Raw genomic sequence first — 131,005 nt, 5'->3', positions numbered from 1 at the left:
GAAACCAGGGCCGTCTTAACGCATCGGAGCCCTTCAATTGGGCCTCAAGAGAAGAGATGCCTCAGCAAAATGAGTAGTTAATTTTTCGAGGATTTGTTGAAGTAGAGCCTAAAAAAAATCTCTTGGTCCGAGGCCTATGCTGCTCATAAGACGGCCCAACGTGAAACGAAGCATTACTGCAAATTGCAGTAGATTAAAATGAATTTCACAAAATAAAACGTTTATTGTTTTATTTTATTTTATCATTGATTCAAATGAAGAATGAAAAATTCATGTAGCGAGAGAGAGAGAGAGGGGCTTCGTTGACAATACTGGGAAAACCGGGAAGTTTTTATGAGCAAAAGTAGAGAGACGACCAAAATTACGTGAAAGTTCGAGGATGTCTTGGGAAATACGGGATGTATGGCCACTTAAAATATGCGGTCAATCTCCTCTCCAGCCAGCCATGCTGACTCGATGCTAATTGAGTTGCGTCAGCCATGAGCTAGCTGTTGAAACCTTCGTATTAAATAACATCTTTATATATTTTCTAGGGGTTTTACTTCAAGTGACATCATCTTCGGATAAGTCGCCATCTAGTGGCAATGTGAGCAACGAGAGCTTTGTCCCGAGCTATGTCCGATCTATGTACGGTTCCGTTCATCGTACACGAACTCTGAGGAAAGAATTTCGTTGCCTTTGTAGGGTAGTGGTCTAGCACGCTCACCTGGAAAATAAAAGGATGGGGATTCGATTTCCCGCAGCGACAGATTAAATTTTTATCTAATATTTTCTTTCTTTAATTCATCTTCGCATCATCCAGCTGTCAAAATCTTCATAAGTCTCCAGTTTTCGCCAAAAATTATGCAAGAAAACTTGCTAGTTATTGATAAAATTGCCAAATATTTATCAATAGCAGGAAGTGAAGCACTACTGCAAATCGTAGTGGATAGAAATGAATTCTACTAAATAAAGCGTTAAAAAATATGACAAATAAGTGAGATGAATATTCTTATTTATAATCGTAATTATCATGATATAATTTATGAGTTGGACGATATCGTTGCTAAAATTGGAGAAAATTCACTTATGGCGTGAAATGGGGCACTACTGCAAATAGCATTGGATTGAAATGAGTTAAAAAAAAGTTTATAACATGACAAATATGTGAAATCGATATATTCATATTAATGTAATAAATACCAACAAAAAAAATTTTTAGTTGGAAAAATCATTTTAATTCTTCTATTCAATGAAGAATAAAAATTCTTGTAGGTTTCATTGAAATCATGGGAAAAACGGGACATTTTACTGTCAAGGTGGTCAAAATTACAGAAAAATACAAAGAAAAATTATATTAGAATATTTCATGAAATACGATTTTCAATCACTTTACGATCTAGGACGTGATATTGCGTCCAAACGCCAGTGGAATGGATTCAAACTAGTTCTCTGTTTTCTTTCCTCTCTCCTCATCATCACGAAGCTTTGTTGTAGCCCTATGAAAAGTTCTCTTTACCTCCGTTTATTTCTATACTTCCATTAGTGCCTTTTTTTTCCACATATGATGTATCCTTCTACTATATACAGTAGAGCAGCGATTATCCGAATATCGATAAACTGAAACATCGGTTAGCCAAAAGCGTTCCAGTCGGCAAATTCAAATTTTCGCGACATGTAGAAGTTCCACTAACGACTGCTGCAAAAGAAAGTTTTGGACTTCTTTTCCTAAAATACAGGGGTACTTTAATGGGGGGGGGGGGATTTTTGAATTTGTCACTAGGTTAGTCAGTGCTCTATTATTTGTAAGACGTGTGATGCAAAATATATAGTTTTGTGTTTATTATCACTGCTTTTTTTGTTGCATATTGTGCTTCCGTATTTCTATGACACTGGTTCTATTTCTTTCCGTGAATGATCAGCTATCTGAAAAATCAGTTATCTGAACACACCCAGTCATCAATTGTTTCGGAAAATCGATGCTCTACTGTACATATAAGAGCTAAAGAAAACAGGTAGGGTGAGAGAGAAAAGAGAAATCTACTTCGTATGACTCTCTCATCAACTTATCTATTATAATGTTTTTCTCTTTCATTTGTTCTTCCCCCCTTCTTTTTTTGTGTCTTCTCTCTTTTTTCTTTCTTTTCCTTTTTCTAACGTGCCGTCAGAATCTCTCACATGAAGAAAACATTGGGGGGAGGATGGAAGTTGCTGGTCGTCTCGTATATACGGGACTCAAGCACGTAAACAGGAGAGGGAAGGTGCATTGCATTGTGTTTTTCAGAAATTATTGGGAGAGAGGCTCAGCCCCCCCCCCGCTCACAAAATTTATTAAGGACTCAAATGACCTCAGCCCCTGGGTTCCGGCGCCTATGCGTGCAGTTAGGTTATAACAAGGTTACCATATTTATCACGGATTCGTCAAATAGAGATCATCCAAATTTCTTGCCAGTAGCTTGTAAGCGAAGGGGTTAAGAAATCAACAACTTTGGCATGATTTATCGCAGTCACAATCATGAAAGTAACTCAGAAAAAAAATTAACGTTTTGCTTTAGTGCTTCAGTATACTCGGCAGAGCTATTCTTTACACGAAGAGTGTGGCTAAAAATAATGACCGCAATTTTCAAGTATGTTCTCAAACCCCAATGATGTAACGAGTAATATAAAAGAAGCTCACGCAAAAAGTGTTTTTTCTGATTTTATATGTTGTGTGAAAAAATATGATACAATGCCCGAAATTCGGGCTTTCGCCGACCCCTATACAGTATACCGATCTCTATACATCCCTATATCGATCTCTATGATTCGGGGTCATCGCCAGGTTGGCATATTCTTCTGTGATAATTATGAGCATTTATACACTGAAGAGCCAAAAAAACTGGTCCACCTGCCTAATATCGTGTAGGGCCCCCGAGAGCCTGCAGAAGTGCCGCAACACGACGTGGCATGGACTCGACTAATATCTGAAGTAGTGCTGGAGGTAATTGACACCATGAATCCTGCAGGGCTGTCCATAAATCCGTAGGAGTAAGAGGGGGCGAAGATCTCTTCTGAACAGCACGTTGCAAGGCATCCCAGATATGTTCAATAATGTTCATGTCTGGGGATTTGGGTGGCCAGCGGAAGTGTCTAAAGTCAGAAGAGTGTTCCTGGAGCCACTTTGTAGCAATTCTGAACGTGTGGGGATTGTTCTGCCATTGTCCTGCTGAAATTGTCCAAGTCCGTCGGAATGCACAACGGACATGAATGGGTGCAGGTGATCAGACAGGATGCTTACGTAGCTGTCACCTGTCAGAGTCGTATCTAGACGTATCAGGGGTCCCATATCACGCCAACTGCACACGCCCCATACCATCACAGAGCCTCCACTAGCTTGAACAGTCCCCTGTTGACATGTAGGGTCCACGGATTCATGAGGTTGTCTCCATACCCGTACACGTCCATCAGCTCGAAGCAATTGGAACCGAGACTCGTCAGACCAGGCAACGTGTTTCCGGTCCTCAACAGTCCAATGTCTGTGTTGTCGGGCCCAGGCGAGGCGTAAAGCTTTGTGGCGTGCAGTAATCAAGGTTACACGAGTGGGCCTTCGTCTCCGAAAGTCCATATCGATGATGTTTCGTTGAATGGTTCGCACGCTGACACTTGTTGATGGCCCAGCATTGAAATCTGCAGCAATTTGCGGAAGGGTTGCACGTCTGTCACGTTTAATGATTCTCGTCAGTCGTCGTTGGTCCCGTTCTTGCATGATCTTTTTCCGGCCGCAGCGATGTCGTAGATTTAATTTTTTACCGGATTCCCGATACTCACGGTACACTCGTGAAATGGTCGTACGTGAAGATCCAAATTTCATCGCTACCTCGGAGATGCTATGTCCCATCCCTCGTGCGCCGACTATAACACCACGTTCAAACTCACTTAAATCTCGATAACATGCCATTGTAGCAGCAGTAACCGATCTAACAACTATGCCAGACACTTGTTGTGTTACATAGGCGTTGCGACAGCAGCGCCGTACTCTGATTGGTTCCATATCTCTTTATTTGCATACGCATGCCTGTACCAGTTTTTTTGGCTCTTCAGTTTAATTAGCTATAGCTAACCATAATTATTATGGTTAGCTATGGCAACCCTAACCATTAAAGGAATCTGAATATAGATATCTTAGTGATCGACATATACGGGCGGCGAAAGCCGAATTTCGGACATTGGCCGGGTCAACTGGGCTGGCCACTTCACCAATTGGCCAAGCGTTTTATCCAAAGTCCGGAGTGCAGAAATGATTTGGATTTTCATCTGCCAATTCACTAAGTGGCCGGGGATACCTGGCTAAAGCTCGATGTGGTGATGTAAGACGGCCCGGTAGGAGCCAAATCCATTTTCTTTAATCGCCAACGTGTGATATATGTCTTCAGAGCATTTCTCTGGCAAATTTTGGAGGGGAAAATGATTATTGCATCGTGAGTGCGATTTGCTGGGTTGCCATAACTAACGCGGACATAATTATCAAGAAAAAATACGCCAACTTGATTATAATCCCGAACCATGTCTTTTGTTATCGATTTTGGCCAGGGATCACCGGCCACTTCGCGAACTGGCCAGGTAAATATTTAACGAAATTGGGCAACTTGCAAAGTGGCCGGCTCTGTTGCGAATTAGTCAATTTAGGCTTTGGTAGTAACACATACAAATACAGGCTGTCCCAGAACTCCACCACCGGAATGAGACGGGTGATATATAGTATAACGATAGTACAACATTACGGCAAACAATTTTTACAATGAAAACCCAAAGCTTTTTTACTTATATATACAGTCGAATCCTGTTTTAACCATTTTAACGAATACCGTTATAGCGAAAATCTCGTTTTAACGAAGTGATTCCTCCGGTATCTTGGCGTTCGTTATAACGGGATTCTTATTATAAACATTATATATTATAAATATTATAATTATATATCACTTACATATATTATAAAACCCAATCCGCTTACTTATTCGGTACATGTATGCATTACCCCAATTTAGAAGCCTGTAAAATATGGCAACCTTGCCATAGGCGCACGGAAACTAGGGGCTGAGGCTATTTGAGTCCCTTCCCCCCAATAAATTTTGTAAGGGGCCTGAGCCTCCCCCCCCCAAATAATATTTGTAAAACAGCGCAATGCATCTTCCCTATCCTACGTACCCGCTTGAGTCCCGTATATACGGGGCGGCCAGCAACTTTCAGCCCCCCCCCCCCACAATGTTTTTTTCATGTCGGTGTCTCTGAATCTGGCCAGCACCTCTTAGAGATAGAAGGCATCCGCACTCCGCTTGTGACGTCAGTAAGTAGTCCATTTTCCCTCAGAATATTCAGGAAAAAAAATCCACTGCTCGTGCCAATATCATAATTGTGAGGAAAAGAAATGATCGGGCTCTAAATTGGCGATTTCTATGCCCCATATCCAATCACTATGCGGTATTTGTGAGCCAATCATGAAGATTCTACGCCAAAATAAGAATAAACGAAATAGGATGCTGTGTTTTTTAAAAATGTGGCAAACTTGCTAGGTAATCTGAATGACGTTTACGGCAAACAGTGCAGAGGCCTTCTATCTCTGGAAGGTGCTGATCTGGCTCACTTCAGGAGGATCAAAAGGGAAATTTCATTTCCGAAACGATTGTTACTACTAGAGAAAGAAAAAAACACCTTTCACACACAATTACGGAGGGGAAAACCTTCGCCATGAAGGGTGTTATGCATTTACCGGATTAGGAAAAGGCCGAACACATACTGGAGATGTGAGCGGAGAGGTACGAGCGAGCGTCGAAAACAAATGTACTGTTTTGTTCTGCGCCTTACATACCCGGGCAGCGAGACAACGAGGTACGTGACTCTTTCAAGCCGGTTTGTTTTCATCGCGAGGTAAAATCCAGAGATAGTTTGGATAGCATACTGAACGGATGTATAATTCTTGAGCTCTTGTTTTTCAATCAAGTGTGATGAAATAAGGACAAATAGTGAAAACAGTACAATAGTGAACGCATAAGCGGACATTCACTGGACTAACGGGCGTTTGCCCCGCCATAACGGATGGAAGCAGCAGCACGTCACGTATAACGGACAACTGACTCTATCCTATCATTCTTCTCTTATTTCCTATCTTTGGCCGCCAGGATAGGCCACGCTATTTTTTATCTATCCTAAAAAATACTCAAATGTGTTTCCTCTAAGGAACCATCAACAGCATCAACGGTAAGTCTTGGTGTCTGTCCTGTTTGAGTGCCCCCCCCCCCTTCGCGCGACTAAAATCAGACGCTATTTGGGGATTGGTCAGTTTTCTCCCTAAGAGGACGCTTGCGCACGCAACCTTGGCGACGTCACTTTTCATAATTTCCACAACAGATGGCGCCGATGTATAAACAGAAAAAAATCCCTCCACCACACAATAATTTTCTCAACTAAAACAGAACCGCTAAAAAACAAAGCAAATAGCAATCCATCTCCCTTCGCTTATATTATAATTGTTCACATAGTCCGGTCATTTTGATTACTTTGCATGGAGCAAGGCGAGAGGTTTTCTTTCTCTACCCTCAGAAGCCATTTTTGCTTTCTAGAGCGTTGTTCTTTTTGGCTGAGGCGAGAAAAAGTTCTGGAAAATTCGACGGCTATTGGCGTGTGGGAAAAAAACAAAAACATTCATATCAATGAAGAGGCATATGTTTCAAAGTGGGAAAATAAATTTTTCCCAGGGAAAGAAAATTCCGAAATATAAGAGGATGCTGGAAATGACATTATAAAGGAAGACATGTTCTCCTAAAGGAGAACGTCTGGTAACGGTGTATGCAACTTCAGCTCTAATGTGCCTGAATAGATGGACAGAATCATCGTCCTCCATCTTGGAGAAGCTAAACCAGTTTTTTGTTCAAAGTGACGCCTAATCATTAAAAAAAAGCCGGATAGGGGACAGAAACTGGCTATAGTGATAATATTGACGTCGCACTTCACTCAAAGATGATGAATAAGTCAGCCTGAAGTTTAGAGGAACCCTAACCGGCTTTAGTTAGAAAAAAATGATCTACTGTAATAAAGCTGAAGTTTTGTGTGTGTGTGTGTGTGGGGGGGGGGGGGGATGGAAAAATTTTCCCCTCTCAATCTTGGTGTTATTTTAGAACCTTTTTTCCCCATATTTCTATATTTTTTGGCGTGAGTCGCTAAAATTGCATGTAACAATTTTCCTTCCCAAAGCCATAGCTACAGAAGCTGCATAAACTGCTGCATGTTATGACGCCTTGACTGCTTGTGTGTTTCTTTTACCATTTCCGTAGCTCAAAAACATCCATTCGTATATTCTGTCGGAGGTAGAATTCGCTCATATAGTAGAAGTTATTGCTGTCTAGTGAAAGACCGCAACTATGGAAAGCAGGCGGATTTGGTGCCCCGGGCAGTGGATCAGACGGTGTATAAAATTAGTGAATTTCACACTTTAACCTCTCCTTCAACGTGTCAAGGGGGCACCAAAATCCGTTTTTGCCGCGGCTGACTAAGCATCTAGTTGCGGCACTTACATGACAGAACAACCATCTTACTAGGCCTCCTTGAAATCTCAGGCTGATTTATCCGCCATCTTTGAGTGAAGTGTGACGTAAGTATTAGCACTATATTCTATCAGTGTTCCCTATTCTGCGTTTTTCAAGGATTAGACGAGTGAAGAAAAAAATGATTTTGCCGCTCCAAGATGGAGGACAATGAGTCCGCTAGCCTCTCTAAGAGTCTTACATTTTGCAAATCTGTGTTGTACAGTTTCTGGTTTAACCCCTTTACGATCAGGGACGTAATATTGCGTCCAAACGCCAGTGGAATGAAAACTGTCTCTCCACTTGGATATCTGATAGCTCATTACTCTGTTACCGTTATCAAATCAGGAGTAGCAGCAATTGATTCTTGGTAGAATTTTGTCCATATTACGTTGGTCGAATCATATTATTGTGACAAGGGCCGCAAAACTAGGTGAGAGAGGGGGATCTGTTGAACCGGGCGCTGGATCAGGAAGGGCCCTGAGTATAATGCTTTTCGTTAAATTACGAAAACAGAGGGATGCCAAAATGGATACTGGTGCAGGGTGACAGAGTAAATATTCGTTTCTAGTTGAGTCCCTGATTGTGACCACCATGTGAGCAGTATTTTCGACATGAACTGTAAGTAGTTATTGAAATAAGACAAGCGTCGTGAGCTGGCTTGGTGTGAATATTTATACGTAATATGTAATTCGTAATTACATAATAAAATGTAAATATTCTGAAAATGCATCAGTCATTAGTCTCTGTTCATATACTATTTATGTATAATTCCCCATTTAAGAAAAAAGAACAATTGTTAGATTTCCAGCCGAGCATCTCAGTATGTTTGAGTGTGGGCGGTTTGTGAAATATTCGGTTGTTGGTGTCGTTCAAGTACTACAATACCGTAACTAGACTAATGGTACCACTGGGATTAACCAAAGTAAAGGCAGTGCAATACCAAGTGTTGTTGATGTGAGAGGTGAACGTCGGCTAAGAAGGTGCTTGAGGACCGAGCGACATACAATAGTTGAGCAATCTATTATCCAAATCAACTACTTAGTTATTAGACTTTTGTCTAAAATGTCAACGTAGCGAACCCCATTGCGTCTGGTGCTTCAAAGCAGATGGATAGTCATTGTACTCATGGTGATGAAGTTGCTTCCATACAAGTGGCTTTAATTTGTAAGGCAATATATAAAAATTGGATCTCCTTTGATTGGCAAAGAGTTATCTCCTTGAATGAGTGACACACATTCTATGCTTCTTGAAATGAATGGCCACTATCATTTCTGAGGAAAGATCTAAAAAAAAAAAACACTCTAGTCATTGCTGGGGAAAATGCACGATGGAGACAGCGGTGTATTTTTGACTGTGAAATGGTATTATGACATTTGTCTAGGTTCACTGATACTTATGGAAATCCCTTTCAACCGTCATGATTATGAATTAATCTTTGCAAATCCTGTACATCAGCGGTTCTCAACCGGTGCTCCGCGGAGTCCTTGGGGCTCCGCCGCAGCTCGAGGAAAGTAAAATAAATCAGTAAATTTGATTAATAAATAAATAAAAATTTCTGAAGGATTCCACCATATAAGTTATATACTAAAAAGGGCTCCTCGAGCTAAACTCGAGGCTCTGCCATAGAAATTATACGTTGGAAAGGGCTCAGCGAGTCAGAATAGATTGAGAACCACTGCTGTACATCAGTAAATGTTTATTGTACTCACTTTGTGGGTTTTTAAGAACGGTGGTATGAAATACCCTGAGGCCAGGGCGTAGGAAAAAATAATGGGCCCCTTCAATTAGAAAAGATTGGGGTTTTGCTTTGTCCTTCAGAAGTCGGGGCCCAGGGTGCGCATCCGGTACGCCCGCCGTTAGATCCAACATCCTGTGGCACTGAAATGCAAGACTGCTTTTAACCACTTTACGATCAAGGACATAATATTGCGTTCAAACGCCAGTGGATTAAATTCAAAAAGTTCACTGTTTTCTTTCCTCTCTCCCCATCACCGCGAAGCTTTGTTGCAACCCTACAAAAAAAAAAAGTAGTTTTTTTTAACTCCGTGATATATCCTTCTACTATATATACATCTAAGAGCGAAAGAGAACAGGTAGGTGAAGGTGAAAAGACAAATCTATTTCATACCTACTCTATTAGAGGGAGAGATAAGAGTATAATAGTATAATAGTATATATAAAATATCTTATACTTACGCATTCATCTTATCTTTTCACATTTTTTATTTTTCTTACTTTTCTACTTTTTCTTTTCTTCCTTTTTCTAACATGTGGTTAGGTTAAAACAAGGTTACCATATTTATCGTCGATTCGTCAAACACAGACCATCAGCATTTCTTGCCGATCACTTGTAAGAGAAGCGGTAAAAATGCATGGGGGCCTCCGGGGATGAAATGATGCTTTGGGAGCCCTACCTAGCTGGAAGTACCTGATAACCAGTTTACATAATTATTCTCGAAAATCATATCATCAAATCTGATTATCACGAGGCCCCCTTATGCAATTGATGCCCCCGGGTTATGTCCGGATGTGTTCATGCGTTAAGACGGCTCTGTTAAAATGTGTCTGAAAAGTGTAAAAAAAATATCACCAGACCTAGTAATGGTCATAATATGCCGTTGAAAGAGAGAACACGATCAAGTTGGTACAAAACCAAATGTGCTCGATTGGACTCAAGTCCAGAGAATCGAGAGACCAAAGAGGTGCGTGGATTTGGTTTTGGAATAGATCATGTTCTCTCTTTCAACGGCATGTTATGGACATAAAATCATTCATGCAACTTTATTAATCATAATCATTCATGGTCATGGATTGAACTTCTAAGCGATGTAAGTCACGATGCATTATTGTAGTCATGGCAATTGATTCTTGATAAGCTTGTATTGATCATTTTTGTCGCACCACGGTCATTTTCTGCACACGCGGGCTAATTAGACCGGGACCTACAATTTATTGCCGATTCCGAACGGTAGGATTGTTTTTTATATTCATCGAGAGGTTGGTGCGCTAACCCCTCGATGGGAACTCCCTGCGGTAGCAATTTTGTATCAAAATAAACGTAATGAACGTCCACACATGACGAAAGTTATGAATTATTTTTCGAATGTGAAATTTAAGTGGTTTCACAAATGGGTGTAACAAATAATTTCAAGTATACTTCTTCAGTTCCTGTTTGTTTTCTTTCTTATGCTACACATCTCCATGATTTATACATGATTTTTGGTTAGTTTTGATTAATGAAAATCTTTTTTAATATCTAGATGAAATGGTCCAGTCTCTTGTTGCAATCTAGTATTAGGCTTACACTGAGCACCCAAGAGTTTGAACCAATGTAATCACATTGATATGTTTTATAAAATGACATATTTCACATTCTCGTAAATTTTAAACATAACTTTCAATAATCATTATGCATAATATATTTTTTTAGTGGTACAACATTCATCCAGAAAAAGGAATTTTTGACGCAGTCACTCTACTATGTCTCCCCTAAAAATGACAGATTACTACAAGCAAAGGATGCGATGTTGAAGCTTTTGTTGCCAAGAACTTGAGAAATATCAAGCACACATAGGGTTACATCAAGTTTCGAAACAGTCATCGCAGTGTGATAGAACTGCACTGAGGATTGCACTTTATTTTCGAAGAGCTAACAACGGCAACTTTAGGACTGAAAACGAACTTATGAAGGCTTCTTCTAAACAAAATCACATCACATATAAATTTGTTCTTGATTTGGGACTTATGGCTGATGCCATGAAAAATAAATCTCAAGTTAGAATTATAGGAAAGAAAGATGTACCTATATAAATATCAGGCTGACAACGGAAAAAAATTCAATTCTGGTGCTCTAAAATTGAAACAGAGTTTCCAGGTCTATACTATAGGAAATCCCCCCCCCCCCCCCAGATAGGAAGAAATCTAAACTCTCAAAATAATACAAATTCATAGTATTGGCAAGAAGTATAGGTGTCTTCAGCAAGAAATCGAAAAAAGCTACAGAGAACAGATTACTCTACAGGCAAACAGGCTCGTCAGAATTGTTTCAAATATGTATGTTCTCGGCATCAGCTTTATGTAGAACATTTTGATTTGTTAATTGATTTTGGAGCTCCTTGGCTTCACGCTGTTGGTACTCGAGCACCCATAGCACCCCAGTTCCGACGCCCGCTGCAGACAAGATGCTGATGTATCTGACTGAGACTGCGTCGAACTTTGCCGCCGTAGAGACAAATAATACAATTATATAATTTGTCTGCGGTATTTTTTTTGTGATTTTTTTATTTGTCTAGCTTTTTTATAGCGAAAAAAAGATCAGAGGAATAGCTTACAAATTTTATCTTGACGAGATAGACACACGATCAATTAAATAAATGAATAGTCCTTAAAAAATGCCTAAAAACCCACTTCTTATGAAATAGGGTACAACTAGTAACACGCAACTGTACAAATCAACATTAGGTCGTTAATTAGTGGAAATGGCAAATGCCTGAATTTTTATGTTATGTAAATATCGTGATGAAGACCTGCCTGTTCTCTGTGGAGATTAGTCTCCATAGCAAAATTTACAGCAAATATACCGAAGAAAAGAGTTGAGATAAGTTTAAAAAAAAGTTCATAACATAACAAATATGTGAGATCGATATTCATATTATTGTAATAATTATTTTAAAAAAGACTGTTAGTTGGGTTTTTGAGTCCGTATAAAAAATTAATTTTTATATTTTGATAACTATACAACTCCTCTTGCAACATGAATGACATATCTGAGTGTATACGTTATTTGAATATTTTTTCTAATTGGAAACATGTCTCTAGGATAAATGGTTCACCACCCACTAAAATGAGGTAAGTGAATTATGGAATTAAACTGTATATGTTATCGGTCTCTAGTTTTTTTTCCTTTCATTATTTTCCTATTCTCTGACAGGTTTGTTTGTACTCCCCCTCCCTAATTTTTTAGATTCTATTGGATCTATGAAAAGTCAGAGTTTTAGTGCCATATATTTCTCATAAAAGGAAAATATAGATGAATTCTAAACTGTTCCGGAACAAAATGGAAATTTTTCCGTAAGAAGCATGTTTCCAACAATTTGCGCAATTAAAAGATCGAAAAATGGTAATTCCGAGGCAACGCAAAACGTGTTAATATTCTCCGGCGTAACTTCGGTATAAAATATTTATTTTAAAATACCTTTTCATCACACACAACTCAAAATTTGGAATACGTAAAAACTTTTATAGTGTAGTTGAACTGAAAAAGTTGTTAGAAGCTTATATGAAATTACATGCTATTTTCTCAACTTACTGTGACATTCGAACATCTTCTGATGGTGCCAATGACGGGGTTCAGTGACGGGTTCTCTAATCGAGAGATTGCTGATTATTGATTCATAAAGTTGTCCGTTAATAAGCAACTTCGAAGAATAAGTCATTTGAAGTATTCAACACAATGAATCTTTTAGGATCATTTTAAAAAGTTACTATCTTCAAGAGAAAATCTTTTCACGTGACGTCCCGAAATCGAACGACTAAAAATTTAAATTCTAATGAGCAAAATCACTCTGAATAATCAATTTCAATAGCGCAAACATAATTTGAAACGGCTTATGATAAGAAAAAAATGTTCTTTCTGCCTCATTTAGAACAACTTAAACTTGTTGGCAAATATTTCAAAAAAGTATATATTACTAACCGATTTGTGTCTTAAAATATTTTAAGTGAATTTCATTTCTTAGATACGAAATATGCTCTCGTTTACGATTACAACATTCTTGTTAAATGACAATCTGATTCGAACTATTCCTTGCGCGGGGGAAGAAAATTATTTAATTCTTAAGCCGGGTTTTCCTAGGAGCAGGTTTCTACAGCGCGTGCAGCGTGAAACAGCTGATTGGTCACAAAAACCTGAATTTCAAGTTTTTAACAAATCAGCGTTTTCACGCTGCACACGGCGCAGAAATTCTACTCCTAGGAAAACCCGGCTTTAATGATTTTTCGTTGGATATTGGGGAATCGAACCCACGTCTTTTCACTTTCCGAGTGAATGCACTAGACTACAGAAGCAACGAATATCTCAATCTTTCCTTGGAACTCGTGTGCACTGAACGGGACTGTACATGGAGGGTCGGACCTAACTCAGGACAAAGCTCACAAATGCTAACAATGCCACCAGATGGCGACTTATCCGAGGATGGTGTCACTCTTCGCTATCCATACAAAGGTTTTTAACAGCTGGCTGGAAGATATATTTTGGAAAGAGAAAATTCAACTGTTCCTGCGCGGAATCGAACCCACGTCCTTTTACTTTCAGAATGAATGCCCTAGACTACAGAGGCAACGAATATCTTAATCTTTCCATGGAGTTCGTGTGCACTGATTCCCCACAGGGGCAGTTGAATTTTCTCTCTTTCCAAAATATATCTTCGCCAGCCAGCTGTTAAAAACCTTTGATATTCTGCTGGCCTAGAAAAAATATCGATGTAGAAGCAGTGCCCCGTCTTAACGCATGGACCCACCAGGGCACGGCCCGGGGCCTCAAGAAAAAAGGGGCCTCACAAAAATGAGAATCGCTTCAAATTTTCGAGAATTCACCAGGTAGGGCCAGGGCCGTCTTAAGAGCATCATGGGTCCCCTGACCAATTGGTTTTCCTGAGGCTCTACCTGGAAAATTCTCGGAAATTTCAGTTAATTCTCATTTTTGTGAGGCCCCTCTCCTCTTGAGGCCCCCGGGCCTTGCCCGAGTGGGCCTATGCGATAACTGCACTGCGTAGGGCCTCAGAAAAATCACTTGGCCCGGGGGCCCATGATGCGCTTAAGACGGCCCTATGTTGAGGGATTACAACATTGTCATCACGTGCCGCCAAATTTATGCTGCTGTTGGAATCTTTTCTAAATCTGCTTTGTTAGTACTATCAGAAATCGTGCTTTTTTTGCGGTGCGAAAAACTATATTTAATTAGTTGATTAATGAAATTCATTCCAGATGCATGCCCCTGTAAAGAAGTTTCCCGTATTGAACTTTTGTGTCTTATAGTGAAAGTGGCAATACCAACATATTTATTAACATTTTCGGTGATCATGTGGTGCAAAACACCATTGCTACAAATAAGGCCGGGATCACACAATAAAAGTTTGGTAAAATATGTTTTATACATAACTGGAAAAAAAACCAATAAGCCTGTTGGTTACAGCATTTTTCAAGTTTTATGAAAGAACTTTTATAGTGTAATCCCGGCCCAAGATGCTGTTTTAAGAATGGAAACTAGTGATGAAGTTAAGATGAAATTCAAGACGATTTCGAGCAAAATATCATTGTAGCGGTTTTAAAATCTTCCAAAAAATATAGTTTTAGAGGGATTTATCGTAGTAAGGATATCGTTGTATCGAGAGGTATTTAACATTAGAATAAGCAATTCCAAACAAGATTTGAAAGAATATCGTTGTAGAATGATTTATCGTTATATTGAGTATCGTTGTAGTGAGCTTTCACTCTGTATCTGAAGAACTAAAACTTTCCTAAAGCCGGGGGATTACACTATAAAAATTTTAACAAAGTTATTTTATAAAACTTGAAAAATGCAACCAATAACCCATGAACCGTTGGTTCGAATGTAAGCGATAGGCATATTGGTGGTTTTCACGTTTTGTAAAACATATTTTATCAAACTTTTATAGTGCCATTCCGGCGAGTGGTCATAGTAGTCATAGTGACGGACTCGCGTCGCGAGATCTCGGGTTCGAACCCCACCGTCGCCACAGTGGTGGTCGGCTGAAGTTGGTTTTTTGTGGTTCCCAACTTCAAGGCACGAATGCGAGCCGATCTCCCTCTTTAAAAAGTCTCGCCACAGACAGCAGCAGACCTACAAACGGTACAAATGTAATTCAATCATAACACATCACTCACTTCTGAAATATAGATGGCAGCACTGAAAAATCAAACACAACACTACATACGCACTCAGACTGTGTGTTAGGTACACACACAGTTACACTTCTGGCACAACTCACTAGGTAGTAAATCACCCATAAATGGTGATAGACCTAAGTTGTGTTCGGTTTGAAAGAAATAAAGAAGTGTAATTCCGAGACATTAGGCTGGGAATGTTTTAAAAAAGTCCTTTTATAAAACTTGAAAAATACAACCAATAAGCGTATCGGTTACATTCGAACGAATGCGCCGAATGTATACGAGCTTATTGTATTTTTTCAAGTTTTGTAAAAATCTCTTATCAAACTTTTATAGCGTAATACCGGCCTTGAAAAGAAACTTTCTACAATTTCTTTTTTTGTTCAGAAGTTAGAATTTTTCCGACATGAAAATCTCTCGGGAATTTCAAAATTGGAAAACTCCAAATCTTTGTTCCTTATAACTAGACGTACAAATAGACATTTTGTTGTTGTTTTCATTAAATATATAAGATCGGTTGGATTTTTTTTTTTTTTTTTGATAACATTGAGGACTATTCTTGTCACTCTGAATGGGAACTGTCATTGAACAGCAGGAAGAGGAAAAATGACTAAATTTTGCATTGAAAGCGCATTGACAGACTTCGTTCACTGACATCTTGATTAAAATCGGGAAAGAATTTTTCAAGTTTTATGTCGTCTTTGGAGCCGTCCTTTTTTCATGTCTATCTCTTATATTTTTACCGATTTTTAGAGCTTTTATTATACTCAGCACGATGTCATAAGAAATTCTTCCTAATCCTCCCGCAGTCGGAGATATCTCTCGTAATTTTTATTAAAATAGTAGATGTTTTTTTTGTTTAGTTTTGCATATCTCTGCCCTCTCTTCCAATACATAACTTTTTTAATACTCAAATTGTTTTTATCATTAGAGTGATTTAATAACGTGTTTTTTCAAGGTGATTTCAATAATGAACTCGACGATGATTCGCTTATCCGTTATTCACCATTATACATCTTGAATTGAGAAGTTTAAATGCTCATAATTTTTTGTTGCAATCAATTTATAGTAAAATCAGAATATTTTCAGCAGTTCTTCATTTTTCAACAAAGAACTGCATTATATCATTCAGTTTTTTATCACTAATTGAAAATATGAATCATTATAATTCTTATATATTATATTATAATTCTTAACAGTTTTTCGACAATTCGTTGATTCATCTGATCTGTTATGCCGTGGCTTAAAATGAGATTACTACTAGAAATTTCCTCTGCTGCTGAGGTAAACACTCTCAGTGGGTATCGGTAATAACAAATACATATAGAAATAGATTCGCGGTTATTATTACTGCTTCTAACTAAAAATGTTACTGACCCTGCAGGAAAAACGTCTGGTTATACAGAATTCTCAATTTTGGAAAATGGCATAATAGCACGTTTTAAATATTTTTCATAAATTAATAATCGAATTGTTTGGATTGACTTCAGCCGTGAAAGCTTGCACGTGTCTTTCGAACCAAAAATTTTGTTTGTATACCGTAAACGCGGGCTATATAAATGTACTTCGACCCATTTTGAAAAAAATTCAAACTCACTTTCCAATAAACCCAATATTATTACTACTTTTAAGTTCTAGTAACCTTTTTTTTATATCGATAGGCTATCTTATATGTCAATAAAAACAGATTCTTTAACTTAAGCTAATTAAAAAATAAAAACATTTTAGGCCAATGTTACCCTTGCATGTTCGTAACTTTGGCCCACTCCACTTTTTCCTATCTTAAAGCATTAAATGAAAAGCTAGGGTGTATTTCTTGAACCTGGACTCGTATAATGAAACTTCAATTTTTGAAAGAAAACTTATATTTCAACTTGCATTGATCATAAAAATAGTAGTATTTACATGTTTTTTTTGACTACTTCTCTCTCTCCAAAGCCTGTTAAAAGGCCTATTTTAACAGGCTATGGAAGCTCAATTATTAAGAACTTATAATCAAATCAAACTTTTTTTGTCAACTTGTTTAGCAAATGTTAGTTCTTCGTCGACATTAAAAACCTTGGAATGACCTGATTTGTTAGAGAATGTATTTCTAAGTATGTTTTTAACGGTACTTTGAAATATTGTAAAGTTATCTGCAGTTTGCTTCTCAGGTTTATTTCAACAGATCTAATTGCATCTTGTTTTGAAGATGGCCATTGCTGTATAACTTCGACTTCTAGGCTAACGCTTGTATTTATGTGCTATCTTTTCAGTTTGGAAAAAAAAAACTTGAAATGGGATAGACATTTAAAAACAGACGTAATTATTCAATGCATAATCATGTTCTTAAGTGTACTCACAAACAAATTACCAAGGGTGGCAAAAATACGACCTACTCTGACCCATCAAAATGTTGGACAGTATGTAGGGAGTATTTTTGTTACCAGAGCTTCAATTTTAAATTAATGTTTTCGGGAAAATGAAAGATGAAACGAAATTTTGGTCATACTGCTGTCAAAAGCATCAAATTGTGTTTCAAATAAGAAACCTACCGAACTTGACAAATCTATATTACACCCCTCCTTCCCCAAGTTGAAAGTTTTACAGCCTAGTCGGGCCATTCGTAGACCATCTGATGTCAGGGCCCCTGGGCCGAAGTTTGCTTTCTCCGGGCCCCAGGGCAGGCTTTTTCTTAGGACCCCACTTGATTAAAAGGGGTTGTTATTATGCAAACTAAGTGTACATTTTTTTGTGGGAGTCTCCAATCGGCGGGCACTGCTCCAGAGCCCCGGTTGCCCCAGCCTAGTTACAAACCTGTCCAATGAACTCAGTTGCCTTGCTTAGTACCACTACTCGCAAAAACTACAAAACCTAGTTCCAAAAATTTTTTATCTTCAGTAATTAGAATGCGTTTTATTATTTTGGACCAAAGATAGATTCCAGGGAAAAAATTGCCTACATTTGCGGTAGCGATATAGCTTCTCTTGTATTTATTTTACTCAGTTTACTTAAAATTAAGCATCATGAAATTTCTGAGAATAAAAAATGCATTATTAAATAATAAGTGCTTCGTTCAAATTGACGTTACTTGAAAAAGTTTCTCGAATCATATGTTGAAAGATTCAACGAGGTAGCAGTTTATTCGTCAGAAGAATTTCCATAATCTGGGCACTTCTGAAACGCAGATTCATCTTCACCGCAACCCACTTCAAATGTCCTTAAACATAAGTGTTTAAGAAACGACAAGATCCATCTTGGATCAGTGACAACCAAAAAAAGGGGGAGAAAAAGTGAATGAATTATAAAATTGAAATAAAAGTCATATATCCGGGCTATTTCTCTGAATGCGACACGAGTATGAAAAGAATCGGCAATAATGAAATTCCGGAATCGACGAAATCTGAGCAAGAGAATGTGATGTCAATTTCATGGGAAACAATCCGTCCTTGAAGAATAAATGAAATGTCATGCTTCAAGTTTTTTTTTTTTTTAAATTCCACGAGCGTCGAATTCGTAGCAAGCTTGAAATATTTCATTCTTGAGCTATTTTCTCATATATACAGTATTTTTGACAATACAATTAAATGATCAATACAATTTTATGATATACTTTGGCGATTATGTTTTCTGTGAAATCTTGTAGAACGATGACAAAATTGATTAAATTGTCAGAGATCGTCTGTCACGAAAATCAATTTTTCACTCTATTTGGTTTATGGGGTTTTGAAGTATATTTGAATAATGTTTGAGAATATATAATTGCGTGTCATTTCAAAGTTTTCACAGTTCCAGACTTGAAATTTTCTAAAATATATATGTAAGGCCAGGATTACGCTATAAAAGTTTCAGAAAAGTGTTTTTATTAAACTTGAAAAATGTGACCAATAAGCGTATCGGTTACATTTAAGCGAATCCAAACAACAAGCTTATTGGTTAGGTTGTGTGTTTTTCAAGTTTTGTAGATCTTTTTATCAAAATTTTATAGTTTAATCCCGGCCTTATGAGTAATTCGTCAATCATATATGTTGGATAAATTTATCACTTTAACCGGCGATTATGCATAATATCCAAGTTTCTTTAGTAAATGTGATAAATTCTAAAAAAATTATACGTGATGAATTCGATAAAATAATCACGTAATGTCCGGCACGATAGCAAAATTTATCAAATAAATAGCAGTTCGTTATATCGAGGTCCGATTCTTGAATTCGTTAAATAAGAGTTTGTGATATTGGGGTCTGATTGACGCACTAAAACTTATAAAAATTTGTTGAATCAAAGAATTTGTTAAATGGGGGTTCATTATATCAGGGTATGATAGTAAAATTTGTTTAATAGGAATTCATTACATTGTGGTTGAATTGGAGAATATTATATTATTTCGGGGTATGATAGTAAAATTCATTAAATGGAAGATCGTTATATCGAGATTCGATCGTAAAACTTGTTGAATGAGTAGGAGTTCGTTGTATCGAGATCCAATTTAAGAATCCGTCAACTAGCAGTATTATTGGGGATGTTCGTATAAATTCGTGAAATCAGAGTTCACATTTATCCGGTTCAGACCCTGGCTCACACAAGTACGGGGTCATCTAAAAATAATAAATCTTATCAAAGCAATGGGACCGATTTACCATATTTACCAATACGAACTGATGATTATGCACAATAACCGGTAAAATTTGTTAAATTTGGTACGATTCATCACGTTTACCAGCGATGCTTGAATATTATGCACACATAATCGCCGTTAAAGTCATTAATTTAAGGAAATTTTTGAAACTTGACAAAATGGTCAGCGATTATATATATATGCATAGTAACAAGTTATTAACCGTATTCATCACTTATACCGCAATATATACAGGGTGCATATGTAACAGGGCGTATGACACTTTACTGGCGAACCGTTGATTCTAGAGCCATGCTTCCAGTTAGGGAAAGTAGCCAAATAACGTGTTGTATTCAGATTTGTCATTCATGTTTCAAAGGGTTGTATAGTTATTGAAATATAAAAATAAACGTTTCATACAGCCCCCGTGTGCCCAAAACCCAATTAGAAAGTTGTTGCCCCGTCTCTCCTGATGCCAAAAAAAAATATATATTCCATGTTTCTCCAAGTGCTCTCATATTCGCTGAAACATTCAAATTATAAAAATGGAGGAGATTTGGGGGAAACTCAGTGTTAAATGCGGGTAAAACGGTTTTTCCGCATTTAACGCTGTTGTTTCCCAACTTTCCTCCATTTTTCGAATTCGAATATCTCAGTGATTCACTTGGAAAAATTAAATTTTTTGTTGGCATCAGGAGAGACGGGGCAAAAACTTTCTAATTGGGCTTTGGAGCACACGGAGACTGTATGAAACGTTAAATTTTATATTTTAATAACTATACAACCCTTTGAAACATGAATGGCAAATCTTAATTTTCAAATCAAAATTTTTTAATTCTAAAATATGTAAATAAACATTTAATAACTTCGATTTATCAAATACAGTAGGTACCTATAGAATAGTTCCGAATTCTGGATCCATTGCTAAAACGGGATGAGTATCAACGAAGAGTGAAGCCAACATAGAAAACAGGAGGCATTGTATTCCTGATGCCATCTAATACGCTCGTTAGTTTCTGTTAGGAGTCTGGTTATGATATTTATGATTATGGTCTTCTCTGAGGACAACGGAGATTTATAACATCAGAAACGATCGTCCTTACATTATATCAATGATACAGATGAAAACTGTCACCACCACATACGCAAAGAGCTGAAACAAGCTCCTATCGAAATGTCCATCCAATACAAGTAGATGGTTCCGATGAGCTAATTTGTTGTCCTATTTCCTAAAGAATTGATTTTCAAATGTTGTGAATGAGACATAAACTGATATGAAGGATTAGCCGATAGGAAATTTAAAATCTTAGTGATTAAAATGTCAGATTATATCAACGTATTTGTAGAAAAATTATTGCTATAATATCCTGTATTAATTCTTACGAGGGCTGGTCCGATTAATCGGGTCGGTTAATTTGTTGATCACAATTAAAAACTTCAGTTGAATTAATCGACTCGATCAATCCGATCAAAATTGGATTAAAATTTTTATTAAAAGTTTATAATTTTACTTGATTTATTTGACTAAACAGATTAAATGTCTTAAAAATTATGTTTCTATGCATAACATTTCAGATAAGTGACCGTATTTAAAAATATTTTAATGTTATATAAGGGATCGATGTTTGTGGGCATCTTTTTCTCAGTTACCTCGTTGGGCATTTTGCTTGTTGCGGCGTTGTATTTGTATAAATTTTTCGAGATCATGAGACAAGTCTATTCAACGAAAACTAGTGATGATTTCTAAAATAACTGATTTGAAAAAAAAAAAAAAGAAGACAAGATTTAAGTTAGGAAATTCCAGGATATAACTATCACATGTTCAGCATATCGTCCCCTTATGCCAGAGACATGACTGTAATTTTCACTTTTGCTTTTATCAGAGAGAAGCTGGTTGGATCACTTATTTTATTTTGCCAGAAACGCGCGAATGTGTATCTCATATTGAAACACATTTTACAAAGCATTTTAGGAGAACAACTTCCATAGAGTAAATATGGGTAGAGTAAACATTTTTTTTTTCTTTTCAAAAGTCGTTTTCCAAGTTCCCAAGTTCTAGAAATTCGCACATTCATGTTTCTGGCAAAGGGGGAACGATATTAAATAGCTTCAGGCGGGCGCGGCCTTTATGTCTTAATCTATTTCTGTACTTGTTTACATCCATTCAGTGGCTTAGACCATCTAGATAGATACGTGATATGAATAGAATATGTTTTTATAGCATCAATTAATATTACATAGTTACCAACACTACGCTTGCTATGGATGAATAGCATTTAAAAATATTCGATTAAAATTCAATTAATCTATTAATTTTTTTTTATCAACCTGTTAAAAACTTTGATCGGTTCCTAGCCCTAATTTTTTCATTCGATTTTTTACAACTCATTGTTAAAGAGCTCAGTAAGATAAGAAGCTAAAAGTTAACTTTTAACTACACTTGAATTATTTTAATACGAGAAAAAAAATTATCCTCACGAGAACAACAAAAATATTGTTCAATACAACATTTTGTAAACTTTGTGTACGTTTTTCACAAAATTTAACATACCAGAAAAAAATCTCTCTGAAACCAGTGAATTTAAAAAAAAAATCCTCTTGTTAGTGTACCTACCGTAAACACGGGTTACTTTGGCCCACTTTTATAAAACTTTTTATTTAATCTTATGCTAGAAAATACAATTAAAAAATACTGAGATTTAAAGTAATTTTTAGATAGTTGAAACCTTTCTTCCAAAGTCTGTGATATATAACAATCCCACTTTCCATAATATTTTTATGAAATTTATTTATTTTTATTTTGGGCCAAAGTAGCCCATACGTTAGGGTAACTTTGTTCCACATAAAATATTCCTATTTTAAAACACTGTAAAACATGCTTGAAGTGATGAAACCCACTGGTTTTGAAGAAAAATTACTCTCACATATTAATACAAAAATACACTTCATTTACATTGGTACTTCTTTGCTAATACAAAAAAATGTTTACAAATCAATAAATAGAAGAGAGAGAGAAAGACTAAACAACATCAGTCATAGGAAGGCACTACGCTACAAAAGTTTTGTAAAAGACCTTTTACGAACTTGAAAAAAACCCCGATGAGCCTGTTGGCTCGAATGTAACCGATACACTTGTTAGTTGTTTTTTCAAGCTTCGTAAAAGAACTTTCATAAAACTTTTATAGTGTAATCCCGACCTCAAATAGGTACGGTAAGTATGATCCTTGTGTCAGTGTTTTACAAGTTAAAAAACAACTTTTAATTCTTAGTAAAACAATATTGGCAGAAAAAGTCCTCTTTTCAATAATTTTGAAGGCTTGATCACTTTTGTGATATTAGACCATTTCAGGCCCGTAACTAGGCTGGGGCAACTGGGGCACTGCTCAGCCAAATGAGAGCCCCCTCAAAAATTTTCCTTCATTTAGTATAACAACCCTTTCAAGGGAGCCCCCAAAAAATTCTGCCCCGGGGCCCCGAGAAGGCACGCTGCGGCCCTGGAACATTTGCAGAAAAAGTTGTCTTTTGTTCTGTTGGCCACTTCCAAACCTTTTTTGTAGGCGCCATGCAATCCACAATAGCACCAGTTTTTGCTACACTCATATAACCAGTCCCGAATATATTTTTTCCTTCCAAAAGCAACTACTACAATATCTACTTCTGACAAAGTGTCCTTTAGGCCGGCACTGCAGTATAAATGTCTGATAAAATTTCTTTTATAAAACTTTAAAAATGCAACCAATAAAAGAATTGATTACGTTCGAGCGAATGTAACCAATAGATTTATCGGTTGTTTTTTTTTCCCTTTTTGTGAAAGATCTCTTATCAAACTTTTATAGTGTAACCCCGGCCTTAGAGAGATGGAGTTTCTACAGTTTTTAACGGAGTTGATTCCAATGGCTCATTTTTCTCTACAGACTTTTTGTTCTTACTTTTACCACTACCAGTTCCCGACGTCGGCTCAAGCATTTTCCGCTACTTTGTTCCACTTTTTTTTGGGTAAAGTAACCCGTTTTCGGAGTTACTTGTAATGCTTTTTGATCTATGTATTTTATCTAATAAGACCTTTTTGATAGTTCAACACAAAAGCATTTTAAATATTCTTAATCATGATGATATTGGTTTTTACATCTGGTAATTACCTAAACTAAAACATGTACTGGATTCCTTGCATAAACTAAAGTTTGACAACAAAACAGCGTTATGAAAACAGCACTGCTGCAACCTAGCGGCGAATATTAGAACTCTATTGAAGGTTAGCTTATCTATCTAGTGCCATGCCCTGGCGAAATCGCTGGCTACTATGCGAACTTGAAGCAATCACTTTAGCACGCCTGTTTAAATCATTTTTTCGTTTCGGGACAAACTAACAACCCAGGGTCAAAGTAGCCCGCGTTTATGGTATCTACTCTTACTACTACATAGTAAACTTGTTATTCTCGCTATTATTTCCATTTTCTCATACATACAGGGTGTCCATAAAAAGACATTTCGACTTCAGAATGTCTGAAGAACAACCGATAATAAGATTTACTAATAAAAATAATAATAACCATTATACAATCCAAATACGAATACAAATGCAAAAGGCACAACAGGCAAATTGCCCATCGATGTGACTGAAAAAATTATTCCCATAAAAAATATGGATGTCAAATAACCAAAATGCAGCAACCCGATATAAAAGTATGTAACACCAAAAAAAAAAAAATATATATATATATACACTGCTCAAAACAATTAGGGGAGCACATGGTTTTAACAAAATTACGCAAAGATCTATACCGATAAGTAACATAAAATGAATCATCCATAATTTAAAGCCTAGCAGGAAACGGAAGAAGAAAATTTCATATGCAAATCAAAGTTCATGACGTCAAAAACCAGAAAAAGGAGATAAGGGCAGAAATCGGGATGTTGCAGAAACGTCTGTTTTACTGCCGTAACTGTGAAATTCGATTGCGCAGTATTGTTTTTTGAGACAAGGTGACTTGAGGATGTCTCAACAACGTGATTTACCGGAATCCATGGCATGGCGTGTTATAGGCAGACTGGAATCCGAGCAAACACAACGTAGTGTCGCGGACGCTGTTGGAGTCGCCAGAAGTGTTGTTGCAAGGCTGTGGAATCGATTCCAAGAAACAGGAAATGTTAGACGTCGACCAGGGCAAGGTCGGCCACGCGCCACTACAGCAACTGATGACCGGTATGTACGGTTAACAGCCCGTCGAAACAGAACAGAGAATGCTACGCAGGTGCAAAGACGGTTGCTCTTGGAAACAGGACGAAGGGTGTCCAGCCAAACAGTACGTAATCGGCTTCATGAGGGAGGGCTCTATGCACGTAGGCCAATGGTCTGCATTCCGTTGACCCCACGCCACCGTGCGGCCCGAAGAAGATGGGCTGCTGAACATCGAGATTGGGAGCAAGATGATTGGAGCCAAGTGCTGTTTACAGACGAGTCCCGATTCAGTCTGGAGTGTGACACCCGACGTGTTCTGGTATGGAGGGACAGGAGCACTCGAAATAACCCCGCATTCGTTCGTGAAAGGTCACAATACAGACGAGCTGGTTGGATGGTATGGGTTGGAATCAGCATAGGCGGACGTACGGACCTGCATATCATTCGGAATGGCACTTTGACGGCCCGAAGGAATGCAGACGAGATACTGCGACCTCATGTCATCCCTTACGCTGGAGCCATTGGAGATCCCTTTGTTTTCCAGGATGATAATGCCCGACCGCATAGAGCTCGTCTGGTGGAGAACATGCTTGAAGCTGAAACAATACAGCGTATGGCGTGCTCTCCTGACCTGAATCCAATCGACACAATTTTCCATCCTTGGACGACGCATTGCTGCGCGACCAAGGCCGCCTGTTACTGTCCGAGACTTGCAGATTGCACTTCTTGAGGAGTGGAACAGTATTCCCCAAAGTCTGATCGATAACCTCATCGCATCCATGGCAAACAGGTGTGCAGCTGTCTTAGCTGTTCGAGGAGACCACACGCCCTATTAAAACTCATGCATAATGTCTAAACAGTACTTTTTTTTATCGTTTACATGTAACCAAATTGTTGCCCTAAATCATCTTTTCATGTTTTTTCCATATTTTCAAAGAATTAAAGCTTAATTCCAAATTTTTTTACGTATTTTTTCTGTATTGCGCATTGATACGCGTGTAGTATCCATTGTATGCCAATATGTGGCTGTCTCGCACGGTTTTCTTCACTTTTTTGCTTGCTCCCCTAATTTTTTTGAGCAGTGTATATAATATCTACATATTTTTAGGTAGTATTTCATTTTATAGGTAGTATATAATAACGGAGACCACCGTTATAATTAGTTTAGTTTAATTTTTGTTTTGTTTTGTTTTTAGAAGGTGCATATACACCTTCGGACTGGATTGGAGTTTGTTTTGTATTGGGGTGCAAGGACCATTAAGGTGATGCTGACTAAACAATGATCAAACGGTACAATGACTTGTGGTAGAATTTGCGTTACTCAGGTTTTTGCATCATAAGAAGACCTACCACATTAGAATTCCCTGCACCCTTGAATGGTTGATTGCACTTATGGCAACAAATTCGTCAGAAAAATACGATATATTTGCTTTTGGTGAGAGCTGTTGTGCACTCTGTAAAAACACCTCTTACCGCTTTTGTTATTGTGATTCAACCTCACATTCTATGACCAAAAATGCTTGTTTAGGAGTCTTATATCACCTCTTAAAATTTGTTCCCATGAATTTAAAATCACCCTGTAGAATAAATGGAGAGTACAGCAATGTTTTACTAGCTGAGTCACATGATGCAACAAGTATATATATAATGTTTCCTTGCTATTTTTTTTTTTTCACCGGTGTAGTACTCAGATTGATTTTTGCTTTATTATAATGCATTGGCAATGGAACCTGAGAGGCGCATCCTAGCGTACACCCTTAAATGCCACAATTAATGGACATCTGGTAACCCTAGCCCCACATCCAATATTTTCTTCGTGTCAGCACCTCTGTGAGTATCTCAAATCAATGAATATACCTAGGTGGAAAAGTCGATATTTAAAGAGCAAGGTACTAAAATCCTTCAAATTTTTGCAAAATGGAAGAAATATATAAATTATAGAATGTCACAGAATTTTTTTTTTAAGAGTGTACTTCTCAAATAGTTTCAAGATTCGCAAATCAAAACAGTAAAAATGACCTAACAATTTACGCTATCGTGATTATTGTAATGTAGATTGTTTGTCGGGATGTCTTTCCGAATAGTAAGTTGTGAATTTTTTTCTTTCACTGATTTTACGAGTAATGTAAAATACGAGTAAATGTCAGATTTTTCACTTTTCGGATAAACCGAGTTTGACTCCGTTAAGGGGGTTGGTGCACGCAAATTTTCCAAAAAACGACATTTTCCAATTTTTCAATTTTTAAACACTATGAAATTTTTTGCGTCTAACTGTATTCAAGTTTTTGTTCTACCTGTACTAAAAATATTTTTAAAATATTTTAATATAAACTGCCGGCAGGCATTACACATGCTAATGTTTTTCACTAAAATGCGTTTTTCTCAAAACTAAGTTTTTTGCTAGATAAGGAAAATTTTTTTTCAAACACCACTCATACACGTGCAATTTTTAAGAATTTTGTTTGATAAATAAAGAATCGTATACTGCTCAAAACAATTAGGGGAAGCACATGGTTTTAACAAATTTACGCAAAGATGTATACCGATAAGTAACATAAAATGAATCATCCATAATTTAAAGCCTAGCAGGAAACGGAAGAAGAAAACTTCATACGCAAATCAAAGTTCATGACGTCAAAAACCAGAAAAAGGAGATAAGGGCAGAAATCGGGATGTTGCAGAAACGTCTGTTTTACTGCCGTAACTGTGAAATTCGATTGCGCAGTATTGTTTTTTGAGACAAGGTGACTTGAGGATGTCTCAACAACGTGATTTACCGGAATCCATGGCATGGCGTGTTATAGGCAGACTGGAATCCGGGAAAACACAACGTAGTGTCGCGGACGCTGTTGGAGTCGCCAGAAGTGTTGTTGCAAGGCTGTGGAATCGATTCCAAGAAACAGGAAATGTTAGACATCGACCAGGGCAAGGTCGGCCACGCGCCACTACAGCAACTGATGACCGGTATATACGGTTAACAGCCCGTCGAAACAGAACAGAGAATGCTACGCAGCTGCAAAGACGGTTGCTCTTGGCAACAGAACGAAGTGTGTCCAGCCAAACAGTACGTAATCGGCTTCATGAGGGAGGGCTCTATGCACGTAGGCCAATGATCTGCATTCCGTTGACCCCACGCCACCGTGCGGCCCGAAGAAGATGGGCTGCTGAACATCGAGATTGGGAGCAAGATGATTGGAGCCAAGTGCTGTTTACAGACGAGTCCCGATTCAGTCTGGAGTGTGACACCCGACGTGTTCTGGTATGGAGGGACAGGAGCACTCGAAATAACCCCGCATTCGTTCGTGAAAGGTTACAATACAGACGAGCTGGTTGGATGGTATGGGTTGGAATCAGCATAGGCGGACGTACGGACCTGCATATCATTCGGAATGGCACTTTGACGGCCTGAAGGAATGCAGACGAGATACTGCGACCTCATGTCATCCCTTACGCTGGAGCCATTGGAGATCCCTTTGTTTTCCAGGATGATAATGCCCGACCGCATAGAGCTCGTCTGGTGGAGAACATGCTTGAAGCTGAAACAATACAGCGTATGGCGTGCTCTCCTGACCTGAATCCAATCGACGACGCATTGCTGCGCGACCAAGGCCGCCTGTTACTGTCCGAGACTTGCAGATTGCACTTCTTGAGGAGTAAAACAGTATTCCCCAAAGTCTGATCGATAACCTCATCGCATCCATGGCAAACAGGTGTGCAGCAGTCTTAGCTGTTCGAGGAGACCACACGCCCTATTAAAACTCATGCATAATGTCTAAACAGTACTTTTTTTTATCGTTTACATGTAACCAAATTGTTGCCCTAAATCATCTTTTCATGTTTTTTCCATATTTTCAAAGAATTAAAGCTTAATTCCAAATTTTTTTACGTATTTTTTCTGTATTGCGCATTGATACGCGTGTACTGTCCATTGTATACCAATACGTGGCTGTCTCGCACGGTTTTCTTCATTTTTTTGCTTGCTCCCCTAATTGTTTTGAGCAGTGTAGTTATTATATGCGAATGCACTTAAATACAGTAATACCTCGTAGTTACACGATAGGTGGGACCAGGCGACAACTGCTTAAGTCGGGTACAGTTTTGCATAAAAATACATATAAATATTAGTTAATTGGAACTAAATTTTAGGAAGAACCAGGGACGTCATTTCGAATTTTTCCAGTGGGGGGGAGGGGGCATGTACTCAATGAATATACATATACACCATTTTTAGTGTATTTTGAAAAGCCAGGGGGTTCCCCCTGACCCCCTAAAATGACGGGCCTGGGAAGAACTCATCATTAATGCTATGGTACTCTTCTATAGGCTTCTTGGTTGCGTTGTGACTGCAATCCGCTCCAGTAAAAAAGACTTTTAATATTAAAATCAGTATTTGCATGCTATAATCAGTGAAAATAAAATTCACGTATTGAATGCTTTAAATGTTTTGATAACACCTCTCGGCCCATCGAAAGAAATGAGATGCTCGAGTTTGAAAGCAAAATACCAAATTTCAGGCATGAGTTGAAGTTAATTAAAAGTTGCAGAGACCAGATGTATTGTCATCAAAGAGAAATGCATGAAACAAATTATTTTTTAAACTGGCGTTGGACTTCAGGTATATAATTGCAACCTACTCGTAAAAATAGCAGATATCAAACAGGCCTTGGGATTCCATTTCTAAATCCCGGCAAATTTTTCATCTTCATATACTGTAGTCTAACAAAAAGCAGAGTAGTTTCATTACATGCCGGGTGATTCTAAATTCATGGGACAAACTTTAAGAGGTGATATAAGACTCATAAAACAAGCATTTTTGGTTATAGAAGGTGCGGTCGAATCGCAATAGCAAAGGCAGTAGAAGACGTTTTTAGGCCGGGATTACACTATAAAAGTTTTATAAAAGTTATTTTACAAAACTTGAAAAATGCAACCAATAATATCATCAGTTACATTTGCTCCAATGTAACCAATATTCTTTTTGTTTGGATTTTTCAAGTTTTATAAAAGAACTTTTATTAAACTTTTATAGTGTAATCCCGGCCTTAGAGAGTATGCATTCACCACAGCACTTCACCAAAAGCAAATATCATATTTTTCTGACGGATTTGCTGCAATAAGTGCAATCAACCATTCGAGGGTGATGGTGCAAGCTGGGTAACGCAAATTCTACCGCTTGGTCATTGTTTAGCGTAGCATAACCTTGACGGTCCTTGCTCCAATGAAAAACGTCGCCTGGCAGTTCAGTGGTCAGAGAGCTAGCTTCTGACTGTGTAGGTCTGGGTTCGGGCATGGATGTCTACTAACACACTAAACAACTTCCCAGGACAGATCGCAAAGATCTCTTGGAAATACGTGATGATCACGTTAACTTAAAAAAAATTTAATTAAAAAAAAAACTAATTTCAATCCACAACGTGATGGTGCTTATGCACCCTCGAATGGTTGACATCACATATTGCAGCAAATCCACCGGGAAAATATATTTATTTCTGGTGAAGTGCTGTTCTCCAACTCTCTAAAAACATTCTACCGTCTTTGATATTACGATTCGACCACACATTCTATGATCAAAAATATTTGTTTAGGTGTCTTATATCACATCTTACAGTTTGTAACCCTGAAATTAGAATCACCCTGTATAATGCCTTGATCGAATAAAACAATTTTTTATTTGACTATCACTTAATGATCTGCACAATTTCAACAATAATCCCGTGACTATGCTTGAATTTCAGAAATAAACATTTTTCACAGAAAATCGCGCAACTAGTAGTAGTGTAAGTCGGGGTACTACTGTGCATCAAATTAACTTTATTTGTTCGTGAAATATGATTGACTGGCTTTTGCCTGAAGATCCCTTGAACGTATTAAATTCTGTCTCAAGAGCAACAAGTTTTGATTCTTAGATATAAAACGAAAAAAAAAATAAAAACCGAAATCACATAAAATAAGAGTTATTTTCAGCACTAAAGCTCTCCTCCCCCTCCCACCTTCTGCTCTTGATTTCTTCCTCGAATGTTTCTTTCATGAATGGCATATTAAAATTTATTACTCAGCAAAATGCAGCAGCATCATGTCTTGAACCTGTGACTGCGGAACTTGAATTACGTCAGTTTTTTTTTTTATTCCTATATATCCCAAGTGACATCGTTTGTCAAGTTGTGAAGAGAAGAACCTAAAACTCTTACCGCCACTGCCATTACTGCCCTATCCTTATGCCGTTTCCCCCTTCGCTCTCTCGTAATGTCTATATGTTGTGTATACGCCAGTGTTGTTTTTTTTTTTCACATCTTTTTTACCATCGCCAAAGCTTTAGGATCTTCTCCTACTTGGCGTGGCTAATGCCGCTTTCCCGAAATTATTTTAGGAAGCGCTGGCGATGCCGGCAAAATCATCTTTGACTCTCTCTCACTATCTCCTCACACTGTTCTTGTCTCAATGTAAAGTTGTTCAACTCTTCCGCTAGGTAGGCAGGCAACCATCTATCCCATCCCATGTGCGCAGGGAGCGAAATCCGAACGCTCTTAAAACTCGGTAATCATTTCACCGAGTTGATGATTTGGTTGGTTACCTTCGACCAGAAAAGACATACCCCAGACGTTTTAATCCGCAAAACGAGAACTTCGCCGTGTTGTTGCTGTTGTTGTTGCCCCATTACATCGTCGACTCGTTCAGACATTTCGCGTAAGTAATTGAATTTTTCAAAAGCTAAACTAAATTTTCGCCTATAGATAATTACAGATCAATTAGTGTTCTTGCTGTAGTTCGGTTATTGTCTTTGACGTTTGATGCGAGAAATTTCTCATCAAATGTTTTCACGACGCTAAAATTATTCAGAAAGCTTTTCTATGGTTCACCCCCATAAAAACGTATTGAAAACTTTTTTTTTTGAAAAAACGGATGGGTGCTTTTTACTAGCATATTTTTAATAGAAACTATAACATCAATATAGCAATTTAATTAACTAGAGTGTATTTTTTAATTTTCTAAAATGGTTAAGTGAGAGTAAAATGCACGATTTGCTTTGATTTTTGTTATCTATTAAACACAAAACCTTGCTTAACATAGGACTAGGGGCTGCTTAGTCCTTTTCAAACTTGAAATTACCGCACATTACTTTCGTATTGCGTAGTAAAAACGTTGGGTTCTTGGTGGAAAAAACAAAAGGAAAGACGATCTCACGACGGAAATTGGGAAATTTTCAGTGCCTCAGATTATCCGGAAACGAACTTTCGGGGTTCGGATGTTCGAAACTTCACTGTAGCTAAAATTGTTAATAAAGGGTAAAATATACAATGTACCTGGCTTTTAATCACATCTATAAACAGACAAAAATTTGCTTAGAAAAATTGAATAGTTTTTACCTTGAATTTTATTTCCAATCCCATCAATTCACTGTGCTTTTATAAGTCTTTGAACACGTAAATTTTCAGCAACTCTCGAAAAATGACAGCGACAAGGAATTAACTCTTTCTAGATAAAAAAATTATTGTACCTATATGGCCGTATTTTGCACTGAAATTAACTAAAAAAAAGATACTTTTTAAAAATACTAAAAAAAATTGAAAAAATAAATCAGTATAAAATGGGTTTTTCGACCATGTATACTCATATATACACGGGACCATAGAAAGTACAAATCATTTTGAGTGAGTTTTGAATAACTTAATTCACAGAATATTTATGAATATAATGATAATGTACAGCATTATTCGGAATTTCACTATTTTATGAAACATATTATTCTATTATTTACTATGTTACTCATAAATTATTTTTTTATTTATAAAAGTTCGTGGTTTTTAAAATATCTTTGAAGCAATATGTTTATTTTAAAGAAATTAGTTCAGCTGTGCTTTCAAAAAAGGCTGATGTCAAAACTCAAGGCCTCGGCCTCGGAAGAGTTTTCTTATAATGTGTTGGGTTTTTTTTATTATTGTTGGAAATGGGAACAGAGGGCGCTGTTGTTATTATTCACTTTAAGAGTCTTTATTTATCTTTTTAAACCGTTAAAGGAAACAAAGTAGATTAACTTATCCAACTACTTTCCCGTAAAAAGTTTTTTTTGCTGACTTTGTTCATTTGATTTTCCTACAGATGGCGTTTTTTTAACACATTTTGTCATTGACGTTCACAATAATAAAGAAAATATATATCTAAGAAACGACTTTTTTTGAATGTTTTCCTGAAAATCTACGAAATGATTTTTATCGAATTTTCTGCAGAATAAAATTTAATTTCGTTTTATAGTGATGGCATTTCGAAATTGGGGGATTTTATAGATTCTAGATGAGAGACAAAATTTGATTTTCTCACGGAAATATTTCGAAAATATTTCATTTATATATTTCTATGTGGAATTTATATACTGTATGCATATATAAAAATCACTGTCATGTGTTGGATACTATGGTTGATATTGATCTTCATCTTGGCAATAGAAACCAAAACTATCCAGACAGATTCTGTCCGGTCTAGACGTTTTGACAGCCTTAGGTGATTCGCATCTACACCTTTTATATGTGTGTATTTTTAGATGAAGATCCAGAATCGTGTTTTACGATATTGTACGCATATTATTTCTACCGTGAAATACGCATGAAAAGTTTTCGTAATTTAAATTAGTATTTCCAAAACGCCCTGCGAGAATTCGATCATTGATTGAATTAGAATTTTTATAATTGTTAAAATAACTTAAATAAATAAAAAAAATTAGATTATTGTAATTAAAAAACGAAACAAAGGTGAATTATCAAAAAGAGTTACTACTTCAAAAAATTTGAAAATCGAACTCGCTTCTCTTTAAGAAAAAAAATAAATTTAATAAATTTGATTTTTTTTTGTTACACCGATTTAAATGAATGCTCGATTCCGTTCTGGGATGTTGTGAATGTTATGCGATATTATTCAAAGTATAAAATATTCACTGTAAATTTTGAGAACATTAGGCTTTAAATCAAGGGTTTTTAACCTATGGGTCACGACCCAAACTTGTGTCGCAGGGATTCCGTTGATCAATAATCAGGGGCTTTTCCGAGATGGGTCGTACAAATCCATTTACAGCCAGATATTTTTAAGGTATGGGTCATGACCCTAACTTTATTCGTTGAGGCTTCCCAGATGGGTCGTATAAATCCACTTATAGCCAGGGATCCTTGAGCTATGGGTTGCGACCCAAACTTGATTCTCAGGGGACTCTGAGATGGTCCGTACAAATCCACTTACAGTCCTATTATGAATGCACTTATTGCGTCACTAGTTTCACTAATTTCGAAAAACAAGCAGTCCCATGGGTCACGAAGCTGATCTTGTTGTATGTGATTTCGGTTTGAAAAGGTTAAGAACCTCTGCTTTAACGTCTTCGCTCCGGAGCTACACATATCTACCTCATTTTTAACGGTTTTAAATGGCTTTTAATGATTCTTTTTTAAAGTTAAGAGATCTGAGGTACACATATATATCTATACCTCACTCAAATGGTCCTAGTAAAAATGTCGACTTATTTTAATTAATTAATTATTTTTAATGGCTTTTTTGACATCCAATAAATACAAATCAATCAAAAAAAAGTTTTTTAATAGTCAGTTTTGGCTCAGGTGTGAAGAGGTTACGGTCAATCGTGTTCAGCAATATCTCAGTTTCAAAGCCTGCCCAGGGGGTCCAAGCTATGCGTAATCGTATGCTATTCTAAAAAAATTATCTTTCTGAGCACTAAAACTGTAGTATTCATGAATGTTTTAGCATACAGTCATTGTAGAACACACACAGCGATTATCATCTATTAACTCCGTGTGATAGCTCCTGAAATCACTGCTGACGAGCTATATGGAACCTATAAGCCTAAAACAACAGATCGACCCAAATTTGCCGTCACCGCTATACAGTCAAACTCGGTTATAACGACCTCGGATGTAACGACACCTCTGCTGTAACGTCAGTAGTTGGTGGTCACGGATGGTTCCTGCAGGGAGCAGTGTTAATGAGTCTTGGTTATAACGAGACGCACAATGACCTCGGATATAACGGCAGATTTTTGGTCACTTTTGCTTCCATTTTCATGGTATTTTTCCATGAAATTCTCAAAATTAGACCTGATCACATTTACGGAATATTTATTGTTATCTGATACCTAACGATGAATATATAACAATATATAAGACCACCACCAAACCAGAACATGGCTCCCACTCTGTCCCAAGATAGGGATATAAGCGGTTAACGAAGCCACGCTGGAGGAAATATATAAGACCCGTAGTCGGGACATTACCGTATTTTCCCCTTCAAGATCTTTTGTTTTTTATAAAAATGTCCCATTTTTCTTTTCTATTTTCTCAACGAAGCTTGAGAATCTTTATTCGAATTGGAAACGAAGATAATATGCATATGACTGTTTATAAATATGAATAATCATCACAACTATGTGCCATATTTTCAAGCTTTTTTGGTTGCAAGCACTTTAATTCGCCGCAGACTTGCTGTAGTCCCCATATGTACAGCCAAGGGCTGCTTATAAGCTACAATTGGCGATTTCGCAGAAGACATTTTCGGTTAGAATTAGTGATGTCCCATACCCCGTATTTTTTAAAATAAAATACTGTTACTCTAACCGTAATGAAATTTCAGCTTCACATGCATATAATTTGATTGCATCTGATTATATTTTGTCTACTTTAAAAATCTAAATAAGTCAACCTCGGTTGTAACGACACCTCGGTTATAATGAAAAAATTTCACGGAGTATTTTATAACCGCATTTGACTGTACTTTTGTTCAAAGATCCTCATTGCTGACATCACACTTTGATGCATTAATCATAACAGGTAGGTAGCACTGACGCCATACCACTGAAAATACTCACGTCGATGGTTTGTTGCTAGGGTCAGTCTTTGTACAATAAAGACTGACCGCAAACCAGATTCGACTGATATAAAAATTGAAGGTAATAATGGAAAGTAACAAAACGTAAGTTATGTAAACTATTTTCTAATCTTTCACGCAACGTGATTAAATGAAAATGATTTGTATGAAATGTGAGGATGCATATCTGAAACTTACACCGTCCATCATTCAAGACGACGTCCAAGGTAAGTGAAATATTTCCCCTATGAGATTTCATGTATTAAACATTTTTTTACAAGTACAGTAGACTCTCGATAATCCGGCGATTTTTCTTCAAGCTACAGAAGAGGAAAACATGTATGTCTGTGCGTAAAGCTTATTCAGTGCATGCCACTTGATGTGATCACATCGGTATTCGGGTTTTCTGACAACAATAAACAAATGTTAACTATATCCGAAAGACATCCAAAAGCAAATACAATGGCTAAACTTCCAGCTTGATCGAACGGGACTCTTCGGTTTTTCTCTTCCACACAACTGGTTTGCAAAATGTTCAATCTTGCTGTTTACTTTTTCCATATTGTTCTAAAACAAGGTATTTTTTCATTAAGCTAAAATCTTGTGTTTATTAGTATTATTCAGCCTGGAATGAAACCATCGAATTGGATAACTATTAATAACTGATTTTACGAATTATGATAATTTTTTTAATGTACGGAAAGTTCCATAAGAAAGTCTTTCGGCCGAGTAACTGCGAATCTGGTCCGCTGTGAGTAACTGACCAAGAACTGAAGGGAAGGGATTTTCTTTATGCTTTACATTACATCTGTCTCCATTATAGGTGAGCTATTGCAAAAGTAACTTCATGCGTACATGGATTATAGCGAAGACTACTATCCTAATAGCCATTGTGAACCGAATATGGAAACGATTACAGACAAGGAAAGGGTATATCTTTTGATCTCCGGCATAGTCTTGCAAGTTGATAACAATAATTTGTCGAGAAAGAAAGTCTGGTTAAACCTCATCGTCAAATTACTCGAAAAAAAAACTTTTGACGGGAAAAAAATATTGATAACATAAGTCGAAATTCTGATAACTATAAACGAATTTTTCTCCATGTTATGATATTGGTCTGTTCCGTACTTTGTAAAAGTCATAACAATACCCGAATGATGATAATATCCGCTATTCTAATACGCGGCGTCTACTGTATCATTCAAATGGGCTTTTTCAACTAACTTCCAGTAATCCGGCACACCTTGATCTAATTCTAATATGTGCCGGATTAGCGAGAGTCTACTGTGTATGGGCTTTCAAGATTATAATATTTCAACTTTCCCACTGTTTTATTGTTTTACTGCAAAAACAGTAAGTGTTATATTGTGCAAGACATGATAATTTTTCAAGTTCATGGTGGACAACGTATTAAATTGAAGTAACTGACTTTTTTACACGTACTAAATACTTTATTGGCTAAAGTGTCTTGAATCCTTATTATGATACAGCATACTTAGTTTATAAAACTAAGGGTGATTACTTAATTCTCCCCTTGCCGCATTTTACTGGCGAATCGTTGATCCTAGAGACATGCTTTCAACTACAAAAATTATCTAAATAATGTGTAGAACTCAGATACGTCATTCATGGGGCAAGCGGTTTCAGAGTTATTAAAATAAAAAAAATAACTTATTATACAGACGCCTTGTCCTCAAAAACCCTATTACAAATTTGAGAAAATGTGATAAAGAACAGCATAAATAAGGGAAAGAAGCGTTGTCTTTTTAGTTTTTGTAGCTCTTTCCCAACTTTCCTCTCCGATTTTTGAAATCAAATATCTCACTGAATTATGCGCTTAGAAACATGGAAGTTTTCTCTTGTTGGTCTCAAGACAGACAGGGCAACAACTTTCTAATTATTTGGTTTTTGAGGACAGGGTATTATAAGTCCGTATAAAAAGTTAATTTTTTTATTTTAATAACTGTACAATCCCTTATAACATGAAGAATGTATCTGAGTGGTACACGTTATTTGGATAATTTTGCTAACCAGAAGTATGCCTCAATGATCAATGGTTCGTCAATAAAATGTGGCAAGGGGAATTAAGTAATCACTCTGAATGAAAACAAACAGAAGCACAACAATGATATCATTATACAGAGAGAGTACAATGTTTTTATATTTTGAATATTTGGTTGTTAATAGATTAGTTCGTTATGAGAGATGTTTCTTCAAAAAGGAATAAAATTCTACGTTACATATCGATATATGCATATATTTTAAATTATATTAACATATGAAAAATGATCAGAAAAATGCTGTAAGAAAAATTCAGCTGTAATAGTTTAACCCCCCCCCCCGTAAAATAATAATAGGGAATACAAAACTCAAACTTTTATACTGCCCTGAATCAAAAATATGTAACCTAGCAAAATATGTGCCTCTTTTTATTGTATTAAAACAAATTTGTTCAACATTTGAATGAAAAATCGCCGAGATATCGATAGCTGAAAACTTTCACTTTGCCCCTTTTTACGAATATCTCCATGTTCCTTCAAGACGTATTCTAATCATTTAAGAGACAAATACAAATACAACGCCACAACAGGCAAAATGCCCAACGAGGTGGCTGATAAAAAGATGCCCATAAAATTATGGATGTCATATATTTCAAAAATACAGAAACCCAATTAAAAATGCAATTAACACAAATTATAAACAATATATACACATGATAAAATATTATACAACGCCCATAAAGAATACTTATGGTTGTCTTATTCTAAGTATGGATAGCTTCTCGATTTACCCCACCATGATCATCGAATTTCTTTTTAAACGTGTCAATTACGTTAGAATTTACTACCCCCGGGGGTAAGCTATTCCACTTATTAACAATCCTATTAGAGAAAAATTCCCTGCGACACCATAACCTCGCATCGTCTCTTACCAATCGATACTGGTGTCCCCTTGTAAAAACAGTCGATTGGCGGTGTACTAAAAGTTCATGGTCCATCCTATTCATCGCATTGAAAATTTTGAACACTTCGATCATATCTCCTCCACACCTGCGTTCATCCAATGTAAACATATTCAAAAAATGAAGTCTCTCTTCATAACTCAAGCCCTGTGTGCCAATAAGGACACGCGTAGCTCTTCTCTGCACCCCTTCAACCAAGTCTATGTCCCTCTGTAGCTATGGTCTCCAAAACCTTACAGCATACTCCAGTCCAGGACGAACTAAGCCTCGAAAAAGCGGAGGAATGACTTTAGGAGAACGCGAAGAGACCTTTTTGAAAATGAGACCAAGATTCGCTTTTTTGACCACCGCTGAGCAATGTTCAGAAAACCTAAGTCGCTCGTCAATGAGAATTCCCAAATCTGTGACCCTAGTTGCATCCGGGATAGTGACACCATTCAACTCGTAAAAGAACCGTGGGTTGTTCGAACCAAAATGAGCGACCATGCACTTATCAACGCTAAACGTCATGCTCCATTCATTTGCCCATGCTGCAATCCTGTTTAAGTTGGTCTGGAGCAACTCCCTATCGCTTTCATTCCCGATTACCCCCATTAGCTTCACATCATCTGCGAATTTGCTAGTAATCCTATCGATACCCTGATCGAGTTTATCTATAAAAAGTGAAAAAAGTATGGGGCCAAGGACACTTCCCTGAGGAACTCCACTTGTGACGTCTGTCCAACCAGAGAATTCACCGTTCACCATAACTCGTTGCGACCTATCTCTTAACCACGATTCTATCCAATTCAGCAAGTTGCCCCCAATTCCAATCTCGTGTAAACGCTTCAAGAGTTTGCCATGTTGGACCCGATCGAATGCCTTCTGGAAATCAAGGTAAACGACGTCGACATTTTTGCTCTTACCCAAAGCCTTAGTCACGTGATCATAGAAGCAAAGGAGGTTAGTTACACAAATTAGGAATTATGATCATCGATGTCTCAGAAAATTTCTACTCAAATATTATGAAGTAAATTTGCTTCGGTGCAATAAAAAAATACAAGTTTCACTAATGTACATATTTTTTTATTACGAGCGATGTAAATTTTTTTACATTTGTTTCAATTAGCATTTTGTGGATTTTTCACTATCTTAGCTGAGTTTTTCTCTTTTGATGAAGAGCTGATCATTTTTGACATTTTTCTTCAATTATAGAATCAACAGAAGAATTTTCATTCATTTTGAATACTCTTCTTGAAACACTCTGTATTTGGTTTATGAAATGAAAACGGCTCAAAAAATTCAGCAAACAGATATTTTACAAAAACCTTTTACGTGTCATAAAATGACATTAAATAGAGATCTTCGACTCCACAAGGTGCACAAACCTGAATAAACATATTTGTAAAATACAAGATATACGGAAGACTGGATGTTGTGAAAATATTTATTATTTGAGATGTTTATTTTTTAAGGAAGGAAAAAACTCATCTTTGTCTCTACCGGGAGTCGAACCCGGGTCCCTGGATTGCCGGACGAGTGCTCTGACCACTAAGCTACAGAGGAGATAGAGATTTTCCTTCGCTAGAGCGTATATGTGCCGAACGGAACCGTGCAATGGACGGTGAACCGATCAGCTAATAGCTCATGGACGACGAGCCACCAGATGGCTATGTATATGACATGAATGTCGCTCTCCACTTGTTAATACAAGATATACGGAAGACTGGATTAACATCTCAAATAATAAATATCTTCACAACATCCAGTCTTCCGTATATCTTGTATTAACAAGTGGAGAGCGACATTTATGTCATATATTTGTAAAAATTCATTAATTGAATTTCTGAATTTTAAACAATAAATTCATTCGGCGTAGGATCTTCACGAAAGTATAGTAGAGGGAGAATTCAGAAGTTATACATGACGGATATAAACATTCGATATACGAAATTTTCATGAAGTAACTTTCAAGAACACATTGAGCTCAAAGTCGAGGTACAGCTGTACAGATTTTTTGGTGCAAATTGTGTTTATTTTATCGTAACAATTTTGTTTCGTTTTTCCAAGAACTGCCTTTTTGATGCAGGGGTTTCACCGTAAAATTCCAAAAAGAATGTAAGTTTAATGGCCTAATCAATGGCCTATTTCAAAATGCCTGTAAAATATGGAAAATGATCAGCAAAGAGAGAAAAACACTTAAGATGAAAAAACTCTAAACCCTCTAAAGATGGTCATTAGCAGAAATTAAAAGTTTCATGCGTACACTTTTGTTATTTTCGAAAAGTTTTTCGATTAGTAAACCAAGGGCATCTCTATTATACCGAAAGAAATTTACCCGTTGTAATTTGAAGAAAATGCAATATCAGTGCTTGAGATTCTTGATTTTTTTCTCCTTCTCGCGTCTTTTCAAAGTGTTGAATTATTTTGAGACGCTTATTTTAACAATAAAAACTGGTAAAATCCAAGAACTTCAGTCACTGATATCTTAGCGAAATTTCATGTATAGTACATTCAGGTAATATAGAATACCACTTATATTTTTTCGACTATTCCAATGGGAAATATGGTAGAAACCTGAAACCATGTATTTCTATAATATTTGGTTTCTTGACTTTGCATTGACAAGTTTATCGTATTTAAAAATAAATATTACAACTAACTCATTTTCGTAAATTAATATGGAATAGGGAGTTCCAAATGAAGCAAACTAATTCGAATTGATAAAAAACAAGATTTTATGAGTCTATGACAATGAAAAATAAAAATTTTATCGTTTGTTTTTGTAGTTGATGATGCGTGGTGTCATAGTCTATTCACAAGAGTCACAAATGCAATCTTCCTATTCTGCCCCAAAACAGCCAAGGTGGCCCCACAGACAACAAGACGCACACATTATTTCTAGACCTTTCCTCTTCTCTGCTACAAAGCTGGGCTGGAAGAGATCTCGGCAACGGGATAAGTCCAGTGGCAAAGTTCTGGCGTTCATTCTCATTCAGACCTTTCCTCTTCTATCTTACTGAACTTTTCATCTTGAAGAGATATTTTAGCCCAACTCGAATGATACTTATAGCATTCCACTTTACCCGACACACCATCTGTGAAAAAATACCGTTCCATATAACTGGAGAGAATTTCTGGTTAAAAATGAACACAACACAATAAAATACAACATTTGTGATGCACATTGTGCTTAATAAAAGATATACAGAAAAAAAAAAAATCTGTATATCTTGTATTAACAAGTGTGGAGAGTATATCTTTCTCTAAATCATTATGCTTAGTTTCAAATTTTTTGGCGCATTTCCAATGATTAATAAACACTTTTTGAAAACTTGCCCAAGTAAATTTCTGGAAGTGGGGAAACAAATATTCTCCTAATAGCAGCCGTAATGATGGTGACAACCGAGCGACACTGACTCTATAGCATCATCGGGAAATTTTGAAGTTGTTTACCACTGTTCGACTTGAAGGCCATACCTGAAGAAAGAGAAAACCTGGTATATTCCATATTACCCGAATTGTAATGTGTAATACGGGGATATAATTCATAGTATAAAAAATGAATTAATGTGTTTAGAAATCCAGGTATTCAAGAGATAATACATCGCATGCTGAGTACTGTGAAGTGTATTGTTTTATTTTGAAGATTTGGAGTACACTTAGCGTGAGATCTGAATCGACTTGAAGGTATGTGTGGTACTCAATATATATATATATATATCTATTTTTTTCTCTATCTCTCATATACACATTTTTCAGGCATTGGCAAAAAATGCTTGTTCTTAATTTGTAAATATTTAACTGCAAATCGATGAGATTTACTGCAGCAAACGTATGTATTTGAAAAAGTTTATTATTTATCAATGTATAAATTTCTTACTTCACTATTTATTGTAACCCATTATGACATCTAGAGTATTATTTTCCGAAGAAATGCCGAGAAAAACAAAACTGAACAATTTGATCAGAAATTTCGGAGGTCGGAATTTCCATTGTCCGTTTTCAAGATGTATAGAAGCTTAAAAGTTCACTATAATAAAAGTCTCATCTTCTAAAGGCACCGGTTTCTTTCAAGCTTTAGATAAATTCCTCGAACGATTTGAGCTGCGTGAAAAGCTTTTCTAATCGTCAAGGTTTTCACTGAGTACTACGATTCTGTGTGCGACCCACTTCACTATCTTCTCGTAGGATGGGATGCGTTCCACCATTTTGAGTGCATGACATAACGTTAAATGAAAGCTTACGTAAGAGCCTCGAGCTATACAAAAATATTTTTCCAAAAAGCATAACTGCTCTGCTGCGCTTATTCCGCAAAATATCGCTGTCCTTCACTAAAATAAAATTGCTGGCGGAGATAACTATAATGACGTTTAAAATGTTTTGATAATGAGAAAAATACTATCTAATTATATTTCAAGTATTCTTCTTATTCTAATTGAATTATAGGGATTCTCAAAACATTGAACTTCCAGTTTAAATTTTTCAACGTAGTGTACGAAAAAAAGTATTGTCGGTATTTGTGATTATTATTATTGGTAATGGAACATATAAAATAATTCTAAATATATGGAAGAAAATGTTTCATGTCATTAAAATAATTTTGATCCCCGTAGTGTTCATTTACCTTATGAAGAATGTAATTAATGTACAGCCATGTACGAGGTGTCCATAATGAAACTGAAATTATTAAAAACCTCTGTTGCTCGATTTAATAACCAGAGTGTTAAAGAATTCCTCGCTAAAAAAGACATAATATGAAGTAGGCTGACCATAGTTCCCGTAGAAAAATACCGAAGACCTCATGCTGAAAGGAACTGGCCCAGCACCTGGGCGGACCAGTGTGACACGAAGGGCTCACCCGAGTCAACAAGCCAACGAAGGAACACGTGTGGTCCAGGACCTGGCGTCCGGCCACAGAGAACAACAAAGGGCTCAATAGAGCTACAAAGACATCATAAGAGCTCATGGACATAAATTTGTATAATAGAAATATTTAAATCTGTATATATGCCTTTTCTTTTTCTTTTTTTAAATAATGTGTTTATATGCATGTAAGGTATTTTACCCGACACTGCTCATCGCCCTCATCCGGGGCAATAGCTAAAATTGACAATGGTCGATAGAGCCTGGGCGGTGCACGGTATGAAATGTAGAAAAATACCTGAGATTTTTTTGAAATCTCAAATACGGGAAAATACAGGAAATTGCCAATCACCACCAGAAATGACGCCAAAGGTGAGCAATGCTGCTAATTGCATAACTAAAATCACTGAAAAATCGCCAAAGGCAGGAAATGAAGCAATACTGCAAATCTCAGTGGATTAAAATGAGTTATGCAAAAAAAAAAAAAAAGAGTTTTAAATGACAAATATGCGAGATGAACATTCATATTCATACGATCATAAATATCATAATATGATTTATAAGTTGGAAAAATAATTTTATTCCTTGACTTCAGTGAAGAAGAAGAATTCACGTAATCTCTAGATACACCCCTGACCCACCCTATTGAGTATGCAGGTAACTTTCGTAAATCGGACGCCACCATCCTGCTCAGCAGATGCTCTGGCAGGGCGAAACTAAAATAAGTCCCGAGTCGGGTGCCGGTGGAGAGTGATTCGAGGGGGAGGTGCCGCCCGCCTTAATGCCCGTCGTGTGGTTTTTGACTATGGCTACAGAGCCAAAGTCGCTGACCCCAGGGCTTAGTGCAACCCCCTTTACAGGAACAGTACCCCTCTAACAGAATTTCTTTTATCAGCTAATCAATTAAAATATTTTGCAGCGAATAAATCTTCAAAAGCGCATTTTTTTTTGTTGATACTGAAAACGTCAATTTAGAAAAGTTGCCAACAGTAGCATAAATTTGATGGCACGTGATGATAATTTTGACTGTCGATTTAAAGATAATTTCTCTACAAAGATATTTTTTCTTGATTCGGTATCGTTATGTATATCGAGGTGTTACTGTATTTTATGCAGAACTTGAAATACCAGATCATGCGATCAATTCCTTAATCTGTATTATCCGGGATCTGTTTTTTCTTTATATAGCAAGTACTGTACATGTTCTTTCATCACATTTCTTTTACTCCCTCACTGTTGTTCTATTAAATCTCTGAAGAAAGTATCCTCAAAGCCGAAACTTCCACATCCTTTACCTATTCAGTAAAGATCATAGACTATATTTGTCTTGTTTACCCTGTCACCCCGGCAGCAAATTTTTAAACTGTCTCACCAGCTAGTAGCAACCATATAGTTTTGTCATTTTATAGTATTAGCCTCTCTTTGTCCTCCTATTTACAAATGTTTCCAACCTCTGATAGTGTCATACATGAACAGAAAACCCTATTGATCCGAAAAGGTATTTATGTTGATGTATAAAGATTATTAGGTTATACAAAAAGAACTACTAGCTCTAAATGTACTAGGAAGAAAAAAAAACGTACAAAAACTAGTTTTTTTAAACTCTACAAGAAAGTGGCCGCGGACCACATACAGAGGTGGCCGCAGAATAGGGGTGATTTTTGTATTATGTCGCTCCGAGGAAAACTGGCCGTCTAGGGGAGTGCCACTGTAACTGAAAAATCACCAATGACGGAAATGAAGCACTGCTGCAAATCGTAGTAGATTGAAATGTATTCCGCGAAAAAAAAGTTTAACGTGACAAATATGTGATGAATATTGATATCCGTAATTGTCATAGTATAATTAATAACTTGGTAAAATAATTTTAATTCTTGATTTCAATTAGGAATGAATATTCAAGTAGATTTCACTGATAACACGGTCATTTTTATGAAAAAAAGCAGGACGATTAAAAATACGGGAATGTCCCGAGAATTGGATCATGTGGTTACTCTAATTATGGTCACCCTGTACGAGATATCATCTGTATGTTCTGAGAAGAAATTAATTTATTGTGACACCAATGTTTCATATAATAATTACGTATATATCTTTAAGAACCTCTATTTTAGGAATTCGCAGTGGTGTCTTAATGCATGGGTTCACCCGGGCACGGCTCGGGGGCCTCAAAATCAGAAAGGGCTTCACAAAAATGTGAGATTTGATTGAAATTTTCGAAGAAATGCCAGGTAGGGCCTCAGAAAAATCACTTGGCCCGGGGGAATATAATGCTCTTAAGACAGCCTTGGGAATTCAAATGCTATTTACAAACGGTCCCAAACAAGAACAAATTCTACGGCAAATAATATCAATTAGTGCTTTTAATTTTTTTCATGACTTCATATAATTAAAATCTCGATTGATAAAAGCTAGTTGTTGGACATGTCGAGACAGTCCTTGACAATGTATGAATGTATTTCACCAACTAAAAATTTATAGTATTCATTCTGCAGATCAGAAATTTCTGTTTGTTCTTCAATAATATATCCTGTTATCGCAATTTTTTCAGCATTCATTTGGGGATATCCACGTGTCAAGGACATCTTGTTTTCCATGTTTTTTTTTCGGATTTTAGTCTTTTATAAAGGTTACAATCTGGATGTTTTTTTTCCTTACAATAATTTCCATTTATGCCATAAAATACCCAGCCGCTACTAATAGACCATCTCCTTGAATAGAAGAAAATTACTTGCTGTGAGATACATTCGCATGTCTCTTTCTTGGTCAATCAGAAACGTCTCGTTCCACAAAAAAATTTATTTTCAACATTGAGATGAAAAAAATCAAAGCCAATGAACATACGTATTCCATAAAATTACAACGTTAAGACCGAAGAACAAGAAAAGTTAATGTCAAAATCTAAAATGTTCAACCCAGTGCCTACAGGTATTGTAAAATAAGTTTCCTTTATCAATCGAGTTCTTTAAATATACAGTGTGATTATGTTTAATTCCTTTGCCGCATTTTACTAGCGAAACGTTGATCCTAGAGGCATACTTCCAATTAGAAAGATTATCCAAATAACATATAAAACTCAGATATGACATTCATGTTGCAAAGGGTTGTATAGTTATTAAAATAAAAAATATATTTTTTATACGGGAACTGTGTCCTAAAAAACTCAACTACAACGTTGTTGCCTTATTTCTCTTGAGGCCAACAACAAAAGTTCCGCGTTTCTAAGTGCAATATTCGTTAAGATGTTTTTGAATTCAAAAATCGGAGGAAAGGTGAAAAAAAACAGCATAAAAAAAAACTAAAGGACAAGCTCATTATGCTGTTCTTTTCTAACTTTTCTCCGATTTTTGAATTCAAATATTTCAACGAGCATGCATAATAAACCACAACATTGCTCTTAGAAACGTGAAATGTTTTTTGTTAGCCTCAAGACAGACAGAGCAACAACTTTCTAATTAGGTTTTTGAGGACCAGTGTCCGTCTAAAGAATAAATGTTTATATATTTCAATAATTATACAACCCCTTGTAATATGGAATGACGTGTCTAAAGTCTACACGTTATTTGAATACTTATGCTAACTGGAAGTATGTCTCTAGGATCAACGGTTCGCCAGTAAAATGTGGCAAGAGGGGAATTTCCTTAGGAATGTGCGTAAATCTAAAAAAACACAAACGGTATAGTGGAATCCTGTTTATATGACTCTCATATTTAAATCACATTTTTGGCTTCAATCGCCATTCATTCATATACATTTTAATGTTGAAATATTTCATTTATTCGGCGCACAACTTCAGGGTCTGGCACTTTGGAGGAATCTCGCACTGACGGTAATGAAAGAAAAATATATTAAAAGAAATCCCAAATTTTCTCACCCTGTTTCATCCAAAATCTTAATATATAGAGGAATCATAAAAACAAATGTTTGCTTCAGGTAACTAAAAGTATTTTTGTTTCTAGTTGGGGACCAAAGGAACCCAGAACCTCGAATCAAACAATGAGGGCCGAAATTATTGAAAGCGTTCACCAATTCTAGAATTATTTATAAAACTGCTTCCAAATTTCAATTAATTTTGGAACTTTCTATTGAAACTTTCTTTTGGAACTTTTGGAACGATTCTGGAACCATTTTTTCATTAGATTCTAATGAAAATTAGAACTTGGAATCATCTGAATTGATTAGCAATTTCAATTTAATTGTTAATTAATCAATATTAACTTCCCTTAATTGGAATTTTATATCTTTCATTAATTTACATTTAATTATATGTGTTAATATTTTTTGTATGAATATTTCTCAGCATTCCGTATCTTCTGTAATAATGTGTGAATCTTCTCCGAAGACGATTCTCTCCCCTATCCTACAAAGTATATAATATCAGAGCTAAAAAGACTCCCCCCCAAACATTTTTGGGGCTCTCGAAATTATCAAGACGCCACTAGCCTGCTAATATTTTCGCACCTAGCCCCACGTCTTTCAAGGGTGATCCTGGGTTCAATCGCATTAGAAAGATTCTCTCAAAATCAATCAGTCGTAATAAATCAAGGTGAATTATACAAAATAAATTTAGGTTGATTTTAAAATGGTTTGAAAATCTCTTGGCTTTAAAGCAGTGTTTCCCAAAGTGGGTAATATCACGCCCTGGTGGGCGATGGAATGGTCCAGGGGACGATAAAAGCTACGGATTTAATATAGGATCGTATGGGTTCACTTGAGTTAGGGGGCGATGGGAGAAACATTTTCTGATGAGGGGGCGATGGGAGAAACATTTTCTGATGAAGGGGCGATGAAATAAAACATTTTTGTGAAACTATACTTAAAGCAGTGGTACTCAACCTTTTTTTTTACTCGTGGTGCCCCGTAGACCAATTTTTTAATTATTCATCAAAGTTAATGATTTATTTTTACTATTTAAAAATATTTATATCATTTTTTTAAATTTCACTGGTTTTTTTTAAATTTCGGAGGGGCTTCGCGCCCCTGGAGAGTGCACAAGGAGCCCCAAGGGTTCCGCAGAGCACCGGTCGAGAACCGCTGTTTTAAAGCATTAAAAAAATCGGATGAAGGTTTTTATGGTTTTTCGATTTCTTAAAACCACATTTTTCAACTATGCGCACATAACTCAAAATAATTAACCACTTTAAAACAAATTGGCAGTTTTATTTGCATTGAAACAACGATTAAAATGAAGTGAAGATTTCAGATCGATACATAAATATTTGATTTATAAAAAAGAAATAAATTCAGTTTATTTGAATTTCTGATATTTTAATTTTTAAATTAAATTTTAAATAAGAATGAACCAATGAAATTTTAATCTTTTAGTTCATTTTTTATGAAAAATGAAGTGTTTTCTTCATTTTAATTTCAATATAACTCGGTGTGGTTATATTCACGTCATGTCATTTTATCATGCACACAAGATGGTTTCAATGCATTTTTTAGAAAAAATTGCAAAAAATTAAGTTAGAGATACGTAAAACTTTATACAGGTAGGATAGCATACTGTCAAATCCCGTTTTAACGAATACTGTTATTGTGAAAAAATATTGTTTTGACGAAAACGTTTCTAATCCCCCAGATAAGTTCACATAGGAACACTGCATACACCTGGAATTCCTTTATTACGAGATTTCGTTATAACGAAATGATTTCCGGTCTCTTGGATTTCGTTATAATGGGATTCGACTGTATATAATTAAACATGTGTACAAAATTTAAAATGAATCAATATTTGAATATAGTATTTTTACTGATGTTTCGACTAGAGAATAGTTTTTCACCATGTTAAAGGGTATGAGACCCCACCTAAAAAACTCACGAAATTATATCACAGAAACAGGAAAAACACGAAAAATGGCGGGAAACAAAGAACCAATTATTCCCTCCTATACGAGCACGTGAGCAAAGAAATTGATTATCGACAAAAAAGCAACGGTCACAAACCTGGCGAAAGTACAACGAAAATGAAATGAGAGCGAGAAATAAAATTTAAGTCGACCGAAAATACACAACGAAAATTAAGAAAGTTCGAAAACGAAAATTGAAGAAACACTTATCTCGCGAATCCTGCAATGGAAGTCCTAAAAATCCAGTGACAAAATCAAACTAAAGAGAATAAACTCACAATCTAGAAAAATAAAGAAAACATCGCAGTGTTTGATCCAAAAACAAAAAAATACGCTAAGTAAAACTCACGAGAACGAAGAAAAACGTCCATTATTGGATTGCCATTTCTGCATCTTCGTTTATTTTCCTCCTATCAGGTTGGGGTTTCCAGTCATACATTCCTATGTGATTCTGTTTTGTTTTTGTGTTTTCTACCTCCCATAAAAGTTTGTAACTTCAGTTTTGAATCGCCCTGTATAGTATTACTTATTAGTTTTTTCTTTCGTGATATATGCTTTTATATTGGGCTGCTGTATTTCAGTCATATTTGACATCCATATTTTTTATGGGAATCTTTTTTCAGTCACCTCGTTGGACAAATTGTCTGTTGTGGCTTTTTTGTTTGTATTGGTCTATTTATCTTAGTACAGTAGCTTCTCGATTTATCCCAATATGTTTATCGTATTTCTTTTTCAATGTGTCCATTGTGTTAGAATTCCCGACCCCGATGGAAACCTATTCCATTTATCCGCAACTCTATTCCATTTATTCACAACATACTGTCATAGGATAGCATATTTAATGAAGAATATGTGTAAAAAATTTGAAATAAATCAATGGTTAAATGTTTACTGATATTTCGACAAGAGCATAGAGTTTTTCACTATGTAAAAAGTATGAGACCTCTTAAAAATCTCTTTCGATGGCTTAGTGATTTTTTTATGATTCTAACATCGAAAAATTTCAATTGCTGAATGAGATGTAATGTGTGTGTAAAAGAAAAAGAGCCTTTTCTGTGTAAGAAAAGGCGTTGTTCTTGCTTGGTTGTCCTGGTGATTTCAAGGTAGAACTCCTAAAAAAAATAATAATAATAGTCAAGCGTTTGCCTTGTCTCCAGCTTCTCCAGTTTCCTGGGCGAGCTGAAGAGACGTCGTTTGTTCGGTTCCCTGTGACGCAAGGAGCGTTGTTCCTTTCTTTATAGATATTCTTTTTACTTTTATTCTCCAAGTCATTAGGCGCGCGAGCTCAACAGAATGAAACACTCTTTGCAAAAACAACAAAAAAACTACGTCCACTTGCGCAAAGCTTACCAACATCTCTATAATGCATTAATACGCTTATTTCATTATGCTTCGTTATTATCCGATATTACGAGACAGATCGTTCGTAACATTTCAATTTATTACGAGCCTTAGTTTGGTTATGTCAGTCTCTGGACACAATCACAGCTGCAGACAGGAATGATTCGTCGTTTGGACATTGCAAAAGGTGGTGGTGGCCACCGCCCTAAGTATTACTTTCGTATATTGTTTGATCCACCCACTCGTTGTGCTGATGAATTAGTTCTTGGAAAGGAGAAATAGATGATGAAGAACATACACGTTAACCTTCTTTGTCAACGATGATTGAATCAACAAGCTATATAGAGCAGCATATACGAAAAACTAGCTAGATGAAGAGATAAAGATGTTTAGGAAGGGAAAATTCATCTCTGCCCTCACGGGGACTTCAGTCAGAACCACAGTCTCTCGTATACCGGACGAGTGCTCTACCACTAAGCTGTGAAAACAGATAGAATAGTCCCTCCTTGGAGCGTGAGGTATACAGGATGTCTTGTAATTCCTAATTCTGCATCTCATCAACCGTTTGAAGTAGATGTATGGTTCTAATTTAAAAAAAGCTTAAAATGTGTTCGGTACACTCTGTGACAGTTTCTAGAGTGAATACACAGTGTATCACGAAATAAAAAAATCTAAAGTTTTATACGGACCCTTTTTCCTTTTATTTCCAATTAGAAAGCTTTTGCCCTGTCTCTTCTGAACCCAACAAAAACATTCCCTGTTTTTAACTGCAATATTCGCTGAGATGTTTGAATTAAAAAATGGGTGAAAAGTTTGGAAAGACCAGCTTAAATGAGGAAAAGGAGCGTTGTTCGTTAGTTTATGCTGTTCTTTCCCACCTTTCCTCTGTCTTTTGAATACAAATATCTTAGCGAATATCAGCAGATATTGCACTTAGAAACATGACAATCTTTTGTTGGACTCAAGAGACAGGGCAACAAGTTTCTAATTGAAAATTAGAGAACAGAAAGACCATGTGGATATTTAGATTTTTTTTATTTTGTGACACACGGTATTTTTACTTTTATAATCAGCACAAGATAATTTCTGTACACATTTTTAGCATTTTTTAAATTGGAACCATACCTCTACGGCGAACGATTGATGAGATAAAGGTTGAATTAGGACTTACAGGACATCCTGTATACATATATGTAGAATGACTCCGTGCAATGGACGGCGGCAACATTCCGCTAGTAGTTCGCAAATGACATAAAGGCCACCATATGGCGACGAGTATTTCGTGAAAGTTACTTTCATAGCGTATTAGTAGAGCACTCATCTAGCATACGAGAGAACGAGGTTCGAATCCCCGTGAGAGCAGTGATGAATTTTAATTTCCTAAACATCAATATCTTTTCATATACAGCCAGTTTTCCGTTCATATTAACAAGTGGAGAGGACATTTTTCTCTACATACATAACAGCGTTTCTCAACCTATGGTCCGCAGGCAGACTTGATAATTCAATTCTAACTGCGTGAAAAATTATTCATTTGTTGTAATTGATAGTAATTAACAAAATATGAGTTAAAATAAAAATTGTACCTTCATACTTAGGTTCATCATACCTAATCAAAGAAAATGCTAGTAATGGCGATCCTAAACACGATATATCACCAATTATAACCAAAAAATGCAATTTACAACAAATGTACTAATTATTGCTAAAATGGGCGAAAGGTGGGAAAATAATGGGCATAAATACTACAAATTGCAATAAACAAATATGTATTTGATGAAAAAAACATTCAAATGAGTAGATGACTATATTTTATTGAGAAAAATAGGAGGAACTGGGATCGTAAACACGGTAAAATACGAGACGTCACCAATTGTCATCAAAAACTTTGTCACGAGTCCAAAAAATCCCCAATCGCTGAAAAACTGAGGAAAAAAACGTTGAACCTGGAAAATGTGTAAAACGAATATTTGTATCTATTATCATAATAAGTTATGGAAACGCTGTTTATATTCGTGATTTTTCTAAACATTATAAATTCAAATCAGCATCGTTGAAAAAACGGAAACAAATGTATAAAAGAAATTCAGAACAACTTAAAATACAGAAATGTCCCGTAATACGGGACACAAGTTGTCCGTCGAATTGTTTCAGACATTTTACTGGTCCTTGGGTTCTGAAAGGTTGGGAACGCTGCTAGATAGGATATTGCTTCCATACCTGTTTGGTTTGATGCTTCAAATCTGAAGAAAAAAAAATACTTGCCATACTTGCCATCCGCACAAAAATATTAATTTTAAACCTTTTTTATAATTTGTATTTCAATCCAAAAATATTTGCGGCTGTTCTCCGCGTTTAGATGTTTTTTTCTTCAATGTTTGGCATTCATTTCGTTTCTCAGTGGGTTGCAGTGAATAGAAGAGAAACTATCTTTTTCGGTTTCTATTTTGGTTTTGGCTCGGATCCACGCATCGCCATTTAGATCTGTCTCTGTGAAAGACCGGAAATTCTTGCACGTATAGACTTGGTGTGTATCTTGACAAAGTTACTAATAAACCACTTGCTACGTTTCTTTTGTCAGCCAAAAAGCACTTGTTGAACATACTCCCTTTCTCTTTCTCATACGTTTGAGTGTGTGAGAGTTTTAGAATTCGACTGCGCACTTTACGACATCCAGCCATACGGATGGATACCCTCGAAAATTCTTGAACTTTTTTTTTTTTGAAATTTCGAAATGAAGATTCCACTAAAAACTTTAGATATAGAACATAAATGCAGTGATACCTCAGCTAACGAAGATGCTTCTTTCCGGAATCACGTTCATTAGCCGAAATCTTAGTAAGTCAAAACGTGATTTCCCATAGGTTTCTATGGAAAATCGTTTGATTCGTTCCAGCTTCTGCCCAAAATTTAAATATAAGTTTTTTAAAATGCCAAAGAAAAATTATAAACAAGACAAAACATTGACTGAAGGCTAAAATAAACATCCTCAATATTGGATAAAGGAAAATCTACAGGAAGGTATTCTTATTTTACACTGACGTACGCGCACACACAACCAATACCAGGGGTTTAGTTACTAAAGCTTGTGTTGACACAACACAGACGATTTCGTAGGTGCCCATCCATTTGTGATTTGATCGGCTCATTTATGGTATGATACATGCAGATACAAAAGATCAGCTCCAGACTCTTCAGTTTGATGATCAGTCTTGCCCTGAAAGAAAGCACGCTCTAAAAACATGGACTTCTTTGTTTTAATTGCATTTTCTATTAGCTAAATCTTTCATTTTACTTGAGATGGCTCAAAAACTTTCAGAATGAGAAGCGCAGATACATCTGGAAAAATATTCCGAGGAAAACATGAGTTAATCGGACTCAAGTGAAACCAATTCTGGTGATGATTGGCGCTAAAATTCAGCTCACGACGCGGCTGTTTTATGTTAACACGTGCACCCATATCAACAAAAATGTTCGTTAACCGAATCCGCATTCGTTAGCCGAGGCATAAAAATCACGGAAAAATGAGTGGTATTCGAAAAAATGTTCCTTATCTAACAAAAAAACTTAGTTTTGAGAAAAACGCATTTTAGTGAAAAACATTAGCAAGTGTATATATATAATGCCTGCCAGCACACACACACACACACACGCAGTTTATATTAAAATATTTAAAAATATATTTTTAGCACATGTATGCTAAAGGTAATGTAATAGGATGGACCATGAACTTTTAGTACACCGCCAATCAACCGCTTTTACAAGGGGACACCAGTATCGATTGGTGAGGGACAATGCAAGGTTATGGTTTCGCAGGGAATTTTTCTCTAATAGGGTTGTTAATAAATGGAATAGCTTACCCCCGGAGGTAGTAAATTGTAACACAATTGACACGTTTAAAAAGAAATACGATAAACATGTTGGGGTAAATCGAGAAGCTATCCATTCTTAGAATAAGACAACCATAAGTATTCTTTATGGGCATTGTATAATATTTTATCATGTGTATATATTGTTTATAATTTGTGTTAATTGCATTCTTAATGGGGTTGCTGTATTTTTGAAACATATGACATCCATATTTTTATGGGCATCTTTTTATCAGCCACCTCGTTGGGCATTTTGCCTGTTGTGGCGTTGTATTTGTATTTGTATTTGTATTTATGTAGAACAAAAACTTGAACATAGTTAGACGCAGAAAATTTCATAGTATTTAAGAATTGCAAAATGTGTTTTTTGTTAAATTTGCGTACACCAAACCCTCCTGTACTCCTCGGAACCTAGGTGATTCGGGATTAGGGAATCTTCCGACTTATGGATCCACTTTTTGTCTAGTTCCAAGTTTTCATATTTGAAGCAGTAATATACCTCTTTGAGCACTTTAATTCATATTTTCCTTTGAAAAAAATTAAGAAGGCAATATATATGTGTGTAATGTTACAGAGACAATTTAATTAAGACCATAATGTCTTATTTACATACCGTTCTTACATACCGTAGAAAAAAGTTCTTTATTCTTTGAACATTTTTTGCAGTCATTACTCGGATCCTGATAAAAAACTGAATATGTTATTTTTTTTTTTGTCTCCGAAGATTGTATAAGCTAGATTTTCCATGTTCTTCACATAATATTTGTACTGGTGTTTCACGTTCTAGCTTTTCTCAAAAGTTCAACTTTCTCACATTTACATATTTAAAACATTGTTTTCTTTTGCAGTTTGTACCTGCATTTGACTTACGATATGTTTAAAAATTCACTTAGATAATCACAGGAGAAAAAAATAGAGCGCTAGACCAAGTTCTAAAACACCGAGGTTACTTCTACAGTTCTGACAAATGAAATGAAGAAAGAATAGTTTTCGATAAACGCTGACTTTCTCTGACTAATCGCATCCATTGAGACACACAGTTGCCATCGCTGTTTCCCAGAAGCCCGAAAACCCCAGAGAACCCCAACAATAAGGGGTACAAAAAAGAAATAAAAAGGTAAATTTTTTTTTTTTGGAAAAGGCTGAAACAAAATTTAGGTAAACAAAAAACATGAAATGTCCCCGGTTAAAAAAAAAAAACAACAAAATTCGCCGAAGTGTCCGGATTATGGATCCATCTAGATCATGGGTGTCCGGATTTAGGAGGTCCTACTATATATATGTTACTGCCAAAGTCTGAAGTTGGGCTCGGTCACTTCACTGAAGTGGCCAGCCCAGTTGACCCGGCAAATGCCCGAAATTCAGGCTTTCGCCAGGCTTTAGTCGGCCCCTATATATATCGATCCCTATGATTCGGGATCATCGCCCCGTTGATGTATTTTTTTGTGATACTTATGACCATTTATAGTTAGCCATAGCTAACCATAATTATTATGGCTAGCTATGGCAACCCTAACGATCAAAGGAATCTGAATATCGATTTCTTAGTGATACATATATAGGGATGTATAGGGTTTAACATATAAGGGCCGGCGAAAGCCCAAATTTCGTACATTGGCCGGATCAACTGGGCTGGCCACTTCACGAAGTGGTCAACTTCGAGCTTTGGCAGTAACATATATATTTAATATTTATTAAATTCAATTCCAGAGAAAGGATCTCGGTCTGGGATTAGGATAGGAGTTCTCTGTATAAGACGGGGAGGGACACACAAGAAGAAAATATTGCCAAAGGGGGCCCACTGGCTGAAAAAGTTTGAGAAACACTGTCATCGACTAATAAAATGACATTCATCTTGATTTCTTTAACGTTACGATAAATATTTCTGCGAGTGTGACACAAATATTTTTACATTTTTTCCACATACACAAAAAATTAAGTTTTCAACGAGTCCACCAAATTTTCAAAATTTGATAAATTGAACAAGAATAAAACCGCTTACTTTTACACCTAATGACGATTTCTTTTTCAGTGTTTGTGATTCCACTTATATTTTTATTTTTAACTGCAATTATTCTGTATTTTACGCTCCGTGTGCAACTTATTTCTGAGCAGACACATGACATTAAGAAAACGTGATAATGATCAGCGAAGTTATGACTTACAAGTAATGAACTTTGTAAATGAAGTGAGAAGAATTTTTTTATATTTGTTCGGTAGCTTCCTTTTTTCGATCTAAACCTACAGCATAAATCGCCTTAACAGGGATGATTCGTTGTTTTTAACATCGCGGGATATAAAAAAAAGGTTCTAATGAGTCTTGAAATAAACGCTCGTACACTCTAGTCCATCTTAATTTACTCTGTCAGAAAACACAGTAGAACTGCTGCTGGCGGAAGTTAATATCGTAAGTATCTGTGTCAAGATCTCTTCGCGTTCTCTCTAAGAGATCTATAAAAGATCTCTTCGCGTTTTCCTAAAATCATTCTTCCGCTTTCCCGAGGCTTAGTTCGTCCTGGACTGGAGTATGCTGTAAGGATTTGGAGACCATACCTACGGAAGGACATAACACTTAGTTGAAGGGGTACAGAGAAGAGCTATGCGTGTCCTTATTGGCACACGGGGTTTCATTTTTTGAATATGTTTACATTGGATGAACGCAGGTGTCGGGGAGATATGATCGAAGTGTTCAAAATTTTCAACGGGATGGATAGGATGGACCACGGGTTATTTATACACCGTCAATCGACTGCTTTTACAAGGGGACACCAGTATCGATTGGTAAGAGACGATGCGAGGTTATGGTGTCGCAGGGAATTTTTCTCTAATAGGATTGTTAATAGATGGAATAGCTTACCACCGGAGGTAGTAAATTCTAACGTAATTGACACGTTTAAAAAGAAATACGATAATCATGGTGGAGTAAATCGAGAAGCTATCCATAGATAAAACAACCATAATTATCCTTTATGGGCATTGTATAATATTTTATCATGTATGTATATTGTTTGTAATTGCATTTTTAATTGTGTTGCTATATTTTTGAAATGTATGACATCCATATTTGTTATGGGCGTCTTTTTATCAGCCACCTCGTTGTGCATTTTGCCTGTTGTGGCGTTTTTTATATATGTATTTGTATAAGTCTGTTTCCTCCTTTCTGTGAATAGATGGCAATGCACTTACTTGTATCATGATATTGAACTAGCAACTGCTACTAGCCCAAAACAAAGTATAATACGGCTCTCTTACTCGATGCCACCTTCTTTCTTCATTTTTCTTGAATCTTCCTTAGTAATTCAAAGTAAAGAACTCCACATAGTGCACTTTCTTTGCTGTTTTCTCACTAGACGTGGATTCACGTGTGCTTTTAATAGATGAATCTGTCATTGACTGCAAGCAAAGAACAAGAAGCAAAATACACAGAAGACGTTTGTTGTGGTCCAGTCTATCGTTATGTGTATTCACTTTCTTCGCGCACTTTTAAACAGCATCTTAATGATTTTGCGAGACAGCCATCTGTCATCGAATAACAGTGGTGAAGAATACCCCGTGTTGTTTGAGAAAAAGTATTTAAAACAAAAAGGCAAGCTGTGGTTGCTCTTGTGATGATGCCTGGTTATCAATAAAGAGCGTATGGATAGTGTTAGAAGACCAGTTTCATGCACTCGAAACTTCATTTTCTTCAAATAATGAAGTTTTTTTTGTGCAAAAATATTTTTAGAATAAGATCTTCCAATTTTATCGTCTCGAATATTATTACCTTTAACCCTTTAAGCAGTTTTTGAAAACTTTTCCTGATCCGCATTATAACTGCCAAATTGGAAATCACTAAACCCTCTGGAAATCGCCAACTAATTTCAACAATTTTTCTTCCCGATTGCGAGCTGATAAATGCTTCCTTCCCCCAATACAAAATAATAATAATAAATTAACAACGAAGAGAAAAACTATTTACTATAAAAGCTATTGACAGAACGTTTTCTGTTATTTATGCTATACGTAATGATAGTATACTATCTTGAAGGGAAAAGAAAAACACTGTCTTTCTTCTCTTCCGCTATCAGACTTTGAACAAAAGCTGACTACGCACACCTGCAGTTAATTGACAGGACAGGGGGGACATGTTATCAGGGAAATACTATTTTACATAGCTAGCTGGGCTCGTCGATGCCGAAATAAGAGCTTTTCAAGAACTCGAAATATTTCGGGATACCCAACATAAAGCAGATTAAATTAGACGAGATATCTCCGGATTGCCACTGAGAGGGCTGAAGTTTAAATAAACGAACTTAAAATTATATTTTCAATTCGTTTAAATGGTGATCTTGAAATATTTTTTCTGTGCTGTTAAAAATTCAATGCGTTCATTGGCATCTAAACCAACTATGCGTATGTGGTAAGATCGGTTCTCCTCATCATTACACTACTGTGATTGCAAATTTATTAAACGATTTCATTTCCCCACATCAAATGAAGCAAATATGAAACACTTGAAGGAGCAAACTTCTTCATAACAAAAACGCAGCAAAGGGACTGACTGCATCGATTGATGCACAGTTCCCGGGAAAGAAATATAACGAAGTTTCATAATAAAAAACTAAGGCAACAAGGCCACAATCATTTGTATAATGCTGTATAACGATGTATAATTGTTGTATAATGTTGCTTATGTTATGTCACCTACATTATTTTAATCTTATGTATATGCTACTGCCAAATCCCGAGGTTGGCCACTTCGCGAACTGGCTGGCCCAAAATATCCACAATTCGGGCTTTCGCCGGTCCCTTATATATCGATCCCTATGTATCTATCCCTATGATTCGCGGTCATCACCAGGTTGGTGTATTTTTTTGTGATAATTATGAGGCCATTTATAATTAGCCATAGCTAACCTTAATTATTGTAGCTATGGCAGTCCTAACGATAAAGGAATCTGAATATCGATATCAGTGATCCATATGCAGAGATATACAACGATCGACATACAGGGGCTGGTTAAACCCCAACGAAAGCCCGAAATTCGGACATTGGCTGGATCAACTGGACCAGCCAGTCCGCAAAGTGGCCAACTTCGGGCTTTGGCAGTAATATATGTGCAACATTTAGAGAGAAATAGTAATAAAATTCCAACCCAACCTTTACGGCAGATATCATTTCCAGTGAGACGTCTGGGTTGGGGTCGAAGTCGAAGAGAGGCATCTTAACAGGTGTGTCAGTGGGGTCCGAACCAAACCGGGTTTTCCAAATCATTGAAAATTAAATTGCATTAATTCTAAATTTTTAATAAGTTTTTCATTTCTTTCTTTAATATATTATTTTATTTTGTTATTGGCAATTCCACATTTAGTGTTTTACCACTAAAAGAATCTTTACCGAAGCGTAAAAGGTTCAAAAATGCTAAGATCCCGAGCTGATAAACTCGTTAAGACGACCCTGACTGTATTTATTTCTTTTCGTACGCTACGATTAAAATTTTATTTAAGGGATGAAATATAGGATTGCTGTTTTTTTTTACTCTAGGATAACGAGGAGACATCAATTTATGTAAGGATCGACCATTATAACATTCATCTTTTTTTTCTTGAATTTTTGGCTGATTTTTTTAATTTTGTGGTGAACGTTACATTTGACACATATTGAAAACGAGAACAGATAAAATATAAAAAAAGGAAGATATGTTCCGAAATAAACGAGCTTGTTAAAATGAGAACAATTGTGCATTTTATACTTTTGTGTTAAGTATCAAGGAGATAATAAACGTTATATTATTGGCTGGAAGTTTTTAAAGTATGGCACAAACGGGTGAAGACGAATCTTGTTCAGTAAAAGTGAAGGTTTTTGAAGAAGATAAACCCCCAAGTCGAGGCAATCGGCGGAAAAGTAGACTGGTATCGAAACAATATTCGTTTTTACGCAGGCCAGAATTCCATTTGAATCATTCTGGCTTACAGAGACTTTTACCTCGATGCCTACGATTCGTTTTCGCCGATAAAGAAGCCGAAAGACTTTATAGAGAGTATTGCCGTAACGAAAAAAACAGTGATTTAAGGTCACTGCTTCTGATCATCATAGTCATCACTGTGTCATTATCTTTACTCTACGGGACAAGCAGTCCACGGAGCTTCATCCCACAGATCACAGTTTGCGTAACCATCTTTGTTCTCGCTATATTGGTACTATTTTTTTGTTGGAGGAGTGAAAGGATACCTGCCAAATTCTGGACATTCATACCTTCGGCTATGTGGGTAGTTCAAGCCGCTCATATAGTGTGTGACATGCCTCTACGTATCCCAAGCGACGCTTTGGCATGGCTCTTATTATACACGTACGCAACATACGTCCTTCTGCCCTTGCCCTTGGGAGGAAGCATGACATTCAGTCTCCTACTGGCACTTCTTCACTTCATGGTAGTGGGCATCGCATCTCCAGCGCATCAAAACTTTGGAATACAAGTGAGCCCGGTTTTCTTAATTCTCTTTTTCCCTCTATAAAATACCATATTAATTCTATTTTCTATTAATTTTTCTTGTAATTGATAGCCTAAAACTCTAATGATCTCACCAAACAAATGAGAATGTTCATGTTGAGATTCGTGACTTGTAGTTAACAGGCGTCAAATGATAACCATGCAGTATTTTATTTGGACTTTATTCGCTTTTTTGGACGTTTGAAGGATAAATGGGGATCTGTGATTAATGCTATATCAATGAGAGAAAAATAAAAAAACACAAAATTTCATTTGTCGATGAGGAAAGCATTTATAATGACACTTAATCACGGTTCTGGAATATTTAGAAACTTTTACCCTTTGCTTATATTTTTCAAGACTTTTATCAATCACTCGAGACTAGAAAAAGAAATTAATTCTCAGTTAAACTAGAAATGATTGCATTGTAGTGGAAAGATATCCCATATATCCGGCAGTACAGTCGAAAAAAAAACAAAAGTCAATGTAAATATCGCTGCCATTAATTCTGGAAGAGGAACAAAAACGAATCGAATGAATGCGTGATGTCTCTTAGAGAAATGGAGATCTAAAAGAATTTGATTACTTCTCTGAACTAATCCTCAAAATCAGCTTACGAAGCCTTTTCCTGTAATAACAGGAGAAAGATTTTTTTTTCTTTTTACTCCTTCACGTACTTTTCGGAAAAGTTCGTAGTTTGACGATGGAAAAACATAAAAAGTAAATTTGGAGGTGTGTTACGATAAGATCAGCCGGAACGTCGAAAAGAATTAAGCGAATTCGAAATAAAACACATTGGGCTAGGGGAGACGTTTCAATCTACTACATACATACAAGTAGGAAAAAAAAACAGAAAGAAACAGCTTGTCGAAGCATGTGCTCAAGCACGAACCGTAACAATGTAAGCATTTTTTTTTTTTTTTGTAATCATTGGAAAATTGCGAAAATTATGTTGAATGTTTAGATACTTCTAAATATTCTTAACATACAGATTCTACATTAATACTGTGATTTGACTTTTTCTCAGAATTTTTCATTCTTTTTAGAGGTTTCGCGAATAAAATTACGTTATAAATTCAAACACGATAATCTATAGGAAGTTTAATACAGTTCTAAAAAGTACGAGGGTAAATAAATTTATTAAGCCTGACTTGACCCTTTAGTTCCATATGTGTTCACGTTATAATAACGCAGCGGAATCTTGTAAGTACAGTATAGCACGGGAAATAGAAACATGTGTGTGGTTCGAGAGTTCCTTGAGCAGTCTGAAAAGCCATTGATCAGTAAATATCCAGACTGGTTGGATTTATAGATAGCTATAAAAGATAAATTGAAATTATACTATCAATACATTTCTAGGTTCAGTCTCTTTGCCACTGCAAAAGAAAAAAAAAATTCCGATCTAGCTACGAGCTTCTGTATTGATGTAGCGTGTAATTAATTCTGTTAACTGGCCTCTGAAGCATTAGATAAAATTAGGGCCCCGCTTATGCCTAACCTGGTTCAATAGTCATTCCCAAATATTAGCTTCCAATGTGTGCCTCTATCCATTGCAATGAAGCACCAGCGACATAGACACTGGCCCATCCTGGCCGAGCGAATAAATTCTTCCTGAAAATTCCTTGTGTTGTGACTGTTGGCGTTCTTCGACTAATGTGGTGGGCAGACGGATTGAAAGATCGGGAAGGGAGGCAGCTCCTTTTTTTGACCTAGGCTTGGGGCTTGAAGGTCCTGGTCACTCTCTTCGACCAGCCTTCCAATACCTTCTAGCTTCCAACATTTAACGAACATTGCCAAGTGTGGAGTGGCCACACAACTTGCTTATGACAAACCTTGGAACATATTGGTTCGGTCTGGACACGAGTGTAGCCTCAGCTTAACTGTCTGAACCACTTTATGATCCATGTGAAATTTTCGACTTCAGGGTTGTTCTTTTATAGGGCTAGAAAGGTGAAAACCACTTGGAACCCAGTCCCACCTCACCCCCCCCCCCCAATACGTTTGGACACAAAATTGTCCTAGTTTTGCGGCCATATAGTCTCGAATTAACGCGTAAATTGAGACTTTTGCCCGAAACCTGTTACGAAAAGTATTTCGAACTTAACAGAAAGCAACGAAGGGGCGGGGAGAGAGGGAGAAGGGAACCTGGACGTACACTCTCTCGCTTTTAAAAAAAATCCAAATGAACGATTCCACTGTATTTGTGGAGAACTGTTGCCATAATCTTACTCAGACGCTGTACAACATCATCATTAAAGTCAACTTCGATGGATTAACGATTTTTCACAATAGCTTTTACATTATTGAAAGGCTAATGAACGTGCTTCGATCTGTTGTTCAAACATACCTGCTAGTAAAATTTCAAAAGGTTTTAAATTTTATATATATATATATATATACATACATACACACATTTATTATAAAATTCATAACCACGCGTGCTCTCTCCTTGCGGTGGGGAGATGACTGTCCAATACCATCCTAAATCTCATGGCCCTAGAAAATAGCTGATGTTTGCAAATTCAATCGTCTAATATCAAGCCCACGCTGTAAAATAGTTGCTAAATTCAGAAACTTAAGCAATCGAGTTATTAAGATCATCCATATTTGTTATGGGCATCTTTTTCTAAGCCACCTCGTTGGGCATTTTGCCGGTTGTGGCCTTGTATTTGTATAAGTTAGAATATTTAATTATCACTTTACGTTCGAGGGTAATCACTCTGAAAGTCTTTAGCAGTCCTCCATTGGATCATTGCTCGTTATAATTGCAATAATATGTTGTGCGATGATCTTGAGAAACTTTTAGCTTTTTTTCAATTTTTTTTATTAAACACTCAATAAAACAAGACCATAAATAGAACAATAAAAGAACAAAAAACAACATAGAAAGACAAACATCAACATTGAGCACATAACATTATGTGCCCATATGTGATATCAGTCCTTCCGGGGGTGGGGGGGGGGGCAAGAGATGTTAAATACTTCACATTGACATTCGCCGCCGCTGTCGATCGATAAATCAAGTACGTGACATATTTGTGCATTTTATATGTATAATATTAATATAAAATTCTATATTTTTGCCTTAATACATATACAAAAAGAAAAAATTGAAAGAAAAATTTGCATAGTTCAGGAAGGGAAGAATTTTATTTGAAACAAAATGAAGTCAGTATGAAGCTGACAGAATAAATCTCTCAATATGGCACCTGAGTTTCATTTTTCATTATTTCAAGTGGATCTAGCATGGGACGTTATACATGAAAAGTCACGAAAGTTTGGAGAAAGCTTTTGATGCCATTGCACCTTTTAGACATTTAGAGTAAGAGTTTGAAATAAGGTAAAACTTTATCGATGTTCGAAGGGAATACGTTGAGGAAAATGTAGGAGTTCATCCCTTTAACTATTAAAATGTGAATTATTTTATGCATAGGAACTAGTATGTATGTCGAATAAATTTTCCTTTATTTGTTATAACATCCTTTGTTATTAAAAATGGCTGTTTTATCATGATTAAATTTGAACATGCTTCTTTTATTTTGTGATGCTCAGTTGGGTGCCAATTTTGTTTTGGTGCTGTGCGTAAATGTCTTGGGCACAATGTCTTACTTCTTCTGCGAACGACAGCAGAGGAAAGCGTTCCTTGAGACAAGAAGTAGTTTAGAAGCCAAACTATTGCTGGAGGAGGAATCCTTAAAACAGGCAAGTAACAATCACGACTCTTTCTCATCTAACCATTTCCGAATGATTGGTACAACACACAGCCGAATAATTAAACAATAAAAGAATTTCTTTCAGGGTCTTTTAGGAGACAGCAAATATGTCGTCTTTTCCTCAAAATTAAAAACCACCAGACTTTTGAATATTTGTCAGCTCATACAGTTTCAAGCATTTGTATGAAAGAGATGGCAAACGGATGACACTCATTGCGCCGTCGTTTCTTTTCTGAATAGAGAAAACTTGCAATGATTCACTCTGATTGAGTAAATTAAGACTAAACTGCCGATGTGTCACCATGGTGCTCTCTTGTGTTATCTACTCGGAGTGAAAGCCTAAATTAAAGTTGCAGACTGTCCATAGAATCCGGCACTTTGGCGTGGAATGTGCCGTTTTCACCGGAAGCCGACGTTGTATTATACTACGTTGGCAAAGTTAATGAAAGGAATTTGTGATTTTCCATCAGGTGTTCTCTCTCTCTCTTTCGGCTGCTATTTGATAGTCAGATGTGGAGGAGAAAATTTATTTAGCAATCCTGAACTAAGAGAATTCCAGTGTGGGGACGTATTTATATTACGAATAGAGTATCCAGATGTCGTTGTATTTAAAAAAAATTCCATAGTTTTTCAGGAGGTTCGTTTATCCAGTAAAAGGAAAAAAACCACATAAAAAAATAACAGCTTCAAGAAGCTATTAAATTTATGCTGTTTATGTACGCATATTTTTGGAATTAAAAAAAAAAAAACATGCAATATGTAAGTAAAATAAGTTGTAACTATATAGGTTTTTTTACCTATCAGCAATGACGTTTCATCTTTAGGTCATCTTCGAGCCTTAGTTATAACCATTAGTACTACTTTACCGCACACCAACTCCGATTATATCGCCATTGCGGCATACATGCTCAACGCATAGCCCGCGTGCCAAGTCTGGCCCTCGGAATCATCTGACCTCAAACCCAACTTTGTAAAAATGAACTAAGCAGCATATAATCAGATCATTTTTAAGTGACCTGCAGCCGCAGTGCAATTTCACATCAGTTAAGTTGTCTGTACATTTTCAGATCTCTTGAGTGACCCGCGACACAGTTCGAGCACGTAAGCGGCCCGCGGCACATTTCCACATCACTTAGGGTGGTATTCATCGACATGGCTCAGAGTATAGTCACAATTTTTGGATAGGAGATCCACACGGATTGGTTAAAAGCTGAAGTGGGCAATATCGCCCCCTGTGGGGCGATAGAAGCTACGGATATAACATAAGATCCTATGGGTTTGTATGAGTTTGGGGGAGATAAGAGAAAAAAAAGTTCTGAAGATGGGGGAGATAGAACATAAAGTTTGGGAAACTATGGCTTAAAAACCATGTTGGTGAATACCACCCTCAAGGGACCTTCGACGGAGCTGCTCCAGATAACTCAAGTGGCCCGATACATTTTCATACAATGAAATGACTCGCAAATTCCAAAAGTTTGAACACCCTTGCCATTCATCCAGACGGCAGTGCTGTCTTAACTCATGGGGCGCAGCCGGGGGCCTCAAGAGAAGAGGGGCCTCAGAGAAATGAAAAGTAGTTGAATATTTCGAGAGCTTGCCTGGTAGGGTCTCAGAAACGTGTGATGCTCTTAAAACGACCCTTTCTACCGGTGGTCACCCCAGGTTCGGTAGATAACCAACTTATTTTCGAGGTTCTTCCCCGGATTGAACCCATGAAACCTTGACAGAAACCAGCAAGTTGGAAGACAAGACGAGCATCTTACCACTACACCACTCGAGAGCTACTGATATTTGTTTTGTACTGGGAAATAAGTGATAATTAATCAGTTTAATTAATTTAGTCCTCTTAAGGTCATCTTGAAGATAGAGGCAAGTGATTTCACCAAATTTCCTGATTGATGCATATTATTGTTGATGTTAGCTGGTGCTGCCATCTATATTCAAAGTTAACAGATCACTGAGAAAATTATTTCCCGCATTGTGATTTTTGAAATCCGGCAATTCTATTGATATGTATATAAAGACAGATTTCTCTCTCTCTCTTGGTATGCGTTCGCAAGACCTGGCCCGCCCGTGAGGGCATACAGTTGATTTTGATGATCGAAACGTTGCAAGAGCAAGCGTGCTCAGCTCGATCGGTTCAGTTAAGATGCTACTTGCATCTTTATAGGCTAAATTAATTGGAAACGGTCGATCTAGGGCCAAAGTCTCTGTTAACCGACCGATCGCGTCCGGAGGGTCCAGGACCCCTTCCTTTGGGTTTAAAACAAAAATCCCTCCTCTGAGACTCATCGTCTCGCTAAAAGACGCATTTGTTAGCATATTTACCGGGTGTATCAGGAGCACACCCGGCAGTGCATCGGTGGCCAATGTGTATTTCGGTATTCAACATCATTCCTCTTATAACGGCACTCTTTAAAGGTCCCTGTCAGCATAATTAGCGAAATGTATTTACTCGTTATTAAGTCGCTCCGATTAGAAGTCATTTTTATTCGGGGTGACGTTATATGGATGTTCGACTACTGTATTTGTAGTTTCAAAAGCTATATTATTTTTAAATGGTAAGGACATACATTTTTAACCCATGGCCCGCGGCACAAATGTGGCTCTCGGAGTCATCTGATGTGATCCGCGACCTTAACCTAATTTTGTAAGAAATTTAACCAAGCTGCACATTTACATATCAATCAAGTGACCGACGGCACAACTACGGATGAATCAATCGTCCCGCGGCATATTCACAGGTCCCTTAAGCGGCCCGTGGCATATTTCCGGATCACTTAGGTTGCCCGCGACACGTTTTCAAACCAATAAAGTGGGTTAGAACAACTTAGATAATAAATATGTTAATACTAGTATTTTTTTTCCGCTCTACAGAGCTGAGAATTTAGGAATGTAATAATTCGTGTGTTCTTTTACACGTGTTGTTATACAGGGTCATTACTCAAATCCTTTCACCGCATTTTACTGGCGAACCGTTGATCATAATTCCAATTAGAAATATTATCCAAACAAATAATGTGTAAACTCAGAAAAGTCTTTCATGTTGCAAGACGTTGTATAGCTATCACAATAAAAAAAATTAACTTTTTATACGAACACCCTGTCCCCGAAAACCCAATTTGAAAGTTGTTGTGTTATTTTCTCCTGAGGCCAACAAAAAAATTCCATGATTTTTAAGTGCAATATTCGTTGATATTTTAATTCAAAAATCGAAGAACAGTTGAGAGACAACAGCATAAATGATAGAAAGGAACGTTTTCCGTTAGTTTATGTTGTTCTTTCCTAACTTTTCACCGATTTTTGAATTCAAATATCTTAGCGAATATTGCTCTTAAGATAATTTTTTTGTTGGACTCGAGACAGACAGGGAAACAACGTTCTAGTTAGAAATTAGGGAACATGGGGGACCATATAAAAATTTAGATTTGCTTATTTTATGAAACACTGTATTTTCACTCCCAAACCCGGTACAGAGTGATTTTTGAACAAATTTTTAGCATTTTTAAACTGAAACTACAGGGTGGTTCTGAATTCATGGAACAAACTTTAAGAGGTGATATAAAACGCCTAAACAAGCATTTTTGGTCATAGATTGTGTGTTCGAATCGTAGTAGCAAAGGCGGTAGAGGGTCTTTTTAGAGAGCACTTTACCAAAGGCAAATATCATATTTTTCTGACGGATCGACTGCAATATATGCTATCAACCGTTCGAGGATGGAGGTAGTTGTAATTACGTGGGCCTCCTAATGGTGCAACCTGGGTAACGCAAAATCTACCACAAGTCATTATACGGCTTGTCATTGTTTGGCTCATAATTGGTACTCATACTAATAAAAACCAAAATCCAATCTGACTAGAAGTAGCATGCAAATCCATCCGAAAAATATGACCTTTGCTTTTGGTGAAGGGCTGTTGTGCATTCTCTAAAAACACCCTCTACCGCCTTTGCTATTGTGATTCGACCACACATTCTATGACCAAAAATTCTTGTTTAGTAGTCTTATATCACCTCTTAAAGTTTACCCCATAAATTTAGAATAGCTCTGTATACCTCTACGACGAATGGTTGATAAGGGCTGCATTACTACTTACAGGACACCCTGTTAGTATACATACGGTGTATCTAATTGAATATCGACCAATAATTTTCGAAAATAGGTAAGTTAACCCTAGTGATTGCATAAACGTACTTTCATTGCATTTAACGTACATTCATTCACCATTTTTTTGCATTTATATCTCGTTTAGATATCAACCTAACATTAATAAAATTAAATTAATATGTGCTATATACAGTATTGCATTGAATTACTTTATTGTATCCTTTTCAGGAACGCCTTCTTTTGTCAGTGCTTCCTCGTCATGTTGCTGCAGAGATACGCGAGGATATCGGCGAAGTAGTTCGGGGACAGTTCAAAAAAATTTACATGTCCAGACATGAGAATGTTAGGTAAATATTCACAGGTCGGGGATTCGTCTTTCGATAATACAAATATCAACACTTGCATAATTCATGATCTTCAGCGAAATGAACTACGGTAAAAGTCCGTTATTCACACCGACAGTTCACAATCACGAGGAAAATTTTCGTTATAATGAACTTCTCGTAATAAGCGAATTTCCAAATTTTACTCCGTCGGGTTATAAAATTGCAGAAAATCAATATTTTATCTGCATTAAAACGTTTTCTAGATAATTTCGTTCTGATATTAACGAATCATCACTACTCTGGTCATGAAAATGATTTTTCATCTCGCAGCTGTTGATTCTTTAAGACAGTTATGCATAGAGTTTCGTTATTAAAGCGATTTAATCAACCAATTGAGCAATTAAAATTCTCAATTATCACATCGTTCCTCACTTCCATGGCTTCATGGATTCATCAACATTTTTCACTTGTTGGAAAGTTTTTAGTACGATTTTTCAGTCATTTAAAAGCAACTTTAAATTTCTAGTTCCGTGATCTTTTAGTCACCAGGAGGCACAAATGCTGGACAAAATCATCATGCATCCCGTATGTACAGTGATGAAGCCCCAAAATAGGAAGAGGGGGTTAAAAAATTAGGTTTTTCTGTGTCCATTATTTGTTAGAAATACCTCATTAAGAAAATATATGACAAAGCAACTGCAACCATTTGTTTGGATGAAGGGAAAGCAAAGATTAAACTTTGAAAAGGAGTCCGACGGTGATATACTATCTCACCAAAGCTCTTTACCACTGTTTTAGAAGAAGTATTCAGAAAACTGGATTGAGATGAGAGAAAGGAATTGAAATGAATGGAGAATTTCTTAACCATTTGCGTCTTGTTGACGACATTGTTATTATCAGCAGTAATCCAGACGAACTAGAAGGAATGATACAATAACTGGCGAAGGCAAGTATTCAGGTGGATTTGAAAATAAATCTGCAAAATACTAAAGTTATGTTGAACTCCTTTGCTTTGAAGAAGATCCTGCTCAACAACACAGAGATAGAAGAAGTAGAAAGCTATGTATATCATGAACGACAGAATCATTAATGAAATAAACAGAAGAATCAGGATCAGATGGAGCACTTTTGGCAAAAAACTGTGTAATTCTGAAAAACCACATGCCATTATGCCTGAAAAGAAAAGTTTTTAACCATTGTGCGCTACCAGCACTGTCTAACGGAGCTGAAACATGGACACTCACAACCAAGACGATACAAAGACTAGACAACACAAAGGAGCATGGAAAGATGTATGTCAGGCATCACAAGGAGAGACAGAAAACAAATCAATTGGATAAGAAGCCACACAAAGGCATATGATATCATGGAAAGAATTAAACGATTAAAATGTAAATGGGCTGGACATATTGCAAGAAGACAAGACAACAGATGGACCACAAGTATTTTTGGTCTGGGTTGGTACCCCCGTGGTGCTAAACGTCCGAGAAGGCGTTCCCAAACAAGATAGATTGACGAGAAAAGTGGCTGGAGTCAACTGGATGGCAAAAGCATCAGACAGTAAAATGGAAAAATTCAGAGGAGACCTTCACCCAGCAGTGGATTGAAAATGGCTGATGATGACCTCACAATAATTTTTACGAGGAACATGTGCCATGATAAGGGCCATTATGTTCGATTCTTGAAAAGAGAAGGAAAAAAAGGACATTATTGAGAACTTATAACGAATGCTTCCTAATTTTGAAAACTCGCTATAACCGAATATTCTTTATATCTTTAACATTAGTTATTTGACAATCATTTGGAAATTCGGGATTCTCGTTATACGCCATACTCGTTATATCTGGCTTTTACCGTATGTGAACTGTTTTCAATGGAAACTGATGATTTTAAATCTTTTTCATTTGCAAAAAAAAAATAACCCGTTTTGTATTTATTTACAGTATTCTATTCGCTGATATCGTCGGTTTCACTGCATTCTCTTCGACTTGTCCAGCACCTGAACTTGTCAGAACGTTGAACGAACTTTTCGCTCGATTTGACACTTTAGCCGAAGTAAGCACGAGAGAAGTATATCATCTATCTTGTTAGTTATTATCTCGTTTTTATTTCCCACCTCCAGGTAAGCGGGTCAAATACATAGCAACGAAGTCCATTATTCCTCTAAACCAACTTATTCAACAAAAAAAAAACTAACGTTTTTAACGAGAGATTTGTCATCACTAAATTTGTAGACGTCTCGGGACTAATACAAATCAATTTACTCCCGAAACTACTTCGGTGACGTTTTTTATTGAGATTCGACAGGTTTTTTTCCTCTTCGATATGCAAGGCCGTAGTGGGCGGTGGGGGACGTGGGGGTCTGGTCCCCCCTCCGAAATGTGAGAAACTGACAGAAAAACGGGAAAAAGATGGCCAAATCTATCGTTCTGTCACTTTGGTCCCCCTCGAAATGAAAGTGGTCTCCCCACGAACGAAATTACGGGCTACGGGCCTGTGTACGACTCTGTATTTTCTTTCATGGAGCCATTCTTTCCGAAAGCCTTTAGCATAAAAGTATTACGAACTCATCTCGCATCACTTTCAACGAAAAAGCACGTGCTTACTTTTTTTCCTCTTGAAATCAATAACTTAAATGAATGTTGATCAAACTTTCTCAAAACAAATACCAGTAAAATGTCTAAATAATACATGCTCAACCCATGGGCCACGGGCCAAATGTGGCCCTCGGAATCATGTGATGTGGGCCCCCGACCTCCAACCGAAATTCGGAACAATTAGCTAACGACACATTTGCAGGTCGCTTAAGTGACCCGTGGCACATACACAGATCGTTTAAGTGACCCGCGGCCCATACACAGATCATTTAAGTGACCCGCGGCACATTAAAAAATCCCTCAAGTAACCCCGTGACATATTTACAGATAACTTGAGCTACCCACGAGCACTTAAGTGATCCGCTGCACAGTTTCAGATTACTTAAGTGACTCAGGGCACATATGAAGGACACTTTGAGTAACCTGCGGCAACTTCAAAAATCACTCAAACGGCCTCCGAATTATTTACAGATCGCTTATGTAATGCGTGGCACAGTTCCAGAGCGTTTAAGCGGCCCGAGCGGCAGCTCCACATCACTAGAGTTACCTTATGGCACAGGTCTAGATAACTCAAATTACCAGTGACACAGTTCTAGATCATTCAAATTACGCGTTGCACATTCCCACATGACTTTCCAGTGGCCTGCGGCACATTCTTATGTCACTTGAGTGACCCGCAGCACAGTTCTAGAGCATTTGAATAGCCCATGACACATTTCCAGATCGCTTAAGTGATCCACGGCATTTTTACAGATCACATGACTTGCCCGCGACACGTTTTCAAATCAATGAAGTTGGCCACATTCTCCTAAAGGTTGAGCACTCTTGGTCTAAAACAATTTGACGGACCACTTGTATCCCGTATTACGGGACAGACCGGTAATTTTCGTTTTTCTGACTTTTTTTTTCGACGTTACTTACTTCGATTTGAAAAAATTAATAAAGTCGTAATACATACACATAGTGTTTTCATAATATTAATTATATTGTGATAATTATGGCAAAAATTATAAATGTTTATCTCACATATTTGTCACACACACACAAGTTAAACGTTTTTTTTCTTCAATTTTAATCACGATCGGTTATTGTGTCTACTTTTGACAGTGCTTTTTGATAAGAATTGGTTGTCCCGTATTTCACGGATAATTAAATCGAGTAAATGAATAAGCGAGTCACCCCCCTCTATCACTTACTCACCAGGTCACTCACTTACTCCCAATGTCACTTACTCATCAAGTCACTCACTTACTCCCAATGTCACTTACTCATCAAGTCACTCACTTACTCCCAATGTCACTTACTCATCAAGTCACTCACTTACTCCCAATGTCACTTACTCATCAAGTCACTCACTTACTCCCAATGTCACTTACTCATCAAGTCACTCACTTACTCCCAATGTCACTTACTCATCAAGTTACTCACTCACTTACTCATCAAGTTACTCACTCACTTACTCATCAAGTTACTCACTCACTTACTCATCAAGTTACTCACTCACTTACTCATCAAGTTACTCACTCACTTACTCCCAATGTCACTTACTCATCAAGGCACTCACTCACCAGGTCACTCGCTTACTCCCAATGTCGCTCACTATGTCACTCGATCACTCTCCCAGTAGGTAGGTCATTCACTCACTAGGTAGCTCATTTACTTCCTAGGTCACTCACTTTGTCATTCACTCACAAGGTCACTCATTCTATCATCAACTGACTGAGTTGCTGACTCTGTTACACATTCAATCACCTGGTCGCTCACTCTGTCACACACACTCGATCACCAGGCCGTTTACTTAGTAGGTCATTCACTCCTGTCACTCGCTCACTCACCAACTAGGTCTCTCACTCTGTCACACACACCCAATCACCAGGTCGTTCACTTTCTGACGAAGTCGCTCACTCTGTCACACACTCAATCACCAGGTCAACCATTCTGTCACTCGCTCACTCACTAGATCATTCAATCTACCACTGGGTTGCTCACTATGACACTCACTCACAAACTAACCACCATGACTTACTAGGTCATTCCTTGCTCACTCGCTCGTGTCGAACTGTTGTCGGTGAGAGTTTTCCGCAAACCGTTTCTCAATAACCAAGTAGAGCGATTCTAATTTTAAATAGTTTTTGACATAAAAATGAGTGATCTTCCATCGATTCATCTCGGAACATTTTGCAATTTCTGAATGTCGGACTGACTTTTGTTGAAATCTTATGTGTTTATCTATCTGTGAATGACAAGATCTAATTAAAAAAAGGACGCGTTTAATTGAGAGCAAACAATTTTTTCAAGCATTCGTTCAAAATTTGCAAAATCACTTTCTCCAGTTTGTCCTATATAAAAAAAAAAACACAATACAAATACTTTCTCGGTCTAGAATTGGCGCAAGCCGTACGACTGAGATCGAAATTATAAATACAATCAATTAAAAGCTTCAAGAATCTATAACACATTTCATCATGTTCATTTTTATGATGTCCAACAATTATCGAGCACTTCCTCGCTATTGCCGTTTAAGTCAGCGTTTCCCAATCTATGCTCCGCGACGATGGGCATACGGAAAGTGGCTCACCGCTAGGAAAATTCACCGACCAACAATTCATCGACGGCAATAGTGAGAAAGTGCTCGATTATTGTGGGTCATCATAAAATAAATATGATGAAATGTGTTCGATTCTAGAAGTTTTTAATTAATTATATTTATTATTTCGATCACAAGTCGTCCGGCTTGCGTCAATGATAGACTATCGGGGGGCTTTTATAGGGCATCTGGCGAAAGTGATAGTGCAAATTTCGAACGAATGCTAAAATTATTCGCTCTCAATTCACGCGTCTTATGTTTCTTTCAATTATGTCTTATTCACAGATAGATAAACACATAAGATTTCAACAAAAGTCAGTTCGACATTCAGAAATTGCAAAATGTTCCGAGATGAATCGATGGAAGATCATTCATTTTTATGTCAAAAACTATTTGAAATTAGAATCGCTCTACACTTGGTTATTGAGAAACAAATAAAAGACTTAATTAAAAACTAGGGAAACTAATTAAGCAAGCTCATTAATTATCCATCTCGTATTTAAAATGGTTCGTTTTTGATGGAAATGTTTTACCGACCGGAAAAACTGGAAGGAATGACGATGCTTTTATTAAATTGGTCTGGCGACTTCTATTTTTAAGAGAGAATCCTCTCATTTAACTTATTTATTTACTATTGTTAAAATGCGAATGATTGCTTCCGAGTCTGGCTCTTGTGCATTTCGAAACCACCGTGCGCTTATAATAATTAGTTTCATCGAAGACTTATTAAAACGCAGTTTTTTCATAATAGTTTCGTAGCTTTTCAACCGTGATTTTCTCTCTTTTATAATTAGTACATTCTTTCATAGTTTGATTTGACGTCTTTAGAAATATGAGTCTCATCTTTAATTTTTTTAAATTTTCATGAAGAAGATTTAGAGACATAGATGAAACTCCCGTCTACATTCTTAATATTTGATAGTGATAGATTTAAGATATCCGGCTACGTTCGAGAGCACTTTTCTATAAAATGGTACTGGGGTGAACTTGAATAACACGTTTTGATAGAAAGTGTCTCAAAATGGTGAAAACAATAATAAATTTTGGACTATCTATGTCATTTTCTAAGGAAAAGTAATTTTTAAGCAAAATTCGTATAATATTCGAAATACGATTGCAAAAAGTTCTAAGAATGGAATGTTTTGTTATTTTCATAGTACATTCAGAAAGTAATGATGTTTGGTTATGAACAAAAATTTAAAGGAGTGTATGGTATGCTCATCTGTTACACTCAAATCTGTTAATTTACATGTGAATTTTTTTAAATTTCGTCCTACGTATCGTCTATAAAACACTGTAATTAGACAATATGTATGCTATAGACCTTAGATTTTTGTTCATAACGTCAATACAATACATTATAGCAAAATATTATATTAAATTTTCGTAATGGTGTAATGAATAGATTTTTAGAAATCATGTTTCAAACTCAAGAAAAATGGTAAAAATAGCTTTCTTCGTAAACCACGTTCAAAGTTTTATTCACGGGTTACTTGTATGTAAAATCACAACACTAAAGTGAACGTAACTTCGATTCTAAGCGTGATATAAACAAAACAAGGGCTGTTTTGGAATTATAACGAACAGGGCTTTCATAAAACGAAATAAAAAAAAATGAAACTCTATATTTTCTTCCAAAATGACGTTTTCAACGTAGTCGGATACCTTAAAAACAGCAAGATGTCTCATGTGATAATTGTGTACAGCAACGACGTTTTTTGATTTTAAAAAACTTGTAGATTATAGATTAGAAATATAAATATCTTTTACTTTCGCAGAAATATCATCAGTTGCGTATAAAGATTCTCGGTGATTGCTATTATTGCATAAGCGGTGCTCCAGAGGAAAGGCCCGACCATGCCGTGCTGTGTGTTCATATGGGGCTTAGCATGGTGGAAGCTATCAAGTACGTTAATTTACTGACGAAGGAATGATAATAACTAAAGTTTGCTAAAATGATCCTCTTAAAGTTCAGAACCTGTACTTGTTTACATAGGATAATGTTTGTTGCTGAATAAATAAATAAATAAAAAATTAAAAAAAATTAAAATAAGCACTAAAAAGCATTTATAATTAATGGAAAGGTAACTGAAAGCCAAGAGATTAAGTGTCCAAAAACTAGCTTAAAATCATTTCCACTTACTCCGTCTACTATTTTTCAATTATAGTTTATATTAACTGCATTATTATCCAAGTTAATTGATTTCATGCCAAAACTAAAGTGTTTGTGGTCCCTCAGAACTAGGTCGATTCCAGGGCCACCATTACCAGTAGCGTAACCCGTAGAGAAAATGATTGTGTATCTCCTCCGAGTTACGAATGATTCTCATTTGTTTGTTGTATTATTTGAAAAATTCTCATAGTTTTTATGGGCACGTTAGCCCAGGCGATACTCGCCTAAAGTACCAAAGGATATTTAGAAGTGTCACGAGTTCGATACCCGGTTCGTCCTAGGTTCGTCCTAAAAAACAAGCCTGCCGTTTGGAATCGGCAATAAATTGTAGGTCCCGGTCTAATTAGCCCGCGTGTGCAGAAAATGACCGTGGTGCGACAAAAATGATCATAATTTTTATAATTAAAACACGGCTACAAACTGTTTTATTGTTACAAAAAAACACCCGACTCTTTTTATTTATATTACCACATATACTGGACTCCTTCAAGAGTTGGGCTCGGTGTGGTCGCACTTGTAGCACATCCCTGAGGGCAGCTCTGATCAACTCAATCGAATACTAAATATGTATCTGAAATAACTTGCTATGGATGTTTGCAGTGGCGTAAAAAATAAAATCAAAACAAAATATGGGATCCAGGGGCAGAGCCCTGTCAGCTCCTGCACGGCCTGGGTGAGCCAAGACGTCAACTGATGAACTCTTGGGACAGGCATCGGTCAGCTATGCATGTACAAAAACTATCCGACCAAATCAAAGTAAATGCATCTCAACACCAAGTTTTCTTTCTCTCTCGGGCACTTAAACCAATTTGATTTTAAATGAAGTTGGAACAGGCCCACCCTTACTAGGCGCGGGCCCGATGCAAAAATAACAGCTGGCCAGGTAGATATCAACAATTTCGGGGGTCCTAAAGAAAAAGGTTTAGGACCCGTTTTGCCTCAATTTTCCATAATTGTGGGGTAATTGGTATCCACTATTTTAGAAAATGTAGGAATGCTGAGAAATATTCATAGAAAAAATGTTAAACGAGCAATTAAATGTAAATTAGCACAATAAGTTATGAAAATTCAGCACTGAAGGTAATTTTAAACTAATGAGGAAAAAAAAATCCCGAAACTAAGGAAAATTTTAGAATTGATGAATTAAAAATGATTGAAAGAAATGATTCCAGCACCAATGAAAATTCAGACTTAATAAAAGACATAATACCAGGGAGGATGAAAATTTAGAACTAATGAAAAAATTATTCCAGAGTTCATGAAATTTCAGAATTAACGGAAAAAAAGAATCGATGAAAATTCTGGATTGATAAAAGAAATAATTCCAGAATTGTGATAAAAGAAATAATTCCAGAATTGTGATAAAAGAAATAATTTAATAATTTCAGAACCGAACGACAACAATTCAGAATTAATGAAAGAAATGATTCTAGAATCGATCGACGAAAATTTAGAATTAATGAAAAAATTATGAAAGAATTGACGAAAAAAACAATTTCAGAATCGATCAATGAAAATACAGAATTAATGAAAAAAAATGGTCCCAGAAAGAAAAATTCCAGAATTTGGTAAAAATTCACAATAAAGGGGGGGGGGAACTCCAGAACTGATGAGAACTCAGAACTGATGAAAGAAATAATGCCAGTATTCAGAATTAATGGTATTGTAAAAAATATCCCATAATTGATGAAAACTCAGAATTAATGCAAGAAAAAATTTAAGAATTTGTGAAATCTTCCAATAATTTACCGCGAGTGCGGGGCTTCACTAAGCACGGGGCCCCTGTCACACATCCCTGAGGGTGGTTTTGGGTTGAAGGGGAGGGGGGGGGGGGAGGAAGTTTTTTCTTATAATAATTAATACTAAGAGTTGGAGATTTTGGAAAGAGCAAGTCTTTTGAAGTTATCCATGCTCAAAATATGGAAGTTCTACAGAACATGGCCTCTGGAATTCACGAATTAACTTAAAACAATGTTGAAATAGGCATTTATGACAGGAAAAATGAAAAAAAAAGATGTTTTTACAAAAACCGTTCGCAAATAGGGAAAAAAGACATTTATGGCATTTTGACTGTTTGTGAAAATATTTGGAAACTTTGCAAGAATGTGTTGAAATATTGATAAATGCATTCACACGAACGTTTTTCTTTTATGTTCTTTAATTTCTTCGTAGGTTTGTCCGAGAACAAACAAAATCTGGAGTTGACATGCGAGTTGGAATACATACAGGAGCTGTGTTGGCTGGGGTTCTTGGTCAAAGGCAATGGCAGTTTGATGTTTACAGTAGAGACGTTGAATTCGCGAACAAAATGGAAAGCGGTGGTTTACCAGGGTAAGATTAGGAAAAATTACCAAAAGAACAATTACGGTATTCCCATTACATAAAGAAAAAGACTGACTTTGAAGACAGCTTCACGTTTTCGTATAAAACAATGACTTATGATATTGATTTGCTATTTGTTACAACAATGAATGCTATATAACATGCTCTTCAACTTTTTTTGCACCTGCGGACCGACGGAAATACAGTGAAACCTCGATAGAACGATACACTTTCTTTCTTTCAAACCGAGCGCAACTCGGGTCAATCGCCATGGTGATTTACGTGAGTTGTGGCGGAAGTGTAAGTGTGTGTACCTAACAGTCCGAGTGCGTATATAGTGTTGTGTCTGATTGTTCAGTACTGCCATCTATATTTCAGAAGTGAAAACAGTGAAGTGTAATGATTGAATATTTGTACCGTTTGTAGACTTGTTGATCTCTGCGTGGCGAGACAACGATACACTGCGGAAAAAGAAAAATATCGTTGTAGAGAAGTTATCGTTATATCGAGAGTTAGCATTATCATCATTCACCACCAATAATGCTGCTGGTATTTCTTCTAAATTGCGCTACTAGTGTCACCATAAAAGGCATTTATAAGTATTTATTTGCCCCCAAAAATTCTATTTCATTAAATGATGAATGAAATGCAATTAGTTGTTACACAGTCTAAAGTGGTTTTCTACACAGCACTTTCGTCTATTACACAGAAAGTAGCTTCACGGCAATTTCATTAACACTTTCGGAGGGTAGATAGTGTGTAAAATATCGATATTATTAAACATCTTTAAAATAAAAAAAAAACAAGTGAGGAAACTATAAACGTAATGAAGGTGATTTTGAGTGAAATGTAAAAAATATCGTTGCAGAGCCGCAGTTGCTAAATCTGGTCAAAAAGTGTCGTTGTAGAGGGATTTATCGTTGCAGCGAGGTTTCACTGTAATTGAAAATTTTCGCAGACCGACGGAAATGATAGAAATAATTTCTGAATCTTCTGACATCTAACTCAGACATTGAAAACCAGTAGAGAGACGGTATTTCGTTTATTAAATCTAAAACTATGTAGCGGCTAAAATCGGTAGAGCTATGTAATAATGGCTGTCTCATGAGGCGATGGAGTCGGTACAAGCTGACGTCATGAGTGATGTCATTGCTCAAGCAGAACCGAGAGAAGCGCTCACTTCGCTACCCTGTTAATTACGATAGTTTGCAATCACTTGTACTGCTCATTTTATTGAATTCTTTCCAAAATTATTTTTTTCGACCATTGTCATTAGTATTTGCGCATTAATATAGGCTTGCTTCATTCAACCATTTAAGCATTTAAAATAAGAAATTTTGCATTTGCTCATGCGGGAACTTCCACTAAAAATACTATTCTCGGCTCCATTTCAGTTGGATCACGTACGTTAGTTAATTTCAATTGAAAGCCAACTCGAGACAAATATTTTCAATTATTTTGTGAACTTTCTATAATTTTCAATTATCTCTCTTTATTTTCATTTGAATTAGCTGTGGGTTTTAGAAGTGGTAACTTCGTTATTACCAATACAGCTGCCACATAAAAACTAGGGAAGCAAATATAAAAAAAGAAATCCTAATATAAAATGTTTGAAAAGTTATTAATATTATTATTTTTGCTGATGTCAAAAGACACATAAATTACTTACCAGCTATTTCTTAGATTTTATCCATTTCTTTGCTTTTTCATCTCTTTCCGAATGTCTTTTTTATCTTTATTCAAAATTTTAATTCTGATAAAAGTCCTTATCCTACAATAAATGTGGATAGCTTGTGAGCTGTGATCAGGGAACTTCTTCGTGAGTTACTCTTTCAGGTCCTTAATAACACATTTTTGGTGGTTGAATGTTTTGCGCTCACCATGGGGAGATTTAAAAACTCTTCCGAAGCTATCAACCACCGTTCTTCTCTATGTCTCTGTTAATCCACCGCAGGATAAAGTATTTATACAAGAGAAATGTATCCAAAAATTATTAATGTATCCATTCTTGCACGTCGCAATCGGACAAAAACTCATATTTGCTCATCACACTGATTTACACAATAATCACCAAAAAAAATTATAAAAACACCACAAGCGAAAACTTGTGATACTGAAACAAGACCATAAAAAGAGATAACTCACTTGAAACAGTAAAAAAATAAATAAGCAACTAAATTCAATATAATCCTCTCTCCAACACAGTACGTCTCCTCTCTGCTCTGATGTCGTCTGCTACAAAGTGTTTGAGCAGTGACGTCACGCAGTAGCTTCGAGACCATGCCCATCTGAGGGCGAACGCGTTTACAAAGAGATGAAAAGTCCTTACTATATAGTCCTCTGAAATCGGGCGAAATGTATCGTAGAGCAGCAGTGGTCCGCGGACCAGCGATTAAAGAACACTGCTGTATACTATGGACATGGAAATTTAGTCTATCTTGTTTTTTGAATTAATAAGCAGGGTGCGTTTTTCTCAGGGCCGCCCCTACCAGATGCGGTTCCAGATGCGTCTCAACGATTTCGGGAAACTAAGATTGTTTAAAAAGCCCCCCCCCCCTGCCCAGATTATATATATTTTGTAGGGGAGAGGAATCGGCATCTATTATTTCGGAATATACAGCAATGCTAGAAATACCTATAGAAAAAAATTTTGATAAACATAAAATTAAATGTAACACAAAAATTAATGAAAGTTCAGTACTGGAGGTAATTTTAAACTAATGAGAGAAAAAATTCCCGAAACTAATGAAAATTTTAGAATTGATGAATTAAAAAGTTATTGAAAAAGAAATAATTCCTGCACCAATGAAAATCCAGAATAAATAAATAATTCCAAAATTGATGAAAATCTAGAATTAATGAAAGAAATATTTCCAGAATTGATGGAAGAAATAATTTCATTATTAATTAAAATTCATAATTAAAGAAATTAATGACTTAATAATTAATGAAAGTTCGTAATTAATGAAAATAATGATTTAATAATTAATGAAAATAATGATTTAATAGTTAATGAAAATGATTTGATATCAAGGAAACAGTTATTTTCCGGATATGATACTGAGGTGAACTCGGAAAGAAAAGTCATCACGTCTCCACCGGGACTCGAACCCAGGCCCTCTTGCATACCGGGCAAGCATGCTATCATCTACACCACTGGAGACACGTGACCCTGCCTTCCTTATTTCACGCACTGTGGCGTGAGGCGCTGAAGTAGAGGCAGTAGCCTCTCTCAATGATTTGATAATTAATGAAAATTCATAATTATTAAATTAATGATTTTACAATTAATGAAAATTCAGAATTAACGAAATTAATGATTTTACAATTATTGAAAATAATTATTCCAGAATTTATGGAAATTTTCAGACTCATGGAAGAAAAATTCCAAAATCGACTAAAATACTCAAAATTAATGAAATTAATGATTCTGCAGTTAATGAAAATTCTAATTTAAGGGGAAATAATTCCAGAATTGATGAAAATTCAGAATATAGGCCGTGATTACTCTAAAAAAGGTTTTGGACAAGTTTTATAAATTAAATTTTGTAAAACTTATGTAGCGTAATCCCGGCCCAAGGAAAAAATATAATTCCAGAATTGATAAAAATTCAGATTTAATACAAGGAACTACACTCAGAGGCAAAAAAATTATTAACACCTCTCACTCACGCTTCGACTCATCCGTGCAGCACGTGCGCTGACGTAATAAACAGGATTTGCTGATAAAAAGCTTTCTCCTGATCAGAAGCACAAGTTAACGTTTCAATTTGCCTGTTCATGGGGAAAACAAGAGATTTGAGTGACTTAGAACGCAGCATGATTGTGGACGCCAGAAGGTGGCGATTCCAGTATCTCCGAAACCGCTAACTTTCTCGGCTTTTCTCGCACAACAGTATCTCGAGTTCAAGGAATGGCAGCTGAGCCAAAAACTTCGAGCGGAAAGCGGAATAGTGGGCGGAAATTGCTTGTGAATGAAAGAGGTGCCAGGGAACTGACACGCATTGTGTGCAGCAACATAAGAGCTACAACACAACAAATTGCAGCGCAATACAACTCGGGATCATCGCAAAGCATATCCGTATTCTCTACAAGACGTATCTTAACGAACAAAAGTGTCTTGTATTTCGCAGCAAAACCGAAGAAAACGGCTTTTGTGGGCTAGAGAACGCCGAAATTTGACACTTGATGAATGGAAAAAGGTTTCTGACGAGTCAAGATTTCTTCTCCATAAGGTTGATGGCAGGATCCGTTTGTGGCGCACGCAGCCATGGATCCGGCATGCCGCATGACAACTGTTCAAGCGGGTAGCAGTGGAATCACGGTCTTGGGAGCCTACCTACACATCGTTGCTGACCACGGGCACCCGTTTATGGCCATAATGTTTCCTGATGATGATAGCTATATTTCTATCAGGACAATGCACCCCACACCCGAGACTGGAATTATTCCAGATTGGTTTGAGAATCAATGATTCAGAGTTTCAATTGCTTCAATATGGCACACTCAGTCATCCGATCTCTACCCAATTGAGCATTTGTGGAACGAGGTTGAAATGTCTGTTTAAAGCTCCGAAACACCACCATCTACTCTGAGGGAATTTAGAGCTGCCATTTCGTTAGCATGGGATAATATTCCTCCTCAACGGTTTCAGAAACTTGTAGAGTCCATGCCTAAAAGAATATCTGCTGTCATCAAAGCCAGAGAAGGTCCCACTCGATATTAGTTATGAGTAGCAGGGTGTTCTTAATTTTTTGGCCACTGGGTATATATAATATAAGAAATGGTGAAAGCCCGTAACAATTTATCGTGAGTGCGAGGCCTGGTCAAAGCCTCCTAGATAGAGTAGTAGTAGTATCTAGGAGGCTTTGGCCTGGTACGACCGCATTTATCGCAAAACCCTATAAGCGGCTCTGGTTGTCAGCGTATTTGTATAACTAAACTTTTTTTTGTTCTTGCAGGAGAGTCCATATATCAGAAGTTACTTTGAGATACCTAAATGGTGAGTTTGAAGTTTCACCTGGAGATGGCGCTTCCAGAGAAGAAGCTATTCGACTGGCAGGAATCAATACTTATCTCATAGAAAGAATAATTAAACCCGTGAGTACTATTACGAAGAAATTATGAGCCTAATGGTTCTAAATGCGTAATGCAGTTGAAGTATCAGTATAAACTCGTATGCAGGGCAATGCCGACTCGAATGTCATTTTGAAATGTTCAAATTGATTCCTGCTACATATCCGAGGTATAAACCGATAAAATAATTTTTTTTAATGTTCATTAATCTCATTAATATTACTTTTATTGTTCGTCCTTACAATTATCTGGGATAGTGAATGATTGAAATCATTCAGAAAACCTTAAGAAACCCTTTAGAAAACTTCTCTTGATATAATTAATGAAGTCTGAAGTCTTAAATAATTAATTGTGTTTGATCAAACTTACTTCTACATTGGTTGAGTTCGTTTCAAAATCACGTATCATTATTTTTGTCAGAATGTTAGTTTAATATCTCTTCCGTCTTATTACGGTAAATGTGATATATATACACTGGTGAAATAAATTAAGAGAATTTGCATATTTTATCGAATTCCATGAAAAGAACTGAACTGAATGTAAAACCACTGCTTCTAGACAAAAATGCAAATCTTGTACGTCAAATACGTAAGCGTACACGTGTGTGTAGGCGGAGCCAGTAGAGAAACAGACTTTTTTTATAAGCGCGCGTAAGTTAAGACGCATTTCGTTCGCTAGCACACCTCGGCGAATTTCTTGGTGTTATTTTGCAGCAATCGGTTAATTTCAAATTGTAACAGTAAAAATGAGTAACCACCAACGTTTAGATGATGGAATGAGGTGGCGAATTGTGGGGAGGCTAGAAGCAGGCCAATCTCAAGTCCAGATTTGTAGAGAGTTCAATTCAACGCCCAGCGTCGCGTGTAACTTATGGAAACAGTTCCAGGATACCGGATCCATCGAGAGAAAGCCTGGGCAAGGTCGTCCAAGAGCCACGGCGGCCAGAGAAGATCGCCATTTGTCGATTATAGCGAGGCTTAACAGGAGTGCTACAGCTTCTCAGCTCTCTCGTGACTTGTATGCAGACACAGGAACCCGTGTATCAAGGGTGACTGTTTCCAAAAGACTTCATGAGAGAGGATTGTTTGCAAGAAGATCTGCTGTTTGCGTCCCGCTCATTTCTACGGACAGGAGAATCCATTTATCATGGTGCAGAGAGCATAGAGATTGGAGTATGGATCAATGGGCGACCGTTCTCTTCACTGATGAGTCCCGGTTCAGCCTAAGCACCGATTCTCGCCGTACGTTCATATGGAGAGAACCAGGGGCCCGCTACCTACCCTCCAATGTCCGCGAAATCGACCATTATGGCGGAGGAGGTTTAATGGTCTGGGCAGGCATCATGTTGGATGGCCGCACGCCTCTCCATGTCTTTGAAAGAGGCACTGTGACTGGTGTGAGGTATAGGGATGAGATCTTGGAGCCCTATGTTCGCCTTTTCAGGGGTGCAGTTGGCCCTGAGTTCATTTTAATGGACGATAACGCAAGGCCACATAGAGCTCTTCTGCTCGACGATTTTCTAGAGCGTGAGGATATTCGCCGGATGGATTGGCCAGCCAGATCTCCAGACCTTAACCCTATAGAGCATGTCTGGGACGCTCTGGAGAGGGCAATTGCAACTCGCAACCCCCCTCTGGGAACCATCCAGGGAATGAAAACAGCGTTGCTGAACGAGTGGCACCAATTGCCACAGGAAATGATAAACTGCCTTATTTCAAGTATGAAATCACGCTGCGAGGCCTGTATATCTGTAAGAGGGGACCATACCCCCATTAACCCATCTATTAACCCCTTTTTTTGTTTATTCTGCAACCGCTGTTTTATACCTTCCGACTCCAACGAGTGTTACGCACGATCATGCGCGTGTATTACAATTATTTAATGGTTATTTGTTTTGTATTGTATCAATACGTGTACATATCAAATTTCATTAAAATCGGTACAGTAGTTCTAGAGATAATCGACCAAGTCTGCAAATTCTTTTAATTTCTTACACCAGTGTATATATAAATCACATATTATACATAATAACCGGTTATTATGCGTACTTAGAAATCGCCTTGGTAAGTTTGATAAATTTATCACTCTTACAGGCGAATATGCATAATACCCAAATGTCGTTGGTAAATTTGACGAATACTAAAAAATTACTTTTAACGTAGGTTATGCATAATAACCACACACAAGTGCCGTATGTAAATTTGATAAACATACTTGAATTTATCGCCTTTATCTGTGACTATTCATAATACCCTAGTGTAATTGTTGAAATGATAAATATGAAAAATATTACAAATGAGTCTAGTATAAGTGGTGAATGAAATTGGACCCCGATATAATGATAAGAAATATTACGATTGCACCCCGATATAATGATAAGAAATATTACGATTGCACCCCGATATAATGATAAGAAATATTACGATTGCACCCCGATATAATGATAAGAAATATTACGATTGCACCCCGATATAATGATAAGAAATTTTACTATCATACCCAGATGTAATGATAATAAGTTTTACGATCGTACTCCGATATAATGATACAATACATGTATGAATTATCATGTATAGTATATCATATAGTACGATTTATCATTCTTACCTAAGACGCGACTCGTGGTACTATGCATAATCACCGGTAAAAGTGATTAATTTAGGGAACTTTATAAAATTTACCAACGACTCTTGACTACTATGCATAATCGCTGGTAAGTTGTTCAAACTTACCAAAATGCTTGGTAAGCATGTATAATAACAGCATTTATCACATTTACCGTAACATATATACTAAGTATATTTGTAAACGTGTAAGTAAATGATCACCCTGTGATTTCACTGCTGAATCCTAGTAAAGATAATGTAACATAAAAAGTTATTTTTACAACATTTAACAGCATTTTTTACATTATTTTTACAGCTCCACAGTGAGTATAAAATATTTTTTTTAATTTACTGAAACTGTACATGTATAATTTTAAAGGTTAAATCTTTCCAAAAACGAATTTTATTTGAAATGAAGTACAGCATAACGTCTTTTTTAATCGTCGATGAATAAATAGCTACATCTGAGATCTTTCTGTCGTTCGCCATTGCGCCAAATCACAACGAAATTTATTTGACGAATAAGTAAGAGATTGAATGCTTCAAATAACGAAGGTCGGTTCGCAATGTCACCAAACAGCGTGCTAACCTCTTCTTCAACATCGCGAAGCTTTATAGCAACCCTATTATCTACGGAATAGGGGTTTCTTTCCCTCCTTTCATAATAATGTATCTTTCTACTATATACATGCAAAAGAAAATGAGAACACGTAGAGTGAGGATGAAAAGATAACTCTTAAAAAAAAAACTCTTATCTATACGATCTATTATAATTTTTCCTTTCCCCCTTGTTCCTATTTCTAACGTGTGGTTAGGTTAGGACATTGCGATCTTTATCAAACCTCACTTTTATCATCTTATCGGGAATGGACCAGACCCTAACATTCAAAAAGCTGGTGTTCCTCAAGTTTCAAGGGAATGGCTGCTAATTATCGACCAACACCCCTCTTCAAGTATCCACGATCTTTACTATGTTTCTTCTATACCAGCATTTCTCAACCTATGGTCCGCGTTCCAATGGTGGGCCGTGACGATGGCATGGGTGATTCGTAGACAGACGACACAATACAATTCTTAAGTGAATGAAAAAAAATTCTGTTGTTGTGTGGAATTGTGATATTAGTGATATTCACATGGGTTTAAATAAGAATTGCATTTTCATACTTAGGTTCACCATACCTTATCAAAGAAAATGCGGACAATTGTGATCCCAAATACGGGATATAACTAATTTTAGCTAAAAAATGCAATTTGCGATGGCTTTGCTAATTACTGCTGAAATGGGTGAAGGACGGGTAAATAAAGGGTTGCTACAAGCCGCAGTAAACGAAAATGTATTTGACGAAAAGAACATTCCAATAATCATGCTGTATTTCATTTGAAAAATATAAGAAGAACTGGGATCTTAATACGCAGGACGTCGCGAATTTTCATAAAAAAAACATTGCCATAAGTCGTCAAAGTTCCCAATTGTAATAAAAATCGCTTAAAAATGGAGGGGGAAAAACGTTGAGCCTGAAAAATATGTGAGTTTAATGTTTGTATTTATAGCCATAAGTATAATTACTTAGGCAAACACTGTTTATTCACAATTTTAGTGAACATTACAAATTCAAATAAGCATCGTTTGAAAAACGGGACAAAAATAATAAAAAAATTCGGAGCTACCACAAATACAGGAATGTAATCCGGTAATACGGGACACAATTGGACCGTCAAATTATTTCACTGGTCCTTGAGTTCAGAAAAGTTGAGAAACGCTGCTCTATACCGCATTATGTTTAGCTTGTCTCTTAGGCCGGTTGTCTACTGGAAGTTACTAAAAGCGAAAACAAGTCACGTGTATACGCATTACCACTGAATCCCAAAATATTACCCCATGGTTGCTAAACAATATAAGTTCCCGCAGTTCTCTAAATAGATCAGGACGAGTTAATTCATTCTTGTCAGGAAAGCGGCTAATAATAAAATTCTTGCGGAAATTCTAAGATACGTGCATTTACAGAACACTGATTACAACATAGTTCATTTCTTATCCATCATAAAAATCATAATTAAATAATGATAGTAAAACCAATTGTTTTAATTTCTTGAAAATACTCTGGCGCATGATGGCGATGTGAGTGGTGAAACAATGGGTAATATTTCTCGTAGGTTAATAGAAATATTGTAATGAGTGCATTCATTATACAAGGTGGTTACAATCGACCGCCCAATAATCACACGCGTGATTCCTTGTGAAAAACGAATGCAGAAAAGTGTTTTCGTTTTAGGATCTGACGAATATTAAAGGAGTTATAACTTTTGAAATTTTGTGACCTGCCACTTTTGCAACGGTCTGGTAGCACCAAACAACAAACAAAAGTAAATTTTTCCCCCCATGCAGCGGGTTGCCGCTAATTGAAAATGAACTTAAATATCCAATCCCGTTAGAAGCCAAGTTCAGTTATTTTCTTCACGATTGGCGCTTTTTTCTCACTGTTAAGTCTTTCCTCACTCTTAAGAATTTTCTTTCCTTCACTGTTAAGTCAAATGTTTTTGGGGAAAGGGTAAGGAAAAAAAAAACTGGTTTGCACAGCTTTAGCTTAATTACTCTTACGGTTATAGCATTTCTATCAGCTTAAAAACGTCAAGTTATACGTTTGGTGCACGTTCGGTGAATTTGGCAGAATTCGAAAGTAACATCATCTTCAATGGGTCATAACTCCATAAATATTGGTCAAATCAAAAAACTGAAAACAGTTTTCCTCAAGGATTCATGTGTAATTATTAGGCGGTTTATAGTATCCACCCTGCATGTGCTATAGGGTTACATTTGATCGGCATTTCTGTGCAAGAAATAACATTGATGTCACAAAGAAAAGAAAAATACTACAGTATTATGCTTAATTTCAAGAAGGGAACTAGTCCGTTATTCTGAAAAAACAAATGTTCCATATATTTCAGAAATGACGCTACTATCGTATTTTTCTAGCGATGAAAATATTCTGAAATCTTCAAAGTTGTTATTATACTTGGTCTACGATAAGCGCTAATCCTAGAAAGACACGAAAAAGTTTCCAGAATTCCTTCTCTACGTTTCGATTTGAACAAAAAACTTTACGACATGCTGAGAGGGATAAGCCTTCTTGTATCGAATTTTTAAGCCAAGTAAATAAATTACTTGGCAAACGCCTTGTCAAAAATAAATTCATACACTCTCCCCGACAGCTTGTTTAATTTCAGCCAAGTCACATTCTTTGAGTAATTTGGGTTAAATAAAGGCTAACAAAAAGCACTGAATGAAATTTATCTGTTGTGTCATTTTTCAAGTCTTAAATCTTGGAAACACTGTTGCTCTAAAAATTTGTGATGATTTCTAAAATGACAATGTTATTTTGGATTCGGAAACATTGAACAATGCATGCGAAATGAGTCAAAAAAATTTACTTGATTATTTTCTCATTAAAAAACTTTCAGATACAATAAACTATTAACATCATTTTAACAATTTTAGTACCCAGAGGGAACTTTGGATGCTAACCAAGTTGCGAAGAATGGCAGCGGAACACTTAAAGACGTAAGTAGGTCGGCCAATATTGCAATCTAAATCTTACTTTGGTGAAAAAAAGGAGTTCCAGAATGAAAATCAATTCAAGAAAAAAGTACAATGTCCAAAAGAGAATCCATGTTAATTTAAAATTATCATAAAAAATGTGTCACTGCATAAATCAGTTTAATTCGACTTCCCTCCTTCGGTGTACTTTTTTAAAAAAGCAATTTTGGATAAAACGCGCAGGGTTTGGATATGGTATAAAATTAAGAAAATAAATGTCATTTCACATGAATATTTTGGCAAAAAAAAATTATATTCATTTTTTTTATGTATGTAAAATTAGCATATTTTTAGTACTTCTGCTAGACATTGTACACTAAAAACTACTGCTTGTATCAACATGTTCTTCGCATCAAATGTTACGCAGATAATTGCTATAACATTTTTCTGTGCAATCAACTAAAAGTTTTAGAATATTATGAGATACTTTTCAGATATGACTATATACGTGAAAAAATTCACTTTTTTTTTTAAAAACATACTTGATATTCTCAATTCAAAATAATTTAAATCGGAAGATTTTGTATTGATTAATTTTTATTTCGTTGCACAGTCAAAACTGTTCAAAATACAGTGGGAAAGTTTCATAGAGATATTTTGGAAAATTCTTCAGATGTTAAGTTTTGCGTGAAGGGAAAAAGCAAAAATAAAACACAAATCTTCAGAAACGCATTCAGTGATTTTATTTTCGAACTAAGGTCATTATAGTCGTTTTACTTAATTGGCAATAACTTTAGCTTCTAGTTATTGTAGAGATGAAAATGAAACAGTTTTATATTCTAGAATAACTGCTCTTTCGAATGAACAAATAAGAACATTTTCGAAAATTTTGACGAAAATTATCATTTGAAAGAAAGCAGTCGCCTTAGAATGATGAAAAGTAATGAAGTGATAATAATTTATGGTTAAAATTTCATAATAGGACAATGATATCGATATTCAAGTTGATTTGAAGCACCGGGATTCAGCAAGATTACACCAAGAGTTCGTCAGCAAAGAGAACGAAAGGTAAACAAATTTATCTTGTCCGTAAATAAGCGAAAAATTTATCTAGAGAAAATTTTTAATAGTTCATTGCATGAACAGATGCTGAAACCTCAAACACATGTCAAATAAGTGAATTAATTGCCTCAGAATAATAGTCTTTTTTTTTATTTTATTCGTAAAAAGCAGTCTAGACCGTTCCATTAATTTCTCTATGACAAAATTTGACAGACAATTTTCGGAGGTAGAAATAGATCTGATGATAGATGATAAAGAAATTTACGACTGATAATAAATCATTTTTGTATGGACGCCGAGAAAGTCAGTTCGTGACACGTGCATAATTACCTCGTAATTATATATAAAATAATAATAATCTACCTAGTTGTCTTTTTAACTAGATGTCAGCACCATATACTTAACGGGTCCAACTTCCGTAAAAATGTCTGAAAACTTTGAATTATTATATTATTTTTTATTCACAACCATGGTGAGAACTTTTTTCATAAAAGTTTATTTGAACTGGTAGTTATTCATAAACTTTTAATAATCACAAAAAATTAACTGAAACGGTAGCGTATAGAGAAGAAATAACTGATTTAGATTTTAATTTTTTTTATAAAAGTCTTATAATAATCATTAATCTTTAATGACAGCCGAGAAAAATTAGTTTGCGATTTTAATTTTTTTTACGCTGGATTCCTCGTTCTTTTTAGATGTGGAAGCAGTAATTAATTTCGGTGGATGAAGTCACAGATTTTTTTGGATAACTTTACGCCCCGTGTGATTAATATGATATATATTATTTGTTTTCCCGGCAGAAAATTGGGCAAAAATGCACGGATGATGACACTGTGGTTTAAGGATCCTACTGTCGAGCATAAATATCGCAGCAGCACAGATATCACCACGAGTGTCTCTCTCGGTGGCTTACCATTGGCACTTCTCGCTGCTGGAATTGTGTACTTTTCAGTTTTCCATGCGTAAGTTAGTCTATAACTATTATAATACATGTTCAATCCATGGCCCGCGAGCTGAATGTAGCCCTCAGTCATTTGATATGGCCCGTGATCTCAAACTTAATTTTGTAAAAATGTCCCTCTCCCCCGGGTGACCCACAAGCCGCGTCGTATTAGTCACCTGGGGCACAGTTCTAAATCACTTAAGTGACCCCACGGCTGATTTTCAGATCACTTCAGTGACCTCCGGCACATTTTCATATCACTTAAATGACCCGCAGCACGGTCCCACATTACTCAAGTGTGCGCGGAACATTTACAGATCACTCAAGTGGCCAGGGGCACATTTTCAAGTCTCTTAAGTTATCCTCGGCATATTTGCTTGGATTAGCGGCCCATTTACCGATTACTTCAGTAACCTGCGGCACCGTTCCAGATCGCCTAATTAAGTGACTTGTGACTCGTCTTCAAATCAATGAAGTGGCCCGCACTCTCCTAAAGGTTGAACACGCCATCCTTTAGGAATTTGCCGCCGGTCACTTAAGAGATCTGGTTATGTGCTTATTTGGCGAATCATATTCGCCGAGCCGGGCTAAGTAACTCATTTGGTAATGCGCTACTAGGTTCAGTTTTACAAAATTAGGTTTGAGGTTGCGGGTCATGTTAGGTGACTCCGAGGGTTACGTTTGGTCCGCGGGCCATAGGTTGAGCATATGTGTGTGTGTGTGTGTGTGTGTAGTTTATACAGTCGAATCCCGTTATAACGAACGCCAAGAGACCGGAGGAATCACTTCGTTAAAACGAAATTTCGTTATAAAGGAATTCCAGTTCCCTAGCATTGTTCCTATGTAAACTTATTTGGGAGATTAGAAAAGTGTTCGTTAAAACGAGATTTTTGATATAACGGTATTCGTTAAAACGAGATTTTTGATATAACGGTATTCGTTAAAACGAGATTTTTGATATAACGGTATTCGTTAAAACGAGATTTTTGATATAACGGTATTCGTTAAAACGAGATCTTTGATATAACGGTATTCGTTAAAACGGGATTCGGCTGTATCACAGTTTCACAAATTTTTGCTCCATCGCCCCTTCTTCAAAACTTTTCTCCTTCATCGTCCGTCAACTCAAGCCAACCCATAGAATCCTATGCTAATCCTATATAGTTTCTACCCGTCCCCTGGACCCTTCCATGCCATCCCCCTTCCCGAGTTCCCTGCCTTGTACCATGACCACAAGGAATCGGGCTGTCGAACGAGATGGTGCCTCACACCATGTGCCCTTTGCGTTACATCGGTATACCTCTTGTACAATGAACTTTGGATTGGAAATCCACGAGGGTCTTCTCTGAACGTGAATCCGCTGATTTATCGATATTAGGTATATGCAGAAATTGGAATCATAATTAAAAGTAATCCCTCGACATTCCGTGACTTTCCAAGACATCCGGTTACCACACTTGCAGTACGCAGAATATAACGATATTGCTGAAACCAAATCAACACTCTATATATATATATATATATATATGTATTAGTATGTATATATTTAGTATGTGTGTGTGTGTGTGTGTGTGTGTGTGTGTGTATATATATATAATGTGTGTATTAGTATGTATATATTTAGTATGTGTGTATATATATATATATATATATATACATACTAAAAAGGAAATTATTTGAAGAAAAAATGAATACAAGAAGAATTTGATGGGAATGAAATAGAACCTATGCAGTGGGTCGTCATCAGGGGGAACCCCATACATGGTTGGAACAAGGGTTGGCATTTTTAATGCCACAATGAGGCATAGCCACCCTTCAGAAACACCTGCTCTTTTCGAACCATGCATGGGGTTTCTTCCCCCTGATGACGACCTACTGCATAGGTTCTATTTCACTCCCATAAAATTCCATCTTGTGTATTAATTTTTTTTCTTTAAATAATTTCCTTTTTGGTATATTTTTTGAATGAACAAGTGAGCAGCACTAGCACTTTTGCCATTCGAAAAGCTATTTTTGCTACTTCTTCATTCTATATCTTCATATCTGTTGATTTTGTTCCTACTATGTATATATAAATAGATGCTCTACTTTTGAATTCAATGGTACTACAGCAGAACGTCGGGGGATCGAGCATCTCTTTAGGCTTTAGAGGCCAAGGGATGCTCTCAGAAACGTTCTGTGTTATGCCAATGTCAGGGTGTGCCCCCCCCCCCCCACCCTGATAAGAGCACTAGACATTTGGCTACGATTTTTTTCATTTTTGTATTCTTTTTTGAATTCTTATTTTTTCATACTGAAGTTTTGAAATTTTCAATTTCTATTTCACATAATTAATTTATTTTTAGTTTTTCATACATAAACAATATATATATATATATATATTATACGCACTTGCATTATACACTTACAGGGTGTCTTATAAGTGCTAATGCGGCCTTTATCTCATCTACCGTCCGTCGTAGTGGTATAGTTTAAGTTGAAAAAAATGTTCAAATGAAGAGCAGTGAGGTAGTGAAAATACAGATTGTAACAAAATAAAAAATATAAATATTTATATCCCCCCTCATCCTATAACTTCCAAATGGAAGGTTATTGCCCTGTCTCTCCTGAGGCCAACGAAAAAAAAATTTCAAGTTTTTCAGTGCAATATTCCCTGAGATATTTGAATTCAAAAAATCCAAGAAAAGTTGGGAAAGGACAGCATAAATGAGGGAAAGGAGCGTTGTCCGTTAGTTTTTGCTGTTCTTTCATAACTTCTCTCCGATTTTTGAATTAAAATATTTTAGCGAATATTGCACTTAGAAACATGGAATTTTTTCTGTTTGCCTCAGGAGACACCGGGCAACAACTTTTTAATTGAAATTAGAGGGCACGGGGACCGTATAAAAATTTAGATATTTCATTTTGTGACACACTGTATTTTCACTCTCCAAACTGGTACAGGTAATTTTTGAACACCTTTTGAGAATTTTTTAAATTGGAATTATACCTCTACTACGGATGGTTGATGAGATAAAGGCTACATCAGCGTTTACGAGACACCCTCTACTTACATTATATAGACAGGGTATAATATAAACTGAAGAGCCAAAAAAACTGGTACAGGCATGCGTATGCAAATAAAGAGATATGGAACCAATCAGAGTACGGCGCTGCGGTCGCAACGCTTATATAACACAACAAGTGTCTGGCATAGTTGTTAGATCGGTTACTGCTGCTACAATGGCAGGTTATCGAGATTTAAGTGAGTTTGAACGTGGTGTTATAGTCGGCGCACGAGAGATGGGACATAGCATCTCCGAGGTAGCGATGAAATTTGGATCTTCACGTACGACCATTTCACGAGTGTACCGTGAATATCGGGAATCCGGTAAAAAATTAAATCTACGACATCGCTGCGGCCGGAAAAAGATCATGCAAGAACGGGACGACTGACGAGAATCATCAAACATGACAGACGTGCAACCCTTCCGCAAATTGCTGCAGATTTCAATGCTGGGCCATCAACAAGTGTCAGCGTGCGAACAATTCAACGAAACATCATCGATATGGGCTTTCGGAGCCGAAGGCCCACTCTTGTACCCTTGATGACTGCACGACACAAAGCTTTACGCCTCGCCTGAGCCCGTCAACACCGACATTGGACTGTTGAGGACTGGAAACACGTTGCCTGGTCTGACGAGTCTCGGTTTCAATTGCTTTGAGCTGATGGACGTGTACGGGTATGGAGACAACCTCATGAATCCATGGACCCTACGTGTCAACAGGGGACTGTTCAAGCTGGTGGAGGCTCTGCGATGGTATGGGGCGTGTGCAGTTGGCGTGATATGGGACCCCTGATACGTCTAGATACGACTCTGACAGGTGACAGGTACGTAAGCATCCTGTTCTGATCACCTGCACCCATTCATGTCCATTGTGCATTCTGACGGACTTGGACAATTTCAGCAGGACAACGCGACACCTCACACGTCCAGAATTGCTACAAAGTGGCTCCAGGAACACTCTTCTGACTTTAGACATTTCCGCTGGCCACCTAAATCCCCAGACATGAACATTATTGAACATATCTGGGATGCCTTGCAACGTGCTGTTCAGAAGAGATCTCCACCCCCTCTTACTCCTACGGATTTATGGACAGCCCTGCAGGATTCATGTTGTCAATTACCTCCAGCACTACTTCAGACATTAGTCGAGCCCATGTCACGTCGTGTTGCGGCACTTCTGCGGGCTCGCGGGGGCCCTACACGATATTAGGCAGGTGTACTAGCTTTTTGGCTCTTCAGTGTATATACCCTATATGTATATTATACGCACACACAAAAGAAAATTATTTTCATTAAAAAACACAAGATGGAATTTATGAAAGAGTAAAATAGGCCCTATATATGCTGTGGGTCGCCATAGGGGGTGGGGGGGGGGAATGCATGGATGCATGGTTCGAAAAAGTAGGTGCTTCTGAATGGGCTGGTCATACAGAGCAATAAGTCGCCACCTGCACCGTATGGACACGGCTGTACAAAGGTGCTAACAGCCATGGTTGCTACAAGGAACTCATCGGCGGAATGAAGGCTGTGGAAGGCCAAGGTGTACGAATGTGAGGCAACATCGGATGATTGTGCGACAGGCCCTAACTTCCCAAACTACATCATTGTCCACTATTTAATGCACCCGTGGTACCTTCTACTATCTCACGACGCTTGACTAAGGCGAGGTTACGCTCACAGTGGATTTTAAGACGACTACCTTTAACCCCGCAACATCGACAGAGTAGTCTAGAATGGTGTCGTTGAAAATCATCATGGCTGCCAGCAGAGTGCCATCATATAGTGTTCAGCGATGAATCCCGCTCTAATTTTGGAACAGATGATCATCGGACCCGTATATGGAGGTGCCGGGGCCAGCTGTCTCAATCAGCCTTTTTTTACAGAGGCATACAGCCATTACCCCTAGTGTGAAGGTGTGGGTGTATTTCTTACGACAACAGGCCCCCTCTAGTCATCCTGCGTACAACTTTAACAGTTCAACGAGATATTTTGATGACATCCTGCGGCCGATCGCATTGCCCTTCATGGAACGTCATCCTTGGACATTTTTCCAACAAGATAATGCAAGGTTAAATACGGGTCGCATATCTCTGGACTGCCTCCGTCTGAAATTGCCAACCCTTGTTTCCAATGCCTGTCTTCTCAAAAACATGTTGGATGAAAAAATTGGAATAAAAAAGTGAGTAATAAAGGATGGTGTTTTTAGTACAATTGGGTAAATAGCTACCCTTCAGAAACGCCTGCTTTTCGAGCCATGCGTGGAGTTCCTCCAATGACGACCCTGCATAGGTTCTATTTCACTCGTACACAAAATCTATAATCTTGCATTTTTTCTCCAAATAATTTTCTTTTGTGTATATATTTTTTTGAATGAACAAGCAGCATTAGCGCTTTTGTTATTTGAAAAGCTATTTTAGCTATTTCTAGTACCATATATAGTATATAATTTTTGCTTTCCTTTTCTTATAGGCCATATTACATGTATATCCTGATAATAACGAGTTTGCTCATATCTGGAACAATATTTGCAACAGGATGTGGTGCTTTTTTGCCAGATGTAAGTTAAACAATGGCTATTTCTATCATCGGTGAAATTTAATTAATGTAAATCACAAGCGGTTAGCAAGGGAAATAAAAGAACCAATCCCAAAATTCCCAAAAAAAAAATAAAAATACAAAATAGGCAGAAAAAGTGCCTATGTGTCTGTGGAAAAGGCCAACATTTTCGATGTTTATTGTAATTTCAAAGTTTTTCAAATTTTTATTAAAGATGATGTTTTAATTCATAAGTTTAATCAGTTATTTTCTGTTAAATAATCATATTCATTTAAATAAAAACATTTATAAACTATGATCTGTGCGCATTTTAAATACCTTATATAAGGGGTTTTCACCAACTTTTCACGCACCCGGTATGAAAATGACTTTCATTTTAAAACCAATATTAACTCGACCTTGTGAGTATTAGTTACTGTACATTTAATGTCATAAAGAAATAGACATAAAACACGAAATGAACGGGAGAAAGCTGCGGAAAAAACAGGAAGACCATCAATATAGAAAGTCTACCCTCTTTTCTTATTTATTACCCCAAAAAAAGAGTTTCCTACAATAATCGTGGCTCGTCTAATTCAACGGCGTTCGTTCGTGAGATAGAAATCCTCGAAGAAATACCATATTGTCTCGGTTGCCCGAACGCTTTCGAATAAAAAAAAATGAGGCAATAAATATTTGTCACACAATATATTGTTTTTAGCACAAATCATTTTATTGAAAAAAATTGATGATCAAATTTTCTTTGCTTAATGACTTGGAATTCAAACTGTGATATATTAATCAATTTTTTTTTTACAGACGGCCCCAGCTATATTCGTGACTATATCTCGATTTGTCCAGGAGAAGCTATGGTTGAGACATTTGGCAGTGGTGGTGATGGTCATCTGTTGGCTGCTATTTCTATTCGCCGCTGCAGTAATTTACTCATTTTCAATTACATTAAAATTTATAGCTTAGTATCCGTAGAATGCTATGTACTATCCTCTGCGCGGTATGACAAATATGCACCTTACGAAGTATAAGATGACTGGATACAAAGCGAAGATAATTTCGGAAAGAAAAGTCACATTTCTTTGTGGGGAATCGAACCACCACCTCGTCCGGGAGAGTACTCTACCATTAAGCTACAGAAGACAGGCTTTTTTTTAACCGTAGAACAATATGTTCCTTAGGTTGAACGGGACTGTGCAATAGAAAGCTTCCTAAATCAGATCGTTACGAGCTGTTGCTGAGTTAGGAGGCTGTCTATTGCGCAGTTCCGTACAGCGCAAGGAACATATTGTTCCACGATTAGAAAATGCGTGTCCTTTGTAGCTTAGTGGTAGACCACTCTCCCGGACAGAGAAAAGTCGGTGGTTCGATTCTCCACAGAGAAATGTGACTTTTCTTTCCAAAATTACCTTCGCTTTGTGTCCCGTCATCTATACTTCGTGCCGGACTCGTGATGCGAGGATCCGGGTTCGAACCCCACAGTGGTGGTCGGCTGAAGTTGGTTTTCTGTGGTTCCCAACTTCAAGGCGCAAATGCGAGCCGATCTCCCCGTTAAAAAGTCTCGCCACAGAGAGCAACAGTCCTACAACGGTAAATCATTCAACCATAACACTTCACTCATAGTAAGAAAAACTGGGGGCAGATGACAGCACTACACATAACAAGCATTACACATAAACAAACTTTACGTCAGGTTGCACTACACGTACACGCACATTCCCGCATGTACCGATTCGTTGGGGGTTCGTTGGGGGGTTCTGCGGGGGGGGGGGTGCATATGTGGTGTAGCAGTAGTAGGTAGGGCCTCCAAAAAATGGCTCGGGGATCCATGATGTTCTTAAGTCAGCCACCTCGTTGGGCAATTTGCCTGTTGTGGTGTCGTATTTGTATTTGTACAATTAGTGGAGAGGTTCACCGTTTCGTTTAATATGCATCTTGATTCCCAGCATCGAATTGGGATGAGTAAAAAACCATCAGTACGGTGGAAGAGATTCTTTTTCTTTTACTCGAATATACGAAGGAGCGAAAATTCTAGAAGTGCTTTATAAAAACTTCACTTTTAGTGACTTCTGGTTGGAAGAAACTAAAATTTCTTTAGTCAAAGCATTTCGCACTTATGTTAAAAATCAGTATTGAACATGCCGTGGAAGGAACTTGCAGGTGACTATTTTTTGGTATCTTCTAATCATCTAGTGTCTCTTTGAAACAATTTTAGAATATACAGGGTGATCCTGACAGTCTAAACCTGTTTTTAAAAAATATTTAAATAAAGCTGATAAAAAAAATAGGGACAAACGGCTTAAAGCATTTGAAAGAAAATGTTTCAAGGTTTTTTTTTACTTACTACAAAATTGGGGATGCAGCGGATGTCAAGCCTATATAGCATTTCTTGCCATGTTCTTTGTTATAAATGTTATAAAGAATGAAAGTAATGATGAAAGTAAAATGGATGTGTAGGTAGGGTAATAAACTTTACTTAACAAACTAAGGATTACATCGGAGAAGAAACAGCGCTTACAAAAACACACGGCATGAACGCCAGGACGATTAATTCGAAGTACTGTCGAACTCATTAGCAGAGTTGCTAGATCTCGGGCGCCACCTATATTCGTTGTTAAGGTCAGCTTTGATAGTTGCGGATGGAAGTAAGAAAAAATTAGAAACCTTATTTTGTTAAGGTTGCATGATGTTCTGTTATTGTCACATGCTAGCATGTTAATTGTTAAGGGCGGCTCCATATATTGTTACATGCTGTTCTGTCATTCATTGCATGCTGTTCTGTCATTCATTACATGCTGTTCTGTCATTCATTGCATGCTGTTCTGTCATTCATTGCATGCTGTTCTGTCATTCATTGCATGCTGTTCTGTCGTTTGTTGCATTCTGATGTCTACTGTCTCAAGATGTTGTGTCAATTGTGGCAGGCTATTTAGTTAAGGATTTCAAGCTATTTGCTGATTTCATCTCGTTTTGTTTTCTACCATATTTTCGTTTTTTCATTTTAAACAGGGGATGGAGGCCTTGTTGCATAATAATAAAAATAATAATATAATAAGCAGAAGAAGCATTCTCTTTCAAATTCTTTAAGCCGTTTGTCTCTAATAGCTTTCTTGAATATTTCTTTCAAAACAGGTCTGGATTTCTGCACTACCCTGTATAACTGATTAATTCAGTTATATGAACTTGACTAAAATCAAATAATATCTTATCAAAACAACCACCAGTGTTCATTAAAACCCACAATGGCTCATGAATTTTTAGGCGCATGTCCTTAAGATTATAAATTAGTCACAAGAATTTCATAGTGTTCTTTCCTTTATAGTTCTCATTACAGTTTTGAAAAGTAGTATTCTAATTTCTTTATACACTTCGGGCAGTCTAATTAGTTTTTATTTTATTTTATTTTAAAAAAAAAACCCTAGAAAAAGCAACTCATCGAATTCTAAAATTTAAGACATTTACCGAAGCTCAATCTAGATCCAATTGCATAATAGGTAGTTGTAATTACGTTCGAGTTCAACGAAGCTGATATAAATTGGTTTTTCCTGGTTTTCTAATTCGTTGCATGAATCTGACCACGCGTTCGTTTCAGAAACTTCTTTGAAAAGTCTTTCAAATTACGTACCACCATTTATTTTTGTTAAAGAGGGGAAAAAACAGGAGTTGAAGGTTAAATAGAACAACTGTGTCTCAAAACTGCAAATTAGGATTCTACAACTCAGTAATACAGTGTAACTTCGATATTACGATACTCTGAAGAAAAAATTTCGTCGTAGAGGGATTATCGTTACAGTAAAACCTCCCCCTTACGGACACTTCCCGTTAAGGGACACCTGTCGTTAACGGACACTTTTCTGATCCCCGGTCCCATGGAATAGGTCTTTAATGTATTTCACTCCCCGTTAGCGGACACTCGATAGCAAATAGTGAAATTTGGCGAACTCTAATTTATTAATTTTGGTAAACCAAGAATTTATCATATTTAACTAAGATTACCTTTAATTCCCAGCTCGTATACAAATACAAATACAACGCCACAACAGGCAAAATGCCCATAAATCGTATTGATAAATATGATAAATCTTCAATTAGTTACTTAATTAACTGAACATAACTATGGTCCAGGATGGTCAATTCGAATGGTAATGTTGGTTTTATTTATTGATATGTATGAAGAAAGCCAACCTTATAAGACTAATAATGGTGTGTGTGTGTGTGCGTGCGTGCTCTTTATCTTCTCTTCACACTAATTTTAATTTAATTTAATTTTTATTGCAAAATATATGAGCTGTGCACGTATCATGTGCGGGTAAAAATAATTAATTGGTTTAATCAAGAGAAGAGAGGCTGTAAATTTTTCCAACATGTAAATTTTGGTCCAAAATGGCTGTAAATTTATCTTTATTTAGGAGAATTATGCATAATCACCGGTAAAAATGATAAATGTAGTGAAATTTAATCAAACTTTCTTTATCGAGGCGATTAGTAACTATGCATAACTACCGGTGTATCACTTTCAACGTAACATATACCATTTTATATTAGTAATGTATAGGAACCGATTTCGACAGAAGCCAAACGTGTAGCGCAGTTTGGCCTAATTGGTCCTTGCTCCAATAAACCTAAAATCCAAAAAAAAAAGAAATCCAAATGTCGTATAAACGAAGTTTCACTGTATATCGTACTTCCCTATTAGCGGTCAGTCCCCGTTAGTGGACAAAATGTTTGGTCCCATGGGTGTCCGTTATCGACAGGTTCTACTGCATATCGAGAGGCAACATTATCATCACGTGTCTTTTTTTTTTTTACTATTTATTGGTATTTTTGTCATCTTTATCTAAATCGGCATCGTTATTACCATCAAAAAATGTGCTTTCATGCATTTATTCACTGTAAAAAATTACAATTGATTACTTAACACAATAAAATTCAGTTGCATGCATTGCCCCTGTAAAGTTGTTTACGGCATTGCACTGTTGTATCTTACACAGAAAGTAGCAATAGCAATAGCATTTATCAACTCTGGAGAAAAATTCAAAAAATTTACGAAAGGAAAACTTCCAGAATTATTGAAAATACAGAATTTACAGAAGAAAAAATTCCATAATTGATACAAATTTGGGATTTATGAAGGGCTAAAAATTCCAGTTTGTTATAAATTTGGGATTTATGAAAGAAAAAATCAATAATTGATGACGGTACAGAATTGATACAAGAAATTATTTCGTAATCGATGAAAGCCTCCAATACTTTAGTGATTGCGGAGCTCGGTGCTACCGCACCTGTCACGCACCCCTAAGTTTCTAAATTGCTTTGTTAGTACCACTTTAAAATGCTCTTATACGCATTGATTCGCAATGAACCACTGTTATTGATTAGTTGCCAAATATAACTCAGTTGGCTGTTTCCCCACCCCCTGTAAAGTGGTTTACCGCGTAACACTAATGTGTTCTACAGAGAAACACTTTAGGAGGATAGATGGTGCAAAATACTAAAACACTCTCGAGAGAACAAAAACTGTTAAGGAATTTAAAAACATATTGAAGTTGATTTTGAGCGAAATATAAAAAAGTATTGTTGTAGCAGTTTTGCAATATCCTAAAAAATATCGTTATATAGAGGGATTTATTGTATTAAAGGATATCGCTGTATCGAGAGGACTTTAACATTCGACTATAGGCAATTTCAAAAAATATTTGAATAAATATCATTATAGAGGGATTTATCGTTATATCGAGTATCGCTGTAGCGAGATTTAACTGTATGTGAATTTTTATGCTGCGTTAATTTTTACATTGGTGTATCATTTGCAGATCGCATGTAGCGCTGATACCACGCGCTGCGTATTGCCGCAATACTTGCTGTTCTTGTGTGAAACTGGCCTGATTGGTTTGACCATGTTGACTCATGTGATTCACGTTCTTAAGACTACCATCACTTTGCTCATAGTCATTCTTCAATGTGTATATAATGCATCTCTTCTTGAAGGAACTTACAATGGCCTTGAAGTGTTACATGATTGGACAAGGTAATTTATTTTTCACACGGTTTTTCGAATTTCTCGGTTCTAATTTAATAAAATATTATTAATCTTGTAAGTTTTCTGTAAAATTCAACGAAAAATAAAGTTGTTTCTATATACGTCCTCATATTATCACCATGTTTATTCAAACAAAAATCGAAACACTCTTAATAAGTTGAATCCAACTTGAATTCTATTCAATCTAAAGACTTAATTTTCTCCAAGTTGTTATATATAATACATATATGAGTATGCAGATACCGGGTGTTTCATTAGAAGTGTCCGGAAGTGATAAAAATTCTATGATTAATTTTAAAATTAAAGTATGAAAAAAAGGGAGCATGATAAGAGCGAAGTTTCGTAAGATAACAATAAAAAATATATAAAAATTAAAATTTTTCTACGTCCCCAATCAGAAAAATGTCAATCAGTGAAATTTTTCGAAAAGAAGCGAAAAGTTGCAAAAATCAAAAAATTTGATTACCGAAATCTCATAAAAAATTTCATCCAAATTACGGAGGTAAATTTCATTTTGTATAATAAATAGGCGGAAGTCCTAATAAAATTGACATTTTCTGATAGAAAACTACAAAAATTTTGCTTTTTATATTTCCTCTAATTATCGATTTCTTGCGAGAATAAAACTATTACACACAGCTCAGTTTCTCTTCTTTTCGCTGATATTTTTCTTTAATGTTAAAATTAACCATAGAACTGTTATTCGTTCCGGACACTCTTTTCCCAGTACACTATACAATACTGAAAGAGTATGGAATTTTTTTTAGATAAAAATGCATTCGTTTTCAATAAAAACCCTTCCCTTTCAAATTTAGTGTTTGATATTCAATACTTACTGATACAATGCCATTACTTCTTGTTTACTGTAAATCTATTTTCTTGAATGACAGTATTCTTGCGTGTTCACCTGTTTAATTATATATCGTAGCGAAATACCTATTGGATATAAAATTACCACGAGTGTGACATTAGTGGGAATACTTCTGGCTGTAATAATCATCAATAGACAGGTAAATTATTCTATATTTTTTGTTTTACGTCTACCGCAACATGTTTTTATTGAAAAAAAAACACATTTTTTTTTCAATAATATAATGAGATTATCAATCTTGAATTTTCACAACAATCTTTTTCATATGTATTGAGAGAGGGATGGATTCTTTACTCTAGAATCTATTTCGGTTTTCGTTTTTTCATATAGAAAAATACACCATGTACTGGAATACTTGTCGGTATACGAAAGAACCCCGAATTGTTGAATACGCCTCCATTAGAACTTCACTTCCAATATTTTAATCCAACCTTCACACTTTTCTAATATACACTTAACCATTCCCAAAAATTGAAACCCATCTTTGCATCCACAGACTCTGTTTCAAATTTAGTTTCTTTCCTCGAACAATAATCGATTGGAACAACCTCCTATCAAACATTATTGATTGTACAACAGCTGCCGATTTTATTTGTAACATCAACCATCATCCCTGTCAAATTTCACCCCCGCATTCTCTTGTACGGGCCTCGGCTAAGCGTTGTTGTATAAATAAATGAATAGTAAAATCTGGGAAAATGCAAAAAACAAAGGCCATAACAGGCAAAAAAATCCATCAAGTCGAATGAATAGAGATTGGAAGCATTTCGAAACGTAAATGATCAAATACAGTATATTTCACTATTTTTTAAATCGAATTGTTCCCAGGGAATGCGCTAATGAACCGTTTTCGCCAGTTGCACAGATTTACAGGAAGAGTGTTGCTGAGCGTATGTCCTACGGAATTGGAAACTTGCTAACGTGTCAACGTGTCCCCTAATTTTAAAAAGAGTAGTAGAGAGAACCGTCTCACATTATCATCCAATAGGTTTGATGAACTTTCTCTCGAAAATACTGGCAATTGTTATTAAACGGCAACAGATGGAAGCGGATGAAACACATTAGTGTTTCGTTAGCAAACCAGCATGGTTTTAAAGGAAGGACAAGTCTTGTCTAACCAAACTCCTTTGCTTTTACGATCATGTGACTAAGGTTTTAGGGCAGTGACTCTCAACTTTTATAACCCGTGGCTCCCTTGCCCAATTCATGGCTCATCTGCTGCTTCCCTAGAATTGTTTTGGTAGATATTTTCACACTTATGAAAGAACCACTTCAAAGCACAAATGGGCACATAAATAAATATCTTTAGCTTGCCGAGCAGCCCCTAACAAAAGTTGGTGACGCCCCTAGTAGCCGCTATGAACACTTTGAGAAACACTGCTTTAGGGAAAGAAAAAAACGTGAACGTAGTAAATCTGGATTTTCAAAAACCATTCGATAGTGTCCGACACTGTAAATTCCTGAAGCGTGAATGGGATCGGGATTGCAGGCAGTTTGTTGAATGAGATAGATTCGTGGTTTAAGGATAAGTCAAAGTTGGTCATGGTGAACGAGGAATTTTCATATTGGACGGATGTCACGAATAAAACCCCTCAAAAATTACCCTAGGTCCCATATTTTCGATCAAGGTATCGATGGGATTATTAGCAAATTCATAAATGATGGTAAACTAATAGTTGCAGTCAAGAATCCTAGTAATGGGAAGTAGATTATACCAACGTGAATGAAATTTTGTCATGGACAAATGAATAGAGCATGACTTTCAGCATTGACAAGTGCGTGGTTGCACACAATGGTTCGAATAACTCCCTTTTCAATTACGAGTCGAATGATAAAATTATTCCAGATGCAAATAGCCTTCCCTATTCAAGAATTCTCAGCGGTGAGCAGCTTAGATTTTCTGACCATTTTTCTGCGGTACGGTGGTTAAAAAAGCAAGTTAGAATGCTCAATTTCATTCTTTGCGTTCTCTTGAGGTGATCCTTCCGATATTTCATGGCTTATTTCGTTCTGAATTAGAGCATGCTGTGCGGTTCTGGAGACCATTTGTTCAGAAGGATATAGACTTGGTCGAGAGGGTACATATAAAGGACACTAGAATGCTAGTGGTTATGCAGAGCTTGGGCAATTAAGGGCGGTATTCACCAATAGTTTAAACCAGTTTCCCAAACTTTTTGTTCCATCGCCCCCTGCATCAGAATTTTTTTTCCCTCATCGCCCCTCCAACTCAAGTGAACCCATAGGATCCTGTGTTAAATCCGTAGCTTCTATCGTCCCCCGGACCACTCCATCGCCCACCAGGGGGCGATGTTGCCCACTCTGGGAAACACTGGTTTAAGCTACAGTCACAATTTTCGGATAGGAGATCGATACGGATTGATTAAATTAGAGTTTTTACCCAATCCAAACACACACACACAAACACACACAACACACATGTAGATCTCCTTCCAAAAAATTGTGACTATAATTTAAACCATGTCGGTGAATATCATCGTTAGAAGGGCATGATTCTTTGGATTCGTTTCCTTTGGAAGATTGAAGGTGTCGGGGAGATATATGTATAGATCGAAGTATATTCTCTCTCCCTCAGGATATTCAAGTATGCCATGAAATATTTTTACACTGTTAATCAAATGTTTCGAGTGGGGGCCGCCAGTATCTGTTGGTTAGTTTAGAGACAATTGTTAGTTTAAGGTGTTTGGTCGCAAGGAGTGTTTTTCTAACAGGGTCAGGAGTGTATGGCATAGATTACTTTGTGATGCCGTGAATTCCACGCAATAGACACTTTTAGAAGGAAATATATACATGATACGTATATATATGGCGAAAAAGAAATTGAGACGCTATTCATACTTAGACGATGAAAACCAGATTTTTATATACGGGCGGTATATCTCCTCTTAAAGGTGTTTAGTTTCTTTGTTTAATTCTTCGTTATCACATTCTCTATTTTTGGGCTACTGTATTTAGGTTCCATGGACATCTATATTTGTTATGGGTATTTTTTTCAATACCGTAATTTCACACAACTATGGTCCAAGCACCCGTGCTCACTAAAGTATCGATAATCGAAATGCTCACATTTAGTAAACTATTTAATTACTAAAGCAAAGAGCATAGACAGTGTAATATGGAGATGTGGTTAGGACGCCCTCTCGCGGATACTTTCCCGTGAATCAGCTGTTAGTTGGGGGTAATGTTTTTCACGTTATCTTGTCAGCTACAAACTTTCTCGGCTACAAGTTACTACAACAAACTGTTCTGCGCTATTGATGTTCTGTATTACAGGTAATTTAGTATTTACATATGTTTAATAAACATTTTTACTGTTGCGTGCGTATAAAAATAATTATAGGAAAAATAATAGAAAATTGTACTTTGCTCTCAACTGTGGTCCAACCATTTTTATGGACCACAAGCTGTTACTCGCAGCATCGTTCGTGTGGATTCCATAATCTGAAAATTACTCGTCGATGATTCCCCCCACGTAACATTTGAACTCCTCATGGCCCCCTTAGGGGAAGAATTTTCAGAAATCCCGTCTTAGTGTGTGGGTATTTACATTGCAAAACACAATAGTGACTAAATTTCATATTTATGGCTTCTTGATGATTGCTTCATATAACCTTTGAACCCCCCCCCCCTATGGGGGGCTGAATTTTGGAAAATCCCTTCTCGGTGAATATCTACATTACAATACAAAAATACTGACAAAATTAATATAACCCCCCCCCTCAATTAAACCCCCCTTATGACCCCCTTAGCGGTCGAATTTCGAAAAACCCTCTCATAGTCATGAAACGAAACTTCTAACCGAATTTCATGATGAGCTTCAGCGATTTTGGCTCGTCCGTCGTGATTTCTCCATGAACCCCCTTTTTGACCCCCCTAATCCTCAAATTTAGAAAAACCCTTTCTTCATCTTCTAGCAAAGAAGATAAAGATGGATATATGATGTAGTTGAAGTAGATTCTCTCAACTATGGTTCGTAAGCGATTTATAACACGAAATATATATATGATGGACTATAGTTGGGACTTCATAACACAACTAGTCAAAAATTTAATTTTTGAAAACTCCATATTTGAGCTACATAAGGAATAAAAAAAATGTTCAATATTAATGTTTGATCTTTCTACAGCCAATATTAGCAAAAAAAATTTTTTGTATAGCTTGAATACAGAAGTTATGGTGATTAATCTAGAAAATGATATTATTTTGAACCATAGTTGTGTGAAATTACGGTAACCTTTTTTTTTGCCTGTTGTGGCCTTAGTTTTGGTATATGTAAATTGGTATAAAAAGAGGCATCGATTTTGGTAGCTTCGGGATTGATTCGAGTTGTAGAATCGTAATAATCGCAACGGAGTTGTATACCTATACGTGAATCATCTTACAGAGCTGAAAATTTTTTCACATTCGACAGATTCAAAATAAAGCATGATTTTTGTAGCAAAACTCTTCAAACTGCCATGGTTCATAAATGTAGATTCAAGAAACAAAATTAAAAGTCACCCGGCAGTCGATTGCTTAGCGCACTGAAGTCATAGAAGCGCAGTTTTTGGCAATCGGCTTTTAACTGTTGGTCACGATTTAAGTTGCTTTCATGTTTATAAAATGACGTGATACGACGAAAAATTATTGAATGATAATAATTGGAGAAGTTTATTCGTATTTTCTTGGAATGTTTCAAAATTGAAAATTATGTGTGAGTTTAACTCTTTTGATTCTCTTTTATATAAATGATATTAAATTTAGTTTTTACTCGGATTTTATAGTTTGAAAAGACATCTAGGCGTATGTTTCTTTGGCAAGAGGAAGTCGAACGTCAGAGAGAACAAGTAGCCGACATGCGTCGAAAAAATGAAGCTCTCGTTTGCAATATTCTGCCTCCCCACGTAGCCACGCACTTCTTAGGGCGGCGCTCAGATGACCAGGTACTGTGACAATACGATTAATATTTGTGCATCCTTTCCTACTTATTTTCTGTCCTTTGGGGTAATTATTATTTTATAAGTCAGCAAATTTTTTATTTCATGTGTCTTTATGCTGTACCTCTACCAAAGTACAAATAGGTTAATAGGTTTACTTTTTTTTTACTTAATAAATATACCAATATCTTTCTCTTAGGAACTCTACAGCAAAAGCTACGAAACAGTTGGCGTTCTTTTTGCCGCCATGCCTAACTTCTCTGATTTTTATACGGAAGAAACAGTAAATAAACAAGGGCTTGAATGTCTACGAGTTCTGAATGAAGTCATCTCAGATTATGACGCCGTAAGTGTACTTAATTTTGATTATTCTTTCAGAATCGGTTGGTCCTTAGAAGTAATTATTTCCTTCTTATTGGGAGAAAGTGACGCAATAATGTACTAATGAAGAAAGAGGCTTATGAAACGTTTGATGTCAATCGTCAGAGATTTTCTTGTAATGTAGGGAGTGATTGGTTCATAAAATCGTATATTATCATTGAGATCACATTGTGCGTTTTTCTGCTTGTATTTATATATTCAAGCTATTTTTATAACATTATGAAAGTCTGAAATGATGAGTTCAACGATCAGATTGTGTTTTTTTTCTGCTTTCGTGAATCAGCTGCTGGAACAAGACCGTTTTCAAGACATATACAAAATAAAAACAATTGGAGCAACATATATGGCTGCCAGTGGCCTCAAGAATGAAAATGCTGATGTGAGTACCTTATGGGAAGATGTGTATATATTTTTTGTTCGAATTTTATTGCTGAAATTTAGAGCTTTGAATGTACTTTAACTTTCTTCCACGTCATAAACGAATACGATCATAAAAAATAATGCCAGTCACCTTCAGTGCAGTACAGTACTAAGTCACCCCTAAAGTTCTGAACGTTTTCGGAAGCACATGTGTCAGCTGCTAATATATATTTCCATCTTATCAAAATGAACATTTCATGACAACATGAGAGCACGGGAAATTTAAAAGTCCACCCAGTTTAGCTTTCATCGTAATTTATGTATTTTAGACATTTTTATAGGGTGTTCAGAAGTTGTACTTTGGGCACTTTATGTTATTTGTTTGGGGAAAAAAATCAAATTAATATGTTAATCCAATTCTGTTTAAGTTTATTTGTTTTTAAGTTAAATTTATAAGTCCGTAGAGATGATAATTTACAGAATCAATATTTCGATGGTTTCGCGAAGTCTAAATCCCGAGAATTCTATTCTAGGAGATGAAGCTCGAAGGGGATGATCTGTTGCAGCTGATGATGATGTCTTGAAAGCGAAAATACAAGAAAATCTTAAATTGGCCACACGATGCTTGATAAAAATTCTGAAAATATTTCTGAAAGTGCACTTCATGAACATTTTGTGAAACCAGTCGGGAAAAAACATCTGTGGGAATCGATACGATTGTAGTGTACTATATGCTTCTGAAACGCAATGAAAAAGACCCATTTTTTCTTTTGTCACCAAAATAAATTCTGTGAGATAGGTAGTGATGTGTTTCATCACTGACCAGACATCGTACAATCTTTATTTTACTTATTATCGCTCCTTTCAGAATTCTTTATATCGAAAATCATTCGCTGATGTACAGCCGTCACAAAAGCAACATAGATTACTTTTTTTTGCCTCCAAATCAGCTAAAGGACGGCGCTTTGAAAATACCCAACAAGTAGCTTAAAGTTGTGAGGGGAAAAAATAGAGTATGCTTCGCGAAGAAGGAAAGTAAAGTCTTATAGACTTTCTCATTCTCTCATAAATTTACTAAAAAACGCTGAACATTCAAGACGATGCAATAGAAATAGATAGTACCTTTAGAGCAAAATCATCCAAGTCCACTGCTCACCTCATTTATTTTATAATTTGACTTTGAATGAAATAAAGAATCTCGGAATTTCTAATCGCTTGAGTCAAATAAACAATGAATCAATCTGACACTAACCAAGTTAAGGATTAAAATAATAGTTTGGCAAAAATTTCATTTTAGTATGAACATAAGTACATAATGGAGAATACACAGGGTGAATCTGACCTATTCTGCCCAACGAAAGGGGGTGATAGACGAGTCCAAGTGGATCATAAAACGCCCCACCAACCTTGTCCTATCTCAAACCGTTTTCGAGTTATTCTGATAATCAATTACGAAAAAAAATGCGTCAAGTTTGAAAAAAATCCGAATTTGTAAACTTTCTGGAAAATCGCCACGCAAACTAAGTACATATTTGGAAAGAACAAAAAATTCTAATAAGATGATACTATTTTCAGTGAAATATCTAGATTCATTGACGAGCTACAAGCGCTGAAAGTTTGACGACATTGAAAATCGAATTGTCGCCAAACATTCTGTAACCGTCAATCCTACAAACACCCTTCTAGCTACAATCGGTCAAATTTACCAACCATTTGTCCATTCCACCAGCTTTCGAAAGAGCCTATAATGAACCATATCGGTGTTCTGGTTCAGGAAAAATTCAGCCTTTTGTTTGCAATACCCTCTTCGCTTCTTCGGCGTTCGCCCAAGTAGCGAACCTACTACTAACGAACCACAAAACTAAGGTGGATGAAAACGTATGTAAATCCATCACTACCTCAGATATGCAGATATGTTCAGGTGGATGGTTAATGTTTGAAGAGGTTATGTATATCACTAAAGTTGGCGTTTATCTCGGAAAAGAAAACTGCTATGGTTTCATCTGTTTTCATCCTGCTGCAATGCTACGATAAACATGTTGGGGTAAATCGAGAAACTATCCATACTTAGAATAAGACAACCATAAGTATTCTTTATGGGCATTGTATAATATTTTATCATGTGTATATATTGTTCAAAATTTTTGTTAATTGCATTTTTAATTGGGTTGCTGTATTTTTGAAATATATGACATCCATATTTTTATGGGCATTTTTTTCTCAGCCACCTCGTTGGGCATTTTGCCTGTTGTGGCGTTGTATTTGTATTTGTATTAAGTTAATACACAAAGGAAACAAAATAAGTTTAACGTTACCTTATGTCTTCTATCAGGGAATATGAAAAAAAAGAAAAAACCGAGTGACGTTTCGTACGTTCATAATTAAAGCATGTATGCATTCGAAAAGATATGTGAAACTTACAACCACTGCTGAAATTGGTCACCCCCATGCCTAATATGCATGCCCTTGTCGGCGTACGAACTGAAACCACCGTAGCTCTTAGCGAGAACTCACCCCTTAGTTTCACTATAGCATCATCGAGACGGTTGCTGTTCAAGTCTTGAGAACTGTTAACTTCTGTACGGTAAACCTCTTGCTTCAGAAAACCCCAAACAAAGAAGTCTAAAGGAGTCAGATCTGGCGATTTAGGTGGCTAAAGAATTTTCCCTTTACGACCAATCCATAGTGGATACTGCTCAGCCAGGAAGTCCCGAACGACAATTGAAGAATGTGCCCCTGCCCCCCCCCCCCCCCAACGTGTTGGAAAATGATTTCTGCTGGTTGGGAGTGTAGGTATGACATCAATTAATTCTGGCAGATGATATTCCAGAAACTCCAGATATGTATTGCTTGTCAGATGACCTTCGAACACATGTGGACCTATCAAGACATCTCCAACCACTCCAAGCCAAACATACAAGCTGAACCACGTTTGGAACGATAAGTTTTGATAGATTTTACAAAGGGATTTTGTTGAGCGTAATCATGCCAATTAGGTAAATTTAATATGCCATTCCGAGTGAAAAGTGACTCATCTGTCCAAAGTATCGATTTCAGGAAATGGTATTTTCAATATCTTCGCTCTCTAACAGTCAACGGCAAAATGTTACCCGCTTTTGGAGGTCTGAGCGCCGTAATTCTCTTGTACTGCTTTGGTATGGATAGTACTGGTTTTTCTCTGCAAAACATTTTCGTCGATCTTTTTTGTGAAATTCCACCTTTTTTCGCAAGTAAGCATGAACTAACGCTTGGCTCTTCCTTCACTCGATCGAGTACGAACTCCTCGACGGTGACGGGGCGGCGATCCTGGGCCCTTTCGTTCACCTTACCAAATGAACCAGTCTCTCTAAGTCTTTGGTGAATCGTGGTGAAAACAGCACGGTTGGGCACACGACGATGTGGGTAACGCAGATGGTACTTTCCCTCGGCTCTCCGAGAGTTACCATTACAAAATGCATATCCGCGTACTCTTCGTTCGTAAAACGACACATAACTGTTTACAGCATAGTTTTCCAAACTTTTCATATTCCATCGTCCCCTTCTTCAGAAACTTTTTCTCTCATCGCTCCAATTCATGTGAACCCATATGATCCTATGTTAAATCAGTAGCTTCTATCGCCCCCCCCCCTGAACCATTCCATCACCCACCAAGGGGCGATACTGCCCACTTTGGGAAACACTGGTTTACAGGTTAGAAGGTACAACTACTTGATCCTTCTAATGACTGAAATCGAAAATAAAATTCAGAAATGAAAGGAAAAAAAACTGCAACGGAATAGGAATCAACTTGGTTAATTCGTAGCAATGTAAGAAAAACACGGGAAGTGGAAAATAATAGAAAGCAGGTGAGCGCAGCATGAAAGAAAAAAAATCGACCGAGCTAATGCAATAACAGCAACAAACGTCAAAAAAGCTGATGGGCTTATGCTCGCTGAGGTGGATTGACTCGCTGTTTTTGTACCTGTGAGTAGAATGCTCACACAGGAAGCTTGTAGCACATCAGCATATCTGAGGTAGTGATGGATTTACATACGTTTTCATCCTCTACCTTAGTTTCGTTTCCCGAATGTTCGTCGAACCTCTATTTCGGCGAACACCGAAGAAGCGAAGAGGGAATTGCAAATGAAAGGCTGAATTTCTCCTGAACCAGAACACCGATATGGTTCATTATAGACTCGTTCGAAAGCTGGTGGAATGGAAAAGTTTTTGATAAATTTGACTGATTGTAACTAGAAGGGTGTTTGTAGAATTGACGGTTGCAGAATTTTTGACGGCGGTTCCATTTTAAATGTCGCCAATCTTTCAGCGCTTGTAGCTCGTCAATGAATCGAAATATTTCAAACTCATACTCTTACTCCATCAATAAAATTTAACGTTATCCCAAGTTTCTCAAATTAAATTACCTTGGTGTCATAATCTCAGCTGACTTACGTTGGAACAAACATGTTGACTACGTTTACCAGAGAAATGTCTCTCAACAAACTTTTCTTCCTCCTCTACAACCTTAAACATTCTACTCGGGATATCAGACTACTCTGCTATCAAACTTATATCGCTATCAAATTTATATTACTATCAAACTTTTTCGCGTCGGCTTTTAATTGAGAATACGATATTCAATGTACGGGTGCTGTATCGAGTATATAATAAAATCCTCAACCATATTCAAATGGAAGATGTGGAGGCTTTAAATCTTCTAAAATATGTATGTGAGAGCAAAGCACCACGACCAGATGATATCTATCCTAGGGTCCTCAGGAATGTGCTAATGAATTGTTGGGACCAGTCGCGCAGATTTACAGGAGAAGTGTTGCTGAGGGTATCGTTCCAAGAGATTGGAAACTTGCTAATGTTGTTCCGATATTTAAAAAGGGTAGTAGAGAGAAGCTGTGTGTCTAATTATCATTTAGTGAGTTTGACGAGCTCCCTCTCGAAAATTTTGGAAATTATTATCACAAAGCAGTTGGTGAAGTGGCTAGACGAGAATAGTGTATTGTCGGATAATCAGCATGGGTTCAGGAAGGGGAAGTCGTGTGTAAGTAACCTCCTTTGCTTCTATGATTACGTGACTAAGGCTTTGGGTAAGGGCAAAAATGTAGATGATGTTTACCTTGATTTCGAGAAGGGATTCGATCGGATCCAACATGGTAAACTCTTGAAGCGTGTTTACACGAGATTGGGGGCAACTTGCTGAATTGGATAGAATCATGGTTAAGAGATAAGGCACAACCAGTTATGGTGAACAGTGAATTCTCTGATTTGACAGGCGTCAGAAGTGGACTTCCTCAAGGAAGTGTCTTGGGCCCCATACTTTTTCACTTTTTATCGATAAACTCGATCAGGGTATCGATGGGATTGTTAGCAAATTCGAAGATGACGTGAAGATAATGGGGGTAGTTGGGAATCAAAGCGATAGGAAGTCGCTCCAGTCCCACTTAAACAGGATTGTAACATGGGCAAATGAGTGGGACATGAAATTTAGTGTTGATAAGTGCTTTACAGTATAAGATTTGGTTCGAACAACCGACTTTTCTCTTACGAGTTGAATTGACGAGGGACTTAGGTTTTCTGAAAATTGTTCAGCGGTCGTCAAAAAAGCGAATAGAATGCTTGGTTTCATTTTCAAAAAAGATCTCTTCGCGTTCTCCTACAGTCATTCTTCCGCTTTTCAGAGGCTTAGTTCGTCCTGGATATCTACAGAGGGACATAGACTTGGTTGAAGGGGTGCGGAGAAGAGCTACGTGTGTCCTTATTGTCACGCGGGGCTTCAGTTATGAAGAGAGACTTCAATTTTTGAATATGTTTATATTGGATGGACGCAGATGTCGGGGAGATATGATCGGAGTGTTCAAAATTTTCAACAGGATGGATGGGATGGACCCCCATGAACTTTTAGTACACCACCAATCGACTGTTTTTACAAGGGGCACCAGTATTGATTGCTAAGGGACAATTCTAGGTTATGGTGTCGCGGGAATTTTTTCTCTCATAGAGTTGTTAATAAATGGAATAGCTTAACCCCGGAGGTAGTAAATGCTAACACAATTGACACGTTTAAAAATAAATACGGTGCATGTTGGAGTAAATCAAGAAGTTATCCATACTTAGAATAAGACAACCGTGAATACTGGCATTGTATAATATTTTGTCATGTATGTATATTATTGTTTAGAATTTTTGTGATTGCATTTTTAATTGAGTTGCTGTATTTTAGTAATATATGACATCCATACTTGTTATGGGCATCTTTTTCTCAGCCACCTCGGGGGGCATTTTGCCTGTTGTGGCCTTGTATTTGTATTTATTTGTATTTGTATCATCTTATTAGAATTTTCTCTGTTCTTTCCAATTATATATATTAAGTTTTCTCTCTTGTCGGTTTTCCAAACACTTCACAAATTTGGATTCTTTTCAAACTTGAAGCATTTTTTTTCCATAATCGATTATCAATCATAACTCAAAAACGGTTTGAAATAGGACAGGATTGGTCGGGTGTTTCATGATCCACTTGGGCTCGTCTATCAACCCCCCCCCCCTTTTCGTTTGGCAGAATAGGTCATCATCAAGAGGCCCATGCCTCACCTTTTGAATATTTTATGGTGGAAGGCTTTGCTGAGGGGATCACAACCGGTATCTGTGAAGGTGGAAGATAAAACAAAAATAAGGTGTACTTTTTAATTACCCCCCTCCTCCCACGAACCCGAATACTCCCTGTCTCGACGCACTTTCACAAAGTTGAAGAAATGGTCGAAAAGTTTCTTTTTTTTCAGCCATCCCGTGTAATGCATGTAGGCCTTTCATGATTGGTCACGCATTAAGGCCGAAACACACTGCACTGACGTGACGTGATTTCACGTCCCGTCAGAGATGTTCTGAATTTTGATCCACGGAAATTGTGACGAGAGAATTTTACGTCATATAATTTTCCCGAATCCGAATTCAGAACGTCTCTGACGTGACGTGGGTTTTCGGTCTTTAAACCTGAAACTATCCCATGGCACCCTAGACGTTAACTTACTGATAGACCAAAAATTATCAGCAAAACAAAACTCGCCTATTTTTATATCGTCCGGTTTTCTGTGTGGGGGGGGGGGGCGTAAAAGGTTTCAAGTTGAACATATATTCAGGTCAAAAATAGAAATCTTAAATATTCTCTGACGTAAGGGGTTCCGACAAGTACCTTCGGAAAAATGTCTCAGAGTTACTTATTTTTATTTTAAACCTCATTAATGGCTTACTTCGTAGATACACTTTTACACCAAAAAAAAAAATTTTTTTTCTCAGTCAATGTTGAATTGAGTTTAATCTTGTTCCCTCACAGGCTGACGCTCCAATAAAAGTCAAATGGGCCCATTTAGCCACACTCGCAGAATTCGCAATTGCTTTGAAGGAAACTTTGCAAAATATCAACAAAGAAAGCTTCAACAATTTTGTTCTAAGAATGGGTAAGTATGAATTGTGAAAACCTAGAAAAATGATCCATTACTGACCATGCCCTCGACTGCAAGCGATGTTTTGTACTTTCAAGATGATATTTTCATCCTAAATATTTATATTGGAACTGAGAAACATGTTAATATATTTTTTATGAATAAATGTACAACTATTTTGTGATTTGTATTCAGGTATTAATCAAGGCCCTATAACTGCTGGAGTGATTGGATCTCGGAAACCTCATTTCGACATGTGGGGCAACACAGTTAACGTGGCTAGTCGTATGGAAAGTACTGGAAAGGCTGGTCATATCCAGGTATTTTAAGTACATCCTTATTATTCTATTTAAAAAAAGGAATTGATAGTACTCACTTATTTTAATAGTCTACTTGGTATACAGTAGACTCTGGACTATCCGGCCTAATGTGGCGGCAGGTTAGGCCGAATAACAAAAAAACCGGATAGATCGGGGGGAGTTCCTAGCCAACACTTTATCATTAAAAACACCCTTTTTATACCAAAGCCCACCCTTATTCATATTTTATAACCTCTAAGTATAAGCCAGTACTTTATAAATGTTTGTTATGTACTATACAGAGAGAGTAAATAAATGTACAATAGCTTAAGCAGGACGTTCTTGGGGGGGGGGTAGAGTTTTTTTATTGTTCCCCACTGTTTCGTTTTTACTTCAAAAATACACCATAATCTCGGCTCTAACCTCCTCCTTCCCTGGCGTACGCCAATGATTATTGTTCGTTTTAAAAATTTATTACAGAAAAAAAGAAGTCCAAGAATAAAAATATTTTACACATTTTAATATAAATTTGATAATGCCTAATTTAATTGCAAGGAATATAAATTCATGTAAACCGTACAGTATAAATACGTAAACTTTTAAAATAAACAAAATATCGATGTAGACTCAATTCTTACAAAAATTATTCAAATTTATTTTACTGTTTGTTCATTGATGATTACACAAATTGCCTAACACTTGGAACGCCTTGGCGTAAAGTAAATTATTCCTCATAATTTTGTCACAGAGAATTGATATTATTTAACTAAGCCCCCCGGATAGTGGGGATTGCGGATAGGATTGCAGGCCTGGAATCTTAACACGATGTCTTTTTTCAGATTTTATCTTCGTTCATCTCTCGTGTTTTCACTTTCCCAACACATATTAGGATTTCATAGTAGGCAGGGTTGCTGGTACAAAAAATCTACAGAAAGTGGAAGAAACCTCCCCCCCCCCCACGTTGTTTCTTCAATCTATTCTTCCCCCCCCCCTACCTCTTTCCCAAGTAATGATCTATGTTATATGTATAAGATGAAGTAAATTTTTTCAACAAACATTCCCACTGATTTTTTTAAATCTTTTATATTTCATTTTCAGTATTAATATGTCACAACAATTATCACAACCCGATTTCCCGAGAATTTTTCTCGGGATTTCGGGAACGGCAAATTGCAAAAAAATCCCGAGAACGGGTGGGTGGGAATTCTCACCCGGAAACCCTAGAAACACGCATACATTGAATTTCGTATTCCAAAATGTATAGGAAAATCACTTCTTGATCTGAAACTTGAATCTTTGTTCATTAGCAGAAGGCTTTATTTTTTCAACACAGAACTCAAAAATTCAGCTTGCTGTTTGAAAAGCTTTAAATCGAAAAACGAGAGCATGAAATCATTTCAGGTCCTGTTCTATGAAGTTAAGTGATGTGTCTGTACTCTTCTGGTCTCGTATCAGGTCTGTACTCTTCTGAATATTGTATGTCTTCTGATTCACGCTATACTCTGCCATTCGTGATTCAGTGCTTCCCAATTACGCTCTCTGTGAAGTATGTGTGATTACAAACAGTTTAATAGTCACAGATTTAATTTCATAAATGTATTTCGTCATGAAATCTTAGCGTGAACGTATTCTTGCCCACACAAGCAACCCAAAAAAGTTTTAGAAAATATCTACAAATCTTAATTACATAAAAACTTTACATGTTTGCTCATTTTTGATAGCAGATTCGGCAAATTCTACACCCGAAAATCTCTAAGAATTGACGTATCACATGCCAGATACAAAATGGCTGTTGACTAGTGTGATCGATAAAACTTGGAGAATCGGTGTGAGTTTTTACAAGTATTGCCACACACACACACATGTGAAAATCATTAATATATTTTTCTTTTACGGGGATTCTCTTTAACTTCCCGTCAAACTTTCTTCAGGTTGTTGAAGAAACCGCTCATATCTTGGAAGCCTTTGGATATACTTTTGAGCAACGTGGTCTTGTCAACGTCAAAGGCAAAGGAAAGTTGATGACATATTACCTTATCGACAAACCAGATTCTCATCAGGCTTGCCCGGTTCTACCGAAAACACGACAAAATGGTGGCTCACCATCGCTGTAGTTTAGAATGATCATTGTTTTGATGTACAAAATGAATGATCTAGTCTGTGTCTGGATTTATATGGAAAGGTCATTAAACTGAACACTTAAGCTGGACATTGCCCTACATTACCTCGTAGATAATTAAACTTGTCATATGCGTATTAGTCATTTTGAAATATCCTCTCTAGTCACTATAAATGTTTATTGTAGTAAAATTTACCAGCAGCAAGTTTTTTCTTTTTTTAATTTAATCGGGACCTTAATGTGTTGGACCTTTCAGTGATGCATAATTGCATTTAAGTTATTCACAATCATGTGAAACCAAAGTATATGACCCAGAAATTTCGCTTTTACTGCCACATTTCACTCAAACTCTCAACCAACTCCAGTTTATAATTTCAATTTTTTTTTAAATACAGGCTGATTAAAATTGTTTTTCTACAGGACTATCTTTGCAACCGTTGACTGTAGAAGTATATTTTCAATAAAAAAGTTTTCAAATGACAGTTTCTGAAAATGTCACTATTTCTATTGAGAGGTCGTATACAGAAAAAAATGAAGTTTACTTTTTATACATTCCCGTGTGTATACATACTTTCAAATAGTGAAATGTAAAACCTCTCAAAAATTTCTCTCTCTCATTTGTCAAAAATTACACATTTTTAGATATAGTATTTATGTCGACTTATATATATATAGTTTTCAGCATTTATCGCCAATGATTGAGGGCGTGGTTCACAAATTGCGAAAATGCATTTTAAATTCAAAGTGATAGGGAAGTGAGTTAAGTTATATTAGCATAGTTATGAGATTCATTCAAACTGAAAAAATATAATTATTATTGTGACTAAAAAAGTAAAATATATTCGCATTTTAATAATTTTAACTAGGGCTGGTCCGATTAATAAGGTCGGTTAATTGATCAATTGTTGATCGCAGTTGAAAATGTTAGTTGAGTTAATCGACTCGATCAATCAGATCAAAATACGATTAAAATTTTTCATTAAAAGTTAAATTATATATTTGATTTATTTGACTTAACCGATTAAATGTCTTAAATTATGTTCCTATACAAAACATTTCAGATAAGTGACCATATTGAAAAATATTTGAATCATTATTTTCATCAAATTTTTAGACGTGAGGAAGCACAAGTTGATTCACCGAGAATTAGTGATAATATCTAAAATTACTGATTCAAAAAAAAAAAAGACAAGATCCAAGTTAACACTTAAATGACCGCTCACGAGATTTCTCGTGTTTCAATGCTGATACGTAAAAGACCGGCAACGAGATTTCTCGATTTTTAATTTCCCCTATATGTATTTGTTTTTTATTTCCAAACGAGAAATTCGCCGGTCTTAGATTAAGCCTACGGGAAATAATATGCGGTGATTTAGGTGTTAAGAAATTCCAGTATATGATAAACATGTTCAACTTTCATACCAGAGACATGAATGTGCAAATTTTCAATTTTGGGTTTATCAGCTGATTATCGCAGCAGCTGTTATAAATTCTAGGTTTTAAAACAGCTGCTGCGTGACATCATATAAATTTACATGTTTAGTACAGGTATTCAAGGTGAAACACCCTCTGGTGGAGACATGTGCAACTAATTTTCCCCCCCGAAACAAATTCCCATAACTTCATGAAGTCCTCCACAAAATTTTACACTTTTCTGATGACTGGTTTCGCATTTAGACTACTTCAAAATAGGGTCTTTTAATTGTGGACGCCCTGTACATTGGGTGGAGTATACATTCAAATAGCATTTGAAAATATTCAATTAAAGTTCGATTAATCGGTTGATTAATCGATTAAAATTTTTGGATTAACAAGTTAAAATTTTTAATCGATTCCCAGCCCTAATTTTAACCCCTTAACCATGGAATATGTTTCGGAAAAATGCATCAAAAATGGAAGTCTTTCCCCGTTTAATTTCGTGCAATATCATTAAAAAAGATAGATAACCTCAAATTGACTTTCATAGTGAAAAGAAAAACCAATTCTTTTCTCGTCAAAAAAAAAAAAAAAAATGTCCAATCACAAACATTGTATTTTTTGCGGCACGGGTTAGAGATTAATAATAAAGCCTTTCCAATTAAGTTGTTTCGCAACAAAATCCCTTTTTCATTTGCGTTTCTCATGTGACCAGTGGTTTGAAGTTGGAACCACCAACGTTTTCTGCATTTGCTATCTTCCAAAAAGACATTTACAATATACGTTATGTTTTTCTTTTTTTATTTCACTTCTTGGTCCTCAAAAGGTTGACAGTATCTGACACAATAAATGAAAATCATTCGTCTTTCAAGTACATAACAAAATAATCAAAATAAAATAACCAACACTGTTCCTACAAATGAGTTTTTAAGCCAATGCAAACTTGCTAACACAGCGATAAGCTGCCAAAACATAGTGATTTTATATATTTAATATCTCGTTAAATATTAAATTTGAAAGTATATAAAAATTTTTGAAAATTACTTTTATTAAGCAGGTTCTACATTTCACCTATCGGAAGTTTTAGCACATGGGAACTGTATAAAAAGTTCATTTCTTTAATTTTTTTAAGACGAAAGTGTCTCTAAAAAAATTATTGCATTTGAAGAAACCCCGTGTGTCATTTGAAAACTTTTTTAATTGGACGTACACTTCTGAAGTCGATAGTTGCAGAGATAGTCCTTTGGACAAACAATTTTTTTGAATCCTCCCTCATAGTGAACAACATTTTTTTTTTTTTTTAAATCCGATATCTGCACAATTTAGTAAAAATTATCAAAATTTGTGGATTTTACAAAAATTGCCGAGATTTTCAAATTGCTGTTTTTTTATAAGGAACTAACTTATATGAAAATTTATTTTTCGAAAATATTATTGAAATCAATTTAATATTATTGATGGATAGTTGAAATTGAATGAATGGTACATTTTTATGCATTATTTAGCACATTTCTTTTATGGTTGAGATTTTTTATAGAGTTTCTGAACTCTGTCATAAGAGTCCACAAAAGTGTTCAGTTTTGATTTATTTGTTTTTCTCTTTCATGTTTGAATTTACGTTTTTCATCACTTTCATTTGAATGGTAATTACATATTATTTAATAGACGAGCATTAATATTACATATTATTTTGATGATATTGCACATTATTGGAATGGCATGTGATCATGTTTTTCGTTTCAATCATTGTCTTTTAATTCTTCACTGTGTTTTTCAGTCAAACATATACCGTTCATATCTGAATGTAAGTCGTATTTTGAAGCATTTGTTAGTGAATGGTTGTCCGTCCAATTATACAAAACATATTATCAACCAAATCGTTAGATTTATCATCAAAAAAGTTGTCTATTCGCTTCGAAAATTAAACTTCTTAACATGATATTTATTCGTAAATTCTAGTGATTTTCACTTATATGAAGTCGGTCGATATTAAATGAATCAAAAAAATTTTATATCTTTGAAAATTTTTTTAAAAAACTTTGCTACCAAATACAAATTTATCTTATTTCATTGAATCGGAATTCGTGGATTTTAAGACTTTGAAGCAGGTTTTTTTTAACCTCACTCGTGCGTTAAAAATTTTCTTTCTCTTTATATTTTTTTAATTTTAGATAACCTGTAATATCAGTTCAAACATATCTGTCGCTGCTTTTGTTGAGCAAGTTAAGTATGAAACTAATTGTGATCGCGCGTTTTTCACACCGATTCAACTTCGAGCTTCAAGTTCAATATTTTACAACTTTTCTTGTTTTTCTTTCCGAACGAAACCAAACTATAAAATTCAGACTTCAAGAAATGTGATGGGGAAAAAAAGGAAAATATACTAGTAAAAACACATTCCGAAGGATGGAAAGACCTAAAAAACCGTTTTAAATGCATTTTTATTCCATTTATACCATCTAAAACTATTCAATTCATAATTTCTCACTTAATTTAAATCATACTTTGTTGCAAAAAGAACTTAGCCAATTTATCATGAAATCAAACAAATTTGAAATGTTTTTTTTTTATTATCGGGTTCTGATTTGAAGGAAAATTTAATGCCAAAAATCAATTTATTACAATGAAAAGAAAAACATCATCCGTTATGCGATAGAATAGTGTTCTATTAAGAACAGCGTTTCTCAACCTTTCTGAACCCAAGGACCAATGACCAAATGTCTGAAACAATTCGTCGGACCCTAACTTACAATTATTTATTACGGCTCTAATTATTTTGAACTTTCTTGAATATTACTAATATAGTTGGGGTATATAGGATTGAATAATTTTATTATTCAGAATTAAAGTTTAACTATGCCTGAGGACCACCTGCCCCATCTTCACGGACCACCTCCAGTTAGCGGTCCATAGGTTGAGAAATGCTGTATTAAGCCGTCTTGAAACAGCTCTGGCAGCAAAAACAAAAAAAGAGCCCAGTAATTTGTAGATGAATTAATGTTTCTTGTATTTCTAAATTAGCATATAGATGTGATTTCGATGTCTAAATTTTAGTGTACCTGTTAGTAGAAGAAATTAGATGTAGATTCCGTTAGTTACTATTTAATTAGTCAATACATAATCCGTAGCTGCCAGAAGTAATTCGGTTTGCATTCTTTACATTTCATAAATATCGGTTATATATATATATGTCGTAAATATTTGTAATAAGATGGTCACATTTGAATTTCTCTTTTTTCATAGCACGTCGTGTAATGAATGTACTAGAATATATATTGCTATAATATGTATTCCTTGACATAACATGCAAAAGATATATAACGAGGTTAAATATACCAATTATACCGGATGCATAGGTTACAGGGCGTATGACATTTTCCTCTTTCATTTAGAAAATAACGTGTAGTACTCAGATATGTTATTCATGTTGCAAAAAGTTGTATAATTTTAAAAATAAAAAAATTACTTGTCATACAGTTCCCGTGTGCCCAAAAACTCAGAAAGTTGTTGCCCTGTCTGTCCTGATGCCAACAAAAAAAATTCCACGTTTTTAAGTGCAATATTCACTGAGATATTCAATTCGAAAAACGGAGGAAAGTTGGGAAAAAACAGCATTTAGGCAGAAAAGCTGTTTTATCTGCATTTAATGCTGTTTTTCCCAAAGTTCCTCCGTTTTTCGAATTAGAATATCTGAGTGAATATTGCACTTAGAAACGTGGAAATTTTTTTTTTGAAATCAGAACAGACAGGGCAACAACTTTCTTATTCAGGTTTTGGGCACACGGGAACTGTATGACAAGTAATTTTTTTATTTTTAAAATTATACAACTTTTTGCAACATGAATGACATATCTGAGTACTACACGTTATTTGGATACTTTCCCTAACTGGAAGGATGTCTGTAGGACAGAGGTCTTCAACCTTTTTCCTAGTTGGGAGTACTGCTTGTACCCATTAGGAAAAAAAGAGCACCCTTGTAGCAAGTTTCACCCTCCGTATAAATGAAAAATCAGGATGATTTTAAACCTTGAATACAATTTTTACAAGGTAATTTAACTGAGGCATTGATGAAGTGCTCGCGAGCACAAGATCGTACACAAGTATGGAGCACTCTGGGTGCTTCAGGGAGCACCGTAATGCTCGCGAGCAACGGGTTGAAGATGCCTGCTGTAGGATCAATGATTCATCAGTAAAATGTCATACGCCCTGTTACCTATGAATCCTGTATAATGCAATGCCGAATGTAAAAAAAGTATATACTACATCTATATGAATGAATAAGTGATTTCAACTGAACATTTTCCATTAATCAGTAATTGATACACTGTACTATTTACATAAGAAAATGGCTTTATATAAATCTTGATGCGTTATGGTCGCGATTTAAGTCATTTATGATGCTTTCTGTATTAATCATGTATTACTTTGCGAATAAGCTGTGTTGTTAAATGTTTCACGAGAAATTCTTAATTGAAATTTTAAGTTTGATAATTTTTTATCGTGTACATATTTGGTGTATGGGTATTATTTCGATGACAGATGCTGAACTTGTTTTTTGGTCATAAAAAATTCAGAAAATATCACCAAGTATTACATTGGTAGAGGTAATCTTGGTTTTTTTATGATCTATATATGTTATGAAATATTCTTTATTTTGAAATTTATTTTAAGACAAAACTTTTTTTATTATATTTTTGGACTTGAATTAAGAACTTGATGAATGGTGATTGTGTTAATTTTTATGCTGTGGCCCTAAAAACAAGCTTCAGGAATGGGCTATTCGTATGTTCGTCATATTTTTATGTGTAATAAATGTTTAATAACGGTGTGTGTGTGTGTGATTCTCTACTCTTTATTTCTATTTAAAATTCATGGGAAATTTAATAGAATTCCTAACAAACCAGTTCTCCACAAAATCAAATCTTACTTCAAATTTACATATTCTATTCCCTATAGTCCAAGATTTAATTGTAATTTATGTTTACTTGTAGCTAAGGAGTCCTCAAAAACATAGGTAACATATCCGTGAGCTGAAATGACAACGCCTCACAGACATAAAATAGGGTATCTTTATTGTTGTATTTTACGCGTATGCTACGCCTGATCAGATGAAAACTAATGGCAATTCTCCTAGTGGTGGAAATCGGAAAATAACGTTTGATGAATGAGAATAAGAAAGAAAAAAAAATTTTTTCAAAGTTTTGCAGCATCAGTAAATTAGAACGAAATGATATACTATGTGTATGGAGTAAAATATTCATGTGTACAGTCTAAAAATGTCCAAAATGAAAAACAAGTGTATCATATTTACTTTCAAACTATTCCCGTTTTGCAACTGCGGGTGTTTAGTATGGATTGTAACGCTATTCTAGGGCTTAGAATCGGCAGAAAATTAGAATTAGAACTAACGGTTGTAATGATCCGGCTGATTGTCCGGCGTGTGCCCAGATGTTGTGGACAGAGTTCCTGGTCCATAAAAAGTCGCTGTGGTAGTCGAGTGGTCATAGTGGCGGACTCGCATCTCAAGGACCCGAGTTCGGACCCCACTAACACAACAGTGATGGTCGGCTGAAGTTGGTTATCTGTGGTTCCCAACTTCGAGGCGAGAATGCGAGCCGATCTCTCTTTAAAAAGTCTCGCCACAGAGAGCAACAGTCCTACAACGGTACAAATATTCAATCATTACACTCCACTTACAGTTATAAAAAGCATGGCAGATGGCAGCACTATAACAAGCATTATACAGAAATAAACTTCACGTTAGGTCCCCAACACATTTTCCAGCATAACCCAGGTCTTCTTCGACCACCTGCTTATATCTCAATCAATCAATCAACGTCTTTGTTTTAGCAGGGTTTTTGGCTACAGCAAGGCCCTCTCCCTGCGGCTGATAGAGATTTTCTACATTAAAAGGAAAAAAAATTATCACTTTGGACTGCTCCCAGACATTAAGAGCAAAATTAAAAGGAAACAAACCGAAGGGAAATGAAGAGTGGGGTTTCTTCAGCTGCACAGGGCGAAGATGCAGCACTTACAAAGATAGAGACCCTCTATTTCAGTCATGATAGAACAGACTGAAAGAAAAAAAAAATCAATCGGAACGATGTGAAGCCCAAATAAATTTTGAACCAAACAAGAAATAATGGTGGGAGGAAGAAAAATCAGATCTGACTACTCTAAAATGTATTCTTTTGAAAAAGGATCAATGAGGATATAATTGCGAATATTTTGATAGAAAGGACATCGGAAAATGAAATGATAAGAAGTTTCTTCCGTTGGACAACGGAAACATTTGGGATCTGTTAGCCTTTTAATAGTGTGTAAGTACTTGTCAAGAGGAGCTCGTTCACAGACGAGTTCGTAAAGGAGGTTTTCTATTTGTCTAGATGACATCTTTCTGGAGATTTTATCAACAAAATTGAGGAAAATAGGAAATTGAGTTGGATAAGCAGCTTGAAGTTGATTTAGCCTAGTTGATTTGAGAATGCCTCTGGTTCTGGCTTTGCAATCTTCCATGAAGAAACCTGCTGGAGTTGTCAGTGGTACAGAAGAAGTGGCTAAATTATGAACTGCTTTATCAATAGTTTCATTGAGAGAGATGTTGACATGACCTGAAACCCATACAAGAGTCATCGAGTTCATCTGGTTACAAATATAAGTGATAAAATTATAGAGTAACAAGATGACAGAATGTGAGCGGATGCTAATATTGTTCAGAGCAAGGAGAACTGCTTTAGAGTCTGAAAAAATTGTGATGTTTGGATTGTTTTGGATGTTGATAATTGAGACCATAGACAATTGCAAGAGCTTCCGCAGAGAATAGAGATGCATTTGGATGTGCAGTACAGATTTTTGTGACATTAGCTTGGGGGAAAAAGCACCAAGATTTGTATGATTAGCTTTTGAGGCATCAGTAGCTATAAGGATGTTGTTGTTCACTGATTCGAAATATTCATTGAAAAGAATTGAAGATAAGTTGCTTTTATGAGTTTTTGGGATTCCCAAACACAAGTTTGAATAAAAACATTGTCCACAGACCGCGGAGGAATCTTGTACATGTATGGGATAAATGAGTTTAAATTTGAGAAAATGAAAGAGTTGGCACATCTATTTTCCCAGAGAGGAGTATTTACAGAAAATCAGAAAAACTATTCATTTTAGGAAGGACAAATTTTTGAGATGGTGAGCTAACTGCAGTGATAAGAGCTACAGAGATCCTGTTCAGAATGATGTTCTCCAATGATGGGATTTGAAGGAGGGATCTCATCTTAATGACAGAGGTGCTTTTGGGAAGACCAAGAATGGAGCGGATGGCTGAATCGTATATGGGATCCAGAGAAGATAGAAGGGACTTTGAACAGTTCACCCAAGCAATTGCACAATATCCCAAGATATTTGAAATAATTAATAAAAAAAAATAGGTTTTAACATTATGTCGGGAATGGCTATGGCTGACCGTGAAACAGAGCGGCAGATATTATTTGAGAATGCACCTGTAGATTTGAGATGAAGTATTTGTTTCTTTCAGTTATAAGAGTTTTGTCGAAATAGATTCCCAGGATTTTGGTGAAAGTATCATAAGAAATCTGAGAGTTATGAATTTTAAGAAAAAAATGCAGAATTGAGATCTGCTAGGAGAAAGTTGAAGACATAATTTTCTGCCCAAGAATTAAGGATATTGATAGATTTCTGAAGAAAAACCTCTGCTTAGTATCCCTCAGGAGAGCTAGCATATAAAATCAAGTCATCTGAATACACAAAAAGTTTTACAAATTTTGGAATTATCAGAATCAGGTGCAGTGTAAAAACCGAAAAAAGGAATGGCGAAAGGGTAGAACCCTGTAAAAGACCTTTACTTTTATGAAACCTGGGCGACGTATTACCCCTCCAATGAATATGGTGATTTCTATGAGCGAGATATGAGTGAAGTCTCTTGCAAAATAAAGTACCAAAACCAATGTTATAAATTTTACGAATCAGAATATCATGAGGAACATTATCATATGCACCCTTCGAGAAACTTGTTTGAATATTGGCAACAATATCTCTTAGATAGCTTTCAGTACCAGTTTTAGGATGAAATTCATAGACATTATGTGGAAATAAGTTGTGCTGTAAAGAGATCCATTGAAGACGAGAAAGAATGATTCGTTCAAACAGTTTTGTAAAGGTATTAATCATTGTGATGGGTCTATATGAAGTAATTTCAGTGGAAGGCTTTCTTTTTTTAGATGAAAATAACTTTTACTTCTTCAAAAGATTCAGGAACAGAAGATGTAATCCAGAGAGAATTGAAACTTTGGAGGAGGTATTGTAGGATGTTTGGAGATAATTGTCAAATGGCTTTGTTGGGATATCGTCTGGTACAAGAGCAGAGTCTTTACCCTTTTTGATTGCTGGTTGAAGCTCCTTGAAGGTAAACTTCTTTTCCGAATTGAGGTTAAATTCTCTAGAGCAGATGAAGACTTGAGGGCATGTAGATTGAAGTTGCGGGTATTGGAATCTGGGCATGAATGCGTTAGTTTGATCCAGAGGGTCAATGAGTATTCCACCTTGAAAGTTAATGACTGCATGTGCTGAATAATAGGTATGGGGAACCAATATATTTGAATTTTCTAAAAATCTTGTAGATGTGAGATGGACTGGTGTTTTGTCTGAATCAAAAAACATAAATTTGAAACAACGGAAATTGTGTCGAAATGTAGCATGAGCTTTTTCTATTCAATCCAATTTCTGACAGTAGGCGGCTGTCTATATCTCTTAAAGGCCTTTTTTTATATAAGGAGTTGTCTTCACTCCGAGTTTAAGGGCATCCGAGATTATTTTTAGTAACGTCACAAAGTCCACGAGCATTTTGAAATTGATCTTTGATAAAATTCAGGGGCAGTCTTAGGGCAGTGCGATCGGTGCAATTGCACCGGGCGCCAAATGAGAAGGGGCGCGGGAACGAGTTAAATATACATTACTATAAAAATATCTTTAAGATACGTATTTATAAAAAAGTAACTATAAAATATCCATGAAAAATGACAGAGATGAGAATTTTTTTTTTTCAAAAAAAAAAAAAAAAAGGTTTGAGTGTATATGATATTACGGTTAT

General features: G+C 36.4%; 1 protein-coding gene across 1 annotated transcript; it reads left to right on the top strand.

The window, feature by feature from the left end:
- The first annotated feature begins 31,584 nt into the window (after positions 1-31,584).
- LOC149067595 (adenylate cyclase type 3-like) lies at positions 31,585-121,664 on the top strand. Its single transcript, XM_089252448.1, has 21 exons — positions 31,585-31,903; positions 60,467-61,398; positions 64,965-65,114; positions 69,460-69,578; positions 71,501-71,612; positions 76,520-76,647; positions 79,087-79,245; positions 84,198-84,336; positions 90,415-90,477; positions 91,436-91,521; positions 92,319-92,480; positions 97,978-98,065; positions 98,863-98,979; positions 103,869-104,083; positions 105,024-105,105; positions 109,748-109,906; positions 110,100-110,246; positions 110,565-110,660; positions 117,963-118,086; positions 118,267-118,391; positions 120,302-121,664. Exons 2-21 carry the CDS (start codon positions 60,736-60,738, stop codon positions 120,482-120,484), a joined length of 3,117 nt encoding a protein of 1,038 aa, XP_089108574.1. The 5' UTR covers positions 31,585-31,903; positions 60,467-60,735; the 3' UTR covers positions 120,485-121,664.
- The last annotated feature ends 9,341 nt before the right edge of the window (positions 121,665-131,005 follow it).

Source organism: Pholcus phalangioides, unplaced genomic scaffold (genome assembly GCF_987345545.1).
Source record: "Pholcus phalangioides strain wild (caught in Gottingen) unplaced genomic scaffold, Ppha-v1.0 ptg000029l_1, whole genome shotgun sequence".
In the NCBI taxonomy this organism is placed as follows: domain Eukaryota; kingdom Metazoa; phylum Arthropoda; class Arachnida; order Araneae; family Pholcidae; genus Pholcus; species Pholcus phalangioides.
Note: the sequence above shows the minus strand (reverse complement) of the source record. Positions and strands in the feature narration are given on the sequence as shown.

Excerpts from the sequence above, each read along its gene's own strand:
- LOC149067595 (XM_089252448.1), top strand. The coding sequence starts at position 60,736 with ATGGCACAAACGGGTGAAGACGAATCTTGTTCAGTAAAAGTGAAGGTT. Across the intron at positions 105,106-109,747 it reads TAATAATCATCAATAGACAG|TTTGAAAAGACATCTAGGCG; the intron begins GTAAATTATTCT and ends CGGATTTTATAG. Across the intron at positions 110,661-117,962 it reads TCAAGAATGAAAATGCTGAT|GCTGACGCTCCAATAAAAGT; the intron begins GTGAGTACCTTA and ends GTTCCCTCACAG.